We start from the raw sequence: 139762 nt of genomic DNA, 5'->3' as shown, positions 1-139762 counted from the left end.
GACTTCAGAGGGCAATACGGATCCTTATCAGAACGGCGAGGAGGGCGATACGTGGCTGGCATGACGACCCATTAGCCAATCAGAACGCGTGCGCTGTCACTGCCATAGAATAATTCATCTTTATTCATAAGAAAAATGTAAGCTAGCTGTCTAATCCTGCCAAGAGGAAACGCAGGTCGAGGACAGCATCATTAGTGTAATGCTGCTTATGCTTCAACTCTGTCACAAAACATTGTTGTCGATGGGTGGGTGACCTTTTTTTTGGTTTGAGCACCTGCCCCCTAAAATGTCTGCACGTGCCTACGATATAAATGTGGTAATTTATGCTCAATCGTCATATTTATTTTGGCGGAATGAGCTAATGAAATTACAGAAAGGCTGAAAAAAGCAAAACGTGTTATGGGATGAAGAAAGTTTGGAAGGGATGGTGTTCAGGTTATGTTTTAGCGAATGGTCGTATTTGAAATGTTGTTAGATAAATAGGGAAACGCGACTGAGATAAGAAACAAAATCTCTGAATATATTCTACATCTTATCCCAAATAATACATTGTTTGATGGCCAAGCCACTGGTGTGCCTCACCCTCTGCCTTTAAGTTGTATACTGATACAGTATGACCTGGTCGGGTAATAACTGTCTATCTTTGTGTGTGTGTGTGTGTGTGTGTGTGTGTGACCTGGTGACCTTGTGATTATGCCCCGGTGTGATGCTTTGGCCTGGCTGATTACCTGTCAGCAGGTTTTGTGCATCTGACACAACCACACACATACACACACAAATCACCACCTAGCAACAGACAATACCCACTGGGCAGGTCACCACACTGTTACGGGAAGCATATTGCTGTTTTAAAAAGAGCAGACGCGCGCACACACACCCACAGACACACCCACACACACACACACACACACAGACATAAATGGGCCCATGCAGGGTCTGGAACATAGATTGTCTATTAGGGAGTGTATTAGGAGAACCCAGGGGTCTGGCATTGAGACCGCTTGTGTGCCATTAGAGCTGGGTTTTATGTTGTCGTCTGTGTGCGATTGCATTTATGTGTGTCCGCTCACTCGGTATCACTGGACACCAAACATTCATCATTCAATGAACTCCCCAACATGGGAGAATTATGCCAGCAGGAGGCATACTTGGAGAAATGACTGATTCTGTCATTTTCCTGCTCCACACCTAACTGAAAGTAATGTTGGTTTCTTTTCAGAGGAGCAGTGATCAGACCGATCCAGGGATTTGTCTCGTTGCACTGCATCTTTCTGGGACTGAAAACCGGTTCAAAAGAGCTCTCTGACCCTCACGAATACTCGCCTCTCGTGATTGATTTCTATTTCGGTCCTCTTCATTTGCAACTTTACATCTCAGCGTGGGTGACTTGCTTGTCAGTGCTGGAATTGTGATTTGATGAGCTCTGTAAATGATGTGGGGTTTTTTTTTCCCTTGGAAATTAAAAGCAAGATTTTGATTGTGTTGAGCGCGTATGAATTCACAGTCGACCACAAATGTTGGCGGTTTGTGGTCCGCATAGCAACGGCACGCGCTTTGATGGGAGTCGCAGCAAGGTGGCATAATAGTCAGCAGACTGTCATTAACCTTTACAGGACCTGGATGAGGCGTCCTCTATCTCACAACCTCTTAGCAACCTGTGAGACTTCACTACATTCTCATCTGTATTTTACAAACCAGGACACTTTTTTATTTATTTTTTATATTTGCAACTAAAATAAGATAATTCCTTAGTAGTCTCGCAGTGTGGACATTCACAGGATTACAGCAGAAAAGTGCACACAAGACATAGGAAGATCAAATGTAACAAGAGGCAGTAAACCATCTACGGTAACTCAATAATATATACAGTACTATATACACACAGATAGAATAAATATGTCTATTTCCACAGTGTATTGATATAAATAGTGCACAGGTTGGAGTGAATGAAGTGTTTTATGTGTTCTGAGCTCAGCTGGTTGTGCAGCCTGACCGCAGCAGGAAGGAAGGACTCGCGGTACCTCTCCTTCACACACCGCGGGTCAAGGAGCTGTACATCAGTGGCCAATCAAATCCCTGGTGGGTCACCCAGGGGAAACCAGTCAATAAACAGCCTTTCCTGAAGTGTACATTATTTTAGAAAGTCCACTCGCCTCCAACTCCGCACAGTGTGCTGGTCAGTCTGCAGTCCACCCGGGATCTCCCCCCGACTCACTGCTTGTTCTTTTCACTCCATCTAAAGTGTGGCCGTGTTTCGGCAGTACGTGAGACGATTGGCTTTCTTGCCGGGTTTGCAGCTTCAAAGACAGACGCTTTGGTTTTGACTTTTGACCCTTGACCCTTACGTTGAGGGTTTCACACAATAAACATTTTGAAAAGCTACATTTTCATCTCCAACATCCACCCGAAAGTAAAATGTCACGTGATGAATTCACAGGATCTAAATAATAGCTCAATTGTGCTCTGAAGAAACCAGGCTTTATTTTCTCTCATGTAATCTTTAATAGTTGTTGTTTACGGGGTTAACTCGGAGCTCTTGTCATGAGGCGAAACCGATCACTGAGGCGACAGCAGGAGGTCCTGCCCAACTTGGTGCCCCTGGATGTGCCCCGAGGACCTTTTAGAAGTCGGGGCCCTCCTTCTTCAGTTTCTTGTGGTCTGTGTTGACGGCCACAAACTGTGTAAGGCAGGAGGAATACATTTAAATCTGTTTTGCTTAAATTAAATCCATCAGTCCTGTCTTTAGGAGAATATATGGGGGGAGCGGAGAGAAGAGTCAGGGGTGAACATTGTTTCCCCTCAAGTACAGATGCACACTCACCCAAACACACTTTCTTTTCTAGCTCCTTTATTTATCATATTTAGTCTTGCTGAGTGTTTCAGGACAACAGTTTGCATGTGTAATGGATAATATCAATATTCTGTGACAACATGCATGTGTTCTGCATACATCACATCCCTCCGACCATGGAAAACACACAATTGTGCATCTGGCAGTGATTTTTTTCTCCCTGTCTATCTGTTTCTTGATTGGTCTGCCATTAAAACCCACAGCTCCCCTCTCCCACTTCCCCCTCCTCATTACGATCATTGTTTGGACTTCTGTGGAATTCTGATGCGAGACCTTTGCCTTGCGATGGAGAATTAAACATGCAGCATCCTGACCTTTTGTCTGCAGCGACTTTCATTCGACTGTCAAGCAGAACGGCCTCGCAGCGCTCAGGAAACGCTCTTTTCTTTGAGAAGCTCACCAGTTAGATCTTCTCTTCTGGGTCTTGCGAGTTGCTTGTTTTTCTGCTCTATTTTGGGTCAGCGTTGATAATATTGTCATTAGCTTGTCTGAGGCTCTGGCCTTGTTTAAAAGGTAAGGCAAATTATTACCGACCACTCAAAGCTTCCGGTTCCATCTGCCTTCATTTGTTGTTGAAAGACACTTTGTTTTCTTTTTGTTGGAACAAGAAGAAAGACAGACGCAGCCATGTTGATCTGACATTATTTTGCCAACATCGGTTGGTCCAGATCTATTTTGGTCGGTTGTTAGTCTGTTGATGATGAATGTGAGATTTGAGTTGACTCGAGGAAACAATGGCGTTCTCGTCTCCATCATCTCTCTGGCAGACATGATGGTGTGAGCAAGGCGTGCGTGAGAGGACCAGTTACCTTGTACTGGGAGGTTGAGCAAGGCAAACGGTGACATGCAGATCGGATGCAGAGTGACGGAAGACAAACGGGGAGACGGACAAGACGGAGGAACAGAAGGACGAAGACAAGAGGAGAGAAATGCTCGCTGTTGGATGGAGACACGAGTTGGATAAAGAGAGAGGTGATTATGAGATGAGGTGAACTCAGCCCAGTGACTTGGCAGTGCTTCTCTCTTCATGAAGCAAAGTCTGGATTTCACAGAGCTCCACTGAACTATCCATCCCTCCTTCTCCTCCTCCCCCTCTTTCTGCCCCCTCCGCCCCTCTGGCAGCATGTCACGCCACCAAAGAGAGCGAGAGGCTGATGGTAGAGCGAGCATGTCTCTCCCCTCCTCTCTCCCCATTACCACAAACACTAGACAGTCTCTGGGAGAGAGGCAGCCACAGACCACAGCACTCATCATCAGCCGGTGATGAGGTCAGGCTTCATGGCTGACCCTCACAACAAGTGGTTGTAAATGTGTGTGTGTGTGTGTGTGTGTGTGTGTGTGTGTGTGTGTGTGTGTGTGTGTGTGTGTGTGTGTGTGTGTGTGTGTGTGTGTGTGTGTGTGTGTGTGTGTGTGTGTGTGTGTGTGTGTGTGTGGGGCCCGGAATAGGACGCCAACGCTGCACATTTTGACAGTAGAACACTGCCAGCGTTTTGTTTTTTACATTTTAATTCGATGTATTTAGTTTCCTGTTCAGTGGACTTTCATTTCATCAAATCTGAATCAAGTGCCGGCTTATTGAATCCAAATATTTTTCAAATATCCTAATCATCATCTCAGTTTCACTTTCCACATCTGTAATAAAGCCCAACCTTATATGAGCCAATCAGAAAGAAAAGAACGCAGCACAAAAAGACGATTTAATTGTTAAATTTCCGCTAAATATAATGTTTTCGAAACCAGATTTGGGTAATGCTAATCCAAATTATTTACGTAGGATGTTCAAATTGAACAGACATTGTTCTGCTCTAATTCATCTTAAAGATTCAATTGAAATTGAAGCATAGAAAATTATATTAGCAGCATAACATGTGAAATTAGGATTATTTAGGATATATATAAAATATAGAATGCACTGAATTTAAAGTGCTTTTATTTTGCACCCCTTCTCCTACACTTGTCCCAATTCCCGGAGGTCAAGCATCAGAACTATTAAGCCGTTGTATGGTTTTATTTTATAAAAATAACAGGTAACCGTAGCTTTGCTTCCTGAAACTGACTTCCTAAAGATGAGTCACATGTCTGTATGACTTTGTCGTTCAATAAGAACAACTTTCCACCATTGGTATAAGAGAAAGAAGCTTTTCTTTTTTTCCCAAGTAGGCACACAGTTTAACAGAATTTAGGTGATAGAAAATATTTATTTTGTTGGGGCCTTTTGGACTTTCAAAATATACGTGAGCAAAGTACAACTGATTATCTTCTGTCTGTGACACTCGGTGTTATTTCTTCCAGCAAATAGAATTGCTCTTTGCTAATAAGAACAAGTGAGATTTATTTGCCTAAGGCTGAGCGATCTGGGCTCATTTCAAGGCTGCACACGGATCCAAAAGAAGACTTTATTCTATTGGCAGGATCAAACATTCTCAGCCCCAGCTTAATGTAACCAAGGTTTGAGCTCATGATAGCCATGTTTCCCTTCAATTGTCAAGCAAATTTAAGCAAACTTTGAAGAAGATTTTGTCTTTGGAGCGAATAAAGTCAATACAGTGTCGTGCAGGCAGAAGTTGGCACTAGGACTATAGGACATATAGTATTTTGTTTCCCGAGCGCAAGTATCTTTTTTTAGATTATTCCCTGGGAGGAAAGAGTGGATGCTGCCCCGTGCGTCCGCCTGGCTAGAATTGCACCCAACATCCTTTCCCCTCAGCTATGAAGAGCAGCACCGGGTTGCTCGGACATATAATGCTGAATGTTTGTCGTGAAGACGATCCATGACGCATGTTCGGTTCGGTAAAATTTGAAGGTTTGAGACTAAATACAACTGTGAAATGTTACATAATGTTGGTACCGGCCCAATGCAGATAGTCAGATAATCAGATAATAATGTGAAACATATGTAGATCACAGTATCCAAAGCAAAGTGGAGGATTACCACAATGTTTAGGCAGACAACCATCTTACGTGACACAGGGTCCTCTTGCCAGGCGGATCAGAGAGAGGGTGGCACCTGTAACGCCCAGAGCCAGGAAGACAAATTGAGGGATTAACTGAGGAGAGGAGAGGAGGAATGTATTAGTCCTGGATCACGGAGACATATGAGGCTAAATAAACAGATTATTTCAAGTGGTTGGCTGTGATATGTACCATGAACACCTGTGTGAAACACACACACACACACACACACACACACACACACACGTACGCGGGTAGTTGTTATTCCTGTTTTTCCTCTCCTTGCCCTCCTCCATATGCATGAGGCCCGGGCCGTGTGTGAGGAAGCTCACTGTCAGCTGGGGCTGAGCGGGCAAGGACGCGCTGGAAGAGAGAGAGAGAGCTGCTGCCTCTCTGTGTGCCAGCTTCTGCTCCTCAACACTATACCTGTCAGACTGATCGACGGCGCCACACACGCACACGCTCACACACATTCAGCCAGAGGGATATGCACACACACATCCACGTAAATGAGCGAACACACGCGGGCTCAAGTGTGCGCACAGCCACGCGTACGCTCGCATTTGATGTGCCGAGCTGCGAAGATGATGGGAATTAAAATATAAAAGCACATAAGGGGGACAGAGGGATAATGTGGCGTGTCATCTTAAACACCTCAAGCTTAGCTGTGTCAATCCTCTCGCCGAGCAGCATCTATTCATCAACGCTGCGCTGCCATACATTTCCTGTCTACTTTGCGACATGGTTCTCTGTGTGCGGTATAAGACCCAAAGAGAAGGGGGGGGGGGCAGAGTCACACCACATCCGAACAGCTGTTCTCAGCCTGCACAGATCTAGTCAAGCTGCAGAGAGATGACAGTTTGATCAGGTCGAACTGAAGGATGTCTCTTCTCAGCTGCATCTAGACATCTGTTTTCTGTCTCATTGCAATGCCACTTGCCTTGTTATTGATTAGGAGAATGTTGAAAAGATGACATTTACTCCCTTAAATCCGCAGTTGTGGGATGAGGAACATATCTCTCCATCCGGTACACACTCGAACCGCTCGGCACGCGAGTGTTTCGCAAACTCTGACTTACGACATGGACCTCTTGCTTCAGAAATGCACTCAAGGCATCAGATGCTCAAGTGTTAAGATTATGAATAGGGCTGCAATTTGCTTGCATTTTGTCATTGCTGCCTAATCCTAATTCATTTATCAAATCAATTGTGTATATTAAAAGTGATAAAACAGTAAAATATCACTATATCTCCATGTCAATCCACATGAAACGTGCGTGTGCACGCAAACAGACTGAACCACACAGCACACGGCGCTCCCTCCGCGTGGGTTTGATGTTTGCTGAGTTCCTCTGCAAGTTGGTTCATTGTGAGCTTCTCAACTTCCCCGAGTTAACCCCAGAAAAAATACTTCTTGTGTACAACTAGTTGTCACTGCAAACAAGCTCACACACAACCATTCAAACATGCACGCACAACCCTGACTGCAGACGCTTGGCTTCCATCATTGGAGGAAACACAAACAGCCACCCGAACACGGAAACACCAAAGCAGGTCAGCTTTGATCAGTCACACACACACACACACACACACACACACACACACACACACACACACACACACACACACACACACACAGGAAATAATCAAGACAAGCCTGTGTGTTGGGAGCTGTCCACTCCCAAGTGCTGATATATTTCGATCATGCCACACAAGTGAGTGTTTCCCATCTTCCCATTCAGTCTGACCGATATAGGACGTGTTTTATACTCGCTGGGGTTCGATACTGTCGCTGGCCTTATTACTTTTCTGGTGCACTGCCAAGCTAACCCTGTCAATCCCTGAATGTGGGTCACCCTCAGCACAGCTCCGAGGCAACAGAAAAGAAAACAAGCCCAGGCAGCTTCTGTGACTTTTATTTCTCCTTCTTTCTTCACGTTATTATTATAGCAATGAAGCAAATGAACAATGCCGATGATGCTCAGTAACCACGTGCAGTCACAGTGCTTGTTTTTAATTTGGATGATCAAATCATCATGACAATTGTTTTAATGTTAGGTAACAAAGGAATCTAAGCTCAAAGGTCCACTTACTAGCTTGTAGAGCTTTTAGCTCCGTCTCACAGACTTCATTCTATCTATAATAGAGCTGGCTATGGTGTTCATGTTATTTGAATTTCAATATCGACACCGTACACTCATATTCCGCTATTACATCGAATATGACAAACTTGATATGGGTCATGTAGTAGATGGTGCTTCTATTGCGAATTGGGCCTCAATCCAAATGTTTGGTTTGCTGATTTAAAACATGTGGGTATGCCGATATTATACATGTTCGAGGAGCATTGTTTGGTCATGTACAGCCCATTCTGAATAAGGGTACCAACAAACAAGCAGTTTGCAAGGCTGGTGTAGATATGCAAAACCCACACTTCTGGTCAGAAGGAGAAACACCTACTTCTAAAAATTATGAAAAACGTTGGTATCAGCTGGAATTTGGCTGCGCGCAAAGATCGTACAGTCAAACGAGTCCGCCACTGCCTGCATGTAAACAGGTATATCGGTTGAATATTATATTGTATAATAATATATTATATAATAATATATTATATTATTATACTGTAAACTGCTAAGTAGGAATGTGGTCTTTTTCAGGTATATTTCCACTAGTCATTGTGGCAGATATTTTACTGTAACATGTATTGTTACACTTGATTAGCCCTGCAACTAATTCTTATTCTCATTAACAATCAATCTGCCAATATTCTTGTTAAATAAATGATTTGTCCATAAAATGTTGGAAAATTGTGAGAGTCCAAGGAGACGTTTCATAATTGCTTTTTTCATACAAGCAACAGCACAAAGTGCTCAACAAATTATCTAGAGAACAAGAAAAAGCAAATGTCTCCTATTTTGCTTTAGGTTGGTAAATTAGTAAAAATGGTACTTTTAGGTATTTTAATTACAAACTGCAAATCAGTGGAAATGTGCTTTGTGTGTCCATTTAAACGCTGTCCATAGACTGCACATGTGAACTTTCGAAACATACATAAATATCCAATATGTTTATATTCAAAGAAAGATAAGTGGGTCTTGCCTATCATTCAGTGAATTCAAAACAGATCACTAAATGTCTAAAATGGTTAAACCATTACCACACATTTCTGAAAAGCTATACTTCAAAACTAAACACGTAACTTTAATTTGCAAATATCCGATGTTTAGGCCTGATGAATATGTGACAAAAAGAGCTTGATATTAATCACAGATATAACCACGTAGCTCCATCGAGGCATGGATATGATCCTCCCGACACCACGATGTGTCTGACATGTCCAAGCATGGTCTTAATCATTATTATTATTATTATACAAATAAGCAAATATATACTACAAATAAAAACAAAACTACATAAAAGGTAAAGCTGACAGCTAATGTTAAACGAATGTATCCATGTGAATTAAAGTATTTTTTGCAGATTTATAAAAAGAGCTGTTTGTTAGCTGCAGTATGAAGAACGTTGGCCAGCGCATTGAAACCTTTAGCCAATCCCCTCAGCTCTGTGCCTCTCTCCCTTTTCTTCCCTCCCTCTCCACCCCCCCCCCTCCCATTGGATGAATGAGAGGGTCAGAGGGCGAGAGAGACGGTCCTAATCCTCATAATGATACCCGTTGAGGACACTGTATGATTCCACTGAGGCTCATATACTTCTCTGTGTCCTAAAGTGTGTTCTCCAACAACAAAACAGCAGGTACTTAAAATCAGACGTGTCCTGACGCAACGGATACAGGCTGACATTTTGCAAACATTTTCTCCCGGAGATGCCGCAGCGGTGCAGCCTGCTCCTGTAATGGCTTCATTTTTAGACCTCACACCCAGAGCCGCCATTGCGTTGGTTAATTCCATGTTCTTTTGTCATCACTCTCGAGCTTTAAAGTCGTCCCACAGCGGCCGTTAAACGATGCTCCTTTTTGCAGAGAGTCGTGTTCAGTGTAAAGAGGAAATAGCGGCGTCCGACACATCCCTCGGGTCGAGACCTTTGTCCCTGGCATGATGATAGCGATTGATTAGTCGGCGAAGCAGCAACTGCTGACCTTTCAGGTTCCTTAACAGCACTGTGGAACCTAATGTATTAAACAGCAGAACGCACAGGTCGTTACTATTCCTGCGTTAAGGTACCTGTTGTGATCTCACCATGGATCAAGTGGCTGAAGGGAGGTGGTTGCATGTTTAGCTCGCTGTCGTGGCTCTAGACTGACAAACGTCACATTGCCATTGAATGGATTGTCGTGCAATTTTGTACTTTGCCATTTAATGTCCCCAGAGGATGAATCCCACTGACTCGTGGGATCACTTGAAATGTCCTCAAGATTGAGCAAATGTTATCAACTTATACCCGGGGGCTGAGTTTACCGTGAGGGAGGGGAGGGAACTGCCTGGGGCCACCACTAGGACCCCAAATAGATATAGATTTATTATGTTAGGATATGAACATATTATTATATTCTATTATAACTCATTATACCCCGTTATAACATACAAAAAGGCCCCCAAAGCAGGTAGAACAACTCAACTGTATCTACTTACTGTGCATATATTACAGATTCAGATTTGACTCACAAAAACAAAAATTATAATATAATGCATTATTATTTATAAAACCCTCCAGCATCATATTCAAATTGAAAGCTCCACCTTGAACAGACATGAAGCCAATGCTATGCTGGTGAAGCCTTTCTGTCACTCTTCATTGAAGTAAAACTATTTGAATGCAGGACTTTTACTGTGCATTATTATTGGTTTTGCAATTAGTGGATTACATTTTAAAGATACATTGCCAATATATATATATATAAATATATATATATATATATTTATATAGCCTTCTCTTCCACCACTGCCAATACCAACATTTCCAGTTGGAGAACGGGTGAAATATAATTCAACACAATGTTTGCCTGTTGCCCCAAAATCAATAAATATGCTCCGAAAAATACACCAAGTTGAGGTAGACAGAAACATTGGTGAAATATACTCGGGGGAAGCATTTTCCAAATGTAGAGCATGGATTTAATGAGCGGAGCTATCGAGTTTTACACCGTGGAAATAAAAAAAGAATAGTCTGATTGTGAAATGAACTGCAATCAATCATGTCACAATGTCATCAAATCACACCACAGTTGGACAGACAGAGATTCTTTGCTTTATAGTTAGTTTTCTGGGCCTATAAGTTCAGTCTCACAGCGTAAACCACTATTGTAATTTTAAAAGTCATCATTAAGTAATCTTAAAACGTCCTTGAAAGATTTTCTACAGAATCAAAGAAAAGTTTCATAAAAATAAAACTGTACACTGTATTAACTTTAGTCTAAATTAATTTAAATGACTCCAGTAGCGAATCCTTCAACGATGAGTCGAGGCTTGGTTGGTCCAGGCTGCTTCACCCAGGTGGTGCACCCATCCCCCCACTTCTAACTTCTGTTTACTGTCTAAAAGTTGTCCAATATTTGGAGTTGATTTATGCTGCGGGGTCTCTGTCCCGCGGCCTCGTAAGTTGTTTTACCCGACGTTTGTCGGTGGAAAGAATGCTATTTCTGTATGCCACATGACAAAGGTAATAGGTGCCATTTTTCACCCTGCTAGGATAGAGAGATTGATGAAGGCTGATGAGGAAGGAAGGGTGTTCAACAAAAGAGGATGGGGGGAAATGAGATGCATTAAGATGAAAGAGGAGGGAGAAAAAAAGTCAATACATGCTCCCCCTCCCTCATCAGTCTCCTCCATTGTTCCCCCTAACAGATTCCAGGGCGAGTGTTTAAAACGAAGAGGCGGAGGGCGATATCCAAATCCGTTCCCCGCCGGCATCACAGTTGAGGTGAAGGGTGGCGTCTTTCTTAGTTGAATACTTAACCCTTGTGTTGCCTTCGGGTCAATTTGACCCGATTCAATGTTTAACCCTCCTGTTACCTTTATATTTACTAACATATTTTACCCTTGAGGTCAATATGACCCCAGCTATTAAAATCTCCAGAAAATTATTAGAATTAATATTGTTTTCCAAGTTTAAGTGTGAGGTACTTTATGTTTGTTTGTTGACTCCCGAAAGAACACCGACATTAAACATTGAATCGGGTCAAATTGACCCGAAGGCGACAGGAGGGTTAAATATTGAATCGGGTCAAAATGACCCGAAGGCAACACAAGGGTTAAAGCAGCTGCAATCAATATTTCTGTGTATATATATATATATATATATATATATATAATATATATATGCTTTAATTTTTTTGATGATTTACTTTTATTTCAAACTGCTTTCACAATCAATTCTTTGTAGCTTGGTGGATTTATTTAAAGCTGCACTAATCAATATGTTCATATTTGGTTTAAATGATGTTGTGAAAGGGGTAGTAGCCCGTAGTGATAAATGGACCCAGACACCGTTCCGCTCAGGTTTATGACGCATTTTAGTGCCTTCCAGCTCAATGTGTTGTCTTGTAATGCGTGTGTTCCTCTTAATTATGTTCTCATACGCTCACCTCTATGCTAAAAAGCTCTAAAACCACCGTGCCCTGCCTTTTCAGCAGAAGGAACATATCAAATAATTTCTGCGGCATATACCTTCTTTTAAGGAGACCAATATTTTTCTCAAAAACTGAGAAAAAGGGAGTGAATATTGGCCTTTAATACATCAGGTGGTCAGAATAACCAACTGTTTGCTCACTAATGTCAATGTTGTGTTCACATGTGACCAACAAGACAGTTATTACAGGTGTATAACATGTATGAAAATGAGTAATTGCCCACTTAACAAGTATGAAAATAAATGATTGCGGGTTAAACACATATGGATATGTATCAGTTATGTGTAACTCTTTTCTTTCACTCTGTCTTGCTCACACAGACAAATACAAACCTCACTACAGCAAAATCCACCGCGGACACACACACACACTCGCTCTGAACAGCTATACATTTCAAACAAGTTTGTCTTTCCCTCCTTGGAGAGCGCTGAGCCGTCGGGAGTCGTCTCCGGGGAATACAGCAGCGTTATCCAAACTCTCTTTGCCAACAGGTGGCGGCGGCCCCAACATGTGATCCCACCAGCCGCGTTACTGACATCTTTTCTTGTGATTGTGTCATGATCTCACAGAGCTTTACTGTGACTGTGTTTATTTAGAGTTGTGACCTCTATTGTCCACCTCAGATATTGGACACAGAACCAGGATGCCACTTTTAAATTATAGGCCCAATAACACCTCTGATCCATGTCATTTACTCTGAATAAACATAATACTCTGGGTAGCTTCCTAATCTTTTTTTCTTCATCAATGCTTTATTTAAAACGTCTATGTTTTTTGTATGTTTATTGTTTACTGTAAGTAAAAGTAAACAAAAAATCTTGAAATCATGAAAAAGTTCCTAATAGATTCAGTTAATCCGGTGTAGTTCCGTGTCATCTTCTTGGAGGCCAGAGGAGTATATCTGCCCTTGTCCTGTCACTTCAGGAACATGGTCTGTCTGTAACAATGGAGCACTGTAAAGCCTTCTTCATTCACTTGTAATATAATAGCTGCAATTAATTTTTAGCGGAGACGAACAAAGAACAATTGCACTTGCACAAAGCCGAATATTTATAAAAACACGATAAAAGATGTTTGTGCGCTTCAGATTGGAGCGGATACATTGTTCGGTTCTTAAAGGAAAACCTTCTGTCTGCATAATCTGGAGTGGATACGACTCAACACACTTTACACTTTGAGTATGTCGTAAAAAAAAATTGCAACTGAACATATTTCCCAAATGCAAAACATGTTCTTTGGAATGAACATAGTTTAATCTTGCTGTTCATGTTTTATTCAGGTTCAGTCTGAAGTCAATAACCTTCCACGGAGCGTGAGAGCTATACGTACCAATTTCTATTCCAACGTTTTTTTCATCTGTGGCCACGGACTGCATTGGATTCAGAATACTTGGAATTACCGTATAGAACAACAATATGATAAATAACATGTAGAGAGGAACACGTTCCTCGGAAATAAAGACTGCGTAACCTTGTGGCTCTGTCTCAAGGTGCAGTGTAACGGGGGAGGGGCTAAGGTACACATCACAAGAAATGTGTAGAGCAGCTTGACATGGAATACATTATAAATTAATATTATTCACTGATGTTAGCAGCTGTTGGCTTAAAATTAACAAAAAGCATACACTGCAGACATCCTATGCATAAATATACATTTTAAGTCGTAATGAAGTAACAATATCACTATGTCGTTTATTTTGTTATTTATTTTGTAAAACTTATTATATATTATTGTCCTTATTAGTACCTCCTGTTCACAGTTTATTGTTCACACATCTGTTGTAAATAAAACAGTTTGTCTATGCTGTGTGTTTATGTTAAAATGTATTAATATGAGACGTGTAATGATTAGTTAATTCATCAATCCAAATAAAATGTATCAGCAACTATTTTGGTGATTGATTAGTTGTTTCAATCCATTTTCAGGAAATCAGATACTTCTTGGAGCCTAATGAATGTGTGGATGTGTTACTTTTTAAAATCATTAAGTCAAATGTACTGTATATGAATGAGTTTTGGATGAAACACGCTATTTGCATTCTTGGGTCATTTTATTTTTACAATTTCACAAATAGAGAAACATTTTCAGGCTTATTATAATATTAGTAAATAGATCAAATATCAATATTGGTTCCTACCCTCAAAATCCAGTATCAGTCAGGCTTTTTATGAGCTATGAAATAATATAATCACCTTAACATGATGACAGAAAACTTCATATGTGTAAGCCTATTTACTACTGGTAAATAGGCTTACACATATGAGGTTTTCTGTCATCATATATGTAGTAATAACAGCGTTATTATATGTGTAGGCCTATTTACCAGTATATTTTTATATTTAATTTAATTTGTCATTAGTACTGTGTATTGTGTATGCATATATGTTATACATATACATACATATTTTATTTTATATTTTACTTTGTATACTCCTATATCTTTCATCCCTGTTTTTTATATATTATTTTTTATTCTTGTGTGTTTAGTTTATTGGTGCTGCTACTGTGACGACAAATTTCCCCTTGGGGATTAATAAAGTATATATCTATCTATCTATCTATCTAATAATATCTGTACTAATAACAGCGTTATTATACGTGTAGGCCTATTTAACAGTAATAATATCTGTACTAATAACAGCGTTATTATACGTGTAGGCCTATTTAACAGTAATAATATCTGTAGTAATAACAGCGTTATTATGCGTGTAGGCATATTTACCAGTAATAATATATGTAGTAATAACAGCGTTATTATATGTGTAGGCCTATTTACCAGTAATAATATATGTAGTAATAACAGCATTATTATATGTGTAGGCCTATTTACCAGTAATAATATCTGTAGTAATAACAGCGTTATTATATGTGTAGGCCTATTTAGCAGTAATAATATATGTAGTAATAACAGCATTATTATACGTGTATTCTATGTTTGCCAATACACAGCCAGAGTCACACATGATGAACCTCTTTTTAACTTTTTAGAGAAGCCTTGGCTAAGAACCACAAAGCGGAAGATGAGTTGAGGGTAGCACCTCTGCAGGGAATCGTCCATCTGCGAGTGATCTCATTTCAATTCCTAACCATCAGAGCACATGTAAGAAAGTCACTGTTAGACTGTGGCCATCGTTATTTGTGATTTTGTGTTTCTTTCTTTGGTAGCAGAAGGTAGAAGAGAGAGCTGTTCGTAAAGCAGAAGGCATTCCAGCTAATAGCCATGTGTGAATGTAAGCATGAAAAACAACACAATCTGTTCCCAAGTTTTTCCAAGAGGCATGGAAAATACCAGTTAGTGCAACTGACAAATTGTTTCTCTACACACACACACACACACACACACACACACACCTATACACACATTCTCCATCTAAACAGGCACATCCACAGAAATTACAGGAATATGTGTTAGCGCGGTCTGGCAGGCCACTAGTTTTCATTATTAAGTGGCACAGTAGTGCATTTCAAACCCTCCACTAGAAGCAGCAGCTCCCTTCCCTCCTCGCCACTGATGTTTGGATGATGGTCACGACTTTGTGTGCCCAAAACCCAGTCCCACGGGTTCTGCAATTGCTTTGATGCATTTTTCAATAGGGCTGTGACATGAATACCAAAAACACATAGCTTCCAATGCCTCCAGACAGCACACACTAGCCTCACCATTCCTTCGGTGTCACATGTTCTTTGACGTATACCAGAATCTTTGTAACAATAATATAAGTTCTGTAGTGAGCCCCGTACCGTCGCTCCACACCGCCGGCTGACAGAATTGTGGCAATTGCCGGAGTTCTGTTTTTGGTTCCCTTTTTTAATGAAACTCTCTTTCTCCCCCTCTCCTCTTTCTCTCTCATGTGTTGTAGGTTAGACCTGCTTTTCTGTAGGTGTGTGTTTATCCCGACCTAAGCAAAAATACAACTGGATTACCTGGAGATCGTGTCCTCACAGTATCCAACTTTTATTCCCATTTGTGTGCTTTTATTTTTTTTATTTTAGAGATGTACATGTAAGGTTAAGAGTGGGAAGAATACAGTAGGTAGTTTATTTTAATATCATTTATTTACGGCAAGTGCATTTCAGTTCAGTGTATTCGCTGCTATGTGCAACACAAATACTTTTGGAAGAATGCAACCAATATGTGTATTAGACCATCCAGGTGGTCGACATCAACTTTTATTATCAGTTCTATTTTTACATTTTAATTTAAAAAAACAATCGAGTGTTGCAATATATATGTTACCGTATCGTGACACGTGCATAGCGATGCGTATTATATTGTGATGTGTTTGCCAATACAAAGTCACACGGATACTGGTATTGAATAGATGCAGCATTTTTTTATGAAATGCATAAGGAGTTCATATTTATCTGACTGCTTGATGAAAAACTAGCCATGTGGCGTAGTATGGAGAAAAAAAATTGCAATCCATTGAGATGCATCAAGAATCATTATGGATTTAAATTGTTGACTGATCCTTTTCAATGAATTGTAAGGATAAACACTTCTATGGTATGTATTGTCATTTTACATTCATCATCTCCCACCTTTGCTTTGTGGCTGGTTGGATTTATTTTTTTAAGTACAAATGTATCATATGTGTTGTGTGAGAGGAGTCACTTGTAGTGACACACACTCATTGAGAACTATTGCCCGAGTAGAGAGCTTTTCTATTTTTCTATTTCTTTTTAGGATTTTTCAGCTAATTATTCTGTTTTTCTGGCCCACAAACTCTGCTCTCACAGCAACTTTCAACAACAGAACATGAATTAACTCACTGTCTGCTACCTGCACAAAATTGGCCTGCTTCCAGACTAGTGAATTAATTTCTGCCGACATATCACATTTTTTATTTTAAGTCTGGTCGGGGCTCAGTGACAGCTGTTTCCAAAAATGACTAATTTCTTACTTGGAGAATGCACACACAGGCAGTTGCAGACTAATGTGCGCTTCAGTGCCAGTCCGTTGAAATGAACTCTTCCCCAGCATCCCCAACACTCTGTGTCTATTCTGCCTTCTGTCAGGTCAGAGGTCAGAGGTCAGAGGTTCAGCTGGCCCCAGGTCTTAATGGCAGGTCAGCCTAAACCTTCTGGAGAGAAAAACAACCATGCCAATCATAGCGTTGTGGGCGTCAGTAGAAATGGTCCCAAGCCAGGAAATTGCAACACGGGCGGATGAGATTGATGCAGATGTAAAAGTTGTTGTCAGTCGACTCGCAGAAATAACTCAACATGAAAAATGTTCGACGAGCACCAAACAGACTGGAAGAGTCGGCGACTAGCAGGCGAACATGAAGCCAGGTGGTGGACTCAAACTAAAACAGAGCTACATATTGGAAATATGATTTCAAAATCAATACTAATGTTGCTCTGTGACTTCTGCTGGTGTAAAGCATCTGTTTGAATAACAACTGTTCCATGAAAACTTTGAACACACGACATGGTCATATTATCCCTTTGCAGCTTCTTCCATAGTGTATACATAATATAATACTTAACTTGCAGTAAATTACGAACAGGTTGAAAGCAAGGTGAGTTCACACTTTATAAGCGAAGACATTCTCACCTTTTAGTTTGCTTGCTTTCAGCAGCGGCGTGTGTTTAACGCCTGCTTCAGGCACAAACATGTGTAAAAGTGGAGAAGATTGTTTTCCTTTTCTCCCGACACAGCATTCTCATTTCAAAATATGAACTTACTTGATCAGTATGATATGAGGTTTCAACAAATAACGCAGTTTCTTTTTTTATTGTGCACCACGTATTATTATTATCCCTCCACGGTTGAAACACGAAGCATGCAAAAAATGTCTGGTATTATCGGCGGTGGCAACTCTCCTCGAGCATCGTGGATTGACGCGAATGTCATACATTCTGCCAAATAGCCTAATATCATAATATTAGAGGCCACGTCATTTCTGAATATGAGAGGAATAATAGGTTTTGCTCCTTCTGTCTGCAGGTCTTGATGAAAACCTCATTTTATTGCCACAATCATAATGGGATTATCTCCAGGTGTGATGAGGGCATTTAATGAAATCATTACAAAGGATGACTTGCTCTTCTTCACGGGCTTATTAAAAGGGCCTTTGTGATGTAAAGGCTAAGTAAAGGACGCTGTGTTTTTCTTTTTCCCTTTCTCCTTCTCCCCGTCTCCACTCTGAGTGATTGCGTGTTTGTCAGACAGGCAGTCGCACCATTTGTGGCCGGCGTAAAAGTCTGCAGGGAGCCACCGGATCTGATTGGGAATCTTAGGGAAAAGAAGAGGAAGAAAAAGAAGAAACCCATTGGCTGCCGCAGCGCTGTATTGATGTGTTTGAACACAGGGCTCTCGTCTTCATGCCCTCGAAGCACACATAAAATTATTTTTTCAATAAACGCTACACTTTGATGCATAGTTTATCTGTAGAGGCTACAATAATGGAGTTTCTCTTTATTTATTTCTCTCTCCCTTTCTCCTCCTCCCTCTGTCTGTCCCCCTTCCTCCTCCTCTCCATTTCTCTAATCCCCCTCTTCTTTTCCTACGCTGCGTTGGATCTGACGACCTCTTCCAGCCACCTTTTATTCACCGTTATGTGACATCACCTCTCTCAAGTATTGAACTGTATTTAACCTGTGAATAGATTCCTATATAGCCGGGGGGGGACATACACTGTAGAGATGTTAAACTTAATGAGCAACACAGGCAAATCACAGTAGTATTGCCATCCATAATTCTCTTTGATTGAGTCTTGAATTGTAAAATCAATGTGTCCTTGGCCCCTGTTCACTTGTAGTTCATATTTCTCTTTATGACAAAGCAACTTTGTTTCTCATCAACCAGCGGTGGCCTGAGGAGCTCCCATACATCAATGTTAGACGGAAAAAATATACTCAATCGATTCTTCGTCTTTATTGTTGTTATTGGCGTTACTGTGATGTCCTTTTTTCCCAGAGAGGAAAAGTAGCATACACCATTATTATTTTTAATGGTTATCTCATCTCACTTTAATAATTTATATCCAGTGGTGGAAATGAAGCAACTACGTCTCCAAAACTCGAGGTATACCTGTACTTGTACTGCACTTGGTAAATGCTACTTTTATTTCATTACATTTCAAAGGTAAATATTGTTCTTTATACTCCTTAACAATTATTTTATCGTGTTAGATACTTGCCAGTATTTCACATTCCACAAGCAATTGCCTATTATGTAGTTATACACTTCATAATCCAGAATATTATGTGGTTAAAAACTACATAATAGACGCTGAAAGTAGCCCCTACTACAACTGTTAAATTCTATTTACACATGAAATATCAGTAAATCAAGAAAATTGCGTAATGCAACACTTTATTTTCACCCCCTTCATTAGCATTTTTTAAAAGTGTAAACATGTAATGACTTGTTTAGAATGCACCATAATGTATTTGTCAGCAGACATAAGTGTTTATTAATGTGAGTGTCATCTACTCCTGTGGCTATAAGTGGCAGCTCAGATAAAAGATGAGGATATAGTAAACTAATCATAATAATATTAGATATTTCTTCACAGAAGTTATATTGCTCACAAATACTGTACATGAATAAACAACGAGTACAATTATACTATAGTTTTATTTATATAAAAGTTTAATATTTGTCTTTTAGTTTTAAATGTTTTTTTCTATATATATTTCTACAAATACAAATATTGCAGATGTGTACTTGCCGTATTCTTATCTCTATAATATATAAGAAAAATACCTGAATTCTTATGTTACCACTAGCACACAGTCCCAACAACAACAACACACAACAACACAGTTTTAATTATTGCTCACATCCTGTGTAAAAAGTAAAAACATGACGTAATCCAGGAGGCGGCCGAGTGGAAGAGCCGCACTCACTTGGGCTGACGCGGTGGTGACCGATGGTTACCTTCACAGCTGTTGTCAAGCTGTGATGAATAGCTCCGCCTAACTACTCAGGAATAATGCTTAAAACAGAAAATTAATCTAAGCCGTGAATAAATGTTTTAAAAATGTGTGTTGTGCCTGGTCAGCACTGATTCCAGTTAACTCGAGGAAGGAGGGAAAGGCGAGGAGAACAACAACAAAAAAGAATAGGAGAGCGGGGCGAGGGCGACAGAGGCACAAAATCAAGCACTCAGCAGCTCCACAACACCCCATTAGTCTTCATTCTCTGCAGGACATGCAACAGGGCCCTTACGTCTTGAGGAACAAACTCAAATGTATTGGGCTGGCCAGGTTGGGCTAATTGAAAGAAATTGTCTGTCTGTTTGCTTTCCATTAGGTTTGAGGCCGGTGGGTCGGGGCGGGGTGATGATCTGGGGCCTGAGCTTGTGGCCCCTTTGCTCAACAACACGGCCTGGCTTCCTGTTAATGGTTTGATCCATGAGCGCCCTCCACTGAGCAGACAGTCTGGGCTGTGAGAATCATTTACGGGGGGAATCATTTAAGGAGGATTTATGAGACGCATTCATTATGAAGTGAGTACAGACAAACAGTCTTCAGTCGATAGCGGCAGCTCATTGGTGGTTTACGGCGCCGCGTGTTGCACTCGGCTTTGGTTCACTCCTCTCCCAGAGTGCAGACGTACTGATTGTGACTGATCATCTCAGCCCTGTGTTTTTGAAATGTTTTTTTAGATGCCAAACGAGAAACTCTTATACTTAATAGCTGGTTTTAAGTCATTAGGTCATCGGTATACTGCCTCTAGTTGTTTTAGTGTCCAATCAATTAGTTGGAGGCAATTGACCCTTCGCTAAGTCACGTCCTCGAATGCAGACCTGCCAATCATCATGGCGTAGTTTCTGCGAGCTCTAATCAGGGTCCATAAACTCTCATGCAATCTTTACAGATTTTTTTTGCCTTCAATTGATAATTTCCTCGTCTTCTGTCTCGATCTCCAGCCGACGTGGTGGTTCACTTGTGTAGGCTTCAGCTCCTGACCTTATCTCCGCTGCTGAATCCGTCCGACATCCTGGACGTTTCCTTCAGAAGCGTATTGTCGACCCTTTCTGTCGCTTTTCTGTTTCTGAGTGCAGTTAGTGACATTGAGGGCTCCATAGTAGCTCTGACAGTTTGATGGAGTAGCAGCAGGGGGCGGGGCCTAGTAAAAGGTCAATGTGGACTTTTTGTGTGTGTTGAAATCTGAACGTCTCACATTTAGTTGTTATCTTTGTCAAAGAGTCATCATCAACTGACCTGATGCAGCAGACCGTTAACATGACCTTTGCCCTAATTTACATTACACTGTTACACTTTTATCCAAAGTCACCTCCAATCATGTTACAATTCATACACCAGACACAGCTACAGGGAGCAATTCAGGGTTAAGAGTCTTGCTCAAGGGCACATTAACGAGGGCGGGGATTGAACTGCCAACCCTCTGATTGAAAGACAGACCTGCTAACCACTGACCCACAGTCCCCCTCATCTCTATGAGCAGATCTCTATTGTTCCAAAAGGGAAAGATGGTGTGATAATATTATAGTGAAAGAAGTTGAGAAGAAGATAATCAATACTTTCCATGATTGGGTATTCAAATATAATTACTTTTGGCATTATTTCTCTTTTATGAGAACATTTTGTTCACCTACTTCAGTGCTGAGTATTGCATTCTATTCGATCTCAGAAAACCTTGTTGTTACTCTAACGTACTTTCTGTAGATTTATATCACAACACACACACGAATGAAAGAAAAATGGACACCCTTGTTTTGTCATCCAGAATAAGTGGATAAGATAATTATCTTTAAAACCGGTCTCATGTGATCTGTCCTTTTTTAAACTGTAAAGAAGTATTGGGTTGAAAAAATAAATTTGTAATATGGCAACTCTGCACCAACACTGAGAAGTAATCGCATTATTGACGAGGAAACACAGTGTTAGTGTTTATGTTCTCATTTCTACGATGTGGTTTAGGAGGACACGGGGAGGGAGGTAAAGCTTAACACCAGCAATACAACGTGTGAGTGTTATGCACAGAAGCCCAGATAATAACATTAACCAGAATGCAACACTGCAGAACATCTATTAAAGCTCTACCTGCATGGAAATAACGTAAAGCTAAACAAATCAAATATACAATAACTATGTGATGCGAGGACATCATAATTGCACTTTTACCCTTTTATCATAAACACGAGAACACCAAATAAGAGCTAGTAGTATTTACGTTTGTCTTCAGTGTGGCATCTAACGCTAAATATAAGTTGTGTTCATTAATCACTCGGAAATCTTTTGAGGCAACAATTTCCTTCAGCCCTTCAGCCAAATCAATATATTTTGTTATGCCCGGTACGTCATTGTGAATCCACTGAAAACAAAATGGAGGCCCCGGTTTGACCGAAAAGGGGAGCATTAATTTGACTGAGAAAAGACGGATGTCTCTGCATCTCGTGTTCTGAAGTGTTTCATTAACAACGTGCAAACTGCGTGTTAGACATGCGGCAGGCGTTCAGCCAAGTTAATGCATCAGACAGTCAAAAACATAATCCACATCTGCCAAAAAAACATCTTTGACAGTTTCTGCCTCCTGCTTCCTCTCCCACCTCTCCTCTCGTCACCGGATAAACTCTCTGCCTCTCCGTCTCCCACCTCGCCTCACTCTTTCGCTACTTTATAATTGCTCACATTTAACAGCTGATCTTCTGAATCCAGAGGAGCAATGAGACTGAGGAGGAGGAACAAATAAATGCACGCATCTCTGGTAGAAATGGACTAGCACCAGTGTTTAAATTAAAAAGATGCAGCTGATGATCGTAGCGACAGTCTCCTGGTTTACTTCCCCGTGGCCCCCGTGGCAGCGGAGGAGCCGTGACGAAGGCAGACAGCTGACAGGTGCTCCAGGATGATGCTGCCATCAGGTGCATCTGCTAAACTTAACTCGAAGACGGCAGAGAGGAGGGAGGAAAAGAGAGCGAGAACGAGAAAGATGCTGGAGCGAGAGACGGTGAGTGGTGGTAAAAGGTATCGAGGGTCGGCCCCAAAAAGAAATAGGAGGGTTAAAGCAGAAGAATTAAGAGGTAGACGGAGGGTGGAGAGCGTTGCGTGTGATTGCGTGCGACTTCATGCCAGACCTTTTCTGCAAAGGAATTCACAGGATGCCTTTGAACCTGCAATGTTGACGAAATAGGTGCCTCTGTATCTCGACTGCGGAGGGCGAACAAGTTTACTGAGCGGGTCAGGAGACGGGGAGAGGAGGTAATGAGAGGAGATAATGAGCAGGTGAAGAAAATGATGGAGAGAGGAAATGGTAAGAAATGCTCAATATGAAGAAGAAGAAATAATGTTGAGGTGGGAGGGAGGGGGGTGGGGGAGGCTGTCAGAGAGGGAGTGTGTGGGTATATCATCTGTGTGTGTGTGTGTGAGAAAACGGGTATGTGTTGTTGCCACGTGTTCATATCTCACTGCATGCATCAGCACTTTGCAACTGCGACATTCACACACGCCTCTCCAACCCGCGTGTCAGAAATGCAGCCCGGGTCCGAATGCACAGCCGTGATGGATTCACTCCTTCCGACTTCAATAAAAAGGAGTCGCGGGGGGTCAAATAAAGAGCCGATGCTTGGATTTGAACCCCCTTGAACCCTCCTCGTGCTGAGGGAGGGGCCCTTCATAAAACTCAAGGCCGAACCAGATGAAGTGTTCATTTGTATCACGACTCGGTTCTGTGCCCGAGCAAAAGGTGACGGGGAGTGTATCCAAGGAGCTGATCTCGCCTCGCTTCCTTTTCTCGCGAGTCAAGCTTTCTCTCCTTCTACACACACACTTTAATACGCAAATGCACAGCGGTGTGGAAGGAGAGCCGCCTGACGGAGCCCAGTGCATCGCAGGTAGCCCGACAGAGTGGCTGGGAGCGCTGTCACCAATTTGTTCCTAGCCATGGGGGACATGCAGGGGATGGAGAGGCGATGGCAGCTCCCTGTCCTCATCATGGCTAATGAGGCCCAGGCTTCTCCTTCTACCTCTGTGTGGATATATGTGTGCTTGTGTTCGTGTGTGTGTGTGTGTGTGTGTAAGATTGGTTTGTATCACTTTGTGTCACAGTGCTGCCAAAAAAAGTATTTCTGAAAAAGCCGGGTTGAGACCACCATGCACTCTCTTAGTTCTGCTTATACAAGTCTCATTGCTGAATTATTTACCGGCCCAAGAAACACACACACACACACACCACGAGGAGATCAGGTCTTGTTCATAGCAGCTACCGTTCAATACACATCTTCAGGGACACCACACCGGCGGAAGTGTGCCGGCTGACCCTCCAAAGTCCAAATCATCGTGGAAAGAGAGAGAGAGGAAATGCATCTCGCCTGCTGTGATGAAATACAGCCACAAATAATGAATTCTTATGAGGACTAAAACTGGTGAGTGTATAGGACATAACCCCTCAGGAAACATATGGTCCACCATCACCGCAGTGCTATATTTAAACCTTTTTAATAGTCTAGTTTTTCCAGACTAGTTTTTCAAGTTGAATTATCATCCGGTTGCCCGTGACAAGAAATTCTGTAAATTGTTTTATGTTTTGAGTAATATCCCAACATTTGTACACCGACTTCGTCGTCGCTCTGCAGACGACGATCTGTCACACGGTACGACGCCGCAGAAGTTTGGGAAGCGTTTAGCATCGTGTTGGTAGGACGCGCGAGGAGTGATGCTCCTTCTGGGGACGCAACGCTGATATCCATCTTGGAGACATTAGGAGGACAAAGACGTTCCATCTTATGAGAGATGAGAGCGGTGCGTTGCAGTCGGATTAATGGAGGAAGAGTGGCTCTGCATTTGTAGTTCAGGAGCTCCCCAGTGTGGTAGGAAAGGAGAAAGGCAACCAAAAGGTGGCGCCTTGGTGTCAGATGACTCGTGTGGTGGTGTTAATTCATAAGAAAAACACGAGATATGAAAGAGGGCTTCTGTTTTTAATTGTTAAATACAATCCATTCAATCAAAATCCCTCACAAACCAACATCCTTCATCCAAAGCTTGCCATGAACCAGCAGCTTCACTCAGATGAACGTACCCGACATTACTGCTTAGGCAGTGGCTTTTGCTAAATTAAAAACGCAACAGGAAGAGAAGAAAGAGGCACAATAAAGAGGCAGAAGAAGAAAATAGATGCTAGGAGAGGTGTTAGGAGGAGAAATGTCAGGGAAGCAAAAAAAAAAAGGCAGGAAATGAAAAAAAAAAAAAGGGCTCAGGCGAGTCGGAGCCCGGTAAGGACAGAAGGAGGAGCGAGGTAAGGACAGAAGGAGGAGCGAGGTAGGAGACAGAGAGAACCTGAATTATTCTGCTGATCCACGTAACACCAGAACATGGAACACGGCCTTGTCAGCGAACCGGCAGCGGTGGAGGAGAGATCAGCGTTTCCCACGTTACAGCATTACGGGACGAACCCGCCCACTGAGAGAGCGTAAAGTCCCTGATCATACCTCGGATTGTAAATAAACATTTGAGCTTTCTCAGCTCGTTTCTGCTTTTTGGACACGACTCCAAACACACGCGTCACACAAAGAGCCGCGATGCTTTAACCTCCGTGTCCTTCAGGAACGCAGTTGAACACGTTGATTCTGCTGGAACTAAATGAAGACAACGTTGCACCTGACTTCACGATGACTGATGAAGAGGCGAGTCATTTCTAGATGAAGGCAAGCGAGTGAGGATATGTACAGGCGTCCTAATCACGGCTATTAACAGTCAGGATAGAGGACGGTCATCAGGGGGCAGGTGTGGGTGGTTTGAAGTGACCAGTCTTTCTGAAGTGGCGCACGATGAGCGGCACGGACACCAGAGTGGCGCTGATGCGAACCGGAGCGAAGAGCTTGTGGACGGCGTAGGCCAAGACGAACGTGCTGGTTCCCGCCGCCATTTTGGACCGAACGACCGCCTCGCTGAAGCCCACTTTGCACAGGACGGCCGCCATGTCGACGCCACTGGGGAGAGACGACGGGGACAGGAGGTGAGAAGCACATAGAATACCCATGTCAGACAATCACAACTCTAAATGATCACACGTGTGTGTGTGTGTGTGTGTGTATACACGTTATGTTGACCTCAGCCCATTCCCTTAAAGTCATTTAAAATAATCATGACTTTCAACCTGAGGCAGGATGGGAAAACAAACTATTTAAAAATAATAATAGGAAATTAAGACTAAATTAAGTTAAGAAACAAAACCAACATTAAATGACAATTAATAAGCCAATAGAAAACTAAAACAAATACAACCTTGACTATAAACAACGATAATAAAACTACATTTTGACTTTCAGCAACATTAGCCATACACTCATGAAACTCAACAATAAAAAAAAGGTACAGGATCCTTTTCTGGACTACTAGTCCATAAACCCAAAACAAACAAATAAACATTTACATTTAGGGATGCTGCAGAGCCCCATATCGAGGCATCAAAGCCTCACGCTGGAGTAACACCTTCTCTTCTTTATCTCTAAGCGTTTGCTCCGGTCTGTTTTCACCCGACAGCATTTCAGAAGTCCTCGAGTCCCATCCTCGCTCTGGTTCTGCCGAGGGAGTTAGGAGTGCGCGTCACCTTTATCCCCACCAGAGGGAGCTGTGCTCACAAAAGAGTGTGTCACAATGTATTGTGTGGCCTTTTGAAACATTTAAACTGATTACATTAGCATAAGAAAAAACACACACAGTCAACGAGGGTTTAACAAGCTCCACGTATCACCGGCTGTGTGAGGCCGTTCTGTGGAGTCGGGGCGTTTTCATCAGAGCCATTTGGGGAAATAAACACGCAAATAGTGTCAACACAAGGCGTAGAGCCGCTTCGATACACACACACACACACACCTCAATGGCGGTCACAGTCAGTCTAGTTCAAAGGTCATCATCAGCTTGTGTGTGGAAGGAATGTCTGAGCTGAGATGATCTCTGCCGGCATGCGGCCACACAGACGGCCAGAGACTCAAACCCGTCTTGCTCTGGCCTTCCACTGTCGGCCACCGTCTACCGAATATTACAAAGAGCACAAGATGGTGGAAAGAGGTGTCAAAGATTTTACAATTCTGCACGTGGCGAGACAAGACGATGAACTCATGTTTTATTCAGCGGGATTTGAGTGTCCGTGTCCGACTTGGCCAGCAGTCGTACGTTAGCAGCAGCAGGGCCGGCAGAATGTGGCGGACTGAGTGGACCTCCTCAAGAGCACTTTGCTCGCTCTCCTGTATCAGGTCTCATTATTTGCACCAGACATTTTGCATTCCTCGATATAAAAGCAGCTCATGGGCCGGTCTCTTCCTGTTAAACATCTTTTGCAGGAAATGTTGCACTTTGATCCTCTCACACTGCCAGATATAATATTATTACATTACATGTCCTTTGTGTTGGAAGAGTTTGATGCATTGAGGACTTATTTCTAGTTTCCTTTCCCTTCAGTCTGCTTTCAACATTTCCCAAAATACTTTGAATTTCTAAATATGTTACATTCAGCTGGAGGATGTATTAAAAAGGATAATTATAGTTAGTCAGCAATAAATGTATCTAACTTTCTCCTCCTGCTGAGCATCAGTATATCTAGAAATATGCTCCTACTCTTTGATTCTTAGAGGAATAATCCAAAACTTCCAGTAAAATAGTATAATATGTTTAGTTAAAATAAGAAAATAGTACCAGATAAGGTCATGGTACATGCAACACATGTTCTTGTAACAGCCTTTTAGGATGGAGTTGATTGACTTTGTACTTCATTTTGATCAATCCCTCACCTTTATTTTGAGGAAAGGGGAATAAAGGAAGTCGTCAATCCAGCTGCTAACAGTACGAACTATATTTGGCCACTGGCCTCCCACATGTACTAGAACGGGCACTCGGTAGAGCGCATACCTTCGCATATCACAAGATTGGGCATTGAATTATGAACATTTTGGCATTAGTTGCATGCCAATTGGATAGAAATTGACCGCGCTATGGTAAAAAGAAGATTTTGACCTTTTCATGACCTTGACCTTTGACCCGATCGATCCCAACATGTAATCAAATGGTCCCCGGATAATAACCAAACATCCCACCAAATGTCATGCGATTCGGTTTAATACTTTTTTAGTTATGCGATAAATAAATAAATAAATACACGGCGATCAAAACATAACCTTCCGCATTTTCAATGCGAAGGTAACAAGCTACAATCGGATGTTTGGTCACCTGGATATGAGGAGGTAGAACATTCCCAGCGACATAAGGGAGATCCCGATGTGGAAGGAAACTCCCACTGCTCCATATTCCTTGAAGACTTTCTTTAACTGCTGGGTCTTGTTTGGTTTTCCTCCCTCTGCCTCCAGCTCCCCTGGGGCCGTCGCTGTAGATGAGGAAGTAGAAGAGGCCTCCTTTAAATTCTGCTCGGCCTGGACAAAAGACAAGAGCGCAGAATTGCAGGGAGTGAACAGGACAAAATGAAAATGGGAGGAGCAGAACACGTCGTAAAGAAGACGGATTGCGGGTCTTCACAGAAACGGAGGGGGAGATACAAATGACGGCGGGTATTTGAATTGTGGGCAGAGTTTCCACGCGGGATACAACATCGAGACAGATTTTCCTTTTAGTGTGCCAAGAACTCGCGCGAGCAAAACTGAGGAGCTTCAAGAGGGAGGCTTTACTTCTGGTTCAACTAAAAAGTCACAGTTTCGGAACATTCAAAAAAAAAAAGTGTAAATGCAGAACAGCTTAAAGAACCAACCAGTCATCCTTCAGTATCCCATGTTTGTGAGTTGTTTGTACGAGTGGGGACACAGAAACCTGACAATCTATTACTCTGGGTTCAACAGAAGACGACATTGTAGTTTTAGTTCAAATACAGAAATGCATGCATGCTCAAAATATAGAAGAAAAACATTGTGCTCCATCTGGCTCAAAGTCAAGGTCAAATTGTGTAAGTAGGTCAAACAAAGCCTGGACTTTTCTTCGGGTCTAGTCAGCTGATGAAACATGGACTGCTGCTGAGTGGTTTAGGTAATTCACATGATGACTTACCCTTTCACACACTCACGCGAACAAAGTCTGTCACTCTCTTTCCAACACACGCACAAAGAGCCTCTCAAACACACACACACACACACAAAGTACTCTATGTTTGTGACCTCCAGACAACGGCACTCTCCAAGATGAACAAGTCTGAGACACAATCCAGCCGTCTGACATGTAGCGGGGAGCAGGCGGGTCACGCCAGTGTGTGCTGGCTGTAAAACAGATAAGTGAACTAACACACACACACACACACACACACAGCAAGACAACAGACTGCAACAGAGCACTCGTGGCTAGACGTGAGGAGGAGATGTGACTCACGGAGCAGCTCGGCATGCAGGAAATGAAAAAGAGAGATAAAGCCACCAGTGTGTTGGCACGGTAACCTTGTTGACTGCAGCCGAAGCTGTGGAGGAGGTCTACGCTATGCGGCGCTTTACAAAGGGAACATATCCAAAAGGGGAAATGTAATTCGAGTACTTATCTTTCTCAGTACTGAATTGACTAAACAACATTATAATTGCCATCATATGTGAAAACATGTCATCATCATATCCATCAGAACCTAATTAGCATTTTGATACGATACTGATTTCTCAGGAAGTCATTTTAGTCAGTGGCTCTTCCCGTTTTGGCAGTTGAAAAAAGGGTTTAATAAAAGGGTGTGACTTGAATGTTTCAGGAATTTTTTGATTTAAATGATTTTGCTTGGGGACGCATCTCAACTATGGGAGTGTTATAATTAAGACTTAAGAGAATTATGGATCACGAAAGAAACGAATAATGCTGAATCACAGAGAGATGGAGCAGTCGTGAACATTTGAGCTCAGAGAGCCCCGGGTGAACATAAATGTGACTTCTATCAGGACATGTTTGACCAAAGTATAAGTAAACGAGTGCAAGAATCTACAAACAAGAGACAAAATGATGTACCGAACCGTTTGCACCCCGTGCGAGGGACACATCTGCTGGTGCTCAAGGTCACACATGGGCCCGATCGTGCTGCGGTGGAAATGAAATTACTACTAAATAACTTTTATGGGGCCCTTTCAGATTAATTAGAGGTTTTGATTATGATTAAGCATACTGGGGAAAAAATATTTCAGCTTGCTGAATTGAAACCGTCTGGCAGTTGCCAGGAGGGCTTTGTGCCCATTGGCTCCATCTGATGCCAAGTTATTATAATATCTTTTCTGTCGAGAGGAAACACAATCCTTCCCCCCCGAGGACACAGGAAGTAGCTCGGGCCTGTATGGAGTAAATCTTACAAAATATTGACACTATGCCTATTAAAGCTTAGACGCCTTAGTATAGTACAACAACAAGTGCAGTGACCTCTTTAACAAGCGATAAAATATTAAAGTAGACGACATGACGTCAAGGTTAACTTGAACAGTGACAACATGTAGACTGATGGAACGTGTGTATGAACACACACACATACAGAGATGATAATTAGGGTGAAACTATTCCTCAATAGTAACTTTATAAGCATGAAACTCAAATATAAAACCAATAGGAGCATTGTCCATGTAATTCTCTGAAGGGACTCAAAGGTGATTGACTGGACTGAAATGTGCAAATTCAGAAACAGCATTTTTATTGAACAAACTTCCATTGAGTTGAAGTTTGGCAACTTCTCCAGAGAGTGCTGTGTACAGTGGCTGCCGTGTGCGAACATACAATGTTCATTCATGTCCTTTCACCACGCTCTGGTTTTTTTGCTGCTCTGACATTCTGCTGGCTTCAAACCGTCTTCCTTTGAAGGCCTCATTCAGATAATGAATCATTAGGACAGAGACAATGAAGACAAAAGAAGGGAACAGGGGAAGAACAAGCTGATCTTTTCTCTTTGCGGCAATCTGTCTTGCTACATTTTTCCCCCTCCAAGCAGCCTGGATGGAGGCACAGTCTTGGTGAGGTATTCACTGGTCTGCCATCAATGGACAATGGAAAGAACAGAGAGGGCGAGGGAGCGGGCCTTTGCCTTTCAGAGGCCAGTCAGGCCGAGCTAAAAGTACGGCAGGCAGCAGTATGGGAGGGTCATGTGAGCGAGCGGCCGAAGGGAGTTGTGCCAGGGAGGGCGTATGGGAGGGGAACAGTGGCACTGCTGTGTCTGATAACAGCTTTTCAGAGGCAGGAAAACACATGCCAAGTCACAGAGGCACGCAAACAGACCCAGACTGAGTGGGACAGACATTGTAAAAGTGAATCCCTCAGGGTAGAAAGCGACTGCTAAGAGTTTGGTCTTGTTAAGATGAGAAAGTCAAACTGAATAAAACCTTCAACAGAACAGTCTCATTTATTGTCTCATTAAACTTTAGACGATTTTACGCAAAGTCTGTTTACAGGCCCTTAACCCTTGTGTTGCCTTCGGGTCATTTTGACCCGAATCAATATTACACCCTCCCTCCGCTTTAGGATTAATTTGACCCCATTCAATGTTTAATGTCGGTGTTCTTTCGGTAGTCAACAAACAAACATAAAGTGCCTCACACTTAAACTTGGAAAACAATATTAATTCTAATAATTTTCTGGAGGTTTTAATTGCTGGCGTCAAATTGAACCCAAAGGGTAAAATATGTTAGTAAATATAAAGGTAACAGGAGGGTGAAACATTGAATCGGGTCAAAATGACCCAAAGGCGGGGGGAGGGTGTAATATTGATTCGGGTCAAAATGACCCGAAGGCAACACAAGGGTTACAAAAAAAAGAGGAATGAAGCCTTCTGAGGCTTGCGGGAGCTGTGCAAAGAACACTAAATTGCCTCAATTGATGTCACTCGAGCCACTGGAGGTTGCGTCTTAAGAATAGAAGTTTGAAAATAGAAGGAAAAAAACGTTGGCTACACTAGCAGCTACATTTATGACACCTAAATATCCAACCAAACTGTAATTGTTGTACCTCTACAACTTTTTTGCTTCTGTGAAATTGTATACAGATATATTTTGATGCACAGATGATGAATCCAAATAAATCCGTACGTGTCCTCCACCATCAGGTTAAAATGGTACGTTTTTAACCAACACTCTGCTTTGTGATTGCATCTCTTTTAAGCTAATTGCCTCCAGCCTCAACTGTGCGCTCCCCATTGAGCAGATGTTGGCTTACCAAAGGGGATGGAAACATCAGCATGTTAGCATGCTGGAGTTAAGGCATCTTAGTCCTTTGTAATTATCTAGCATCATTATATGTTTCAGAGAAAGCCTCAACGCTCACTGCCTGCATGATACCACGTAAGAGAAAACAGTGTCTTAGTGTCTGTTGTGGCCCCTGAGAACGGCTCATTGCAGGTCGAGATCACCCACATGTGTATCCACTGATCTTCACTCCCCACTAAAACAGCAAGCGCCAAAGTGCTCACTCGCTTTACATGTTACTCATATGAAATGAGTTTGAACATGGTGACTCATTCCTACGATGACCTTTGACCGACTATGAAAAGAAGCCAGAGCAGTTCCCTGTCCAGTGTGATGAGTCAGGTGTCAGCGAGCACGTGCTCTCTGTTAAATTAATCACCACCTCTGCTGCTTCACATTGAAGTTGTGGAAGTCAGATAAATTATGCATGGAATCCTGCGAGGCCCCTGCTCATGTCGACGGCCCATGCAGCTATGCGTGGCATGCGGTGTTTAACAAGCCAGCATGATTATAAGGTGGTATTCACCGGGGAGGCCCGGGCGGGCGGCGTTTTGCATATTTTATGTGTTTTTGTTTCATCCGGGCCCCACTGGGGACGTGTGGTTGGTTGCCCTCACCGGGGGAACGGTGTTGACACAGACGCTCGTATTAACTCGCCTCTGGGGGTTAGACAAACACTTGAGTCGGACCGTTTAATTTACCCCTTTGTTGTTCGCCGTCTGCTCCTCGGCGGCGTCGCTCTTCTTCTTCGTGGACGCGGCTCTGGTCTGCATTGTCCCGGCGAAGCGGAGCCGACCGAAACCCCGCCGGTCACCTGTAAACAAAACGTGTGCCACCGACTCTCGTCTCGCGCTGTGGTTTGCACGCGCAAGCGGCTGCGCGACATTGTCTATGACACCGCCTCCACTCTGCACGCGCTCCGAGTGACTCGCAGGTTCAGTCGGCAACCGGTGCAAGTGTCGCCGGTCCAAAGCACACGACGGGTCCCGGTTCTCGAGAGGTAGCCGGCGGCGGTCCGGTTGCCGTTTCCCCAGTTGCGCAAGAGTTGCCTCGACACCCCCGACGGACGCGCAGAAACACCGGCACCGCGGAGACGTGAAGCCATTGCGTAATGTCAAAGTGACGTCCCCCAGTCTGGTGGCTCGGACCTGCACTAGAAACGAGCCCGTGGACTTGAGAGCCTGATCCAGAGCGGCTCCGGACAGCCGGCCCGTGCGGCACAGAAACATTGTCGACGGCCGCCTCGAACCGAACCGAGCGACGGCAAAATAAAATAAAGCGAACAACTAGTTGTGCCTGTAAGTAGCCGTAAACATGTTTGTCCTGTGCACTCTTGTTGACCGATTATCCGGCAGCCAATGGGAGCTGACGCGCAATCGCAGATCGAAGCTTCCCGCGAAGGGAAGGGAGGGGGGAGGGGGGGGATTTAAAGGTGTAACCGTGTTAACTCCTACATTTGAGTGGAGGCTTTTTAGTATTTAAGTCTGGCAACTATGTTTCAATTACTCTTTTAAAATGTAAAATGATCTGAGGGTTGTTGACATAAAGTTTATGTCAACAACCCTCAGATCATTTTATGACACTTTATGACACTTTATGTCATAAAGTGTCATAAAGTTTAGTCCAGGCTTGATCTTTTGGTTACATGACCACATTCTGTCTGTATACATCATGTCAGGAACTGACTATTACTTTCTTATTAAGTATTTTCTCAGTTAGAGCAGATTAGGAGATGGAGTGATTCAAACCACACAATCAAAGCAATGACCTTTATCCATAAACTTATTCTAACCAGGTGGAGTTTTTTGTACAATAAAGACCAGATGAAGAGAATACAAATATAAGGAAGCAATTACATGGACAGGGCATTCTGAAGGAAAACATAGACATCTATCAAATTAAACGAAACAATTGTACACAATTCTTCTGATGTAGACAATGCAGAATATCCCAATTTCTTTGTTGGCCCTTATCTGTGTTCTTGTGGAAGTGACTGTCTGTTTCGGGGAGATAAAGTTGGTCGACAAACATACCAACGACATTTTAAACTGTCAGCATGATGTTTTATAGCCATGCACATCCCACATGAAAAGTATAATGTGTCACAACTTTGTTTTCCCCTTGTAGTAGTACTACCGCACGATAAATAAACCTAATCTTAAGAATATGTCCCATATTTATAATCTATTTTAAATAGAAGTGCATACAAAAGTGGTGGTTTAATTTATAGAAATACATAATGAATTATGAGATGATTATCTGTTTTGATTGTAAACTCTTAAAATTCAAAGTGACTAGTAACAAGCTGGAAGAAATAAATGTAGTGCACCAGAAAATACAATATTTGGCTCTAAAATGTAGTGGGGAAGAACCAACCTAAACAGGAAGTGGTTAAAAAGGCTGTCATACTTTAAGATTTCAGGTTTTCATGTCTGAGAGCACTGAATCAGTTCTGTGGTCATTCTTTTCTTGAAATATCTTTTTTTCTTAAACAGACGTGACAGTTTAAAACAACAAAGACACGTTCAAAGACACAGGAAGCTGTGAGCGGGAGTAGGAGGTAAGATAAAGAGGGCGGCGTTTGGCAGGAAGCCACGAAAAACAGCCCACAGTCGTTGCAGCAACCTCTGACCTTCAGCAACAAGAGCAACACGTGGGCTGGATGGAAATATATCTTCATTTTAAAGGCCCCTCTTCATATTTAGGTAAAATACGCTGAGAATGAAACATCAATTTGCCAATAGGGGACGTCACTGCGTAAATGTTTAACAAATGACATTAATATATCTTAGAGTACTTTTATTAATTATACATTTTATTTTTGTATTGTGCTTTAATGTGAGCTTCTACTGCCTGAAGAGGAAGAAGTTCACCCAAGTTCCAACAGCTGAAGACGATACTTTCAGAGAGAAAGGATATGAAAAATGTGACTGTAATATTCCCCCAAAAATATTTAATATTTGGATTAGAATTAAATCTTGACACCTTAATGAAGATGATGTTAATGCAGACGAGGCTCACAGAGCGTTAATGACCAATATCTTGTTGGAGTGGCTCTTGAAAGGCTTAAAAAATGAGCTAAATTAGGCTGAAAAATGACATTTTTGTGATGTCAAGTTTATATTAATCATTGTTTCAACAACAATTCAGTCAATAAATATGTTATGTACTCTAGTTGCAAACAAATACATGTAGATTGAAATGCAGTGGGGTTCCCAACCATGAAGCCATCCAAAGTTACTTACTCACCGGCGGTGAGTCACCGCCCTTCCGCGACTTCAAATCATCTTCCAGAGTATTGTTTGTGATTGTGAATATCGGGGACACCCTGACCGAGCATCTCACTAGTACTAGAGAGCTGCACACCCACAGAGGTATTACCTGCAAACGTGTCACCTTTCGGTGAAATTCACCGTTTTGTAATCAAAATAGGTCATCCAAGTGAATCGTGTAGATCCGAAGAGTTTTTGTTTTGGGGTTGGGGGGGGGGGGGGGGCGGCGTTTATGAGATTGCAGTGAGACACGGAGAAAATGCGATGTGGTGCTCTTCGCAATAAAACTTCTTTGATGGGACGTGTCGCGTCTCGGCCAATCAGGGTTCAGATGTCTACAGCATTTAGGGGGTTTAGGTTAGCTTGAATGTTAGCCCGCTACATCTGCTGCTGTCACGCTGCACGGTGTATCGACACTAACAAAGTACCCGTACGTTAAACACGATATGATTTAGCATATTTTTAGTCTCAATACTTCATTAAAAGGATCAGCGCGCATGCGCTGCTCCGTGTCAAGCTGTCTGCACGCAATGCGCAGCGCTCACAGCGAGTGGCGTCAAGTGGCGGAGCTTTTGAGACTCAAAGTCTTCAGCTTTAAAAAAAAAGAAAAAGATGATTCCAGAAGTGAAATGTTTCAGTTCTTTGTCTCCAAGGCAGACGGTCTGTAAAGTTCTGTAACTCTACAGCTGCTCATCCTGATGAACTCTGTATCATCTGGTCAGATACTGACTAAAGGCCTCAAAGTGTATAATCAATGCTATGATGGAACCATGTAGTTTCATTAATATCTGGCTGTATTAATACTAATAATACTGCCATTTGTTAAGTGTTGAAAAAGTTGGTAAAAAGTGAACCATACAGATGTTTTATTTATTACTATTATAGATAAATATACCAGTATCGTATTTATGGTATCATATTGTTTTTATGGTATTGTATCGAATTCTGGTATCATGATATTTATGGCAGGTATCGTAGAGAAGTTATAATGTTAGTGACAGCCAGGTAGAGGCAGAACAGACTCAGGGAACAGAGTCATGGCTCAGCAGAGCTCACGAGTCCTTGTTGTTCCGGCCAAAGAAAGGGAAGTTGGTTTATGAATGACTTTAACCATATAATATAATGGCAACGCATATTTTTTTATTACTATCATTATATCATGAATAATATTTCTACTTGATACATTTTGTTGTAAAACTACCAAAGTTCAGCTAAAATATTATTAGATTAATCAATTAGTTGCTTAAGAGAAGAAAAAAAGAAAAAAATTGTTGATAATAATTTCACTTTAAATAATTAAAAAAACATTTTATGGTTCCAGATTCTTAAATTTGAAGATGTGCTGCTTTTCCATTTTTCCTAATTTGAATGATTTGTAAATGTTATTACCTTCGCATTGAAAATGCCGGAAGGTTATGTTTTGATCGCCGTGTATTTATTTATTTATTTATTTGTATGCGTGTTATTCGCAAAACTCAAAAAGTATTGAACCGAATCACATGAAATTTGGTGGGATGATTGTTTATTATCCGGGGACCAGTTGATTAGATTTTGGGATCGATCGGGTCAAAGGTCAAAGGTCATGAACAGGTCAAAATCTTTCGCAGAACTCAAAAAGTATTGAACCGAATCGCATGAAATTTGGTGGGATGGTTGTTTATTATCCGGGGACCAGTTGACTAGATTTTGGGATCGATCGGGTCAAAGGTCAAGGTCAAAGGTCATGAACAGGTCAAAATGTTCTTGAATCGCATGACATTTGGTGGGATGATTGGTTATTATCCGGGGACCATTTGATTAGATTTTGGGATCAATCGGGTCAAAGGTCAAGGTCATGGAAAGGTCAAACTCTTTTTTTACCATAGCACGATACATTTTTGTCCAATTGGCATGCAACTAATGCCAAAATGTTCATAATTCAATGCCCAATCTTGTGATATGCGAAGGTATGCGCTCTACCGAGTGCCCATTCTAGTTATACTTGTGTTCGCCAGTAGGGGCGGTAGCGGGTTTTGCCATGACTGGTGCCGCAATTCTTGTCTTAAACAAACAAGTTAGACCAGCGTAACACAGACAGTGACGCAGCTGTTGATGCGAGTCTCTTGGTGTTTACTGGTGAGAAACGTACATAAGCACCATATTATATATATTAATGTTATGTTCGCTCGCTTTTATATTTTGACAGTTATTAACTGTGTAGAAGTTAAAGTGAAGAGAGTTAGCGCCGTTTAGCTAGCGGATGCTAATCGCGCGCTAGCGTTTGAGCACCATTGTACAATGGTCTGCTGGCCTGAGAATTACATTGTTCCATGAAAGATTATAAAGTTACATGTTGTGTCCCGTGACAGATATAAACAGTAGTATGCACACACATACGTACATATATACATACACAACATGTACATGCATATAAAGTTTAAACAGGTTTAGTGCCTTCGATCTCCGTGACCTCGTCGTCGCCATGGAAACATTGTCACATGACATTTCCTTTGGTTCTGTGCTGTGACGTCGCTTGTCACTAGTGACGTCACGGAGCAGCGAACCAGAGTCTGTATATAGAGTGATTTCAAGCAGGAATTCAGTCTGTGAATCTCACAGAAACCCCCCCACCCCTTCTCCATTCAGCCACTTCCCGGGGTGGGGGCCTCTGATGAGATATCACAGACAGTGTGGGTGGGAAGGTTTATTATATATTATATATTATTGGTAGGGCTGTGAAACGATTACAATTTTTAATCGGGTTAATCACAGGTTTTTGTGGATTAATCATGATTAATAACATATTACCGATATTCTCGGTATATTTTGTGAGAACATAGAGATTTATGACAAAAGACGGATATATACATTTATACATTCTTCTATACAATGGTGCTGCAACTCAGCAGTTATTTAGCAGTTTTCTTCCATATGGAACATTAATACATCTTCATCCTAAACAGAATGTTTAACCCTCCTGTTACCTTTCGGGTCAATTTGACCCCATTCAATGTTTAATGTCGGTGTTCTTTGCGGTCAATTTGACCCCAGGCTGTTTTTCACTGTGTCAAACATATAAGAAATATCAACTTTTTTATTTATTTAAAGGGCTATTTAGGTAGTCAACAAACAAACATAAAGTACCTCTCACTTAAACTTGGGAAGCAATATTAATTCTAATAATTTTCTGGAGGTTTTAATTGCTGGGGTCAAATTGACCCCGAGGGTAAAATATGTTAGTAAATGTAAAGGTAACAGGAGGGTTAAACAGAACATTTTTCTCTTTGTCAACCATTAACTCCACCATGACACAATCTAAAGGCCTCTAGTCTTCCTCTAGCAGCTGCTGAGGCAAACTGACTGTGTGGGTTTTCTTCATGAACTGGGCCGTGATGAAAGGGACGGCGGGGACACCGCTGCAAAGCTGAAACCTCACCGGCCCGGACACGGGGACAGATTGACAAGTGACTTTTTTGCTCGGTCCCGATGCGCGCGCACGGAGCTCTGTGGCGCGCGAGACGGAGATCGATAAGTGTTAACGCAACGCGAAGAGACAGAGATGACATGCTGCTGTGGAGATACGATCAACAACAGACGTTTAGTTTAATAAAAGAACAAAGACGTGCTCTAGAGAACATGTCAGGGGGCGGGCCAATCTTTTAATGTCATGCGATCTACCAACACTACGCCGCGATCGACTGGCAGGTCGCGATCGACGTGTTGAGACCCTGATCTACAGGAAGTAAAAGTCGTAACAAGGTTTCCGGAGGTGAACCTGCGGAAGGATCATTACCGATGAACAGACCGTCTGCATGAGAGCGGACAGAGTTCAGATTGAAGTGGTGTATTGGAAGCTCATTTTGCAAGTGACTTTTTTTTCGTTCCGACGACCAACAACAGACGGATTGGAAGCTCATTCTGCGCATGCGTTAAATGCGTTAAAAAAAACAACTAGTTAAACCTGTAATTGAATTAACTGAGTTAACGCGTTATTTTTCACAGCACTAATTACTGGTTATTGGATAAAAGAGGAACACAAGGAATTAATTTCTTACATAATTTAGAAATTAAAGAAATAAAAAAAGTGTTCAAGTGCACAACATTCAGAAAGTTACTTGATTTGTAAAATAGTGTAACGTGGGACTTGTTAACCTGTGTGATTGTCGCTCAAGTGGGCCGTAGAGATTTCTCTGAATGGGCCTCACTCCTATTCACACCTGGGCCCATGCAAAAATAAATATTACTGAATATTTCAAGGTGTGGCGGCCATCTCAGCGAGTTCACCATCATCTTTTAAGGTGTTGTAACTATTATACATATATATATATATATTTTTAATTGTAATCAAATTAATCACAGGTTTCTGTGGCTTAATCATGATTAATCACATATTACCAATATTCTCGCTATATTTTTGTGAGAACATAAAGATTTATGACAAATGACGGATATACATTTATACACAGGGGTGCAGATAACTTTTTCAGTGAGTTACTCAGGTGAGTACCGGGAGATGGTGTTTGGTACTCACCAGTGGCGTCCCTAGGCTAAAAAACATCCGGGGCTAAAGCCCTATTCACACCTGGGCCCATGCAAAAATAAATATTACTGACTTTACATGGCACATTATATTATGCAATTATTTATGACAGACTATACTATAACGTTTTTATTGATTTGATATGACATTATTTTTTGTAACGTACTATACGTTTTGACATGTTCTATAACTTCTGTGTGTCATTTATCATGATATAGCATAGTAGGCCCAAAAAATGTCAAAAGAAATATGACATTTTTAGAAATTCTACATCATGACCTTATGTGGCATACTATTATACTATTTTTACATTTTCTATGTTCTAGTATACTTTGATGTTTTGTGACATTGTTCATGACAAGCTATATCATTAAATTAATCACGACATACTATGATATGACTTTTTATGATATAATATGACACATGCAACATCTACTATTACATGCTAAATTTGTGATTTTTTACAGCATTCCCTGCTGTGATCTTTTTATAACCTATTATATGAGGACATTGTATGATATTTATAGAGAATATTATGACTTTTCTTTAGTCTGCTACTCTTTTTTAAATAAAATACTACGTCAGGGGTTAGCAACCTGGGCATGTTGTACCTTCATTAGCATACTTCAGTTTAACCAATGGAACACGAGAGATTAGGTTTTTTGTGGAAATGTTCAAATGCACACTTTCACTGGAGTAGTTAAATCAACTGCTCTTACAGTCGTTCAATTTAGTATTTGTGTTCACCCTTATTCCGCAGAGACCCGCCCTACACTGCCTCTGATTGGTTAATAAACTACTAACTGTATTGCTTATGAACATGATAAGGGTGGGTTGGGATAATTATTTATAAATTTAATAAACTCCGATGTGGATGTTTTCTTAAGGATAGCAGCAAGCACTTTTTTAGAAATGTTATTAAACTAAATACTATACCATGATACGTTTAATGACATACTATACTCTGATTTCTTATGGATGTATTGTTATATTTTCTCTATGCTATGACCTTGTTTGATGGCTTAATGTATAGCTTGCTTGGCATTTGCTCTGATGTACTATAGTGTAACCAGTTTATGGCATATTATACCAATGATCTTTTGACATTTATGACATACATGATGTTTTAAGCAATTTATTGTGACATGCATTTTGCAGAAACATTTTTTATGACATACTATACTACAACCTTTCCATGGCATACTATGTTGTGACTTTTTAAAGTTTTTATGATTTACAATGCTATGACAGATTGTATAATGTATTAGTAAATGTGCCATACCAAATATTCTGGCATGTTGGCATTTTTTTATTGACATTTCTATCGCATACTTTACTAAATACTAAATTATGATATGCAATATATTTAGTATGATTTATATGTATGCCTATTGTTTTTTTAATTTCTTCAACATACTATATCATTCAATTATTTGTGGCATATTACTTAATGACTTAGTATGACACTATCTCATAACATACTGTTCACTATTTGGAACACTTGGCAGGTGCACAAGTGTTGCAGCTCTGTTGACACTCAGACAACCGGTTCCTCTGGTTTCTTGAGTCGAGCCTTCCTGCTTGTGTCTTTTAGTGGAAATTCAAGTTGTTTCGGGGCCATTGGTGTGCTTCATAATTCAAACTGCTGGATCATTTTGGTAGTGGCTTCTCTTATTCCTTTTGTTTACAGTGCCATAATGGGAAATCTATTTCAATAGGTGTTGGAAGCTTTTGCACTGAAACTGCGTCTCATGCCTGAGAGCAATAACTGACTTATTGTGAAGCTCTATTAAATCTGTTCTGTACAGAAAGACCTTGACTCGCTCGATCAGACAGACATAGAAGCCCAGGAGAGTCCAACGCATCCTGCAAACCCGGCAGACGTTCTGACCCACTGAGCCGTCCCTCTGTTCTTCTATCCGTCTTCTAACAGGCTGGCTAATAGTGGTCGGCCTCCTGCCAGCAGTAAGGATGGGTATGTTTTTTTTCTTCTCCCCATACTGGTGCTAAACCGGTACTTTTAAAATGATACTGGTGCCTAAACGGTGCCTGAACTGATACTTAACCCTTGTGTTGCCTTCGGGTCAATTTGACCCGATTCAATGTTTCACCCTCCTGTCGCCTTCGGGTCAATATGACCCGATTCAATGTTTAACCCTCCTGTTACCTTTATATTTACTAACATATTTTACCCTTGAGGTCAATATGACCCCAGCTATTAAAATCTCCAGAAAATTATTAGAATTAATATTGTTTTCCAAGTTTAAGTGTGAGGTACTTTATGTTTGTTTGTTGACTCCCGAAAGAACACCGACATTAAACATTGAATCGGGTCAAATTGACCCGAAGGCGACAGGAGGGTTAAAACAAAACAAAAAAGAAGCACAAAACGACGACTGACAATGATGACATTAAAAACCTCTTCCCTGTAAACGGCGTTCTCATGGCCGCACTGACCACAAACGGATATCAGACTGTCGCGCTCGTAGCTCGTGCGAGCTCGAGCTCGCTTCAACATGGTTATAATGGCTCATTTCGGTACCCAACTCTCCCCAGCAGAGGCCCACTTTCAGGCCTGCCATCCACCCTTCATTTGCATGCGCTCTGTATTCCACCAGTGAAAGCATCCCTTCGCTCCACCCATCTCTCCATCACGGTGGTCAGCGTCCTCGCAGCTCCTGGCATCGGCTCATCGTCCTATACTTCATCCTTTCACATCCTGGCTGCTCCTCCGTGGAGCCCATCACCACCCCTCCATCACCACCCCTCCATCACCACCCCTCCATTTCTGCGAGGCGCCGAGTGGTCGGTCTGCGTCTGTGTCTTCTTCTGGCAGCGCTCCACGTCACCCTTCAGTGAAGAGGGCTGGAGGACTGGGACCTGAGCCAGCTGGCCTGGACTCGGCTCAGGCATAAGAGCAGAGGCCCGGCCATGCAGATGAGGGTAACGCAGCCGGGATCAGGGTTTCGGCACCATTGTCCTCCCCGCTCTCTATTGGCCTGAGACAAACTGAAGCGGCTTCAGGTTCAGGGCGGATTCCTCCTAACATTTGCTCAAGAAACATAGAGGACCGCGACTTAACGTGGATGTTTGACAAACTAGTTAATGGTGTTGGGGCCGTTTTAGCCAGTAGGTGCTGTGTTATGACAGCCTCATGTGTTGTGTACCGATGAGCTTCTCCATAAAAAGCAGACTGCTATATCAGTGGCAAAAGGTCACTCACTAAAATCAACTGCAGGGAACGGGACAAATAAGCACCCGTTGGTCGCCAGCGGCTTCGGGTTTCCTCGACTGAAACAGTGGAGACATTTTAAAAAATCATAAAATGTGTCTCCTTAAACTGTCTCCTTTACTTCCTTCAGCTCTGACCAAACTGTTATTAGTCTGCAGGGTGCAGCCTGTAGAAATAGTGACCCCTGTGACCCCACAGCCAGTGCATGAGAGGAAGTTCAGAAAGAGGGAGGGGGGGGAGGAGGGGAGAAGAGGGGGGGACGACACACAGAGCATCATTGAAGAGGGCCGTTGAAGCCGGGCCAAGACCCTGACAGCTGCGAGCTGAAGGACGGTCCAGCCTCTGCCTGTTCCAGGACAAAGAGGCAGCACGGGCAGCACGGTGGCTCAGTGGTTAGCACTGTCGCCTCACAGCAAGAAGGCCCTGGGTTCGAATCCCGGTCGTCCCGGTCATTCCAGGTCCTTTCTGTGTGGAGTTTGCATGTTCTCCTCGTGTCTGCGTGGGTTTCCTCCGGGTACTCCGGTTTCCCCCACCATCATAAAGACATGCACCGCAGCCTCACCCCGGTTCGTATGGATGTGAATGAATGTTGGTGGTGGTCGGAGGGGCCGTAGGCGCTGATTGGCAGCCACGCTTCCGTCAGTCTGCCCCAGGGCAGCTGTGGCTACTGATGTAGCTTACCACCACCGGTATGACTGTGTGTGTATGACTACTGGACTCTGAACTGTAAAGCGACTTCGAGTGTCTAGAGAAGCGCTATATAAAATAAATGATTATTATTATTATTATTAAAGAAGAGCTCGAAGGAGGGCAGAGGAAGCGTCCGCGTCGGGGTGAGATCTACGGTCAGCAACCTTCAAACGGCGCGCACACGTGACCTGCACACCGAATATCGACTAAACTTCAGCAATTAATGGTCTGAATATAGTTTTCAGGAAAATACTGGTGCTTTCAAAAGATGAGCAAGAGACAGAGACTTGTTTTCTCAACAAGCAAGTGATGCCCCCCCCCCCCCACACACACACACCTTTTAAGACAGTCTTTGAAATGCTATCTTATGAATATAGTAGAACATCCATTGTACCTGTCAGCAAAAAAAGAGCTTTACTAATTCAGAAGAGACCAAATAAAATTCTCAAAATATACAATTTATTCAAAATATGTTAATGCAACCATCCACATATTCCAGTAATTATAAAATCAGTAGTTTTTCGTCTTTATAATCTAATTGTTATAGAGGCTTGCAGACAAACACAAGCTTTGATCTATACCATGAGAACACGGGGTACTTGTTTTAACAGGTTTATGTCCCTTTCCGGCTGATACTGAGTCACTGACCAGGTCGCAGTTAAAAAATACAATTTAATGGGATTTAGATTTCTTTAGCAAGAAAGCAGATCGGACATTTAAATTGAATTGATTGCAGCAGCCAGGATAAAAGCGACCTGGAGTTTCCAGGTCACTTTAGCCGAATCATAACAAGATGACGCTTTAAAAGAAGAAATAGAGAAGCAACCACACATCGTGGAGATAGCAATCTCTTTGACTTCTATTGTACTTCCTCAAATTGAGTTAAAAAAACAAACTGCTTTCAATGACACCGTTGCAAAAGTCACAAGTATGATGATGACACTTGACGTTCCCGATAGATCTTTAAACATTGGGCTACTGAAGGGAAATAGAGAGACTCAGTTCCTCCCTCTACAACCAAATATCTGCTATCAATGTTCCTCAATGTGGGTAATTGTATCTACATACATGTTCCTCAACGGTAACAACACATACATGTAAATGCAGTTCATGGGAACACAGAGGATACAATTCAGACATATTTACAAATGCACCTGTATAAATATGCCACTGTACAGTTGATGTTATGGGAATTAGGTGCCCGTGGCATTGTGGGTCGTCACGTCGGGGAATCACACACATTTTTGTCAAGACAAAATCTGACCCCAAAGTTTGACATGTCCCCCATGACTTGTTTTTTAAATCATGGACGACTCTTTGGCACTCACAAGGAGATCAGAGGAGCTGCTTTTAGAATCAAAGGAGCAGTTCAATGTTTGGGGAAATATGATTATTCACTTCCTTGCTGAGAGTTGGGTGAGAAGATTGATATCACTCTCATATCTGAGATTTAAATATGAAGCTTCCAATCTTCTCATCTCAACCTTCGGCAAGAAAGCACATTTCCCAAAATGTCAAATTGTGTCTTTAATTAAGCGGTGAAATGAAGCTGCTTCTTAGTACTTGATTTCAAATTTCATGTTTGAAACCATGATGCATTCAAGGACACCGGACATCGTGGTGTGGGCTCGCTCCATACCAAATCCATGTGGAGATGACTGTTTAAAGATTAACTCACTGAGGCAAGCAAATAATTCCATACTTACAGAAATTCATGACATAACACTTACAATTTCTGTAATAAAACAAATACAGTGGGAGAAGATAAAGCCACACAATGGCCACCAGAAGAAAATACCAACAAATAAAAAACAACACTGTTATTTGTAATGACACAAATATGAACTCCGTCCCAATAGGACAGCTTGTTTTGTGTGATTTTAATAACACAGCAGACAATAACCCTCCTCACACTTCATCTGGTGAACGTTTGGTTTTCCCACGTCGGGAAGTTCATTCGCATATTTCATTCAAGCTCCCCACACAACATCCAAGAAAATAAATACACTCAACTTTAGGAACCGTCATTTTTTCTTTACACATTACATTAATTTAATAAATAAATAAATGTACAGTAACGTTTAACTGCGTTTGCTTAAATTATTCAAACAAGAGAGCGCAAATTGAGTAATGCATAAAACAAGAGCATGACCTGTCAGTTCAGGTGTGATGTGAGAGGACGGTGAGGTGAAGTATCCTTGACAATATATATATATATATATATAAATATTATATATATATTATAAATATATATAATATATATATATAATATTATATATTTTCTAATATATATATATATATATTATAAATATATAATATATATATATTAATATATAATATTATATATATATATAACATATATTATATATATATCTATATATATTATATATATAGATATATATAGCGACAATTTCAAACACTAGTGCAGGACTCTTTCCTGTTTTCCGGGTACACTTCCTGAATATGTTACCGCCCTCTTATGGCATTCCTTCCCTTTAATTATGCAGGCAGCGTTCTAACATGACAGACACTTCAGAGGAGACGTCACAGATCTCTGTTTGCTACGTTTCTGATATGTTGGAGTACGACGTGACGTCATCGGACACATTGAGCTGATTCTGTGGCGGCTTTCTCGCCTATTGGACCAAGAGATATGACATAAAGTAAATGTTGTTCAACCGCACGATAACCATGTTGTTCTAAATATAGTTTTTTGTCTTTACCTCTGAGGACGAACATGCACCTTGTACCTTGAGATCGTCTCTAACTTGTGTCCACTCTTTGATTCTTATTGGTTCCCGGGGGACAGAGTCGCAGCTTCTGACTCCCTCTCCATCCATTTGTCACGTGGAGACTTTTAATCCAAGTGCCACCTAGAGGATGGAAGTGGCACTGCTCGGTTTATTTTCCTCCTCTCTGCGCCGCTTGACACACGCCTGAGTTTGTGGACAAGGAGTCACATGGCAGTGAGGTACAAGGGGGGGGGGGGGGGGGGTGCTATGACACGCAGCAGCAGGTTGGCACCTTGGGCTGCTCTTCCTCTATTGGCTGTTTCAGTTTGAGGAGGGGCGGGTCGCCGCTGGCCGGGGTGTAGTAAACCGCGTTGCCATTGGAGGAGACCAGCGGCATGCGGGGGTCCTCGGAGTTGTTTTTGGCATCAGTGAAGGAGTCTGTGGAGCCGTTACCTAGGTGACCATTGAACAAGGGCTGATTCAACAATTTGGCGGCAGCCCTCTGTTTCTTGAGCTCGGACAGCGTCTGAGCGCGCTCTTTCGGCCAGGCCTCCTCCTGACTGGGCGGGCTGGGGATGGCCCCGCCCCTATCAGACGACTGCGTGCTGCCGTTGGGGGGCGGTGGCTGCGGCATGGACGTCGTCGTGGAGATGAGGCCGTTCGGTCTGCTGCTGCCATCTTTGAGGATGGTGGGAAACTTGGGCTTGTTTGGCAGCTCCACAGCCACGACCGGCTCGACCTGCAGAACAACAAAGAATCCTTCACCCTCGCTATAAGGCTTCTCTTTCACATCATCAGATGCATGCGGGCCGAACGCTACCCGGGGAGATCACATATATTTGATCCGTGGCAAAGATATCAAGCTCATTCATTTGCTCCTATCAAGAGTCTCCCGTCAGAAATTGTTCCTCGATGTATGCCAGGGGTTCTTCTCTGACTTGGAATGTACTTTTCCCTCTCGGTATGCTACCATTTCAGATTATTATTATTCTATTAATGTACAATTCACCATGGAATTAGAAAAAAAGAATGGTCTGGAAACAAATAGTTTTCCATCCTCTCTTCATTTAAAAAAAAAAAAAAGACATATCCAGACATAGAAATTATTAAAATCCAATTCCATCATTGCATAGAATCCTTGTTTTTATGACTTTAATTGCAGGACTTGCTCTGAAATCATGAACACACGGTCAACGATATCGAGGCGGCCTCAGTTTTTAGAACTCGGCTCCACAGTTGCTCTCCACCGACTGCATGATGACAAACGCCTGGTTGTCACCAGATCACAGAGACGAGTGGCTCTTATATTTGACCACACACACCCTGTTTTGTAGAAAGTCCTATTTTTCCGTGTTACCGTAATACTAACATGCCAGATTGTTGGCTATTAGTCTCATTTTGTGTAATGGCGGTTTAATCTAAAAACATTTTGTGTGGTTGATAGTAATAACGTTCATTCATACAACACATATCAAAGACACTGTTATTATACACGGTCATTGTACCTTTTTTTTTATACGCATACCCCGTGAATTTTTTTTCTTCTGCCTGCTCAAAACGTTATGAAAAACACTAAATTTACTTTTAGAAATTTCTAATAAAAAAATGGAAGTAAAGAGAATATGATCAACAGTCTGAAGAAACAAAGAAACAAAAATACTTTTCAACACTGTTTTTTCCCCATACTTATTCAGACCTGGATAAATAACCTGAAGACTCACATTGACCACCTGGTTATTCTCCTGATCTGACTCTTTCTCCTTTTCATCCGCCTCCTCTCTCCCTCCCCGCCACACGATGGCCTCGGTCTCGTATTCTTTACGGCACAGGTTGTGTCGGTCCGACAGACTCGCTCGCCGAACTACTTTTCTGAGGACAGACGGGTTTCCAATGCGTTGGTCAGATAGGAAAGAAACGTGCCACCAAATATGAGCACAGCCGTTAGTAAATACAATGCATGCCAAACTCATATGTAGATTTTACTGGAATGGCTCATAGTTAATCTACTTACATTCAATACGTGATGATTTAAATATGCTTATGTGCTCAACAACACAGTCATAACAACTTTTACTAAACTGGACAGAAGCCAGAAGGACCAAAACAAATCTGCACTGTACCAACGGCTCCCTTCATTTCTGAGACAATTAAACAGTTTTTTAAAATGAAAATGAAATTTTATGAAAGCCATCGGTACAGTGCACAGATTTAGTTGAGTATAACTTTTCTTTCACTTTGGGAAGAAAAGTGCAGTGGGTACGGAAAGTATTCAAAACCCATAAAATTGTTCACTCTTTGTTTCATTCCAGCCATTTGCTAAAATCAAAAAAGTTCATTTTATTTCTCATTAATGTACACTCAGCGCCCCATCTTGACAGAAAAAAACTAAAATTTAGAAATTGTTGCAAATGTATTAAAAAGAAAAACTGAAATATCACATGGTCATAAGTATTCAGACCCTTTGCTCAGTATTGGGTAGAAGCCTGTTGAGCGAGTACAGCCATGAGTCTACTTGGGAAATGGCTGCAATGAAACAAAGAGTCAACATTTTAAAGGGGTCTGAATATTTTCCGTACCCACTGTCGATAAACGTTGGTAAATAAATCCTCGTTGTAGTAGCTGAGTCCCACCAGCAGGTGGCAGCACTTACCCTCGGCTGCCTGCGCTGGATGTCCGCCTGCACAGGGAGGTCTTGTGTTTGAGCTGTGATTTCATAATAATGTCATGTTTGTGTTTCAGGTCCAGCAGGATGGCTCTGAACTCCTCATCCTCACACAGATCTTATAATGAGAGGGATGAAGGACAGGAAACGTCAGCTCCTTTCAAAATAAACTTGCATGTTATAATCTGATACTCTGAAAAATCAAAACAAAACTGAGATTATAAAATTAATTTGTTTCGACTATTATAATCCTTAGTAATGCTACTAGTTTCTAACATTGATTGTTAACATATATTTAAGTTCATATCCTTGAAGTTGTAAAACTGAAATGTGATGAAAAATAAGGTTTAGATTGACCCTAAAACGGTATAAATTGGCATTTAATGAGAACAAAGTCACGGTGTACATCTTGCATTGACTGAACAATCAGTAAATGAGACCATGCTGAGATGAGACACTTGTTTTCTTAACCCCCCACCAGGTGTATTGATAAGAGTGCTGAGGTGCAAATATACCGATGGGGGTCTCGTCCAGGAAGGTCTTGGCATTAAGGCTGGCTCCGTGAGACACCAGCAGCTCGGCCACGTGCATCTGAAACAACAGCAGTAGCAGCAAATGATGTGAATGGTTTCCGTAACCTTTATATGGACCAGCTTATCTGCTTCCTGTTATGTCGACCTCACCTGACCCCAGCATGCTGCGGCGTGTAGAGGCTGCCATCCGTCGGAGTCTCTCAGGTCCATGCGAGCTGCCCCCTCCAGCAGCAGCTCTGCCGCCTGCACGTAGCCGCTTGCTGCTGCGATGTGGAGCTACGGGGCCGACGACAAAACAACCAGTGCACATCAGTGGTTCTATAGATATGCTTTGTGCATAGAATCCAGCGTGGAAACAAACTGCAGTAGATCGCTGGAGATCCTGGCAAACTCGGCACTTTACTTCATTTTCCCCCTGTATATTTAGTATTTAGTATTTAGCTTTTAGTATTTAGTTTTGTGTTTTATGTTTATTTTCATTGATGCTCTGATGTGCACTGCTGCTGTGATTTTTGAAATTTCCCCACTGTGGGACGAATAAAGGAAGATCATCATTTCACAATAAAGCCACAATTTAGATGGTAAGAATCGACATTAAACTATAACCTTGTTCAAACACTCAGTTATTTACTTTCAATTCCAAACATACCGGATATGTCAGTGACATGTTATTATATGATGTGACATCTTGACTAAAAGTCCGAAACCCAAAGAATTTTCGATCAGAGCATTAAATATTCATATTTGAGGAGCAGGAATCAGGAACTAAGTGATCAAAACTGCCGCCGAGTCCAAAATGATAAACAAAGTCATTGTTTGAGCTCTACATCGTGTATTTGACGAGGAGCTGCAGAAGCTGGTATCAAATCTGGACCCATGTGATCTTGTCGAAATGATTGACGATGACTTTAAAATTCCTTTAAGGGGAAACGAAAGGAGAACGCCACACAAGCTCAACATGTAGTGTTTCTTAAATGCGATGAATCTTATGCTTGAATGCTATTCAAACCGTTTTAGGTCCGTTCTTTTTAGGGGTTAAGCAGAAGACGAACATTTTGTGTTTTTATTGGGGTTTTCATGTACATTTTTCTTTTTTCTAGCTGGTGAATCAGTCTGAGAAACATACACAGACGTATAAAATGAAGCCATCGCCAGCCTTCACCTCATTGGTATCAGATTATTTCTAATGCATTGTGATTTGGTTGCTATGGAGCAAATAACCTAGAAAATAAAGAGAGAGAGATATGCACACATCATACGGTTGTTTCTGTGCTCTAGAAAGCAGGAAAGCGAGCATATATGAATCCATACAGGCGGCTCCAGCTGCAGCTTTGATGAAACTATGTATTGTTTTTAAAGACCAACGGCAGTGTTAAATACACATAATACTATCTTCCATCATATTAACTGTGTTTATATTCATGCGTGTCAGCACTATCTTTTCCCCTGTCTTTTGCAAAAAACATTGTACTGTTAATATTTTGACTGTTTTTATTTGTTATTTTCTTTGTTCCCTGGTCCTAAGAGAGGACACATTTTTGATTCAGCAATATATTCTTATATAAAAATGATGATGAACTTGAACTTTAAACAAAAAAAGAATATAAAACATTTAGTCAGCTTGTTTTGAATTGAGATTGGCGACTAAAGGTCCAAGCGGAGTCCAAAGTCTTACCAGCGTGGCTCCCTGAGAGTCCTGCTGGTTCACCTCCTCTCCCTGTCGCAGCAGCTCCTGGACGTCTGCCATCATCCTCATCTCGGTCGATGCTCGTGTCTCGTTGATCATCTCCTGGGTGATGCCTGTCGATCAAACGCACGAGCGGAACCGCGGCGTTAATCACAAGGCTCCCTGACGGCCTTGATATATGTGCCGGGGCACGGACACATCGGGATGCTGGTAATGAAACAAACTTCAAAAAGTAAACGTTATGAGGACAAAATGATATTCAGGTTTAATAGCAACATCATTCATTTTTGAAATAACACCGGGGGTTTTCAACAAGCTACGGTTCATAGCGTTCACAGTAATAAAAATATAAAAATGTAAACTATGTTTGTTTCTTTGACTTGTCGCAGTCACTAAAACCAATGAGCCAAACTAAGAAATTAGTAATTTCTAACATTATGAATGAAATAAAAATACAAAATAATGTTGTAAATAAATCTCTCTTTTTAAAAATATATTGTCTGTCACTGTTTTATGTTGTATTGTCTGAAACTTTGTGTAATGTGCTGCTGCTGCTGTCTTGGCCAGGACACTCTTGTAAAGGAGATTTTTAATCTCAATGAGGCATTTCCTGGTTAAATAAATTTAAAATAAATAAATAAGTTTTAAAAAATTCACGGTTACCGTAAATACATTTTCAGATAATTATTTGAATGTACTTTGTAAGATCAATACAGAACTGCCTTGAGTACAGTCTTTATATCTGACTGTTTTGCCCTTCCCACCACCTTCTTAAAAGAGTTTGACGTGTTTGGCCGAGTTTAAGCTCAGGTGACTCCGTCTGTCACAGCCACTAAAGAAAACAGCCTGTCGCTCACAACTGTGACTCTGATATTATCACAGTGTGACTTTAAATGTGAATTACTAAAACTACAATAAATCAAAGTGCTGTGAATGTAAATAAGAGACACTTGAACTCGTCAGGGACAGCAGCTGGAAAAAAATGCTCAAAGATGTTGGAATATTCGCAGGGATTAGACATTTGAAGATACATCTTTGTTTTTGTGGAGCATGAAGGAGAATCAACAGAAACTGGCAACTTTTGTTTGGAATAATAAGAAGTCGACAGGCGTCCCCTGACTGTGTATACGTCATTCTCAGCATTTCAACCCTACGACCTTTCAAGAGTTATAAATTGAACCTGGGCGAGGGGCAACTCTATCCACTCAGCCAGCATCCAGCATCCAGCCCGCCATTCCAGAGTCAACTTCCTCTTTCAGTGTCACACTCGTGTTTTCAGCCAAAGCCAAAATAGACACACTGGAAAAATGGTGAGGAGGAAAATTTGTATTTTTTTCTGAATTGATAACCAGAATCACAGCCCGAGGGCGTTTATAGGAGCCGAATCAGCACGGCGGTCCCCTTTGTCGACTGAAATGAAAAGCATCCCTCCAGCGACTGTTTTCTTCCCTGTTTTCTGTCAGCAGGCATCTGTCTCTTTGATTTCAATAATGTTTTGATTTAGCTACAGAGATGCCCTTCAGCTTAACAATGGCCCGAAGGATTTAAAAAGAATGTATAACAAAACAAACTTTCCTCATTGGCACACTATGACAAATGTAGTTAACAGGAAAACTATCAATATATCATCACATCAATAAGAAAACAAGAGTTACTCTTGAAGCTGAAGACAGATTTCACAGCCAAGAGAACATTGGTGTGTGGAACAAACCGGATCTCCTGAGCGAGACTTTAGGGGTAACTGAGTCCTGCATGACAACAACATTAGCAGAGTTGTGGATAAAAACAGAACAAGAGACACTTCAACTCTCCTCTGAATCTACTGACAAGTGGCCGATGCAGGAAGTGTCGTAAAAAGATTGATTACAATCAAAAAGTCAAAATCTATAATGTACATTAACTGCACATTAAGTCTTAAATGAGGTATATTTTGGGAGACACCCACTCAAGCCATATTGGATCATAAGATCATTGGATCATTGTTGCTACACAGAAGCTCAAGATGGCAGAGACGTAAATCCAAATTTAATTAGGACAGCAACTAAAGATTATTTAGATTATTGATTAGTTTGTTGCTCCTTTTATCCACTTTTAAACCTGTGATGTCTGCAAACCAGTCCAAAATATTCAATTAACTATAATATAAAACATAGAAAAGCATCAAACCCTCACATTAAGCCAGTTGGAAGGAATACATGTCGAGTATTTCTGCTTCACAAACTACTCAAACAAGTAATTGAGAACTAAATCATTTGAAAACTAAATCAAACCCTCCCCTGCTCCTCTGATTGAAGGTGGACCTGCTCACCACTGAGCCAGTCGCTCACCTCGATGCTCTGACTGCTCTGCATCCTCACTTCATTTCACGAGGTTCAATTTCTGCGAGACGTTTGCCCGTTATCACTGCGGCTCATCACAGATGAGCTGGGCTCCATGAGGGACGATCAAGAGAGAGTGAGATCAGTCCACGGTGTGTGTGTCTGTGTGTGTCCGTGTGTGTGTGCGTCCGTGTGTGTGTGTGTGTGTCCCATGTCTCTGGAGAGAGAATTCTAATCCAGCAACACAGTGCTGAGAATGCTACGGGAGCAATTAGCAGCGGCGCGCTGCCTTTGATCAGCCTAATAATCATTCTTCTCACCTACTGTACCGCTGTCTGCATTCTGCGGCTCCAGAGATCACATTGTACACTGAGGAGCTCATTTTCGACGGTCTCCGTTTTCCCTCTCCAAGCCCCCAGCGGCTCTCTACTGCCACCAAGGTATAAAAAGACGGTACTTGTGCTGTAACTCCGCCGGGGAAGGTCCGATCGGGCTGAAATTTGGTATGCATGGTCCCGGTGGGCAGCTGCTCGTGACCACGGGGTCACTGATTTTTAAAAAAAGGGGTAAATTCGAAATAAAGGTCCCAGAGATTTGGTCTCTTTTCCGGATGACAGCCCAGGTCGACCCAGTCCCGAATATGTCCTTTTGGTCTCAGTACCCCCCAGGGATCACCCCGAAAAAGGCGTTTGAACGCGGCAGCCTCTGTGTGTTTTGACAGAATTGTCTGTTGTCTATTTGCACCATTACAAAAAACCATTAACCCCAGTCTTGTTTACGACGCGGCACTTATCACAACACGGCTTTTTCAGACCTTTAATCGTCTGAGGAAATATGACTGAGCACCTCTGATGCCCTCGAGCAAACACCCTGCTTCCACAGCGCTGTCTTCTGTTTACCACTCAGCAGCTCCACTGAAGCACTCGGGATTTACCTGAATGCCGAAGGGTAGCTTGACCTACTCCTTGTCTATTATTTACACGCGTCAAATTGACAGAAACCCACAGCCGATTGGACACACGTAAACAAAGAAGAGGAATAAAATGCTAGGTTGGTAATGGTAAGCGCTTCATTGGCTGTCGATTTGTCTGAGAATATGGGGAGTAAACATTATAAAGTCTGATGAAATAAATGCGAAATCAGAGATTGAACTGAATTACAAAGGTGAGTGGAACAGAGACGGTCTTCATCTTTGAATCGAACTCTCCAACAGATAGCTATCGAGCATATTTCCCAAATAACTATTGTGATAAACCAACCACACTTCAGCATTCGCACTACGGCGTCTCTCTCCACCCAACGCCCCATCAGACACAGATTTAGCCTCTTGGTTCTCCAACTGTGCATTCGCACGTCTGCCTGTCGATGTAACTGTGAACCGGGAAACAAAAACAAAACATTGACAAGAGCTGATGTTAAGGAGGGCTGAGTGTGATTTAACTCCAGGGTAAATAAAGATGTCGGTCACACGACTCCCTTTTCTCTCTCTCTCTCTCTCTCTCTCCCTCTCCCATCTCTCTCTCTCTCTCTCCTCACTCAGACAAACCGTGCAGACTGTGTTTGTTGACGGGGATGCAGCATGAAGATACAGTACCCCAATCTGCATCCCATCACCAGTGAGAGAACTGTGAATACATCAGAGCTCCCCGAGGAGTCAATCCTGAATCTCTGTGGGACACTAAGTTCTTTCTGAGGTCACCAACCCGCTGCCATCTTCCTCAACAATCTGTTCCTGTGGCTGACACTGTGAACGCTGCCAGAAGCCGCAGACACTCTTATTCAGGTTAAGGCGGCTTTATACTTTCAGTTACATGTGAGAGAAGAGATCAGGGGTCAAAGACTATCAAATACACAGAATTATGTCATATTGAACGCGATCTAGACTCCTCCCATGAAAAGTTCCCAAAACAGGAAGCACAAAACGAATGTGTTGATCAACTGAGAGCTACAGCTTAAAGATTCTGACCACGGTCCCGATGTCTGCGGTTAGGGTTCTCTAAATATTGATACCTCGATTGGCCATCGCCGTCTCAATGATGTCCAGCGTTGGGTCGTCTTCACACAGGTCGTACGGCATGTTCCCATCAGAGTTGACCGCGAGCAAATCTGCCGCGCTGAGAGAAACGAGAAAGTTGTATAAGTTAAACGGTGTGCATTATCTGTAATCAAAATATAAATAACATTGTACATACAAGATTTGAAATATTGAAAAGCTTTTGTTAAAAATAAAAATAAACATTAAAGCTAAATATAATTCTCCGATAATTGGTTTGTTTACATCAGCAGTGCTTTTGATCATCCTAGTAAAATGCCTGTATTTTATAATGGAAAAAATAAGCTGATCCATAACTAAAAGTATTGGCGAAATAAATCTGTTTGAGCACTAATTGATGATTCTGATTAAATTCTTTCAATTCTGAACAAGTTGGCCTGCCTTATTCAACATTTTTGAATCAGTAATTTCACTGGGGATGATGAGTCCGAGTGATATAATGAGTGGACCGACAAGTCCTGCATGGTAACAGATGGCAGCCGTGTGGCTGAATATGTTGTGTGTGTTTCTAGTTGTTACACGAAGGCAGACACAGTGTGAGTGTTCACATACGGCCACTGTGGAACAATGTGTAAGTATCTCTGTACAGAATGTCTTCCATATGTTCAGATGTGAATGTGTCAGAAGACAGAAACACACGAGGACGTTATTTTACTCCTGAAAAACCTGAATCAGCATTATTGAATTATGCATCACATTTACTGAACAAAGACAGCTAATAACGGATTTGTTAATCATTACTTGCCCTCGAGCTGCGAGACAATTACATATTATTGACTGTGAAGATACTGTATGATGATTTCACATTGTACCAAATTCTGTCTTAATTAAGGTCTCAGAGAAAATTGTAAAACTGTAGCTTATCAGATGTAAAAGTCCAATTAAATGTACTGAATGGCAATTTGAATGCATTATAAGCAATTTTCCATATCACTACATAAACTGATATCAGAAAAGTCTGGTTAACTAATAATGATTTCAACAGTATCTGCCTGCCCCAATAGATCCAAGGTTTGTTTACCACACCTGGTAAATCGTAAAAAAAAAAAATAATGATACTAATTACAACGCAATCATTGTGTTTCTTCTACTGCTATTAGAGTTTGATCGTCTTGCCATTGCTTTGAGTCTCTTGGTGCTTGAACATCAATTTCTGCTCCTCCAAGTTGCAGCTTCTGTTGTTTTAGGAACATAAACACCTAATTTCTCCTGCCCAGAACAGAATTAAAAAAACAAATTCATAGTTTCCTGTAAACTGCCTGAAGTGGCCCACTGGGAAAAGTGGTTGCAATAATTTCAGACTGTGGTGTGTGAGTTTTTCCTCTAGAAAGCACTTAGCGCAGGCAGTTAGTGCTGCCCACCATTAAGTCGGATGAGCAGCCAATAACGATTTGTCCAGCCGGTCAATGCTAACTTTAAACTAACTTCACCTTCAGACTCTTAGGGGTGAAGCGTGCATCAAAGTGTTGAAATCAAACTCATTACCGCCTGGGGAATTTTGTTTTTCTGACGCATCAGCACCTGGTTATCAGCAAAAACTCGGATGTAGTTTTTAGATGATGTTTCAAACCGGAGTTCTCATATAATACTCCCTTCTGACTTGAGCTGAAGTGCTCTTTATTTCACTTCCGCTCTAAAACGCTGGAAAGCGCCGACATCTTACTGTGCAATGAGGACCTTGACCAGTCCTGCGTGGCCACAGGTAGCAGCGGCGTGCAGCGGCGTCCACAGCTCGTTGTCCTGGGCGTTGACGCTGGCTCCTCGGTCCAGAAGGATCTTCACCATCTCCTCATAGTTATCTATACAACACTGGAGTGAAAAAGAAAATTATATTGTCGGTGCTTAAATATTTGCTGATGTAATACCTCAGATTACATTAGATATAGGAAAAAGGTGGGGAAAAGGAGTACAATATTTATAAAGATTGATATTAAGTGAACATGAAAGCAAGACAGAAGATGAAAATTGTGTAACAGATATGAGTTAACCCTTTGCATCACGTGAAATGCATGCGCTCCACATTGTATTATTCTCAGGCTGATGTTGCACGTGATTCTTCCAGTGAGTAAGCCGTGGAGCATCGATGCAGCTGCACCTGAATCATCGCAGGAAATGGATGAAAAGAGACTCGTTGACACAAAGAGCACAAACGAATGAGAAGTCCATTACAAAGTCAAACCCAGTCTCCTCAAAAATTCGTTAGCGCATATTGCAGAGTGCAAAACTGAGAAACCATGAAGCCAATTTGGACACAGTCATAACTCACAGCCATCCACAGTGGCAAAGATTGAGGCAGGAAGTATGTTCCTTGTTAAACTTTGGTGTGATTAAAGGGTGGGGCAGAAGGAGAATGTTTCCATCCTCCCATCTAGCTGCTGTCAGCAACAGCAGTTTTCTCCATCAGAGCTAATGGGTATGAGTGTATGAAGTGAGAAAAGAGAGAGAGAGAGCGAGAGAGAGTGCAAGGAGCAGATGTGGAGTCATAAAATGGGATTATTTTGTCACAGCGGAGGGTTCAGAGCTTGTTTTCAGTCTGAAAGGGGCTGATCAGCAAAAACCAAAGCTATTATATACATACCTGCAAACTCATGAGGGGTGAAAAAGGTGACAACGGTGGGGGTTCTCTGCTCTGACTAAGTCAGTGCCCACAAACCCTTCTAATAAGAATAATATATATATATATATATATTAGGGCTGTGAAACGATTACAATTTTTAATCGGGTTAATCACAGGTTTTTGTGGATTAATCATGATTAATCACATATTACCGATATTCTCGGTATATTTTGTGAGAACATAGAGATTTATGACAAAAGACGGATATATACATTTATACATTCTTCTATACAATGGTGCTGCAACTCAGCAGTTATTTAGCAGTTTTCTTCCATATGGAACATTAATACATCTTCATCCTAAACAGAATGTTTAACCCTCCTGTTACCTTTCGGGTCAATTTGACCCCATTCAATGTTTAATGTCGGTGTTCTTTGGGGTCAATTTGACCCCAGGCTGTTTTTCACTGTGTCAAACATATCAGAAATATCAACTTTTTTATTTATTTAAAGGGCTATTTAGGTAGTCAACAAACAAACATAAAGTACCTCTCACTTAAACTTGGGAAGCAATATTAATTCTAATAATTTTCTGGAGGTTTTAATTGCTGGGGTCAAATTGACCCCGAGGGTAAAATATGTTAGTAAATGTAAAGGTAACAGGAGGGTTAAACAGAACATGTTTCTCTTGTTTTTCAACCATTAACTCCACCATGACACAATCTAAAGGCCTCTAGTCTTCCTCTAGCAGCTGCTGAGGCAAACTGACTGTGTGGGTTTTCTTCATGAACTGGGCCGTGATGAAAGGGACGGCGGGGACACCGCTGCAAAGCTGAAACCTCACCGGCCCGGACAGGTGGACAGATTGACAAGTAACTTTTTTTTTGCTCGGTCCCGATGCGCGCGCCCGGAGCTCTGTGGGGCGCGAGACGGAGATCGATAAGTGTTAACGCAACGCGAAGAGACAGAAATGACATGCTGCTGTGGAGATACGATCAACAACAGACGTTTAGTTTCATAAAAGAACAAAGACGTGCTCTAGAGAACATGTCAGGGGCCGGCCAATCTTTCTAATGTCATGCGATCTACCGACACTACGCCGCGATCGACTGGCAGGTCGCGATCGACGTGTTGAGACCCTGATCTACAGGAAGTAAAAGTCGTAACAAGGTTTCCGTAGGTGAACCTGCGGAAGGATCATTACCGATGAACAGACCGTCTGCATGAGAGCGGACAGAGTTCAGATTGAAGTGGTGTATTGGAAGCTCATTTTGCAAGTGACTTTTTTTTCGTCCCGACGACCAACAACAGACGGATTGGAAGCTCATTCTGCGCATGCGTTAAATGCGTTAAAAAAAAAAAAACTAGTTAAACCTGTAATTGAATTAACTGAGTTAACGCGTTCTTTTTCACAGCACTAATATATATACAGTATATATTAATAGAATAGTTACAACACCTTGAAAGATGATGGTGAACTCGGTAAGATGGCCGCCACACCTTGAAATATTCAGTAATATTTATTTTGCATGGGCCCAGGTGTGAATAGGAGCGAGGCCCATTCAGAGAAATCTCTACGGCCCACTTGAGCGACAATCACACAGGTTAACAAGTCCCACGTTACACTATTTTACAAATCAAGTAACTTCCTGAATGTTGTGCACTTGAACACTTTTTTAATTTCTAAATTATGTAAGAAATTAATTCCTTGTGTTCCTCTTTTATCCAATAATATATAATATATAATAAACCTTCCCACCCACCCTGTCTGTGATATCTCATCAGAGGCCCCCACCCCGGGAAGTGGCTGAATGGAGAAGGGGTGGAGGGGTTTCTGTGAGATTCACAGACTGAATTCCTGCTTGAAATCACTCTATATACAGACTCTGGTTCGCTGCTCCGTGACGTCACTAGTGACGTCACAGCACAGAACCAAAGGAAATGTCATGTGACAATGTTTCCATGGCGACGACTAGGTCACGGAGATCGAAGGCACTAAACCTGTTTAAACTTTAAAACACGGGACACAACATGTAACTATCTAATCTTTCATGGAACAATGTAATTCTCAGGCCAGCAGAACATTGTACAATGGTGCTAAAACGCTAGCGCGCGATTAGCATCCGCTAGCTAAACGGCGCTAACTGTCTTCACTTTAACTTCTACACAGTTAATAACTGTCAAAATATAAAAGCGAGCGAACATAACATTAATATATATAATATGGTGCTTATGTACGTTTCTCACCAGTAAACACCAAGACACTCGCATCAACAGCTGCGTCACTGTCTGTGTTACGCTGGTCTATCTTGTTTGTTTAAGACAAGAATTGCGGCACCAGTCATGGCAAACCCCGCTACCGCCCCTACTGGCGAACACAAGTATAACAACATTTACAAATCATTCAAATTAGGAAAAATGGAAAAGCAGCACATCTTCAAATTTAAGAATCTGGAACCATAAAATGTTTTTTTTAATTATTTAAAGTGAAATTATTATCAACAATTGTTTTCTTTTTTTCCTCTCTTAAGCAACTAATTGATTAATCTAATAATATTTTAGCTGAACTTTGGTAGTTTTACAACAAAATGTATGAAGTAGAAATATTATTAATGATATAATGATAGTAATAAAAAAATATGCGTTGTCATTATATATTATATGGTTAAAGTCATTCATAAACCAACTTCCCTTTCTTTGGCCGGAACAACAAGGACTCGTGAGCTCTGCTGAGCCATGACTCTGTTCCCTGAGTCTGTTCTGCCTCTACCTGGCTGTCACTAACATTATAACTTCTATACGATACCTGCCATAAATATCATGATACCAGAATTCGATACAATACCATAAAACAATATGATACCATAAATACGATACTGGTATATTTATCTATAATTGTAATAAATAAAACATCTGTATGGTTAAATTTTTACCAACTTTTTCAACACTTAACAAATGGCAGTATTATTAGTATTAATACAGCCAGATATTAATGAAACTACATGGTTCCATCATAGCATTGATTATACACTATGAGGCCTTTAGTCAGTATCTGACCAGATGATACAGAGTTCATCAGGATGAGCAGCTGTATAGTTACATAACTTTACAGACCGTCTGCCTTGGAGACAAATAACTGAAACATTTCACTTCTGGAATCATCTTTTTCTTCTTTTTTTTAAAGCTGAAGACTTTGAGTCTCAAAAGCTCCGCCACTTGACGCCACTCGCTGTGCGCGCTGCGCAGCGCATTGCGTGCAGACAGCTTGACACGGAGCAGCGTGTGCGCTCTGATCGCGCGCTCTTTTAATGAAGTATTGACACTAACAATATGCTAAATCACATTGTGTTTAACGTACGGGTACTTTGTTAGTGTCGATACACCGTGCAGCGTGACAGCAGCAGATGTAGCGGGCTAACATTCAAGCTAACCTAAACCCCCTCAACGCTGTGGACATCTGAACGCTGATTGGCCGAGACGCGACACGTCCCATCAAAGAAGTTTTATTGCGAAGAGCACCACATCGCATTTTCTCCGTGTCTCACTGCAATCTCATAAACGCCGCCCCCCCCCCCCCCCCCCCAAAAAACAAAAACTCCTCGGATCTACACGATTCACTTGGATGACCTATTTTGACTTCAAAACGGTGAATTTCACCGAAAGGTGACACGTTTGCAGGTATGTATATAAAGTTGTGGGTTTGAATTTGATGTATCAAACATTATGTCGGGAGCCCCCTTCACTCGATTGTATGTATAGCATATCAAAGAATAAATGGCATACAAATTCTTCTTGGTTTCCAGAAACAGTTCCATGTTTTTTAGTGTTTATTTTACCGCAGAGCATTCACTTTTGTGAAAAGCCACTGGAGTGTTGGCAGCTCTCGACTCTCTCGTGGGCTTTGAAATGAAAATGAGTGATCTGTTCGAATAAATGTTAAATCTGCTGACTGCTGTTAATCCCGTTATGTTTCTGCCCACAAGATTTAAACAAAGTGGGGAAAATGAGGGGAAACTGTTGGCAAAAAAACAGAAAGAAAAGAAACAAATAAGTCTAACCACTTTATGAAGCACTTAAGCCCAAATTATTCCTCTAAAGTTACAAAAGTAGAGCCTCTGAAACGTTTCTGTAATTCTTTGTCTTTTTCACAAGCCCCGAAAAAGCTCTGTGTTCTGATTTAGCGGGTCCTGGTTCAATCAACAGCCAAGGTGGATAACTTCAAGTTTCTGTAGAAAAATAACAACATTTTGGTAGAAATTGGCAGAGTCTACATCTTGTTTTAAACTCCCCATTTTGCGTCTTCAGGTTTGTTACGTACACAGAGAAGAAGATGCAAGTAGAAATATTGTCCTTTAATGTGTGCCAGATGGCCGTAGTGAACATGCAGGCTGGAATTATCTTCAACGGTTTCTACTTCGAACACGTCTACCTGTCTCTTGGACCCCATCCCGACGAGGCTGCTTAAAGACGTTTTGCCTTTAATTGGCGGCTCTCTATTAGATATTATCAATGTGTCTCTGCTAACAGGCCACGTACCACACTCCTTCAAAGTGGCTGTTATTAAACCTCTCCTGAAGAAGCCCACTCTGGATCCAGAGGTGTTGGCTAACTACAGACCGATCTCTAACCTCCCCTTCCTCTCCAAGATCCTTGAGAAAGTGGTCGCAAATCAGTTGTGCGACTTTCTACATCATAATAGTTTATTTGAGAAATTTCAATCAGGATTTAGAAAACACCACAGCACCGAGACGGCACTGGTGAAAATTACAAATGACCTCTTAATGGCAGCAGATAAAGGACTCTCTCTGTCCTGGTCTTGTTAGACCTTAGTGCTGCATTCGACACCATTGACCATGACATCCTGTTACAGAGACTGGAGCAGTCGATTGGCATTTCAGGCACGGCACTAATTTGGTTTAAATCCTATTTATCAGATCGATCTCAGTTTGTATTTGTAAACGATGACGCCTCGATAACCACCAACGTTAATCACGGAGTTCCACAAGGTTCTGTGCTTGGACCAATTTTATTTACTTTATACATGCTTCCTTTGGGCAATATTATCAGGAAACACTCCATAAACTTTCATTGTTATGCAGATGATACTCAACTATATTTATCGATAAAACCAGAGGAGAGCAACCAACTCGGTAAAATTCAAGCATGTCTTAAAGACATAAAAACATGGATGACCTGCAACTTCTTGATGTTAAACTCAGACAAAACCGAAGTAATTTTAATCGGCCCTGAGCACCTCAGAGATCAATTATCTGGTGATGTGGTTTCTGTAGACGGCATTGCCCTAGCATCCAACACCACAGTAAAGAATCTTGGTGTTATCTTTGATCGGGACTTGTCCTTTAACTCCCACGTAAAGCAAATCTCAAGGACTGCATTCTTTCATCTACGTAATATTTCAAAAATCAGGCAAATCTTGTCTCAAAAAGATGCAGAAAAATTGGTTCACGCGTTCGTTACTTCGAGACTGGATTACTGCAACTCCTTATTATCAGGCTGCTCTAATAAATCTCTTAGGTCCCTCCAGTTGATCCAGAATGCTGCAGCTCGTGTTCTCACTAAAACTAAGAAAAGAGATCACATCACTCCTGCACTAGCTGCTCTGCACTGGCTACCCATAAAATCAAGAATCACTTTTAAAATTCTTCTCTTAACCTACAAAGCCTTGATTGGTGATGCTCCATCATATCTTAAGGAGCTTGTAGTACCATATTGCCCCACTAGAGAGCTACGCTCACTAAATGCGGGACTACTTGTAGTTCCTAGAGTCTTAAAAAGTAGAATGGGAGCCAGAGCCTTTAGTTATCAAGCTCCTCTTTTATGGAACCAGCTTCCAATTTCAGTCCGGGAGGCAGACACAGTCACCTCGTTTAAGAGTAGACTTAAGGCCTTCCTCTTTGTCAGAGCTTATAGTTAGGGCTGAATCAGGTTTGCCCTGGTCCAGCCCCTTGATATGCTGCTATAGGCTTATAGCTGCCGGGGGACGTGTAGGATGCACTGAGTACCTATCTCCTCTTTTTCTCTCCTTAAGGATGAATTTTCATCTCTCAATCACACGTTACTAACTCTGCTTTCTCCCGAGTCCTTTTGCCTTCACGTCTCATGGGGTCATCGGACCCTATGAGACGGCATAGATCCTATCTGCCTGATGGATCGTCTGGGTCGTGGAATTCCTGCTCATGACTACGCCACTGTCCTGTTGAGACTCCGCCCACTGTTGAGACTCCGCCTCCTCCCCACCGCCATCTGCCTGATGGATCGTGGAGGTCTCCATCGTGGAATATGCCTACTATGAACTATTCATACACTCTGTCATATTCATTGAATGTATTTTAACTCTAAATCTGTCCTTCTGTCCACATGACATCTATTGCATCTGTCCATCCTGGAGAGGGATCCTCCTCTGTTGCTCTCCTGCAGGTTTCTTCCCTTTTTTTCCCCCTGAAGGGTTATTTGGGAGTTTTTCCTGGTCCGATGTGAGGTTTTGGGGCAGGGATGTCTATGTGTACAGATTGTAAAGCACTCCGAGACAAATTTGTAATTTGTGAAATTGGGCTATACAAATAAACTGAATTGAATTGAATTGAATTGAACACTGGGTGCATCCATAGTCTCTTAATTGCATCCCTGTTTCCTTCACTCGTGTCTCTTCCTTGCATCTTAGTCCCTCCCACAGGGATGCATGGAGAGACACAAGGAAACCATGCGAGGAGAGAGGAAATGAGAAAATATATTTTAAGAGAAAGACGTTGTTTCCTCGGAAGCGTCACGTGAAGCGACATCGGGTTCTTATGACAGCGACGGCTGATTACAGCTGGATCAGCTGATCACAGCTGGATCAGCTGTCAGTCTGTGTTAACAGCTGGAGTGCGTGTGTCTGAACACAGGATCAGTATAAATGAATTGTTTTTACTCCTGACAGTTTTTAGTGAATATTCTAATAAAAATCCACTTTAAAAAAATGTATGAAAGTGATCGTATAATATGTTTCATTTGATTTAATGGTGTTAGACTACTATATATACAAATAATAAGGAGATAGTTATCATCCCTGTCAGAGTGGACCTGTTTTCTCTTTCTACTCTGTTAGTGTTTCCTCTCTCCAGCTCTCTCCGACTTTAATACAAGTTATTGAGGGAAATAACAGATCAATATTTATATAAATGAAAGAAGTTGTGTGTGGTCCTTTTGTTGTTCAGACCTACAATAAATATAAAAATAATAATAATTATAATAATAATATTTTAACCAGATGATAAATCAGAAGACAAGTCAAATACATAACTTCAGTCTAATCTGTGATCCGTCTCCACAGCAAACTCCAGCGATCAGTCCGGTCAGCTGATGAACAATGAGGGGACATTTTCCTCTCTTACACTACGTCTTTAAATACTCCATCACTCTGCAGATGCTCACCATGGAAACCGTGAGAAGCTGAGGTGCGCAGACAGTTTTTTTTAATGGATTTACATGAGGAGGATGAGCTGAAGGGCAATCTCTGGAGGTTTCTAGTATCTGAGCGAGAGAGCGAGTCACAGTGAGACAGCTAGAAAGGTGCAAACATTGATATAAAGAAACAGGGTGGAGATGCCAAGAAAAAGAAGCGGAAGCAGATCAGAAGATATTCTGAATCAGTCAGTTTGGAAAATGCAAACAAAGGCAGACTTTCCCCTTCAGCATCCTCTTGACGTCATTCAGACAGGCTAATGGCTCCAGTAGCCGAAAAAGGATGAGCAGAAAATGAGTCGTGTCATTTTCCACAGAACAGAACATGAAACAGCAGTTAAATGTACCAGCATGTACTAGATGTTACTTTTCTGACAGTAAATGTAATGCGTGTGGAGTGTTTAGTGTAATCCAGAGAGGAAGGACTGAGCACAGAAGAGGCGAGCAGATGTGTCTGTGGGATGATTTAGTGGCTGAGGCCGTCACCTTTGGTACATCCCTGCTGGCTTTGACACAAAACCTTCATCTGTCTTCTCGGTCACCTGTGATCCAACTCTGTCTCTGGCTGCCTACCGTCTGAGAAAGGATGCATCTTAATCGGAGAGCTTGAACCAATACAATTTAAAAAAAGACCACATTGACGTAAGGAGAAAATGAGTTCACTGGAGTTTTGTAGCACCGACTGTCAAAGCTATGCAGATAAGGAGGCTCAGACAGGAGTGTGTGTGTGGGGGGGGGGACATGAATTAATGTACAACACAAGAGAGGAAATGAAATTACTTCACAGATGCAGAGGACAGATAGCAGGAAGACAAATAAGAGGTGAAATGGATGTGTAGAGAACACAAAGGCGGACTGACTGGAACCACTACCGGGTGACAAGCACATCCTGCGGCGGCGTTTAGTCACGGTGAAAAAATGACATTGTATTGATTGCACATTTAATGCGATTTTACACACATTTTCGCAAATGAATTGTTGTGCATTTGTCTTCCCCGAGTCTGTTTTGACATTATTTTTTACTTAACTGACCACGGAACGAGCATCCATATTCAGCCACTATTGTTAACGAAGATGGTGTATCCTAAAGAAAAGAAGTGTGACTTGCGGATCATTTTCGTGGCAACAACTAGAAAACAACAGAAAATTGCATCTGGGCAAAACGTGGCCTGCTTACACACCTCGAAATGCCCATGTCTCACATTTCAAATGAGGTCTGCAGGGCTCAAGAACAGCTTCATGTGTCGGAAAAGCAGCAACCAAATCAGACATTTGCAGGCAGGAATATAATAATTATACATAGATGTGATATTTCTATGCCATAAACAGATCAATTAACTGGTGAAGCGTGGCTGAGATCGAGCTAAAGAGCTCGATCTCAGCCACGCTTCGATAAATACCTCTTTAAATCTGCATATTTCTTTTCGTGATGTGAAAAAACACAATCTTTAAAAGAAGATATAACTGAAAATAGAAGTAAGAAAGCTTTGCTCGACGGTTTTTTTTCTATTGCATTCTGACTGACTTGACCACTTTCTTTTGGAGGCTAACGTTAGCTCACTCTCGATATCTAGAGTCATTCCACCAAATGCATGTGTCTTCTGCTTTTGGGGAACTGCTTCAGACAGCCCATTAAAGATGAACCTGCCCTGACCTTTTTTTAAATGATGGTTTGCTAAAAGATTGTGTTGGAGAAAAAAAATAGCTCCATGATACTAAAAGCCCTCCGTCAGCACGAAAAAAGAAAAGAGAAAGACGAAAAATGTAAAGACTCCAGTGTGATGCTCAAGGATCACAGAAACTTAGGAGGAAGTTCACTTCGAAAGTTTCTCTTTTCTGAGTTTTTTCTAAATTAATCTGCGCCAGCCTTGATATGAAAGTTTTGTGTGCATAAAAATCACAGCTATTAATTCAGTTGGCCGCTACTGCCATTAATGCTCAGCAAAGGAAGGCCAGAGACGGACTGAGAGAGAAACGGTGAGTAAGATCTTCCTCTAAAGATCCCAAAAGCAGAAGTGGTACTGGTGTATTTGTGTCAACTACTTCCGGTGCAATGATGTCAAAAGAGCAGCAGGCACGATGAGTTCAAAGGAAAAGACGGACGAGCATGAATCACAAAATGTTACATTTGACCGTGTGTATCAGTGTGTGTGTATCAGTGTGTGTGTGTGTGTGTATCAGTGTGTGTGTGAAGGCATGACATACTTCTTCTCGATACACCTAAATGGTCATTTAGAGAGCAAGTTATAGATTTCATTTTCTGTCTGGGTCTGGTAATTGGCAAGCTTAGAGATATAATTCAGGGGAAATTAGCATTGCGAGACCTCGTGAAACTCACAAGAACAAGACTCTTAAGCGACATAAAAACATGTCAAAGACATCTTCTACCCTGATGGAGTAGCTGGTGTCTACATCTCCATCCTGCAGCAGATGTCATCAGAGACCGTAACCTACAGACCAGCAGACAACTAAACTCATCCCAACCTCCCTCTGAATAAACCCACGTACTCCAGCCCACCAGCCAGCTGACGAAACTAGTCTCTTAGCTTTTCGCTCTAAAATACCATTCACGCAAACTCACAAGCGAACTAGCACCCAAACTAAATTCTTTGCCTTCCCGTGTCGATCCCACCATCCTCCACCCTTCTTCCTCCTCTTGCCAACAAGACGACGAGGCAAACAAGGAAATAATGAAAAGCCTTCACACAAGGATGGGAGTGTGGCTCTGACAAAGGCTCAGATTATGCTGCTGGAAAACAACAGCAACAGTCTTGCTTGTGATCCGTCAGTGGGCTGAGAGGACCGGCGTCTGGGTTGAGGAGCAAAATGACAAGGAAATAACACGCTGATTGACAATTGTTGCCACGGCTCGTATTATGTGGGCTGTCGGTTCAGAGCTGGCCCTGAAACTGAAATACTGAGAGGTTAAACGGGCACAACCAGGACCAGGTGGCTGAGACTGCAGGAGGTGAAAGGATAAAAGGGTTTTTAAATTGAACATGCATGACAGGACTCATGCATATCATGAGGAGGGAAGAGGATCCACGTGCAGGAGCTCCAAGAGTTGTGAGCAGCAGGTGAGACGTAAAGAGTACGGTGGATGGTTTGTGGGATCAGTTTTAGCTTAAACCACGGTTGCACATCATTCACTGACCTCTTCGGTCAAGCTCCTTTACATATGGTATAATGGGACACTTGATCATGTCTAAGAAATATTTAAAAACATAATAACAACAGTAAAGTCCAGGAAAGACTAAATGAAGGGTTATTATAGAATTTGGTACAAGAACATACCGAAAGGCTGGTAGACTGAGTTTATAGTCCTCAAAGTCTGACTTTGAGGAAGAGATGAATGACTGATGAAAAGTCTGGGTCCACACAGGAATGCAGTCTCAAAAACTTCAGATCTCAACTCCTGCATCATTCGAGCAGTTAAAGGCCCGCTCACCTCTCTCTGCCCATCTCCATCTTGTCTGCATTCATATTTGAGTGGCTGAATCAGTGGAGTAAAATGTTTTTAAATGTGACGGCGTGTTGACGCTCTGGGTCATTGAGCCTGAAGCGAAGCACAAAACCTCAGAGCCAGATAAGAACGGCGACTCAACCAAAGATGGGACAACGGCGCTGGCTTGGGAGTGTTAATGCCGATACAAGTGAGGAACAAAAAGAAAGACGATCAAGGAGGCGGAACCCTCCGACTACATCGTGCTTAAATCTCCCCGTCATGAGTCAGCCCACCGTGGGCCTCCCAGCTGACTCGCTCTGCTGCGGAACAAAAGCCAACACCGGCCGTCATGCGACGATCTCCCTCAAAGCAAAGTCACGTTTCATCGGCTCAACAGATGTTTCTGTGCTGGTTGAAGTTCTGGTTTTAATAGCAGATGTGCTGCAGCACGTAGCTTTACTTTCAGCCAGGAGAAACCAAACATTACCTGCTGCCTCACATTCAAACTGCTACTGTCACTCCATTGTATCCACTGCTGCTATTATTATTATCATTACGCTTTTATTGTACTGCCCGCTACTATATTTTTTATTAGCCCTACTATAGATGTTGTGTTATTATTGTTGTGTCTGTCTCTTCTTCCCCCCCCCACCCCATCCCTCGCTCTAAAACAATCAAGTGGAGGCAGATGGACGCCCACCGAGAGCTTCGTTCTGCCTCAGGTTTCTACCCTTCTTCTTTCTTCTTGCCACTGTCGCCCCAGTTCTTTGCTCCTGAGGGAATGTTGTGTGTCTGTAAATGTTACAGTACAGTCGAGACCTGCTGAATGTAAAAAGCGTCTCAAGATTATTTAACTTAAATGATTTGAATAAATAAATCAAATTGAAAATTAAAGCTGACCACCAGCAAACCAGCGGGGGCTTTTATTGTGGAGCTGCCGAGGCATATGCGATATATTGGTAGTGGCGGTGGTGGAGCTTTTTTTTGGCAGCGCTACTCTTCGCAAAAAAATGAGATTCCATATTGCAGGAGAGATACAGCAGAAGAAAAGACAGCACCGTGTGAGATCAAGAGCAACATCTTTTACCTCGACATGCTGTCTGCTGGAAAACCCATCGCACGACTTGGTTCAAGTATCAAACAATTAAAAACTGTGTTCAGCTCTTACACTCCTTCACATCGTCCCATTGTGATCCTGCCAGCAAGCTGTGGAAAATCAGATGTTCTCTGTCAGAACTCAAGCATATGAGGAATTCAGTTTGTCTCAAGGGCTGACGGGGTAAATATTGAAGTGTGTATACACAAGGCGTGTTAGTATGTGTGTGTGTGTGTGTATGGGGGGGAGGGCAATCTGGCACATACAGTTCCCCCGAAAGCCATCTCTGGATTAATGTCTCCCATCAGTGAGGTGATACCAACCCTAGATCGCTATGACATCTCATTTAGAGAAACATCACCACCACTTCACCATATGACGGATTGAGTGTGTGTGTTTGTGTGTTTGTGTGTTTGTGTGGGAGTGTGTGTCCATCCCTGCAAGAGACACACATGGATGAATTCCCCCATGTGCGGTTCTGTGTGTATTGTGTCTCGCCTTGAATGGCTTCATTTGTCAAAGTGAAGCGGGAGTGCAAAGGTCTCATCTTGAAGACAATGTGCAGGCCGGACCGTCCAAATAGCAGATTATCGGGTAAACACACATTCAAAGCCCAAAAGGTCAATTCAACCTTTTGGCAGCGAACGGCCCACGGCATTTAAAAAAAACCACCATTCCCACCGGTGGTGACTGATGGACTTCAATTTTCTCTTCCCCTTGTTCATTTGGCTGCCTCCCAGCAGGAGCCAGAGTATTCGGCTTTGAGCAGCCGAGAGGGAAAGAGAGGCGGCGGAGCGGAGAAAGAGGAGATAAATTGTCAGCTGTGTACAACTATAGAGGAGAGGAGAGAGAAGAGGGGAGCGGAGGAGCCAGAGGCATCAAATCGATTGTATGAATTCATGCTTTCGGAATTTTCCTTGATAAAACGCAATGATTTTCCCGTTAAACGTGGTTATTACGCTACAGAGCAGCCACTGCTTTACTGACCTCCTGTGGAAGTTCATTGTCAATAAAACAACGCTGGCAAATGAAAAAGCTGGAGCCGAAACAGCCGACTGCTGGCTCCTCTTCAGAGAGTTGTGTTGAAGCGAGAGCGTCGGCATCGCAACCGCCGCTCGAGAGACGACAGGGAGCATGCTAACACATAATCATAGTGCGACCAGAAGAATGTGTTCTTAGCTTCAGCTCAAGGGTCTGATGCTTTCATTGAGATATGTTTAGACTGGTCTGGAGTGTTTAGTCTTCTTTCTTTTGCTCTGAGATTGATTCATAGCAGTACAGACTTATTTTAGGCCTACGAAGTTAGCCACCCTTCCATGATGACGACTCAGAACTAACAACTATGTCTCCATGGTAATAATATGTCTCACCTGCTGACCGGGGCCACCAAATGACAAAAATAGAAAAAGAGTCAAACAGCTCATCATTTGAGGTTTGCTAACATTTTAATGGAACAAGTATTTTTTTTAGAGAGTTACCTGTACCTGTTAACGTGATGAAGATACAGTATCTCAGCTCTGCTGCAGCTCGGCACTGCACTGAGAGTTTGTATTACTGGAACACTCTTTGCTGATTTGCTTTGATTACAACAGTAAAATGATCACGCAAAGTGTTGGAATCATCCAGAAGAAAATCCTGTTCAGCCGAATATTAGTCTGAGCTGAGCCGAAGTCAAAGACTTGATTTGACGGTTGTACTTTCTTGTGTCACCCGATCTGGAGTCTGAACAACTGTTCACCCTGAGAGGCCGTGTGTGCTGTGCTGACAGGAAAAGGCTTAAAGAGGAATGAAGGAAAGTTATTTCAAATAAAACGACTGATTTGTGATAAATGAGACATGTAATGATTCATTACACACGCAGACAACTCACTGATTAGTTTTGAGTGACTGAGCATTGATTTGGAGATGGAAGCTTTGATTTTAATGCCTGTAATACTTCTAATTAGCAACTGAACATGAGCCTGATCTCATATGTCAATTTCCTGCATCAAAATGGAACAGTTTGCCCAATGCTGAACAATTTTCCTCACTAATAAAATCATTTTTTCAGTCTCAAAAAACCTCAACACTATTCTGCACAAGGCACTTTAATTCATATTACCAAGTAATCACTCCAGGAAATGTAGATTTCAACAAGACTGAGCTGGTAATGGTAAAGCTGGAGGTCATTCATACAAGTTTAAAAGGAGCAATGGTGCAAAAACAAGAGATGTGGAGAAGAAACAGAATAAACTCAAGAAAACAACAAACTCTCTGAAAGGCAGGTCAAGTCCTTTTTTAAAATTTTTTTATCAAATGTAATATTGACATTGAGGAGTCATATTAGTTTGGAAGAAGACAAACAGATGAGAAAGAAAAACTGTTATAAAGCAATTTCGTTATTTTGTCTTCTGATAATTAGTGCAAAATGTATTAGACATTTTGTACATAAACATCTAAATTCCATGTTTAGCTGCGTAAGGAGATTAGAATTGAATTTCAATTGGCTTAAAAAATCCCATGTGAAAATGTGTAAATTAATTTTGGAGGATGCATCATGCACAAGGCTTCGCGAAGACACCAGACTGCAGTCCTTACCCACGGGAAGCCGGCATTATGCTCCATTCACTTTATGAATCCTCATAAGTGGCTGTGGTTTATTAATGACTGTATTATAAGTATATGAAGTGCCTGAATCAATAAAGCGCAAGTAAAAGTACCACACTCTTACTTACTGTCAGCTTCACTGAAAAGGGTTTGCTGGAAATTCTGCTATAATATAGACAGTTTCTTTTAAATGCATGTGTGATTCATCATCAGATACTCATTTGGCCATTGTTATGCAGATGATACTCAATTATATCTATCAATCAAACCAGAGGAGACAAAACAGCTCGCTAAAATTCAAGCATGTCTTAAGGATATAAAACATGGATAAGTACCTATCTCCTCTTTTTTCTCTCCTTAAGGATGAATTTTCATCTCTCAATCACACCTTACTAACTCTGCTTTCTCCCCGGAGTCCTTTTGACTTCACGTCTCATGGGGTCATCGGACCTGAGACGGCATAGATCCGATCTGCCTGATGGATCGTCTGGAATTCCTGCTCCTGACTGCGCCACTGTCCTGTTGAGACTCCGCCCACTGTTGAGACTCCGCCCTCCTCCTCCCACCGCCATCTGCCTGATGGATCGTGGAGGTCTCCATCGTGGAATATGCCTACTATGAACTATTCATACACTCTGTCATATTCATTGAATGTATTTAAACTCTAAATCTGTCCTTCTGTACACATTACATCTATTGCATCTGTCCATCCTGGAGAGGGATCCTCCTCTGTTGCTCTCCTGCAGGTTTCTTCCCTTTTTTTCCCCCTGAAGGGTTATTTGGGAGTTTTTCCTGGTCCGATGTGAGGTTTTGGGGCAGGGATGTCTATGTGTACAGATTGTAAAGCACTCCGAGACAAATTTGTAATTTGTGAAATTGGGCTATACAAATAAACTGAATTGAATTGAATAACTGCAACTTCTTGATGTTAAACTCTGACCTAACTGAAGTTATTTTACTCGGCCCTGAGCGCCTCAGAGATCAATTATCTGGTGATGTGGATTCTGTAGACGGCATTGCCCTGGCATCCAACACCACTGTAAAGAATCTCAGCGTTATCTTTGATCGGGACTTGTCCTTTAACTCCCACGTGAAGCAAATCTCAAGGACTGCATTCTTTCATTTACGTAACATTTAAAAAATCTGACACATCTTGTCTCAAAAAGATGCAGAAAACCTGGTACGCACGTTTGTTACTTCTAGACTGGATTACTGCAACTCCTTATTATCAGGCTGCTCTAATAAGTCTCTTAGGTCCCTCCAGTTGATCCAGAATGCTGCAGCTCGTGTCCTCACTACAACTAAGAAAAGAGATCACATCACTCCTGCACTAGCTGCTCTGCACTGGCTACCCGTAAAATCAAGAATCACTTTTAAAATTCTTCTCCTCACCTACAAAGCCTTGATTGGTGATGCTCCATCATATCTTAAGGAGCTTGTAGTACCATATTGCCCCACTAGAGAGCTGCCTCACTAAATGTGGGGCTACTTGTAGTTCCTAGAGTCTTAAAAAGTAGGATGGGATCCAGAGCCTTTAGTTATCAAGCTCCTCTTTTATGGAACCAGCTTCACCTTCAGTCCGGGAGGCAGACACAGTCACCTCATTTAAGAGTAGACTTAAGACTTTCCTCTTTGACAGTCTTATAGTGAGGGCTGGTGTCCCGGAGTCCTTGTGACTTCACGTCTCTAGGGTCCATTGGACCAAGCTGGTTTTCTAATGCCATTTGTCATGGAAAGCAGACTCATTGCAGACACTAATACTAATAAAACTTAGCAATACATATCTGCATTCATTTTGTTTTGTTTTGCACACGTTATTGTTGTTTTGAAACAATATGCAGTGTAAAACTCAGTAAAACTCTTTATTGGCAAATATTTGAATTTGTTTTGTTTAGTTTTTCACAGATTACAGCTTCATTGCAGTCCCAATTAGCTATTTATTTGCCAAATATTAGTTATTTTTTGCACAGATAGAACTTTGTTTGCATTGTTCTAACGAAGTGATTGCACTTTTCTTTTTGTGTCTAATGCAGCAATCTGGTTTCCTTGTGATTGCAATTTTCTTTATTCTATAATTTGAAAGTCACAAAAAGTAATTTTATTAGACAATTTTGTTACAATTTCGTTGGGGCAGTGGGGCAGGAACATTTGTCTTCCACCGGAGTGGGAGGGGCAGAAAAAGTTTGAGAACCAGTGGCGTAAGAACAGAGGAAGTCGAGGATCAAACACAATTTCTCATTTAGTTTACCTGATGCAGAGCGGTGAGGCCGTCTTCATTGCAGAGGTCCGGACTCACATTGTTCTTCAGCAGGTAGCGTACTGGTGGAAAAGACAGAGAGAAACACATAAGTGGAAATGGAAGTATAGAATACTGGAGAAATACTTACATTTCGGAACCAGGATTTCCTTCATTCGGCTTGAATAACTGCATTCATCACCAGTTCAACACTATTTTATAGCTAGAAACTGAAAAATATTCAGTTTGCTTTCACATTTTAAGAGACATCTGTGTTGTGTGGTGATACGACCACAGTCAGTTAAAATGAATATTTTGATTAAGATGTACAGAAAAACAAAACAGGAATCTCGAATTGCCCTCACCCTAACCCCGTGACATCGCGAATCAATCTCGCCGTGTGATCGAGATGCATCCCTGCAGAAATTTCAATCCCTCAAATGATCAGCCCAGCCCAGATGTTACCCAACTGCCCTTGGAAATATGGATGAATGTTGGGTGATGGCGAGGGGAAGAGGATGATGTAATGATGCTTGGGATTACACTGTTTGTCAGCCTCACAATCCTAAAAGATAAACGCTCGGCCCAGACCCTGATTCATAAACACATCAGCTAACACAGCTGCCTCGCTGCCGGGGCCGCTGAACCTGCTGGCCTGAGCAGGAAGTGGCGGTGGCACACGGCGGGGCTCCTCTCCACGCCAATATTATCCCCTGTTTTTGGCAGAGCTGCCATCTGCCTTTGTCTCAAAGAGACAAAAAAGAAGCACACAAAAAACGAGCGAGTGGATCAATCAGGTTGTGACACTGAAAGAGAGATGAGAGAGATTTGGGACGATAATGATCACATCTGTCCCTCAGACATAAACATGAAGTATGCCATATGTACAAAAAGAACAAATTGAAAGAGCTACATACACACACACACACACACACACACACCCACACACACAACCAAAAGCAGTACAGTAAAGACATTAATGTATGATGTCTGTGTGCTAAAAGTATCATCCTACTTTTAACGTACAATACGAACAATATTAATTGAATGAAATGGAAAAACACATGGTTGAATTAACTTGACCGACCTAGGGCTAGGCTGTATAAGGCAACCTAAACATTGTGAGGTTCCTACCTTTGTTCGAAAAAGATTTTATAAACTGGATCTCTTTGAATTTGAATTAAATACCAGTGGATCAGTCTCTCAACAAACAAATTACTATTTTTGTTATCACAGTTCTAGCTTATTATTTGTGCGGAATTTCCTCTTTTCTCTGTTTTATTCAATTAAAAACTAAATATCTTTTTCTTTTGGACTGTTGGCTTAACGAAACCATAAATTCAAGATGTCACTTTGTGTTCCCGGACTATTGTGATAAGCCGTTTTTTCTCTCTTTTCGGATAATATATAAACCAAATGATCCACCAATTAATCAAGAAAATAATCGACAGTTTAACAAGCAATGGAAATAACAGTCAGTCTGTGTAGTGAAGGCAGAACCTGAGCAGAGCGGCAGCTCCAGTCGTCCGCTGCTACACAGGAGATGGTTGGGCGGCACTCAGAGCCGAGCCCACAGAATGGATGTGAGTCACACATGAGAAAAAACTCTTCAGGTTGTGGTTGAGGCCACGAAGCACAAATGAAACAAGAGTCATTACGCAGCCGACTGAATTGATTGATTTCGTGTTCGGGCATGGCTGATTCTGTCAGACGGCAGTGAGACGACGCCTCGTCGAGACTTCAGTGAGTAAATCAGAGTGAAACGGAGCTCCGGTTTTAAATACACACTGTGCTGGTGCATGGACAATTCAAATATAGTATTACACTACACATGGTTAATCCTCCTTACACTGTGTTATCCATTTGAATAGCTATTTGCAGCACACACACACACACACACAGAAAATAATACACCGTTGTCCGAATACAAACACCTTCTGTCGTAAATGGCAGATGAGCTGGTACTTTGGGAGGGACTTTACTTCGCTTCCCATTTTTTTGGAGAAATTATTCTGAAGTTGAAAGCAGAGAGGAGTGGCCTGCATTTGATGTGATGGCTCATAAAAACGAGGCCGCGAGGTGACGACAACAAGATGTAAATGAATACTAGTTGCCCATTTGACAGGTCAGTATTAATGCACGGTGGCTGCGTGTCGCTGGAGTTTCCTCTAAGTGAAATGTTAGTGCTGCTTCTCGATAATGGCAGCCGGTCGTTACGGAAACACATGGTGCGATCCACCAAATGTGGCAGAGGGAGTGCTTTTTTAAGTAGATTGATGGAAACGCAGCCATCGCTCGTCTAACTCCATTATCCCACTTCCTGAATCCTGCAGCTATTAGACCTCAATTATGCTGCTGACAAGCATCACTGTCAACGTCTAACTCGGATGTGCGCGTCTCTGCCAGAACACATTTTGCCTGTTCTCACAACCACGTGCACGGCAGGAGCATCTCAAACATCAGCTGCCTTTTTAAACCGAGGAAACCGGAGGAAACGAGCGTCCGTGCACTCAAAGAAATGACTCATTGGATGAACTCAATTAAATTGTTGGCAGGTTTTCCATCCAATAATTATATGCAACTCCAACTCAAATTTAGCACATCAGTGCAATAAAATGTAATTAAGTTAGTCCAACTCATTTGTATCAAATACATCTAAAATAAAAAAACGATATTCATTAAATTAAATTAATTTGTGTTTGTCCAACTCAAAATATAAACTAACTAACTAACAAAATATGCAAACTCCACACAGAAGGAACGCCCCGACTGGGAATTGAACCCACGGCCCTCTGGTGACAGTGCTAGCCACTACACCACCGTACAGCCGTAAATAACACAGTGAGTGCTCAGAGAATTGGAACCGAGGTTCTGGAGCGCAAACTCCATCTGACTGCAACCAATAAATGTCGCGCACCACCTCTGCTCTGCACCGGGCGTCTGGAGCGCCCCGTTGATTGTGAACGCATCATTTTTATTATTTTTTATTCATGTGTGTTTAGTTTATTGGTGCTGCTACTGCTACGACAAATTTCCCCTTGGGGATTAATAAAGTATATATCTATCTATCTCAGAGGAACCACAGGACCGGCGTCACGCTCACAGCCGACACAAGCCGTCTCATCTGGGATTTTTCTTGTAATTACATAAACAGAGGCGTTGTTGGTGTATTCAAAATCTTGAAGGGACTTTCTAAATGTCATCTTGAGCTGCCCAGGGAGATGTTGTTTGGATTTAAATTGGCTTGACATGTGCATTTTAAGAACACTATTTTGTTGCATCAAGCACAGGGTTTCCTGGGAACAGCTTATTGCAGGACTGTTATTTCCTTATGCCCTGAGGATGCCAAAGCAAAGTCATTTTGTGACCCTCAGTGCTGTGGTTTATGAATTTATTTGTATCAGAAGGATATGAAAAGGCTGAAGTTACTGAACTTTGAGGAACTCCAAGCTCCATTGAAAAGTTGTTGCAACGTTTGCTGTAACATTGGGATTTAAAAAAAAATAAAGTGCACTCAGAAAGTATTGAGACCTTTTCCTTTTTTCACATTATCTTATTTTGCAGAAATAAAAACCTGAACTATCACATCCGTATTCAGACCCGTAGCTTCAGACTTGGTTGGAGCTCCTTTGCAGCAATTACAACCTTGAGTCTTCTTGTATTTTCTGAATGCAATGCACATGTCTGATTGTGACATAATCACTTCTAAAGAAATCCATACACCAAAACATTACTCATAAGCAAATAAATAAATAAACATACTAAACAGATATCTGAGCCAAAGAAAGACTCCAAAACACCACAATATTATCTGAAATAGCTAATGCCAACTGAAGTCTGTAAAAGAGGTGTAGGGGCCAGTTGGGAAGAAAAACCTTTTGAAACAATTTAAATAAATCCAGATGTAAATAAGTTTAATGGAATAGTTGTAAATGAATCCAGGACCTCATCACTTCCTGACAAAACCATTATCATTTGCACTTATTCGCACTATTTTATGGATTCTTAATTCACCGTAGAAAATGTATTTCTACATTAATGAGTCACAGTCCGGGTGCAATAACGCAAATGTTTTAATGACAATTTATTTAGGAGGTTATGAACCATTTGTATAGATTTTTTTTTCAGGACAACATTCACCTTTGTCAGAGTTCAGATAGCGACGATCCAGTGTTTGGTAAAGAGACGTCCATAAGACCGATACTCGCTATAAGAGGAGCTTGAACTAAATCAGCTGGTTGAACACCCAATTCTATAGATACACCAGATATTACACCATATATAACACCATATAACACCTTTTTAGTTTCTAGGGACTAAAGATTTGAAGCCAAGTTTGTTTCATTTTGTTGATGAAAAGAAATAAGGTGATAATAAATAAATGTGGCCAAATGACATGACACAGTGGACATCTACCTTGGATGGTTTATAATTACAGCCATGCATGCATGTGTACATGCTTATGACATCCACATAAATGCGAAATACCACATTTCATACCAAAGTGTGGACACATTGCATCTTTTCTCGGTAGTTATATTGTTCAAGATGTGGTTATTGCCTAAGATTGTACGTCCAATACATCAGTTGATGTCAGTTTTGATTCAAAACCGGTCTCGATAAACCTTTTTAGGTATCGCAGATCTGTCAAAGCGTTGGATTTTTTAACATGATGAAACTGAGTTAATGGTGTTGTAGTGACTAAAAAGAATGAAGAGTTGAAAGATGAAAGCTGAAAGATGAAAGAAGAGTTTGGAGGGTGGTGTTTTTTTTGTGGGCCTCTCTATAGATACAAGAGCAGAAGAGAAAGAACTGAATTAAACAGGGAGGAAACGTCTGATGCAATTGTTCACATGTCAGATAACTAGCTTTCAAGAGATGGTCTCTGATCATTGCCAAGCGAATCCTAGTGCCGTTCGATTGAAGCATCGTCTGACCCTTCTGCAGAAGTCTAAATAAAATCCACAACAATAAAGATGTTTATGAAGTCATTCCAGACAAACTGGAGATGTGATTCGTGCACACGGAACATTTAGAGCCGAGTCAAAGTGAAATAAACGTGATTCTGACCAAAACCGACTTTGCCCAAAGACTAACAAAAGCAGAATTATTGCAGTTATTACTTTGTTGTCTAAAGTATCAGAAAGGTTGTAAGGATCTGGATGAAGTTAAACTTCAAGTCCAAATTATTAGACATCCCATTATTACAAAAACTAATCACCAAATTTACAAATGATCACAAATCCTGGTCTGGAAAACTTTACAATGAAAAAACTAAATTATATTTTCCACAACTCTGATCTAATTACTGTTACATTCAGCTTCAATAAAACTGTAGTGGCCATTTGTCCAAATAAATCAAATAAAACTATGAATCAAACTGCCACTGAAGCTACCCACACCCACATACAACCACAGGTGCCCAGAGTTACCCAATCAGTGAACCAATCCTAAAACTAAATATATTTAAACAACAATCACAATGAATTAAACTAAACTAAAACTATAAGAAAAAACTCTTGTCACATATCCAAATATAACGTAAATAAGCAATGATTAATCAATAATACTTTACAATAAAACTAAACACAAATGTCAAAAATAAATAGCTACAACTAAAACTCTTTCTTTTGGTATGACTGTCACGGCGGGATTTAGGGTGGACCCAAAGGCATGACTCAGGAGACAGATAATGCTCTTTAAAGATCTTTTACTTAAAGACTTTGTCAAGAACGGAACAGACTGAATAAACAAACCAAACAGTGGACTGCTCAAGCGCTTGGTCTGAGAACACAAAACAATCTGGCAGAGGACAAGTGGAAGTGAGGGAGCTAAATAGTGAGGGACTAATGAGGGGATGGGCTGCAGGTGAGAAGGGCGTGAGGACCAGGTGAAGGAAATGAGGGACTAACGAGGTGATCAGAGGCAGGTGAGGGGAGTTGGATTGACGAGATGGGACGCAGGATCTGGAATGACAGGATAGTTAGTGACCGGATGAAAACAACTAAAACAAAAAGGAAGGTGGGGAGCTAAACTGTTACAATGACTCAAGAAGAAAAGAAAATCCAGTTTCATGATAAAAAATGTGGTAGGAAAGTAACACACATCAGGGTGAAGGGCACGGCAGCACAAGATACCCTGTCACTGTTCACTTCCCCCTCAGGGACACACAGCTATTCATCTCCATGAAATACTGACTGGAGCTAGAAACTGTACACAAAGCTATGCGGACGCATGTGTGTGTGTGTGCGTACATTAAGATATGAATGTTTTCATGTCGTTTCTCATTCACACACACGTCTTGTTGTGTTTGTGTGTGTTTAGAAGACGGCTGTGTGTGATGATGTCTGTCGGAGGCAGGAAATCAGGCTGGAAATTATACAATAAAAAAATTATAATAATATGTGCTAGAAACTAGAGAGAGATTACCAGATGGACCTGTTTCATCACCATTAAAACAGCTGGAGATTTATTTTCTTTTTTATACATATTTTATTTAGGTATTTTTACAGAAATACAACCTTCAAAAGTAAGAATGCAGAGTAATAATAAAACATAAAAATAAAGTAAAAATAAAGTAAAAATTAACCATGCATCTGGCCAAGAAGGGCCATAAGGAAACACAAAAATAAAAATGTTAAAGCAGGAAAATAATTCTAAATATAGAAACAAAAAAAATCGAAACAACCATGGAACATGGCAAACATGCACCAAAAGTATATGCATTGGTGCTGAATTGCTGTTTGTTTGACGGGGTGTTGCGCTGATGTATTGCTTGAGATGAAATAGATTTGAGTTGTCATGTATCGGAGGACGAAGGATAGCGGCAGAGAGACGTGTAAACAGCTGGAGGAGAAAGGCAGCGACTTGACTCGTTTAACATTCATGAATGTTTCTGTGGTTTTATTTGCTTTCTTTAATGCATATTTTATAATGTGTTGTTTGGTATGATTTGTTTTTTCACGTCCGGGTGGAATATTTATTTTGTTGTTTTCAATCTTTCGTCTGTTTGAATCCATTTGTGTTCACAATGTTCAATAAAGTGCTCATGAAATTAAAACGCTCTACCTTCATGAAGGTGCTGTGTGAATGTGCCGATAGGTGGAAGACGTGTGTGTGAGCCTGTGCAATGATGATGGCCTCCTTTATCGGTTCACACAGCGAGGCACACAGTGCTGAGGCAAATTCAGGATCAATTTCTCTTTGCTGAAAGACGTCACATATTCTTTACTAATTTTAAATGTAATGAAGAGTAGCCATTATCACAAACGGATGCAAAATGTGTTTTCTTCGTGGACTGGACGGCTGTTTCTGCACACTGAGATGATACAGTATCTGTCAATCCTGTCCGTTGTTGTTCTCGTGTTTCAAAGAGCAGAGTGTTGATCTGAATGTATCTGTGTATGAACGGTGATACTAAAAGTGGAATTCGGTCTCTTTTTGTTTGTATTCATCTATACATTGATGGTGGTGAATATCCTCACTGGAAAAAGCTGTCTCGTACATGTTACGGTAAAGCAGTGAAATAGAGCCTGATTTAAAAATACAGGAAATATCATGTAAGAAAGACACAATGTTGCATTTTTTTTAATGCATTTACTCATCCTGTAGATGAGATTCCTGGTTACCTATTTCTTGTCAGTTCAAAGGATGTTCACGAAAACAAGATGTATCCTTTTCTCTAGATAATATAGTGTATCGTAATTATATTTTACCATTATAATTGTGGCATGACATTTCCAAAGATCACAAAAGTCATTCAGATTAATTCTCAATTACCGTACGTGTCCTATAGGTGTCATATCAATAAGATGCACAACATGTCATCCACTAGTTGTTGAGATATTTAAAATCATTTTTTGGGGGGGTTGATAAATGGATGCATTTTTATTGGCGATGTTATTTAAAGGTGAAAAATGAAAATGGTATGCATAGATTCTGTTATTTTTCCATCCTGCTTGTCTCATTAGCAGCAACAACTCTGACTGAATGACCAACGGCACTTGAAAATGTGCCACTTCTTTACTTTCATCTCACCCGTGGCATATGAGTTTTATGATAAAAGGAAAAAGGGATCTTAGAGACTAAATCATGCAAACCCTGAAAAGGGAAGTGCCAGGGAGAACATGTTGTCATACATCACACAGGCAGATACACTGGCACAAAAAGAGGCAGAGAACAAGAGAGGAGGACGTGAAATGGAGTCGGAGCTGGCGACAGAACCCATGTAGCACCACCGAGCAGACGCCTGCAAACACAACACATCTTTAAAAAAGAAATCCATTCAATCGAAGGGGTCACCACGGTGATTATCTACCGCCACCAAAAAAAGCCAGTACCAAAACGCTGCAGAAATGTCAAGCACATCTTCCTGGGCAGGTCCCACACATTCCCGTCGAGGGAGGAGATGGATCTGCACGAGATGCTTCCCAAAAGATAAAAGATACAACAACAAACAACAGCGCATGAAAAGAGACCTACCCTTCCTTCCTGTTATCTCACTGTGCCTCGACAATACTGCTTGTGTGTGTGTGTGTGTGTGTGTGCGTGTGTGTGTGTATGTGTGTGTGTGTTCAAATCTCAAGTGAATTAACTTTGACTACACAGGAGTTATTTAGGTCAACCGTTTCCTGAACTCTGATTATTGGTAAGAAGTTATTCACGGACCGTAATGTGTGCTCCTGAAGTGGAGCCAAGTTCATGAATACCATGAATACTAATATGATGTACACTTCTATAGTTTTCCCCGTCTGTGCTGATTAAAAACTGTAAATCTTCTTTACTGCAGTTCACACCTCGGAGAAGCTAAAGCAGCTATTTTACAGTTTGGATGCTGATTTCCAGATGAAACCAGTTTGCCACCAGAAAAGGTTTTGAAGTCTCTGGTCATTACATTTACTCTTTGTTTTAGCCACGCCAGAAAAGTAATCCAGGATGAATATTATTGTCTTGACGTCCTTTAACGCATCTGTAAATAATACAGTTGTGTAGGAGACAAGTCAGGTGTGATCTGCGTCTGCGCTCCGATTAGCAAAAGATTCAAAAAGTGATCCTGAGGTTGAGGTTTTTCAGGAGGCTTTGTTTGGTGCAAACGATGTCATGGTTTCCATTACGTCATGTTTTCAGTGATAACTTCAATGTTTCTGATCGTAGAAACAGGGCTTATGTTATGGCCACCAGTTTTAATTATTTCATATTCTGATAAATTGTGTTTTTTCACTTTCAGTTTGAGTAAATTACATTACATGTCATTTAGCTGATGCTTTTATCCAAAGAGACACAATCAGTGCATTCAGCCATGAGTACAAACTCAGAACAACAAGAAAGTCACATTTTCTCAAGAAAGGAAAGTACAAAGTGCTCAAAGTAAGTGCCAATTAAGTGCTACTAAAGTGTTAAATTTTTTTTAGATTTATTTATTCAAAGTATAGGTTTATACAATGCCATGAGCTAGAGAAGAGACAAGCCAGAAGCTCAGAACAAAGCTGCTGCAAATTCAAAACAAAGTGCTTTGTCATTGCAATTATAAGATGCAGATAGTGTTATGATTTACCTTATGAATGTTATTTTCCTCCGCCACCTGCAAATAGCAGCAATTTAGGCTCCTTGATTGGGTTTTTCTTAACAAAAAAGACCATTTAATTGGAGTTAACCTCTCCCTTGACTCAACACTTATTAAACATTCATTGCAAAAGGGGTGTGCCACAATAATACATTTTTAAAAAGATTTTTCTTCCAATCAACATTCTGATATTACACAATCATTGTGATGAGGGTCCCGCTGTCCCAATTGGACACAAAGTTTCGATAAAGGTTCTGACAAATAACCCCCACTGCAAATAATGTCGATCTGATGGATATGAACATCATCTGTGGCCATGGATCCATATCAAACAATGTTATTTGTTATTCAATATTTGTTCATCCGTCTGTAATGCTGTATTTATGTTTATTCAAGATTCAAGATTCAAGATTCAAGATGTTTTATTTGTCACATACACACAAGTGGCAATGCTCAGGAATGTGCAACAAGTACAAAAAAAAACAACACAATATTTACAGTAAGTGTGTGTGTGTGTGTGTGTGTGTGTGTTTCACAATCCTGATGGCCTGAGGCAACTCCGTCTCTCTCTCTGTTCTTGCAGCGTGACTGGAGGCGCCTGCCTGACCGCAGCAGCTGAAACAGTCTGTTGTTGGGGTGGTGAGGATCCTTCATGATCCCCTCCTGGTGTACAAGTCCTGCAGGGTGGCGCACCACTCTCTGACACTTGACAATGAAGGGTCATATTATTCAGATTATCTCAACTGTGTTTACATTTCCACGGGAAGTCGAGCTTGAACCGTAAAACCAAAGGAATCGAACAACAATTGAACTTCAGAGATTGAATCCTAAATAATTGTTCTTTTAAAAGCCCGGTTTGCGTCGTCCTCCATCAAAGCGCTTAAAAACAGTTCTCATGAATCATATCAGCTCACCATGTGGAATGGCTTAGACACGTACTATAACCTTCCGTCTGCAGCTACACAGATGAGGATCTTTCAGAGTTCATTTCAGGATTAATTGTATGAGCCTCCTTATTAGTCTTCAGGAAATCCCGGTCAGATAATTGATGTGGGCGCCTCACATCAATATATGCAGCATATTGAGACATTTATATCGATACATAACATCTGCATGCGTCTCGTCTTTAAAAGAGACCCTTTTGCCAGATACTGTACAGTAGAGCTAATACAGAGACGGGGATGTTCTTATTGTCAGGGTTTAGCTCAGGATGCTGACTCATACCCCGTGGACGCATATCTCACTGCCAGTGACCTCTGACAAGGGGAAAAGCCGGTGAAGTGAAGATCAAGTAAAGATTGTAATATGAGAGGGGCTGCGTGAGATCAGATGCAGAAGAGAAGAATTTATGTTATTTCCAGAGAATCTCTCTTCATTGAAGAGACAGCGGTTTGTTGCGCAGCGGTAAGAGCTGCCACCGAAGCCCTTGACTCTCACAGGTTCGCTGAAAACCATGAGAGAATGGTTTATGTAATAGAACTAAAATGTCCCTGTGGTTTATAATCCCTTTAGAACAGTGAACTGAAATTTGAATTTGCCTCACTTTCATGAATATTTGTTCCATTTTTTCGAAAGAGGCTGAAGCTATTTTCGGACTGACAAAACAACGTTACAAAGGAAAGAAACGTCAACAATTGGGGTGAGACACTGTCCAGCTTTATGGATCAACCTTTAGCAATTTAAGATTTACTGGAGGATCTAAAAGTAATGACAAGAAATTGTAAGTACTGTCGTAGCACATTAAACATTTAACTTTGATGATTTACAGCGTTACATTTGGCTTTTTTTCAGCATTTAAATACATGAGCGACCTAAAGGCCACACTGCTTTTCACCAAGCCTCGCAATAATTAGACAATTGTTTGAAAAATTGCTCGTATTAATGAGGTTCATCGTGCCAAAACCCTGTTTCATTAGTTTTTCACTAATTGGCTACAAATGAGAAACAGCTGATGACGCACACATATTCATCAGCGGGCACCAGTTCCCACAAATTAGACCTTTTAATCCTAGAACAATCAAATGGCCGAAAACATATCAAACAGCGCAGCGGTTCGCAGAAAATAACACAATTGCGTTCCAACCGCTAACCAGGCGAGGTAGCCGTGTTCGCTTTCCTGTCAGCTGAGCAGAAAGTAGGCCACAAATAGCAGCTAAATGACATTGGTTTTAGGAGGACGCGAGGAGAGGAGATCATCGATATAATTAGCATTCCACTGTGTGTTATAATTATCCTCCACATGATGAGCTATTAAGGGACTTTATATGTATGATGCACTGCTTTCACAGATGTAGTTGGATGGCACTGGGCGGAAAGCAATTGGAAGACACGACACACTGTGTATTGGGATGCAGCAGGTTTCCTCGGGGTCAACGTGGGCAAATTAACGCTGGAGTAGAATAAACAAAACACGCTCCAATAAACTCAGCGCTCCGTTTGGAAAGATGATGACAAATCCTTCAGGTTGTAACACCCTGTTCTGTTTCTCCTGTGTTCCGTGTCTCCTATGTCTCCTCTGTGTCTTCTCTGTCTTAATTGTTTAATTCCCTGCACCTGCCCTCAGCCACTCTTGTCTCGTTACTGTCTGATGTCGTACACCTGTTTCCCCCCCTATATATTGTGTCAGTCTTTCCCTTGTCTGTGTCGGATTGTCGTCTCTAGTTCCGTGTCCATTTCCCGTCGTCCTGTCTGTGTTCCTGGTTCTGCCTGTTGACCCTGCCTGCCCCGTTTGGACCTTGTTTTTTTTGTAAACTGTTTTGCCTCAAAGAGTGTTTATTTATTTATTTATATTGCGTCCAGCCTGTCACTCTGCGCCTGAGCTTCACCCCGTCACAAGAACCTGACACAGGTGACATTGTGGACATCTCTGATGTGGCCTTGTGGTTCACAAACATCAGCTGCCACTATGAATATGAAAGAACAAGGTCCCCATCATGATATTAACTCCAGGGTCATAAATCAATATAATAATGGAGATTGATATGAGTATATTTTCATATCACAGGGTTCCTTTTAAGCTTTGAGGCAGAGTTGTTAATGTATATTCAAACTAATTAAGCCAAAGTTCACACTGAAAGCATTCACAAACAGCCTTTGTAATAAACGTTACAACATAAGCTCATTCAACATCTTCTTGATATTAATAAACCATGGATAGTGGGCCTCTGCAAGACATTTTTTGTATTCTTATCTTGACTTTCTTACCTAATTAGTCCAGTGTGTGCCACGTCAGATTCAGCAAACACTCCTAACTTCAGATAACTGTGTACACGACCAGCTTAATGAAAGTCATCAGTGCTTAAATTAGTGTGTGTTCCTGAGAATTAGCATAATCAACATCCCAATAATACCGTATAAGGCTACCCATCCTGCCCCTTGTGTCTTGAACAAGACAAGGGAGATCTTTACATGTTCGGTGACTTTAGTCCTGCTCTCGGAGATCGATAAAGGGAAATCTATACTTTTTAACCACATCAGCAGAACTAAGGGCCCAGTTTAAGCCACGGATTTGGAGAAAATAACTAGTGCTGTTAACGCCATGTCATCTGAGGGTCATACTGTCATTAGAATAAAGAGATCGATATGAAAATGGCTTTAAAAAAGCACATCCCGCCACAGCGAGGAGACTGAACGGAGGGGGTCAAGAAGAAGAAGAAGAAGTCTCCATCAGATGGTGAAGGAGAGAAGAAAACGAGCCACAATAGGTGATGCTGCACATTGCTAGTCAGGGATAACAATGGAGGATGTTCCCCTGGACAGCATTTTTTATAAACCTGAATGTAAAGATGCAAGTGAAAAGCCTTTCGTCTGTCTCTGCCAGATGTTAATATTGCTTTTTTAGTGTCATAAAATAGCATCAATACGCAACTGTGTTGTTTGTACCTAAGAGAACATTCTAAATCTATAATGTAATCAGAATGCAGCAACTTCTTCTAAAGCTTTGATTATCGTGTGTCACCGCAGATGACGCACACGCTGCAAGCACGCACAAAAGCCTTTATGCTCAACGCACTGTTGCATTGTGGTCCAAGAGGAGGGTGTACAAACGAAATGTACTGTGAAGAATCAAAAAAGACAACGAGTGTATCGAGCCATAAGGCCATCAACCGACCTCCACGAATACAGAGGACGGACGCCAACTCATATCTCATGTCTAAGGTTATGTGGATGCCTTTGTACAAGCCCTGTGTAAAGAAAATATTTGTGTATTAAAAGCATTTCAGAGAAAGTAAGGTTGAACATCAAGAATACTATTTGGTTTAACTGGAATATACAGGACTGTCTCAGAAAATTAGAATATTGTGATAAAGTTCTTTATTTTCTGTAATGCAATTAAAAAAACAAAAATGTCATGCATTCTGGATTCATTACAAATCAACTGAAATATTGCAAGCCTTTTATTCTTTTAATATTGCTGATTATGGCTTACAGCTTAAGAAAACTCTAAAATCCTATCTCATAAAATTTTAATATTTCCTCAGACCAAGTAAAAAAAAAGATTTATAACAGCTGAGTGTTTGTCAAGGCTCAGGAAACCCTTGCAGGTGTTTCGAGTTAATTAGACAATTCAAGTGATTTGTTTAATACCCTACTAGTATACTTTTTCATGATATTCTAATATTTAGAGATAGGATATTTGAGTTTTCTTAAGCTGTAAGCCATAATCAGCAATAAATCAGAATAAAAGGCTTGCAATATTTCAGTTGATTTGTAATGAATCCAGAATGCATGACATTTTTGTTTTTTTAATTGCATTACAGAAAATAAAGAACTTCATCACAATATTCTAATTTTCTGAGACAGTCCTGTATGTACTCAAATCAGAGTGTACACATTATAACTAGTATAACTATTTGTGGCAGTCAAAAGTATAAAGCTACATGAGGTTGTGCTTTGGTTCAGCTATGAGCTAAATGCTAACGTCCAACATTGGTCCAACATTGTCATCCATAAACATGTGCCGTTGTGATGTTTTTAAATACAGAGGATCAACGTTTACTGTTTTTTGTAGCAGTCCCAATATGAGGCGCTGGGACGAGGAACCAATACAGGCTTTATAATGATTCATATCAGTCACATCAGGTAGAGAATCAGATGGAGAGGCAAAACACATTTCAAAAACACCCATTTTACCAAACATTTAAATTAATACGCTTTCCCATTCTTCCAAACCTCGAGCCAAGCTGCCCTGAAATACCACATTAGCTCTTAAAATTGCGTTTAAACTGCGTGTGGCAGGTTTTATATGACAAACAGGATTTTGGAAATAATCAATAAACATATTGATTATTCTATCCATCAATCCAATTTATTAACCAAATACTTTTCAAAAGTAATGTTGAAGTCTGTCCATGTTTATGATCTACAGGAGTCAGTATTGTTTGTCTCAGTAATATTCTGGATTAAGCATCAGTGCTCCATCCAATTAGTTCCAGTATGCGTACAGAAAGGCATTAAGATAGCAGGCTTACCGACTGCAGTGAAAGAGAGGGCAAATAAAAAGTAAGCAGCTGAGACAAAGGGAGGAGGATTTTAATGACAAATAAAACAGAGAGCTCAAACCCAACACGTTGTTACTGCGAAATATTCATAAAAAGGAGTTAAAAAGTGTTTTGTGGAGGCAGAGGGAGTCATAAGAAATCTGATTAAATGACTCATAAGTCACTTGAGGCAGCGCCTCTCGAGGCTGAAGACGACAAGTCGGGGAATGAAATAAAAAAACTGTGTGGAGATAAAAGGAGACCTCTGTAGCCAGCTGCTCTTTTCTGATTGAGGTTATCTCCTTGAGGCTACATTAGCCGCCGCTAGCATAACACACCCACATCTTCACAGGAACAGTCTGCGGTCAAATTGCATTGTGGGTATTGGCTGACAATGTTGACAAGGAAGAAGAAAGCATGGAATAAACATTATAAAAAAGATAATTCTGATCTTGTCTTTTAATGGCGAGTCTTACCGTGTTCTAAGAGTACAGTGCTACATGAATCCTCTTTTCAAGCCATCTTCAGATGCAGTTCCTTTCCTGGCCACTACATGTTGGTTACGAAACATCCTGAATGTACTGAAGCAAATTCAGAAACCTTTCTCTCAAGAAAAACAGAACCAATCAATTTGCAAGAGCAAGCTGTACTTATTCAATTTTAAAATGATTCCATTAAGGGTATCTGAGGCTTATAAAAAGGTACTTATTTGTTTTTGGCCTTGACTGACAACCCCTCAGGCAGCTGCGGCAGTTGCCATTTGTTCATCCCAGCTCAGCTGCGCTCCACTGCCCCCATTTGGATTTCAGAGCTCCAGTATTATCTGACAGCGATGGCAGACAGTTGGGTCGAGGTTATTATCGGTATTTTATCAAATCTGAGTCTAGCATTTAATCTGCTTGCTGACCCTGCATTTAAATCCTTTATTACATCGATCTATGTTTAGTTTTCAAGGTGTTTTGAAGTTAAACAACAAAAGCAATACATGTGTTCACTTCCTCCAATGTCTCACTCAAGAAATGTACATGTTCATTTAATACCATCATTGTCAAATCACTTTTAGCTCCAGGGCAGTTTTTTTCACCTTAGTCAAATCATTGTCGAATATTCTCTCCATCTTTATTAAATGAACCCTCTCAGTCTACAGGTGTTTCTGGAGTTTCATCACATACTGTTAAAAAGGTCACTCACCGCAGCTCGGAGGTTTAACGTGATCAATCTTATTGTTGATAATGAAACACGCTGCCCTGGTTTGGTGAGGTCTAATCCTCGTTGGATAATCCATAATCCTATTCTGGGATTTAGTCTCTGGGCCGGGGGGGGGGGGGCTATTTATTCACATAGAGTTGGGGAGGTAGGTGGGCAGGTGGAGAGGCACTGGAGGCTGTGAGGAGGTTGAGAAACAGTGGGGGAGCAGCGAGGTGCTGAACAGGCAACCAGGGGATTTGCAGCAGTGGCACTTCAACAACTTCGGCAGGCGGGGCTTCAAAGACATAAAAGGTTTCCTTGTCTGCATAATTTAGTGAGACTATTCATTTCAGTTACATTCAATTCATTCTAACCTTTTCCCCCCCATTTAGTGACAAAAAGAAAAGATATCTGCTGCTCAGGTCCATTGTCGACATTTTATCTCTCATATAATGTCGATATAATGTATCTCAAGACTCCCCAAATAAGCATTTCATGATGTGACACCTTCTTTAACGGGACGATATCATTTGTCTGTGCCTCCCAAAACAGAAAGATATATCCGTGTAACATTGTAGTTTCATCGCTTGCTGCTGTTGGTCTTGAGAGGATCGGCCTTTTTATTACTAGATAAAGTCTTAATACCATTATTAATTTAACCCATAGGCACCTTACAGCCTATTTATTTTTGCACTATTTTCCAAAATGCAGTCATTTCCAAAAAAATTATTCACACTGTATCCAACAAATCTGACATATGTTAATTAATTTGGCCGAAATAAAGAAACCTCTGCTGGTAATTGGTCAACGTGTAGTAAATCTACCACGTTTTGTCAATCATCTGAAATCATAACATAACACTCTTTTTCCCCCATTTTTCTGAGACACTTAAGTACATACGATGTTCCTTATATCCGCCCGTGACCAATTTACTTGAGGGCGAGTTAGCCCAGCAGCCATGTCCACTCTCTCCCACATACTATCCCGTGCAGCAGCAGCAGTTGCTGATGATGCGCAATTTATGTCTTTGCAGCTGAGTAGCTCCGGGCCACGGCTGCCTGGACCGCTCTGTCAGCCTCAGTTACCATGGAAATAGGAGTTAACTTGAGAGTCGGGGCTCTCCTAGGATATTTAACTGATGGGGAGGAGGTCTCAGAAAGCTCGTTGCAGACTACGCTTAGTGCAGAACAGTTTACTCAGGATGACAGAAAATGATCAAAAATAACAGTTTGGTGAGCAATTTGAGGAAAAAAAGACCCAAAATATATGTACATGAAGAGAAGAAAATGAGGGCTGTGCTGAGACTAGAAAACACAATGAGGCAGAGATAGTCAGTGAAGTGGCGACGTTCAATAAATGACCCTTTGTCGTTGTGTGACAGTTACACGGCAAGAAACCTGTTCAATTATGAAGCAAAATAAGACAAAACCCCTAATAACTTTACGGCCCAATGCATTCTGGTCTGTCAACTAACTACAGCAACCCTAAACACAATATCACAAACATTCACACTCCCCACAGTGTTCATTCTTAGTTCCCCAATCACATGCTTGTATTTTGTTTTTTTTTCCCCACGATTTTTTAATCCCAAATGATGTTCCATGACCGGGATGAGTCGGTGCCGTCTGAACCCGCATGGTAGTGGGTAGCAGACAGCGGGGCCAGTGTGTGCCAGGCAGGGCGGCAACACACACAGGCCGACAGCAGAGAAAAGGAGTTGTGTTGACGGGTGCCTGAAAACTGCCCGAACCACAAAGACAGGAATGAGAAGGCACAAGAACATCAATACTAATGGGAGCGGTGGCGAGGACGGCCGCCTGTTCGAGAAGCAGTTTCTCCCGTCTATTGATGTCAGGAGAGTAGGACTAGTCCTCCTAATCACAGAAGCATTCAATACACAATGCCCACATGCTCTAGGACACATTTTATCTGGAGCTCTAAACCCCGTCATTGAGGCGGTCCTGCTCCGAACCTCAAGTGCCAAATCCCACTTATGTAATTAAATGCTGGGAAATGTCAAATCAATGGTGATCACACGAGAGGAAAAAGCAAAGATGTGAGGAGCCGGTGGAGAAGGAACCCTGATTTAGACGCAAGTGAAGCAGCTTCAATTTGTGACCAGGAAAGAAATGGAAATGGTTGCAATCATCTTCAGTCTTCTGACTGAATGAATAAATCATCCAGAAAGAGCCATGTGGTATTATACAAGGTCTGCAGAGTAATCGAGTAAATGGAAAATATTTGCTTGATAGATCTAATTGAGTTTTGAGTCTCAGCTCTCGGTGCCCATCTGAGCTCAAAGCACAGCAAACTGTTTGAAAGCCACTGCGTCATAATATCAAACGTTATGACTGAAGTCCTGCAGTCAGTGATCACATACATGTATCCACTGGGAGGTATAATTTAGAGCTGCAACCAAATATTATTTCCATTATGGATTAATCAGCATTGTATATTTGAAATTAAATTAAGTATTTATTCAATTTATAATATATCAGAAAACAAGGCAAATGCTAGCTTTGTTCAACCAACAGTCTAAATAAAACACAAAGTTTATATTAAAATGTGAAAAAAATGTTTACTTTTTTTTAAAATGCGAAGACATTCATTCAGGAAGCTGTAACCAATAAATCTCTTGCATTTTTGCTCAAGGAATTAGTTAAAAGATTGTTGGTAATAATGCCATCGACTAACTGAACAATTAACTAATTGTTTCCGCTCCAGTTAAATCTTATAAAAACTGCAATAAGTTTCAAGGTTGGATTGTAAATATTTACAATTTAATCCAATTTATTCTCTACAGCCCAAAATCACAACTCACAAATGATCCTCAGAGGGCTTTTCAGTCCGTGCACACATGACCTCCTCTGTCCCGGGACCTCTCATCAGAATGTGTCCCCGGGAAATGATCTTGTTTTGCAACTCCGATCGACCTGCAGTGCGTCTGTGCTCGGTTGTGCTGTCTGTGCATTTCTGCGTTAGTGTTTTCTCACCTTGCAGCATTGTCTTCTTGATGCTGCGCATGAGTCGCCTCGAGCTGCAGTGCATTTGGCCCCCAGAGACCCTTTAATTAACAGTCCCTTCGTTTTTAGAGCTCTATGCACACAACCTCGGGGTCCAAACGCACTGATCCCCCTCGTTGTGATTTGAGTCAGGACACATGACGCAAGAGAGACAGGACAGCTTACACTCCATTTGTTAAAGGTCAGAGGTCACATCAGCTTAGCTCAGCATGCGAGTAAACAGCTTCCTGTTACCGTTGGCGAGTTATTGCTGAGCAAAAACAGCTCTTGCTTAAAATCCGTCATAAATCAGTGGCTTTTAAAAGACCTCGGGCATCACAGAGGTTGATCACATCTCTGTGTGTCTACAGCTTATAAATAGGTCAAGTATCGGTCACAAAACATATTAAACAACTATAATAAGGTATTTAAGGCCTCGTTATCAATAGTCACAACACACTCAGGACTTGGCACACTCAGCACTTTATTTTCCTGGACACTTTAACCTGCTGGAAATTCACTTTGGTCACTGCATTGTGTATATATTTTGTTCCCTCTGTATATTTAGTATTTTAGTATTATTATTACCTTCGCATTGAAAATGCGGAAGGTTATGTTTTGATCGCCGTGTATTTATTTATTTATTTGTATGCGTGTTACTCGCATAACTAAAAAAGTATTGAACCGAATCGCATGAAATTTGGTGGGATGATTGGTTATTATCCGGGGACCATTTGATTAGATTTTGGGATGGATCGGGTTAAAGGTCAAGGTCATGAAAAGGTCAAAATCTTCTTTTTACCATAACGCGGTCAATTTCTATCCAATTGGCATGCAACTAATGCCAAAATGTCCATAATTCAATGCCCAATCTTGTGATATGCGAAGGTATGCGCTCTACCGAGTGCCCATTCTAGTTTAGTATTTGTTATTGTGTTTTGTTTGTATCTTTCATTAATGCTCTAATGTGCACCCGCTGTTGTGATCCTGAAATGTCCCCACTGTTGGACTAATAAAAGAATATCTAATATAATATTATATAATATAATATAATAGAGAAGAAGGAAAAGAAGAAGAAGAGGACATGGAGACATAGTTCCCATTAGGTTCTGCATGCAATGAGCCCCTGAATCACTTGTCACTCTATTTGATATTGGATCAGATTTCCAGAGTCTGAAGGCATTTGAAAGAAGCGGCTCATAACAAGCTTCAGTTGGCTTTTATAGGCGGATTAATCTGGTGGAAAAGTCCATCCTTTTGCGTCTGCAAGTGAGAACTGTTTGAAGTTCACTAGTTCTCTTTGGAGTTGCTCTGACATTATCGTTGCAATCGAACGCGGAGAGCAATAACACTGATATTGATGCTGAGCAACCGACACTATTGATGAACTGCACTGTTTGATTTTAATATTGTGACCTTTGCTCGGCTCCTCTCTCTCGTCAATCAGCAGACGCTCGTGAGTTTAAGGTGCTGATCTTTGAAAGGGGGTATTTTCTTGTTACATTATATTACATTCCTTTGTTCCTTCCCTCCTCTTTGTCCAAAGGGACTTTTATTGAGTGCTTTCAACCAAAAGTTGTAAATGCATCCCTCCCAATCAAACAGGAGAATCTCCTTGTAAAGAAATGAGACATTATGGGGTGTCTATATGTGGAGTGGAGCCAGAACAGACAAGAGCCGAGACATTTAATTGACTACAATATATATTTCTTTGTTACCTTCGCATTGAAAATGCGGAAGGTTATGTTTTGATCGCCGTGTATTTATTTATTTATTTGTATGAGTGTTACTCGCATAACTCAAAAAGTATTAAACCGAATCACATGAAATTTGGTGGGATGATTGGTTATTATCCGGGGACCATTTGATTAGATTTTGGGATCAATCGGGTCAAAGGTCAAGGTCATGAAAAGGTCAACATCTTCTTTTTACCATGGCGCGGTCAATTTTGATCCAATTGGCATGCAACTAATGCCAAAATGTTCATAATTCAATTCCCAATCTTGTGATATACGACATGTCATAATGACCACAATATCCGGTATCAAATTACATCAATTTACAGTTCCCCACACTCTCATACCAAGTACCAAAAAAGTGGCTGCGGCGAAGGTATGCGCTCTACCGAGTGCCCGTTCTAGTTTATTAAATGTTTCCACACCGAGCCTGACTGCTGCTCTGTGAGGCTGTGTTACATAAGCATGCTAACATACGCACAATGGCAACATCAACATGTTGATGTACACTCACACAACTGTAGGTGCAATGTTAGCCACGCTTAACCTCTTATTTTGACGTGTTAACATGCTAACATTTGCAATTCAAGATTGATGGGGATGTCAGTTCATTTGTTTTAAGTACTTTTATTGAACTTTTTACTCCTCGGTACTTTTTGTATCACTTCAGCTACTTTGCCGAATCAGATGAATGTAACAAAATGTAATTAGCACAGAGATTATGATGCAATTTTATAGATTTAGATATAACTTTATTGATGCTTGGAGGAATTCACAAAGTACAGTAACAACAATAAAAAGTTCCACCATTTCTTGTTTCAACTTGCACACATTACTGCAATAATAATTAGAATCCAATAACGAAATTTACATTATTCTGAAATCTGAAACCCATCCTGGATGATGAGTACTTCAGCATATTGATGTTGATAATGATGCTAATACTTTTACCTACCTAAGGAAATGAATGCCTAAGTTGCACTTGTTAAATACTATTTCTACACTGGTTTTGCTACGACAAGATTAAGTATTTGCATTATAGACTGTACAGTAGGTGTGAGAGTCTTTTTCTGAAGTCCAACCACCTTCAATCATTGAGAAAAGAGGTCAGAGGTCACTGACACAAAGGTCCTTTGGACTATGTGAATTTCAATATCTCATCATTTATTATCAACCTCCATGAGAAGAGCTGGTTCAATCTGGCATGCAGCATTTTAAATCATAAGCAAAGGTTGACCAACAAACATTATTGTCATGGATAATACGCTGAGTGAGAGAGAGAGAGAGAGTGAGAGAGAGAGTCAATCATCCCAAAGGTCAGTGTGTTATTTTGACAACCAGTTTCATCCGATGTGATGTATTGTTGTTACCTTTTCTCTCTGCTCTTGTGTGTCTTTTTAATGCCACTCTGTTGCTGCCATATGCCCGGGAGCAGCTAAGCCTATCCACGGAAGGCCTCCCAGGAGAAGGCCTAACCGCTCTAATATGACAGCAGAAGAACACAAAAGCTCCAAGACCTCATTTGCACACAAATAACTCGAAAGAGGGGATAAAACAAGTTGCAAGTTCTCTTACCGAGATGCGATACTCGCTGCTGGAGATATTTTTGCATTCTAAAGTCTAGAGTTATTCCTCCTCTGCATTTATATGGTGATGACATGGAAGAAAAAAAGCTGGTGAACCAACAGTAAACCACAAGGCTAAAAATAGAACATTTGAAGTGTGGCTTCTCAAACATCAAGTTAGAAGTCATGACTTTAAGTGTGGACTAACTGGTAATTAGCGAGCTGGGTGTTGGTTGGTGAATGCATCGAGTCCAGGGGTGGAAAACACACAGAGCTCTAAAACACAGACCAAGTTCAGGGAGGGCTGAGATACATTATCACATGTTCACACCAGACGTCTCGTTAAAACAATCTCAACCATAAAGGAGTTAAGTGAAGACTAAAGTCACAGTTATGTGGATCAGTCACTGTTTCAGGGGACTTGAAGTAATTTTAAAAAAACCGATATAATAGAAACAAAGAGTATGCTTAAAAGAGTACGCTAAGATCTGCAGCAAAACAAAGTTAAATCAAGTAAAGTAAAACAAGATGTGTACAAACACAAAGGTATGAGTCAGCCCCTCTGGAGGTGTCTGTGTATTATCTTCTTTCTGTGGATACTTGATCTGCTTCATATCTTGGATTGGTTGCGAATGTTTCATGTTTATTATAAAATGTTCCTGCCAAATCAAATGCTTGATGTCGGGCGTTGCACCAAAACATCAAATACCAAATTGACGTGGACAGTGTGCTGCAGTTTTGCTTTTTTTTTTAAAAGAGGAAGTTTCTACAAGAAATACAAGAATACTAAATAATTAAGATTTAAAAAATGTAATAACTACATAAACTCGAGATGAAAAGAGAAGCACACAGGTGTGCTAATGGATCGCCTTAAAAGGGGGATATTAAACAACCAGCAGTGTGAAGCTGTGCCAGTGAACCCAATAAGAACTCAGGTGATCGATCCGGAGCAGCTGAGGGTTCAGTGCCTGGCTCAAGGACACCTTCAAAAGCAGGAAGGATTTCTGAGCCATGTATGTTTTCATCCATGTTACTTTCACCCACTTACCATCTGTCAGATTAGGGTCACCAAATGTTTACATTAACCTCCTAATGAGCAGCTTTGCAATTGCAAGTCAATCTGGATATAAATGAATATGCTTATCAATTCATGCCAATTGCCATAACTATGAATTTGAAATAGTTATTTCATGTGTTGTGCATGCAACATTGGTAAACTTTAACCTTTTACCTTGACTCCTTCAGTGACATTGGAGTTGTTTGACAAATTCATCGCATAGCACAGCCGTGGTAAGAGGAAGTGTGTGTGTGTGTGTGTGTGTGCGTGTGTGTGTGTGTGTAATGACTGTCCTTTCTGACTCTCATGGCTGCTTCTCTGCAGGATAGCTACTCTCTGGAGAGAGAAGAACATCCATCAGTCTAAATGGTCAGAGAGCTGCACAGAAAGACACGGAGGTGCTCCACAATAATTCACAGCCATCAACCCTCATCCCGGTGAGGGGGCAGAGGGTTCAGAAAGATGGCAGCCGGAGGGCAGAGATAAGGATACAGAATCAGGATGCATCTTCATTCCATCCAATCCACTCCTACCTACCGTTTCCTCCTGACTCCTTTTTCTCGGGTCAAAAGCCTCTTCAGTGAGTCTCTCGCTAGCGGCAGACAAAGACACTGAAAAGTTCATGGAATATTCACACACACACACGCGTTTTCTTTCTCCCTCTCGACTCCAACACATCTCCAGCCCGAGTGCACACGTAGTGACCTGTGCTCCTCTGCTATATCTGCATCTCCTCACAGCCCGCCGAGTCTGACGCCACAGCTTCCAGTGGAGAAGTTGTAAGCCAGAAAGGAAACACAACACACAAACAAATAGACACACTTAAAAACAAGCATATCATTGTACACATTCACATTGTACTCTGGTCAAAGTCAATCTCAGTCTCTCTGTGTTGTTGTTGTTGTTTTTACTTCTCCCCCATCTTTCTTTCTCTTTCATGAAAAAGAGGTGAGAGTCGACTCCTTTTATCTGTGACCTTCCACCGCTCATGTTGGCTTCGCTCGCCGCCGTTCTTAAACATCAGGGCTCTAAATAACACGTGTGATTCATGGAAATCAACATGAATGTGAATGTCAGTGCTGATGTCCTGTATTTCTACGATGCTAGAACTCGTTTCCATCACGATCCACGTTTATTTCCCGCGCCTGCTTTGACGTAACCCTCTTGGAAGCGACTGCAGGAGAGCGCCAATGACACGGCCACCCGCTCTGTGAATCGGAGGAAGCCCAGACAGCGGCTGTGAGCCGTGTGCACGGAGCAGCATGCGGGCGCGATGCTCGATGGAGCATTCGGGGACCAGAGGGAATGCGAGCGGAGATTATCAGGGCTCCAGCTGCTGCCACTGGAGCTGTGTGGGCAACACGACAACCTGCCCCTTGCTTCTTATCTCTGTGCCTCTTTCATGGCCACCCTCATGAAGCAGCACTGCCTGCAAATACGTCTCTGCCCAGGCGCTGTCAGCGGCACAGAGAACTGACGAGGCTCCTGCAAGCCAGTTCTCATAGATGCTCAAACTGAAGCGAAGAAACCTGCTCGCCGCGTGTCCGATGCTGCTCACCGACTGGTATGTCGAAGAAAATCACATCAAATGTGAACACAGTCGTGCTGAAAGATAAGTTTATTTATTTTTACGTCGCTGTCTGCACGGATATGGGTCCGATAACTGAGGGCATCTTTAAGGTTGTGCGAGTGATAACGGACTGAAATTATGTTGCGTACATATTGAAATATAATGTGTGACATCGTCTAAAATACAGCTACTAAAAACGAGACAGAGTCTGAAGTCATGCTAATGATAATGCTAGCATAGAGCCGGTTTAATGTTCAGCATGTTAATCATCTTCAATGAGCATGTTCGCATACTAAGATTCTAGACATCGTGAGTTTGAGGTAAAAAAAAATGTAAGTTCCGGACAAATTGAAATAATAGTGCAAGAAGAAAACTCTAGTCTTGACAAAATCCCTACAAGTGTTCCGCTTGCGTGGCTTAAAAAACAATGTCTACAACTATAACTACAAAGCAAGTTCACTGCACAATGTATGATTAATGCACATCCACAGCAACAGTCTAGTCCATCTATTCATTGTGTATTCAGCCGACTGGCTCAGTATGCAAAACCCTGCCCTGGCATTCAAATGTAATCTCTAATATCATTTGGTCGGACAAACACCAGTCGAGGTACTCGCTTAAATCATGATCATTATTTTCATTTCAGAAGTCGGAAAAAATATGGACACCAAAAAGCAGAATGGCCTTCTTATTGGAGCGGGCAGCCGATTGCTTCCTGTGTTTTGACTGACAGGAAAGATATCACACAAAAGCTTTAATTGGCACAATTCCTAAATAATCGTAATGCCTCGACCACATAGAAATCTGACCTTGAATACATAATATATATTTCAGATAATTCTTGGAAGTATTGCTATACATATTTCCTTAAACTCACAGTAAATGAGTAGATGATGCACGTTCCCAGCCACCTATCGTGACTTCTCACAGAATCACATGATCACCAACATCCACCACATCCTGCTTCAAGTCTGATTGGCTCAGCAGACTTTCTGGGAACGTATCTCAGCACAGCAGCATTTGAAGACAAAAATCCCTTTTAATGCTCATCACGTCGTTACCAACATTTCTCAAAGAAAAGCAAAACTGTTTCCAACATCTCTCACACAACACCGCGTCTCTCTGTGTCTAATGAGGCAGCAGCAGCACAAATAGCAAAATAGCAACATGGAAAGAGGTTCTCCTGTTTGAACCATCTGTTGGTTTTATCAGATCTTTATTTAGGTTACACATGATAAAACTCCAGCCGAAGCCTCTGCGTGTTCACAGTCCATGTGCATATGCGCGCACGTGTATGTATATGCGTGTACACGCAGCGCAGGGCTGCTCTGCTCCCTGAGAATTATTGTACATTAGTCTTGTGGCTTTTCCCATATCTTGCACAAGCAAATAATGTACAGTAGTAAAGCCATGGGCTGTATTGGTTATGATTTTTTAAAAATGAGCTCAATCTAATTTAAAGCTAAAGCAAAGTAAACTAGAACGGGCACTCGGTAGAGCGCATACCTTCGCATATCACAAGATTGGGCATTGAATTATGAACATGTTGGCATGAGTTGCATGCCAATTGGATAAAAATTGACCGTGCTATGGTAAAAAGAAGATTTTGACCTTTCCATGACCTTGACCTTTGACCCGATTGATCCCAAAATCTAATCAAATGGTCCCCGGATAATAACCAAACATCCCACCAAATTTCATGCGATTCGGTTTAAAACTTTTTTTGTTGTGCGAGGAACACGCATACAAATAAATAAATAAATACACGGCGATCAAAACATAACCTTCCGCATTTTCAATGCGACGGTAATTAGATGTAGTATCGGAATGATAATGAGCCTGTTATCATTCCTGGATCACTGGCTCGCTGTCAGCACTGCCACAGTATCACAGGACTGTTTCTCCTGGAGGAAAACAATGTGCATCTCCAAATAGGGGGACACCAACCGTATACATTTTAATTAAAGAGACTGGCGGAGTTTCCTCAGTGTGACAACTACATTATTTCACAAGGAGAAAGCGGTCTCCTAGCAGAACTAATTCAGCTCCGACGGAGTGGCTTCCACTGGCAGTTTAAGGAGGCGAGCCCATCGAATCGTTTTCCTGACCTTGGCATTCTGATATCCAGCTGAAGTAGTGAGGCTGAAATTAGAGTAATTATTCAAATGTGGCGTCACTGAGCTTTGTGTTGGGGTCGACTCCGAGCCAATGAACAAAACCCTGGCACATACTTTTAGTGTGTTGCCCTGTTACAATGAGAATAAATCTACAGCGGTTAAGATCTTGCGTGTCCATCGATGACATGTTAAGAGCATCTGTGTGATTTATCATTTTCACTCCACCGAGTACATGTCCCCATGAATCTACACTTCTATTTTCTCATTTGTACGCATCGTCAATCGTCTTCGCTGTCCCCTACCTTCATCTGGATCGTTCCTGGCCGACGCCTCCAGGAGAGCCACGCTGGCGGCAAACGACACGTGCCTCTTGGACTCGGCCTGATGGAGGTTGTTGGCATTGCGTCCCTTCTTGTCAGCCTTTCGCTTCCTGTTTTCCATCTCCTTCTCGTAAACGGCCCATCTCTTCAGCTGCTGGGTACGCCGCTTCTGGGCCGCCCGCAGCCTCTCCAGACTGGGCACTTTGTCCAGCTGCTGCAGCTCCTGGATCAGCTCCAGATGGTTGGCCATGGCGCCGGGGCAGAGGGACGGCCGTAGACGATGTTCGGGTGGAGGGGTGAAGTCGGGACGGAAAGTAGGATTCTAGCGAGGGCTGCACCTACGGCCGTGGCCTCCTCCCATCACCATCATTATTATCATCATTATTATCATCATCATCATTATCCTGCAGCAGCAATAAACGTCCTGAGTGGAGAGACACAGGGAGAGAGAGAAGAGAGAGAGGCCACAAACTTTAACGACCTGGTTACAGTGCAATAAATACATAAGCAAATAAAATGTGGAAGTAGTTTGATGCAGCGTTACACTTGTCGTAAATCCTTTGATAGATACACTGACATTCAGAAGTGAGTGTTGGTCTGATGCGCCACAGCAAAGTGCACGGAGATGCATTTTAGTGTCCTCGTTAAAGAGAGGTAAGCACCATGCAACCGAGCGCTGAAAAACGGTTTACTTGTGTCACAGGTTTCCATTCTCTGTCAAGTGTAAATAAAATCAGATGCATGTTCGACCGAACGCTCCCTGGTTCACAACCTCAACTAAAACCATGGACGTAATCAACTGGTCCACCATCTTGGGAACCTGCCTGTCCTGCTGCACCACTCTCCGTGGAGGAACTTTGATTACAGGATTTCGTTAAAGCTGGATCGATTTGAAATCGAAAACTGAATTGCAGCTACTGGAAGACCAAATTCCCTATCCACAGACACCTGTGGTTGTCTTACTGAGAACTTTGTCTGTTGTGGCCTGGGGAGGACGACATACCAGAACACGCGAACTTTCAATAATACTGATTGCATTTTTACCCCCAGTGTTGTCGGTGCTGGTTACCTTCTGCCCCAATGGATGGGCTTAGATCACCCATTTGTTGGATTACCTCCGTTATGTCTAAATGTATGTGCTGCTAAGGTGTTTTCACTGTACCTCTCGGGCATAGTCGGGGTTGGTGTTTCTTCTTCTTCCCTCATGTTATGCTGTAATCTTTCATCCACCCTTGTAATTTCCAAATAAATATATCAATCAATCAATCAATCAAAATCAAGGTGAAACAGGAATGAGAGCGATGTCATTCTCATAATCGCTCGTATTCCTTCCGATCATTTGCATGACACACACTCCATCCAGATGATGCCTTTTGGGGTTCGGGAAAGGGGAGAAATGTCGCTTTATGAGAAAGGAGGACAATTTCTCCGTTGGTATCTAAATGGCTGATATGAAATACGGCTGAAATGACAAGCATGGGTTGTAGTCTCAATTTCCCATTAACTTTGTGAGCCGTCGTGGACCTCTTTACCATCCTCCATCGAGCTTAACCGCTTCCTGAAAGCTACAAGTAGACGCCAGTAAGATGAGAAACAAAATATGAAAGAAAATAAAAACCACGAGGGCAGTGAGCTGAAGTGGGGATTAACCCTGATGTCGCCTTGCAAAAAACGACAAAAAACAGCTTTAGATTTGTGTTGTTTACATTTAGATACCGAGAAAGCAGCTCACTGTATGGATATCTTTACAAATGATCGTCTGGATTGGAAAAGAAATAACCTTTAACAACATAACGGGTAACAGAAACATACACATTTCAAATAAACCTTAATATAGGTGAATCTAATAAATACAGATTGAACTCTTAATGTAAGGCGGTTATAAACCCTCTTCTGATGAAAGTCCAGCCAAAACAAAGACACACAGAGCAAAACAAATGACACCTTCTATGATTTACGTAGTTTAAAAACAAGATGAACATGCAATATTTATTAAATGTGTTCCTACTTACTATTTTACCAATGCTGATAAATATTTCCTCATGTCTGACTCGTGAAACCGGCAGCATAAAAAACCCTCCTGCAACTGACTTTACTTTGCCGCTTAACTGCTAAAAACATGGACAGGAAACACACGGTATAATCACTTCCTACAGCAGCATCATTTTCAGTCCTGTGTACACGTGTGGGTGTGTGTGTGTGTGTGTGTGTGTGTTGGCCATTGTGAGACCTTTACTTGCATCTAAACTGCACAAAGTTTCCTGTTAAACATAATTTGACAAATGAAAAATAGAGATCAGACTCAGAGCTTGTGTGAAAAGTTGTAATGTCTTGAACAGAGTAAACTGATTGACAGATAGTTATTCGTTAATTCTGAGTCACGATCACAACGGGGTTAGCGGCAGGTTCTCAAATCATTCTGGAGGAATTTCAAACTAAAATCTGTCACCTCATCGATGGAGGTATTTGGAATCTAGGTATTTGTTCGCAAATCAAATGTATTTAAAAAAACTCATTTAAAAAATGGGTTTATTAGATTATATTAGATTGGATATATACTTCATTCATCCCCAGGGGGGCATTGTTTGTAGCAGCAAGCGTGTTTACAATATATACAATACAATAAAATAAAATAGTAGGGCAGAACATATTAAAAATGTAAGAATTTAAATAATAAAGGAAATGAAAATGAAAATGAAAATAAAAATGAAAAGTGTATACAGTGCATCGAAGTGTATATAAAGTTAAAGCGGTGCAAGGTGTATTGATGTTGTTCAATTTGAGAAGTATCTGGCCAGAGGTGATTCATTATAGAGTCTTATTGCAGTGGAAAGGAATGTTCTCCTGTATCAGGAATGTTCTCCTGGTGTCAGGAATGTTCTCCTGTATCAGGAATGTTCTCCTGGTGTCAGGAATGTTCTCCTGTATCAGGAATGTTCTCCTGTATCAGGAATGTTCTCCTGTATCAGGACTGTTCTCCTGTATCAAGAATGTTCTCCTGTATCAGGAATGTTCTCCTGTGTCAGGAATGTTCTCCTGTATCAAGAATGTTCTCCTGTATCAGGAATGTTCTCCTGTGTCAGGAATGTTCTCCTGTATCAGGAATGTTCTCCTGTATCAAGAATGTTCTCCTGTATCAGGAATGTTCTCCTGTGTCAGGAATGTTCTCCTGTATCAAGAATGTTCTCCTGTATCAGGAATGTTCTCCTGTGTCAGGAATGTTCTCCTGTATCAAGAATGTTCTCCTGTATCAAGAATGTTCTCCTGTTCAGGAATGTTCTCCTGTATCCTGTATCAGGAATGTTCTCCTGTATCAAGAATGTTCTCCCAAGAACGTTCTCCTGTGTCAGGAATGTTCTCCTGTATCAAGAATGTTCTCCTGTGTCAGGAATGTTCTCCTGTATCAGGAATGTTCTCCTGTATAAGGAATGTTCTCCTGTGTCAGGAATGTTCTCCTGTATCAGGAACATTCTCCTGTATCAAGAATGTTCTCCTGTATCAGGAATGTTCTCCTGTATCAGGAACGTTCTCCTGTATCAGGAACGTTCTCCTGTATCAAGAATGTTCTCCTGTATCAGGAATGTTCTCCTGTATCAGGAACGTTCTCCTGTATCAGGAATGTTCTCCTGTATCAGGAACGTTCTCCTGTATCAGGAATGTTCTCCTGTATCAGGAATGTTCTCCTGTATCAAGAATGTTCTCCCAGGACCTCAAGTGGGAGCTGAACATCGGCTCCATCACCAAGAAGGCCCAGCAGAGGATGTTCTTCCTGAGGCAGCTGAGGAAATTCAACCTGCCAGGGAAAATGATGGTACAATTCTACACGGCCATCGTTGAGTCCATCATCTGCTCCTCCATCACCCTGCAGCCACGGCCAAAGACAAGTGTAGGCTGCAGAGCATCATCCGCTCGGCCGAGAGGGTTATTGGCTGCAATCTGCCTTCCCTCCAGGTCCTGTTCACTTCCAGGTCACTGAAGCGGGCCAGAAAGATTGTCGCTGACCCTCCCACCCTGGACACTCCTGTTGGAGCCTCCTCGGGAGGAGGCTGCGGTCCATCAGGACAAAGACCTCCCGCCACACCAAAAGTTTTTACCCGTCGGCAGTCGGGCTCATCAATGGACCCCGGGACTGACTGACTGTCACCCCCAGGACTACCACCTCTTCTTCCACCTTCCTCTCTCCTCCTTCTTCCCGCTCCTTCCTCTTCCTCCTCCTCCCTCTTCCTCCCACTCCTCCTCCTTCTTCTTCCCTCCTTCACACACGTCACTTTAACATGCACTTTAACTTGAGGCCTCCTCCACACACATGCCACTTTATTTGCATGCACTTTAACTTAAACACACGCCACGCGAAACATACACTTTTAACTAAAACACACCACTTGAAGCACACACCCAAACACTTTCACATTATTTGTTGTCTTTCTGTCGTGTTGATTGTTGTTTGTTTGTCATGTCCAAATGTTGCACCTTCCGCCAAAAAAAATTCCTCGTTTGTGTAAACATTCCTGGCAATAAAAATGTTTCTGATTCTGATTCTGATTCTGTATCAGGAACGTTCTCCTGTATCAGGAATGTTCTCCTGTATCAGGAATGTTCTCCTGTATAAGGAATGTTCTCCTGTGCCAGGAATGTTCTCCTGTATCAGGAATGTTCTCCTGTATCAGGAACATTCTCCTGTATCAAGAATGTTCTCCTGTATCAGGAATGTTCTCCTGTATCAGGAATGTTCTCCTGTATCAGGAACGTTCTCCTGTATCAGGAACGTTCTCCTGTATCAAGAATGTTCTCCTGTATCAGGAACGTTCTCCTGTATCAAGAATGTTCTCCTGTATCAGGAATGTTCTCCTGTATCAAGAATGTTCTCCTGTATCAGGAATGTTCTCCTGTGTCAGGAATGTTCTCCTGTATCAAGAATGTTCTCCTGTATCAGGAATGTTCTCCTGTGTCAGGAATGTTCTCCTGTATCAGGAACGTTCTCCTGTATCAAGAATGTTCTCCTGTGTCAGGAATGTTCTCCTGTGTCAGGAATATTCTCCTGTATCAAGAATGTTCTCCTGTATCAAGAATGTTCTCCTGTATCAGGAATGTTCTCCTGTATCAGGAATGTTCTCATAGAACAGGAGACGCTCCATGCTGGGTAAGCGGCAGACTTCCTGGAAGAAGAGGAAATAAAGCCACACACAGCTCATGCCTTTCCTTTTTAATCTTCAGAGTTCTCAACAGACTGCATTCCTAATTGTTTTGCTCACATTATACTTACATTTATAGTTTGAAAAACTTCTATTTTGCTGTAAAGTTTTCACTGCCTTATTTTATTCGTGAAATGAAGGTTTACTGCAGACAAAAAGTCCGCCGGCACTCTCCGGTTTATAGGAGTTCGGTGAAGGAGCCGATGAAATAATAAATACTCCACACAATCAAACACACACACATTCACAGAGCACCGCCAAGTTACAGAATACGAACATAAACATAAACATGGTCTTGGGGGGAAAAAACTAGTTTTTCATCGTTGTGAAAGCCTTAAACAAAGCGCGCTACATCTGTGTGTGTGCCCACGTTGCAACGCTGGACTCTGAGGTGTCTGTGATACACTCGGCCTTATTGTGGCATTAGGATACATCGGAGTGTATTTTCGGCTAAACACAGATAAATGTTGCACAGCAGACTTTGAGGAAAAAGTCAATAAAACCTTTTGACTGCACACTCGGTCTCTCTCGCTCCTCGAGATGGTGATGGTACAGCGTACGGTGAATTCACTTCAGACAGGATGTGTGACAAACAAGGAACATCCAGTGTTTTCTTTGGCCGTCTTTGATGGTCAGTGGCATTAGTGCCTGTAATATGAAACCCAGGAGCCACTGGTGATGCAATCAGGGGAATCAGAGCAGCGGTAATGATAACACACACACACACACACACACACAAAAGTCAGCAAGTGATGAAAACAGACCCAGACAAACTAATAACTTCTGCATTAATTTGCGACGGCAATCATGTGTGGCTGCATGTAAAGCACTTTAAATATCCGAGTTTACAAATCAACCTGTCTTGCCTGCTTACACAAATCTCCCACAGCACTGGAGTCGTGTACAAGGCATCATACAGGACACATAGGACATGAGAAAAAGCATCATTGGGACTTATCAGATGATTTAGAATCCTCCTTAGGTCCCAGACTTACTTAAATATCACTCTAACAGCGTCCTCTGCCTGTCGTCATCCCGATGAAAGAGTCTCTAAATTAATAACGGGGTTGATAAGCTCGTCCGTGTGACCGTTGCACCGTATGTTACTGAGTGTTAACAGTCATAAAATGAACATGCAGCCCAAGTGGACTTTATGGATCTTTGTTGGTCTTGTTTTAGAGGCTGTGCTTGGCTGGGTCATGTTGGAGGATGCTAAATATGTTGTTCATCGGTATGCAAATGCAGCGATTTCATAATTAGTCGTTTAATCCATCATAGATTTAACGTTAATTAATTAATTGGTTCTGTCAAACTAAAATGTTAAAAAAATGGATGGATTGAGGTTCGGAAACTTGAGAATTAACAGCTTTATTTTTGTCTTGCAATATAGCTTTTTTTGGAGTGTGGGTCTGTGAAATCAAGACGTTTGACAAAGTCACCTTGTGCTCTCGGATATTGTGTGTACATTTTCTTTTTTACAGTGTTCTGATGTTTTATTGATAAACTAACTAATATATAATAAAACTAGAATGGGCACTCGGTAGAGCGCATACCTTCGCATAACACAAGATTGGGCATTGAATTATGAACATGTTGGCATTAGTTGCATGCCAATTGGACACAAATGTATCGTGCTATGGTAAAAAAAAAGATGTTGACCTTTCCATGACCTTGACCTTGACCTTTGACCCGATTGATCCCAAAATCTAATCAAATGGTCCCCGCATAATAACCAATCATCCCACCAAATTCCATGTGATTCAAGAAGATTTGACCTGTTCATGACCTTTGACCTTGACCTTTGACCCGATCGATCCCAAAATCTAATCAACTGGTCCCCGGATAATAAACAATCATCCCACCAAATTTCATGCGATTCGGTTCAATACTTTTTGAGTTTTGCGAATAACACGCATACAAATAAATAAATAAATAAATACACGGCGATCAAAACATAACCTTCCGGCATTTTCAATGCGAAGGTAATTATAGTTATTTGCAGCTAAAGATGTCAGTGGGTCTTTAGTAATGATTTCAATGAACTACACTAGATTTCAATCATGCACATTTTTTTAATTATATATATATTTATTTATTTTTCTTCGTGGAATTAACATGATTTCGGTCAAAGCAACATCGACTTCATCGCGTTTCCCGACTTCATAAACTGAACCCCTGCCCTCGATAGCGATGATGTTGTCGCGTCTGCAGCAGCACGAGTCCATTCTATAAAGTCCTTCTTATTTCAACACTGACCAACTAAGTGGTGTTTACCTCCTCATATACAACACCAGTCGCTGGGAGGAGAAAATGATGCCAAACAAAAATGAATCTTTCCACGAATACCACAGATTTTTCCGACCTGCTCTCAAGCCCCCGAATGCCCCAAAACCACACGAGTGAAAGCGCCGATGAAGTGCCTGAACGAGCGCGCAGCGGTTTCCCTGCTCCACCTTTTCTCATGCATTATTCTGTGGGGCACATTTACAGAGAAGTTTCCATTTGACATCCCGACTGACGGCTCTCTCACGGATCATGGCGCTGAAGAGCCCCTCATGCAGACTCGTTTCTACAGCATTAACAGCAGGGGAATGAGAAAATGAAGACAGCAAAAGCCTTTTGGGCTTTTTCTAAACAGCAGAGGATAGACGAGAACAAATCGTTTGTGGCCCCGACGGGAGATCGACTCGCACGTTAAGAACTTCAGCGAAGAACCGACAATGCGAACACGAGCAGGAGGAGGAGACAAACTGTTTGAAGATATGTCAGACTCGCCGAGCAGTGGGCAAATATTCAGCAGAAAATGCAAACGGTACCACTCACAGGGGCGGCTTTAGCTCAGTGGGGTAAGAGGGCCGTCCTTCAACCGCACTGAACCCCATTAATAAAAGTGTATATTAATTATTAAAATACTTTCAGATTCAAACTATAATTTACTTTCTTGTAAAAACGGTATCTGCAGCTGATCTGTCCGAGCAGAACACCGATACAAAAAGAGTATGCTATGAAAGCAATAAAAAGACATTACTTGGAGGAAAAACATAGGACACCATTTGCTATAAAACAGCCCCCATTGTAACGTCTTAACAGAAAATGATCACAAGCGAGGATCTTTGCGTCCTGCGTCTCACCGCCTGCGAGACACGCTGGAGAAATGGAAGTCGTCTGAACATTTGTCCCGTCATGGCCGCCTGACGGTTCAGTCCAAAGCCTCCGTCACCGAGCATCCAGGTCCATTATCTCCTCTTCATCGCTGACAACGAGACCGCAGCTGTGTGCGTGTTCATGAGTTTCCACACTTATGAGAGCCAAATTTCCTCGAAATTATGGACGTTTTAAGAGGCCTCACTTGATTAAAGAAGCTGTCTTTAAAAAAAATTAGGAGGGGCATTTAAGTTAAAAGGAAAAAAATGAAATGAATCAGCAAATGAAGGCACAAAAAGAACAGCATCGCAAAAGTGTGTGTGTGTGTGCGTGTGCGTGTGTGTGTGTGCGTGTGCGTGTGCAGTGCTGACATCAGCTTTAATTCACTAATATCTTTACAAACCAGCTGGATTGAGGTCATCCTGGCCTCTCCATCATCATTATGAAGGTGCTTTGGGAATAGACGTACAGTAGAGCTAATGGCAGCGCGGTGCAGCAGCTCATAAAACCACGGACAGGATTTCATCTCAACTTGTGCCGCGAGAATATTTTATGTTTAGGATACTTTCACTTCCACTCTGCCAGCCTCCTCATGCTGGACATGCTTTTTAAACGACATCACACAGTCTTTATGAGCGAATACAGCTCAGATGTAGAAGCAGTAACATGTCAACTAACAAGCTGGCAGATGTATCTCTATAGTTGTGCTTCAGACATGAAATATATTACTATTGCATATTTATGTCGTTTTCATGTTCGTGTTATTTGAGTCTTCATTCATGTCATCGACTCCCTGCTGTGGAAAACTAATCTGAAGCAGGGAATCGGATCACAGTTTAATTATTTGACCGACTTCTTTACGAAAACAACTCGGTTTGCACTCTTCCGTATTTCTGACAAAGCAGCTGCTCAAGGTCAACGAACGTGTTGTTATCACCAGGAACCACAAGCGTTGCCAAATCTAACCAGGATTGAACTCTGCGAGGCGAATGACTCAGCAGCCCAGTCCAAAGCATCAGACGTAAACGTCAGAATGGTGTGGAAAATGCCAACTCGACCGACAAGCCGTTAACTGTATTTACGAGGCTGCACATCCTCCAGGAGGGAGAAGAGCCCTCAAAATGCACCGTCAGCGAGTTTGGTCCCTGAAGAGTTTTACCAGTCGACAGAAAGGGAATTCCCCACGCATGACGGCGTTTAAGGTAAGCAGTCGAAACTTTGCATTTCTTCAAATCTGCATTTGAATCCATTTGAATTTTTAAGCCAAAGCCGGTCACTTGTTTTTAATGGTTTGGTCGCAGTGCCAAGATCATTCCTGTGTGGAAGCAGACTCTTTGAGAGAGAATACATTCAAACTGATTGACTCGAAATGAGGCCCGCTGGACCAACACAAAAAGGCTCTGAAACCTCCCCCCGTGTCACCTCGACCTCTTCTCGTCACCTTCTTCTCGACAATTTAAAGAAGACGGGTTTAACATGAGTCTTTTTGTAAGAAAGTAGGATATGAAAGGAAGAATTTAAATTTGAATCCTGCCTAAATTGAACAACAACCGAATGGAAGTCAAAAGAACTTCAAGTGAAACGTTTTGTTCCAACACTGGCAGCTCTCGATTCAGTCGCTGGCAGGATTTTAATAATACTACAAATAAAAAGCAATTTTTTTTAAAAAGACGTTCTATTCCCTCACTTTCACTCCATTGTGAATGTCGAAAGTCTTTAAAAACGTCCCGAGAGCTCATTACGGATATACGTGTCATAAAGACAACGGTATTCTTCTTCATGCGAGATCCGACAACCAATTACTTCCCCTGTTTTACTTCCCACTGTAACCGACGAGGACAAAGAGGTGCAACGTTTCACAGCTGCCCTCTCAGCTGTAACGGACAATTATAGGATCAAGTTGCAAAAATGAGAGGACTCCACCCACTGAGGCTGACCCCATCAATCAGCAAGAAGAGGAAGAAGAAGAGGGAGAAGGAGAACGGCTGAGCACTGGAACACAAAATGGTGAATGTGTTTGTGAAAATACCGGCAGCACAAGGACACAGACTCCTCCTCCCAGTTCATCTTCTGCCGTTACGGGGATACGAGCAGCGGCTCTTATCAGGCGGTGCCTGGCGCAAAGACAAAGACGCCCAATCAGGCCGCGGGAGGAAAACACATCTGGGACTGGAGGACGTCTGCAGTGGAACTGAAGAGTCATTATTCAAACAAAAGGGCCCCCGAAATAACCTCGATGTGTTTCTAACTTTTCTTTTGTTTTATACGTTAATGTTTTGGGCTTAATGGTCGGATAAAAGAACCAATTTGGAGACGTCACCTTGGGCTCCGTGATGGGATTCATCATCGATCATGACAATATCCTCAAAATGAGTTCAAAACGGATCAGGGTCCCTCACAACTAATCACGTTTCATCAATCAATTCACCAATTATTCGGGACGATAAACTCAAATGTCTTGCTTTGTCGTACCAACGAAAAACTCCAAAGAAATTCAGTTCGCAACTGACTAAAAAGAGAAAGGCTGAAAATATCGTCTGGTGTTTTTGACCACCAAGGTGACGAACGCTTGATCAAATTACTTGCCAAATTGATGCATTTTCTATGGCTTGACTAAGTGATTTATTACCTAATGGTCTCGGTTGACACACACACAAACACACACACACGTTGCACTTTGTTTCACCGATAATGTCAGAAACAGTGCGTGACATTTAGCAGTGAGGAGGCGAGTGCTGTGTCGGGACGCTCGGTGCGGAGACACACTGGCGGCAGTGTCACACACAATGGGCCAGTGTGTGTGTTTGTGTGTGAGTATCTGCATTTTATCTGCATGTGTGTGTATTCATGCAAGCTGTACAAACCCCTCTATGTCATGAGAAAGTGTGTGTGTGCACGGTGTTCGCATGCCTGCCTGCTTGTGAAACTGTGTCCTCACGAAGGACGTAAAGCTGCCTCCGTCACCCTCTGCTCCGTCTCGTCACCATGCCGACGCCCAGAGTCCCAAACGACTCACTATTAATTTGAGTTATTTTTTTTTCTTCCTTAATGGGAAATTCATTATAGGCCCCAGAGTGAAATACAAGATTGAGTGTTGTGAGGCTGTGCAAAGCTTCTCTACGATGACTTCTGGAAGAGTACAGCGGGATTATTTTTGTTAAGACGTTTGCGTTGAAAGCGCTCGCTCCAATTTCATGTTTTAAATTAGCAATGACATCTTTTCATTCATGAATTAGCTGAATCGTGAAAGGCGTTTGCAGGGACAGCCTGTTCAGAGTTCAGAAGTGAGCCTTACCAAAGTGTGCAGGTCATCAGAGACTGAAACCAATCCATAACATCAGGCTGTGCAGTAATTTTCAGCATACCGTTTCTGTCATTGGTGACAATGACCGCCTCGGCTGACATATTAGACTCCAAGATAAATCAATGCATAGCTCCACCAGAAAAGGCTCGACAGTGTGGAGCGTTCATTCACATGCACTTGGCTCTTAAAGCAAGGAGCACACATACGGTACCTTATCTCAATGTGCCGATCAGGGCCCAGTCGTTTTCCAAGCCAGGGACATTTTACATGCCAATCATATGATTGTTTATTGGGTTGATTTATCTATAAGGACAAACACTGCCTTTTGTTTAAACAATAATTCTGGTTTATCCCATTATTTCATCAATTATTAAGATCTAGAAACACCCTGACGGGGTGAGAAACATGTTCAGATGATTAGACAGTTTGTAAACAATACAGCAGTTTAGTCAGATTATCTAAAACTACATTTGGATAAACCCAAATATGATGGGCTGCAATTGAGAATTCATTCAAATCTGATTGCGTTCGAGCCCAGTAGTTGGAATAATTAGCAATATATAATTCAGATTCTCCCATTCCAGTGAACTTGAACCTACATAAAAAAGGTTGTCTAGAGGCTCAACAAATTCAAGAACCACTTATTGTATCAAACAATATTGTAACTAGAATGGGCACTCGGTAGAGCGCATACCTTCGCATATCACAAGATTGGGCATTGAATTATGAACATTTTGGCATTAGTTGCATGCCAATTGGACAAAAATGTATCGTGCTATGGTAAAAAAAAGATGTTGACCTTTCCATGACCTTGACCTTGACCTTTGATCCCAAAATCTAATCAAATGGTCCCCGGATAATAACCAATCATCCCACCAAATTTCATGCGATTCAAGAAGATTTTGACCTGTTCGTGACCTTTGACCTTGAACTTTGACCCGATCGATCCCAAAATCTAATCAACTGGTCCCCGGATAATAAACAATCATCCCACCAAATTGCATGCGATTCGGTTCAATACTTTTTGAGTTTTGTGAATAACACGCATACAAAGAAAGAAATAAATACACGGCGATCAAAACATAACCTTCCGCATTTTCAATGCGAAGGTAACAATATGTACATTATGTGAGATATTATACATCACCTGATTGTATTCATCAGCGACAGACGCAGCAGCTCTTAGACGTATTTCACTGCGGACCCAAAACTTCTGAAGATTTACCCGAATGTCCTCGTTATTGGGCAATTAATTTGGGCTCTGAGTCAGTGTTGAGGAAACACTTCACAAAAGGCTAATGCCACAGCACATGGCCATTAAAACAGGAAGCAGTTGGTTTTGACTGGCGCACTGAGATGTGACATCTGACCTCTCTGACAACCGCAGCCATTAGCCGAAACACGACCCCTGGCCGTGTCAGCCCAAAGTCGCTGAAGTCAAACTGACAAAACCCAGGTCTGTGTTTGGAGAGCCAGACACACACACACACACACACACGTACACAAATACACACACCGTAAACGACTCACTGTACACCTAGCTCACGTAGAGCTTGAATTAGCTCTGCAGTTCCCCTCAGTCAGTTAAACCGTGATATGTCTTTTCAATGCTGTATATCATTTGTTTCACCTGTAGTTTGAATTATAGTGCTTCAATTCTTTTCCTCTATTACATAATGTATTGAGGCTACAATGATGTATTATATATGTTAATCTTTTAATCAAGCTTTGTGTTGCTTTACTTTAACTAATCATTGACTTGATATAACAACTCCATTATTCTCCATCCCACTCAATTGGCACTTAGTTTCACTTAGTGCAACTAGATGTGTAAGTAATATTTAAAAGGAGCTGTATTCAACAATCTGTCAATGTCTACCTAAGCATGGAATGCAGAAACTCTTCCTCTGTGTGGTTATCAGAGCTTCTCATTGCTTTGTTGACATTCTCTGGCTCGCTCACGGCCACCGCTCGGCGCTGCGCTCATACGGCGGCGGGTACAGCTGATGAAGCCGTCGATGCAGAAGCTTAGCACCCACCCTCAGGTTCCCCCCTCAGGTAAACACTGGGTCAGACACTTTCGCCGTTGTTTACACTGTAAGCGATGTTAGCGCCGTGAGTTGTGAGCCGCCGGCTCGCCGTCGCCATGTTGAAAGCTGTGAAGAGGCATTCAAGGTGCTCCCAATCACGTATATTACACCTTTGAATGCCCTCTCCCATGACATTGAGTGATGTTATGAACGTGTGTCTCGGCTCCCTCAGCAGCAGCAGGAGGAGCAGCAGCAGCTTCCTTTCAAACCAAAAAAAGAGAATAAAGGAAACCATCTTATTCAGAGGCTGAGGATAGCAGAGGAGTGTAAAGAAAGGGAAGAGGAGCAGCTGCTGCTGTATGTAAACAGATAAACAGAAAACAAGGCAGGCTTCAATGAGCCATGGAACTCAAACACACACACACACACACACACACTAAACTAACTCAGTGTCTAAAACCGTGGCTAAAATAACCGGTTTGAGTCAGGAACCATGTGATCAAGGAAAAAGCAGACAGAAGTTCAATGCCACCTTTGGTAGTTCTTATAGTTTTAGATACCTGGATAATGTAACGGTGTGTTACCCAGCCCTAAATGGTAGGATCATTCCAGTTGACTGGTAGGCAAACAAATATAATACTAGAACGGGCACTCGGTAGAGCGCATACCTTCGCATATCACAAGATTGGGCATTGAATTATGAACATTTTGGCATTAGTTGCATGCCAATTGGATAACAATTGACCGTGCTATGGTAAAAATAAGATTTTGAGCTTTTCATGACCTTGACCTTTGACCCGATTGATCCCAAAATCTAATCAAATGGTCCCCGGATAATAACCAAACATCCCACCAAATTTCATGCGATTCGGTTTAATACTTTTTGAGTTAGGCGAATAACACGCATACAAATAAATACGCGGCGATCAAAACATAACCTTCCGCATTTTCAATGCGAAGGTAACTAGAACGGGCACTCGGTAGAGCGCATACCTTCGCATATCACAAGATTGGGCATTGAATTATGAACATGTTGGCATTAGTTGCATGCCAATTGGACAAAAATTTATCGTGCTATGGTAAAAAAAAGATTTTGACCTTTCCATGACCTTGACCTTGACCTTTGACCCGATTGATCCCAAAATCTAATCAAATGGTCCGCGGATAATAACCAATCATCCCACCAAATTCCATGTGATTCAAGAAGATTTGACCTGTTCATGACCTTTGACCCGATCGATCCCAAAATCTAATCAACTAGTCCCCGGATAATAAACAATCATCCCACCAAATTTCATGCGATTCGGTTCAATACTTTTTGAGTTCTGCGAAAGATTTTGACCTGTTCATGACCTTTGACCTTGACCTTTGACCCGATCGATCCCAAAATCTAATCAACTGGTCCCCGGATAATAAACAATCATCCCACCAAATTGCATGCGATTCGGTTCAATACTTTTTGAGTTTTGCGAATAACACGCATACAAATAAATAAATAAATAAATACACGGCGATCAAAACATAACCTTCCGGCATTTTCAATGCAAAGGTAATAATGTAGAAGAGTGGATGCAATGGATTCGACCAACTGCTTTGATCCGTGTCCCGTGAGATGACTTGTCTCGTGTCAAAAGGGGTGTTGGTGTTGCAGCAGTGCACCACTTTTCCATCTATCCAGTCAATATTCTCTCTTTCTCTCTTTCTCTTTCCATACAATACTATCTCTCTCTCTCTCTGAGTCTTTCGGGTCTTCCATCCCTTTCTCCCTCTGCGTCGTCTAAGAGGACGTTTTTTATTCTGTCTGGATTACTTGTCCTAGTTGGCGTTGGGCGTGCTGGTATAGGGAGCGAATGTATTTCCTCTGGTGGAGCCTTGATTTAAAGCACTCAGGTCAACTCGATTCTGGGTCATTGTCTCCCCTGTCGTAATGAACCAGGGCAGAGGGAGGCAGCAGCCTGCATGTCGACTAAAGAAAGATGTTGGGGTGCTACAGGATGCCATAACTGCCCATCTGCATTCAGAACTAAGCCAAGAAGCACAAACACTGTTTAGATGGCTTTAGTTTTTGTGCACAAAAGTAATTCTATATTTCACGGTGATACACATGAATAAGCTCAACTCAGCTGATAAGTACTAAAACTACATCTGCTTATATCCACATAAGCTGTTTACTGGAAGCTCGTGAATACTAAGACCGCAATCTTGCAGTAAATCTAAATGTATCTTCCGGGACTGATCCTGCAGGGCCTACTGACCGACATGTGAGTGACCAACATATTAACCACTGCTACACAACCCGGCTGGCCATACAGCCATTCAATGTCCAGATTATAATTCCTGTTAACCTAATTTGTGGTTGTACTTCGCCCTGCCTGACACGGCCAGGTCAGCGCCGACCAGGGCTATTAGTCCTGCCATTGTACCGCCGTTAATCCAGCATTAAGCCAAGCTGGACAAAGGACCTCAGAACTCCCATGAATGGAAAGGTGTGAGACATGGGGGTCAATAAAGTCCACAGAAAAAAGAAAAAATCCTGCCTCCAGAAACAAAGTCCTGTTCTCACATTTTAGAGGCAGTAAACTAACCTAAACCCTCCAATTAGAGGCAGTTAATCTTTAACTGTGTTCTTACATTCCCCTTATATGGCCAATAACAATACTACTTAATTATTTTAAGAATCTGCTATGACACAACAAACACGATCTGCTTCTTGGTTGACGTCACGAGATTCTTTGCTTGTGTCAGTATATTTCTATATGGGAAAAAAAAGTATATCTTCTCAAGATTCTCTCTTTTGTTTTGGTTGTTTTAAGATAGCGGAGGAAACATGCAGGTGTCCCTAATCATCAATTAAGGCTGACATCCGAGACAGCACCTAAAGAACACCTTCACTTAAAGGCACGGAACTATGAGCAGAAATGAAATATAATTTTCATAACTATGTTTTAATTAGTGTATTAACACCAGAAACTTAGAATATGTGTGTTTTGCTTTGCTTGGACTGAACTCATTATCTTTATTAGGAGTGGGTCATCTTTGTGGATTTGCCATGTGACGTTTTTCTACTAGCCGAAGGCCAACGTAGTTCTCTGGCACGCTTGAGAAACTACGGTAACGTGAAGCGCAGTACGCAAAAAACGCCTTGTGTTGCTCCTGGAGTAGTGTTAGAAAAAATAGAAAAAATGTATGCAAAAGTATGAATTGTAAAAAAATAATAAACATCTCTACATGGAGAAACAATCTTAAACGGAAAACCTCTCCGTCTCAAAATGTTGAGACGTGCTGAGAAGCACTACCAATCTGCTACAATGTTGTTCTGTGAAGTGTGAATAAAAATGAAATTGTACAATGAGGAAGAATAAAATTCACAACAACGGTTATTGTGCTTTCATATTGGATTCAGAAGATGCATTTTTCTCTTCCAATCCTCACTCATGATTCATATTCGACCCACAAGTGTCCAACTGTCTAAGATGGAAACTATGAGAAGGGCTAATGTAGATAACAAACACACATATTGTACTAAAAAGCACAGGAACAGGCTATTTGTTTGACAACCGGTGACCAAAGCTGCAACAGTCAAGGCCTAATGTGGCACGTTTTCTTTCTTTTTTCAAAGCCACCATTTTGCATGTGGGAAGACAAATTACTATTTTGTTTGTACATTGTCAAATAAAGTTTCTGACAGCCTCAAATGTTTACAAAAGGGGTTAATATATATTTTTCTTTGTTTAGTATACAGTATATATAAGTAATCATTACGCAACTGAATAGTCATTTTACCACGAGATCATTTATCGGAAGATCTTCAGAGCAGAGACACAAAACTATGTCAACTGACAGACAGAAACATGTGTCATCGCTACACAAGCCCACAGCGTCAGCAGCAGGTCAGCGGGATGAACGTTGTTTAAACACAGGAAAACACACCGAAAACAGGTGTTGGACTCCTTTCTCCTTGCTTGGAGACCATGCCGTTGCACTGTTTTTTTCCTTGTGTTTCACGTTAAACGTCACAGACAGGTTTTAGTAAACAGCAAAAATGTTACAGTGGTTAATTCGTTTTTAATTTCCGTTACTTATCCAACCTCTCTGTCAAAGGATCCCACCAGAGTTGGTGATTGTGAGAACAGTGGGAAGACGAACAAAGACCGTTATCTGATCACCGTCAAGATAAAAATCTCTGTTGTCTTATTGTATGTTTTATATGTTAATGAATCATAATAGTCAAAATACCTGATAATTAAACATTTTAGACATTGACTACAATGCACTTTGCACTGGAAAAAGGGACCGTTTGAGTGTTTCCACTCCAGAGGTTGGTGGAGTTTTTTGTCCAGTGATAAAGAGGTTTTACCGGGCACCTGGTTAGATTCTTGATTATCTTTGCAAGTGAAGACTGAGGTTTCTGGGAGAAGCCTTTAAAAACAATGCAACGTTTTTTAAAGCAGTGTATTAGCAGCTTGTAATTTATCATGCAATGTGCCCAAAGTTGATTTACCGAAAATAGACAAGAGGTCAGTATCAGTTCTATAACTCAAAGCATTAAACCTCATCACAAACAGAAAGGAAGGATGACCAAATGCATAATAACCATTTCTATTACCATTTCTAGAGGCAATGATGTCAAGTGTTGTGACGTGGTTGGTCAATCGTTGCCTCCTTCACCTTCACCTGTAAGTGTTTTACTGCCATTGTTGCTTCGTGAAGAGGAGACGGGAATTTTTTTATGCAAGGCGCTGCAGCAAGACCTCGTGAGATTACCAGCAATCTCCCTCCACGGCATCGATGAGAGCAAAAGCAGCGACATTCCCAGGCAAAGCACGGACGACGTTTCCAGAGCAAGCGAGCCAATGAGAGAGATTAAAGGATTCCCTGAAGATTTTGTTTCTCAATTGTCTATTATCGATATCATACAAGACTATATAAAACAGAAAATACACAACTGGAAACTGGCATCAGAGATCGGTTGGTGGTCTCAACAATAAATCCAATATCAAAGTAGTTTCAGATTTCTGCCGAGCCACTCGATTTCCTTAAGCTCGAGCTCACTTGACTACTCATTACAGCTCTTGCGTGAATATTTTTCCATCTTAAATCGGTTACATCCATGTATGCCAGCTTGTAGTCTTCCTCATAATTACCTTCGCATTGAAAATGCGGAAGGTTATGTTTTGATCGCCGTGTATTTATTTATTTGTATGCGTGTTACTCGCATAACTCAAAAAGTATTAAACCGAATCGCGTGAAATTTGGTGGGATGATTGGTTATTATCTAGGGACCATTTGATTAGATGTTGGGATCGATCGGGTCAAAGGTCAAGGTCATGAAAAGGTCAAAATCTTCTTGAATCGCATGAAATTTGGTGGGATGATTGGTTATTATCCGGGGACCATTTGATTAGATTTTGGGATCGATCAGGTCAAAGGTCAAGGTCATGAAAAGGTCAACATCTTCTATTTACCATAGCGCGGTCAATTTCTATCCAATTGCCATGCAACTAATGCCAACATGTTCATAATTCAATGCCCAATCTTGTGATATGCGACGGTATGCGCTCTACCGAGTGCCCGTTCTAATTGCCTTTGCAGGTGCATTACTACACTTCTTCAACCACTGCAATAGCATCGAAGCTGCATCATGTCACCCATGTGCAGACGGGTGTTCATGCTACAAACAGAACGAGGAGCCATAAAACACATTGCTCAACCATCGCTGGTCGAAAAACTTCACAACATCTTTCAACATCATGCATTACCTCGTCTGACTAACCGCATACCACCGCACACGTTATTGCATAATCTTTACAACAAGACGGAGAGTTTTTCCATGTACAGTATAGCAGAGCTATGTGTGAACTCTTGAACGTTGGGGGAACTCTTTCACAGATAATTTACCAAAAATGTTGCCGTTTTCCTGTGTGTAAGTAGTGTACATCTTCTCATCTAGACTCAGTGATCTGCAGGCCTGTCTTAAAGTCCATTCGGCTAACTTTGAAGGATTATAATTCTCCTCCTTTCACCAGCACTTTGCAGAAAGGATTCATGCCCTGCCATGTCCAACAAATTGAATATTTAGTGTAGTCTGCTTTGTTGTTGTGCAAGTCTGAAGTCTCCATGTTCCCGTTGTCTCAGTGATCACTCTTTTTATTCACCTCCCTCACAGTTCTGTGAGGGAGGTGACAGATCCCCCGGTCAGGGTTCCCAACGTTTCCTGACAAGACACAACACTGCTAACACACTTTGGTTGGACGAAGGTCTGAACTGTTTTTGTTTTTTTGCCTCGATGGTTTAACAAAAAACCTCAAATTCAATGCATAAATAACCTGGTCACAGATTCTCGGCCCAACAGCAGCAGTCCATGTTCAGGGCCTGCTGTCCTGTCCCGGTCCTGGGTGGGGTTAATCGTCCATCTGCTCCACACTGACATGAGCCACTCGTGTTTATTTTAGACAAATCTGTCTGTTTATTTCTAAAAGGGCTTGACCAATACACACCCTGTTCCCCCCCCCTCCCCCCTGCTAAAGTCATCCGGTTCACTCTATCTGATGCGAATTCAGGAAAATCCTCTGTTTCATTTCTAAATTGTTCCGCCTATACCCTTTTTCCCCTGTGTATTCTTTTCTCTGGCTCTCCCCGTCTGGAGCTCCATCACACTGTTGAGTCATTTTGCTGCCTAATGATGGTTTGAGTCCCTGGCTAAGACCGAGCCAGAGTAAACAAGGCTTAGACTCTGGCAGCCTGCAGTCAGTGTCACTTCTAATCCACGACTAAACCAAGATGGGTGCGCAGTGAGCCGGCACCGGCCCAGTATCTGCATGCCTGGCCAGAGCAAGAGGGATACAGACTGATTTCTCATTTTACGACACTGCAGAACAAAGATCCGTCTGAATAGTTTCAGATGAGCCACGGCAGACAAAATGAGTGAGGTTAGAGTCGACCCCTCGATACTTTGATCTCTGATGTTGGATGAAAAACTATTTCTACAGGTTTGTGAACGTCTGATTTAATGCAGTTATAACTCTAACACTGCCCGGTTTGAATCTGGGACAGTTCAACTTAATATATAGACTTGTTTCCACTCATGCAGGGAATAATAATCATGCAGAGACTATAATTGTCTGTTATGTCAACGTGGTCCAGTTCAATTGCGGTATGGTTAATGTGCAAGCAGAATACAATCCGTAATACCTGTGGAAAAGATCATTTGGTTCAGCGGAAGTGCAGAGTCAGAAGATCGGTGGTTTGATACCCGGCTCGGCTAGTCCATGTGTCCTCGGGCAAGGCACTTAACACTAATTAGTTATGAATGGTTAGTTAGAGTCCTGATGGGCAGGTAGCCCCTGTCATGTGTGAACGATGACAAGTAGTGTTAGAGTGCTTTGATTGGTTCGGAAGACTAGAGAAGCCCTATACAAGGACAAGTCTATTTATTATATATGATGAAGACATTATTACTTATAGCTCTGCACAGTTTGCAAGAAAACGTTTGACTGAGCATAAAATAACATGCAGACCCAGCTTAATCTTCCAAGTAGGGCAGTGGAAATAATCTCTTTTATTTTCCTTTCCTGCGCTCCCTTCAGTGACGCTCACATCGCGCCACTAAACCGTACACAATTTTCCAAGAATAATTCAAACGTTGCACAGATTGAAACCAAAGTAAATAAGAGTGAAGTCAGATTGAGAGGATTAGAGGGAGACAGTCGCAACTCAAGTTTAGATTAAAACAAAACCAGTGTGAAGACAGATTCCTTTTGATATGACACTTCCAAATGATATCCATTGTTCGGTGTCTAGTTATGTGCGTATTTGAAGTCAACTAGGGCGAGGTGATTGTCTCTCATGATTAGGGTATTTCATTTTCAGAGCATACTTTTTGATAATTTCACAAATAAAAAGTATATTTGAAAAAACACAAGAGTATACATATAAATATGTACTCTTGTGTGAACTAAATACTTTGCAAATGAAAAGGTGTGTTTTAATTCAATCAATTTTACTTAGTATCATCAATTTAAAACTACTTAATTAATGACTTCTTCACAATATGATTCCATTGAAGAACAATATGATGGATTATCATATTTAATTGTGTTCTAGCCCTAACAACAACATAAAGTTACAAATGAATCATGTTTATTCTCAGTCGTTATTAGGATTCAGTTTGTTGTTGATTTTTTATTCTACCAGACCAGGTGTTGATTTTAATGTTTTTTCATCCAAATTTGGTTTTGCATCAATACGGTGTCACTTATAACCATGAGTTAAACATGTTAGAAATGTAGTAATTCATAATAAAATAGCTCAAATAATCCACAAACCCTAATTTCACAACATTAACAAAAGATCATACGATTTCAAATGTAGAGCCACATTAAAAAAAAGCATGTTCCTTCATACTTCATTTCTTTGAAAGCTCTCAACATGACAAGACGTCTTGCCGACAAGACAGAAACGCATAACTTCCTCAGTGGAGGTAATTCGATCGCTGGACTGAAACCCAGCAGAGACGCTGACCCACAGCTCTCAAAAACACACCACGTCATTGTTTTAGGAGGCGGAACAAGGCACCAGAGTCAGATCGGAGCTTCCGGCTCCTTCTTTAAATGAATGTTGCAACAGGTGCTGATCGGTTTAGACACCAGCGTCATGTCTAGACTATAATACTCTTGAAACGAATAAGTTTCTTTGGAGGATTCCTAAAAGTAAGCTTTCAGACAAACTTGTGCTTACACATCACTATTTAAACAGATCCAGCTGTTCACCCTTCAAAGGGAATCCTGCGCTCCAGAAATCAGAGCTGAGGGAGCATCGGTCCTCGCTAGTTTCGAAAACCTTAATGGGGAAAACATTATCGGTTAACCGAGTGTGTGTGTGTGTGTGTGTGTGTGTGTGTGTGTGTGTGTGTGTGTGTGTGTCGAGGGTTTTCAAGCACGACCCTCAGCTGCCGGCACAACCAAGCAGCAGAGTGGCCAGTGAATTCTGGACCAGCAGAGATGGAAGACAGGGCAGACCAGACATTAAAGGCACCATCTCAAACAGCAGAGGGATAATTCATGAAAACAGCCTTCAAAAAGCACACAAACACACACACACACACACACACACACACACACACAAAGGGCCCATTTCAACACCACTTTCAGTGTTCGCTGAATTTTGCCTTTGAAGTTCAACAGCTGTGCTCCTCTTTTCTTAGAGGCATTTTGCTCATCTGGACAGCAGGAATCTTTATGAATAGCGACTATTTTTCCCGGCTATCGACTGGTATGAAACACTCAGAAAGCACTGCTCTTCCCAAGAAGAGAGACCACTTCATGCTTTCTATATAAGATAGCTTTGATAAGACACTGGAACATCCCAGATTGTACAGTACACATGAGTAACCATGCGCAACTTTTAAACTAGACCAGAGAGGCTTGCTGCTTGTGTGCGATCCACAACAACGTGAGGAAAAAACCTTCACAATGCCCCCCCCCCCCCCCCCCCACCCTCAGTCAAACGCCTTCCTGAACACAGAGCGCAGGCCACGAACTCTATGAGCTCACTTCCTGTTCACAACACTTCACTGACTCTGATTGGTCGGTGTGCTTCTAAAGACACAATCTGCATGAGATGTTTTGGCTTTGACACAGAAACATGCAATGAGCTACAGATACCACTGGATGTAAAAACACTGAATCAAAAAATACATTTAATATGCATGAAAGCCGACAAAGACATGTGCTTCCCGAGTGAACCTGTTGGCTTCGGAAAGAAAAATTGAAATAATTTAAGAAAAACAGCCTTGTTTTAGGCTTGTTGACATTGTATTTTTTAAATAATATAAAAGGTTTGTTCTTTCCTGTGGATGTAAGAGCAAAATTCATTCATTCAGCCTGATTGGAGGAACTGGAGTGAGTTATGTTGTGAAGGTTCATGTGTAATGAGGGTTGCTTTACTGCTGAGTTAAGAGATTTGATTGGGGCAAATAACACTTATTTTTATTATTGATTAATCATTTGGTATATAGAATGACGGAAAATTGTGAAAAATACATATTAACAATACCCCAAGAACCCCACATCTGTAAATGTCGTTTTGCCCGACAAACATCCTATACCCAAGGATATTCAAAAGATTTAAAAAACTGGAGTGAAGTAAAATTTGCCATTTTTGCATGAACCATAACTCAGAGGATTAATCGATCATGAAAATAGTTGCAGCATATTTTTCTGATGATGGGATCTGTCAATAATCAACATTTTGTTGCAGCTCTAGATTTGACAATGGGGACTGGGTGATGTCTTGATTTGGTTTCATGTTGTTGAGGGTTTGCTTTTGAAATCTTTAGGCCAATACAAATTTACAAAAATGCACTATTATGCAGATTTAGATTATTTGTAATCATTAAAAGGGACAGTGAGCGTCTGAAAACGAAGAGCCACAATAACAAATGGTCACACAAACACTTGATGGGGAGGACAGAGCTCTGGTGTTATCCTCTCAGTGAGTGGTCACACAGGGGGGGTTCAGACACATCCCAGCATGCATCAGCAGGGGATCCACCATCATGGCCCCTGATCACTTCCCAGCCAAGCAACACAATCTGAAGAATACTAGTGTATGCATATATCACAGGCTTCCACTGATTTCAGTCAGGAATCCTTTTGTTTTTCTCGATGAAAGCGATTAAGAGGACCGTAGTATAACACTGCTGCACAGTTTATAACTCACAACCCTGTCAGTACAAACAAGCCAATCCTGCACATCCAAATCAACATCCAGGGACAAATTCAAAGCTTGATTACAAAGTGGACAAGAGACGAAGCGGTAGACCTCGAAGGCCTCTAAGTAGCCTCGATGGCTGCCGCGAGATTTGCCTGTGTGAGTATTAAGACCACGGATTAGCAGACAGCGCCGGCTTGGTAGCTGTAATCAGAACGCTAATCTGGTTTGATCGCTTTTCGATGGTAATGAAGCACACTGGTTCCAGGCATGGCTCAAAGACAATTTAGGCAGCTGGAAGTAGAGGAACAGAATTCCAATTCAAACAAGAACATTCCAGTGAGGACTGAAACAAATAGGGAATTGTATCTTCTTTTTAGCAAAAATGTCATTTAACAACGGTGGTTGTGTCTGTGTTGACTTGCTTTGATGTCAGTCACAGACGGCGCCCGGCTCCTTCCCCAGTGAAGCCGGTGTCTTTCAGTGCAGGGCTCCAGACTGCGACCAAATGGTCGCATTTTGCGCCTAAAATTAGACACAGTGCGAGTAAATTTTTCATCAACAGATTTCTTTTTTTTATGAAATATTTTTGTTGCTGACAAACTTGTTCTACACTTCAGCCCACTATAGTTAGCGGTAATGCCTGAATGACTGGTTTGCTAACCGACATTAACTCCAGAAGAAGAAGAAAAGAGACGAAAACCGAAGCAGAAGGCTGGCCTGTGTGTGGAGGCGCACCGCAACGGAGACGCAACGAGGGCGAGGGCCGCAGAGTGAGAGGTCCACGAGGATCCTCACCACCGAGCGGCGTCCCGTCCCCGAGTTGAATCTCTGCACTGTCGCTCACGGTAAACGCATTCGATCGGGAGCGCGCGAGGATTTTGATAAGAAGGATCTAAGTGACAACATCCGGTTTTGCAAAGTTAGCGGAAAGAACCACGTGAAACAACATCCGTTTATCAAAATAAGATGTCGACAAATCATACACGAACATATAAAAGTAAACAATGAACTGATATATCTTTATAGATCATTTCTGAGATTAAATTATGCTAACATTAAAACATTTTTACTGGACCAAGGAAGAGTTTATAAAAATTAGTCAGACTTTTGTATGTTAAGAAAAGTCCTGTATATAGATTTCCGCAAGAGTTCCAGGAAATGAATAATGCAGATGTGTTCCATACATATCTGAAATCGCAATCAAACAATTTGAATGTATCAATTAGGACATTTTCAAAGTAAAGTCCTAAATGTTTAAAGAAATCTGTAATTTCTTTAATGTTTGAGTTGCTTTATATATGTATTTCCTCATAGTCTATTATCGGTGATCGGCAGATACTGATTTCAGTGATCACCAAAACCTGATCGGTGCATCTCTAATCATAACATCATCAAACCCTAGATGGTATTGAAAGAAAACATGCTGCATAGTAATATTTATTTTTGATTCCGTTTCCTAAAAGAAACTGCTTTCTATGAATGCATTCAATCAATGGGTGGGGCGCATCACGGCAGAACTTCGATGTCGGTGCGCGCATCGCTCTGTCATACAGGGTGGCGGGTGGAGATTTCACCCTGTTATAATGGTAGGGAAACACTGGAGTTGATAAGCGTGTCTTCTTGTCTGATCAATACACAACTGTGAGGTGCGTGAATGGACCGAGCTCGACCTGCACGAATAGGACCCATTTTGACCCAGGAAATAGTAAAAAAAGTTAGTCTGGAGCCCTGCAGTGCGCCTCCTGGTCCGCTGTTCTCTTTCAATATTTTATGAGCAACAGCAAAATCACCGTGTCGGAATAATTAAACATCAGTTAGGGTACAAAACTATAGAGAATATATGACGGAGGCAGCTCATCAGTGGAGAGGAAGAACTGAAGGAGAGCAGTGGGGCTCCTCGGAGATCAGAGACGCTCGCTCAGACACGCAGAATCTCATTTTGCCGTTTCACTATCCAGACCAATGATTTATTGTCTGAAACACCAGAGGACTGTTGGCTGTGGAGGAGGACATTGCTAATGTGGCAATGTGCGAGTGTGCATTAGCTCCAAATAATAATGGTATAATGGCACTGCAATACGTGTTGCTTTTTCTCCGTTTATTTCTCAGTTTTTTCCTTTTTTTTCCCTTACATAAAAAGGACCTTTCTCATTTCTTGATTTTGTACCTCCTCGTCTCCTCCATCCTCAGGATTGCAACGCAGATCAATCACAGTGCTTTACGTCCCGATTCCAAAAATGCATCTCGAGGAGCGAGGAGGTTTGCCCGAGGAGCTATTGAGCGAAGAAAGACCAATTAATCTTTTGCCCGTGACTAATAAAAGGGCCGTGACGGTGACACACAGCTGGAATGATCTCAAACCATTTCAGGACTCTACAAATATAACTGGTCCTGTTGTATTCATATACTCTAGCTATTTAAAAAGATCAAACTATCTGCCCTTTAGTAATTTCACGTTGATATTTCTTATGTTTTAAATGTAGGTTACAACTCAATTCAACTGCTATAATCATGACATGAAATCTCTGAAATCAAATTATTATAACAATAAGAACATTCTCTCGCATGTAGCACTAATTTGTATTTCTTGCTGTCATCTAGATAGACATGACTCCGTTTGTGTATTCATCACTTAATCATGTCCCTCTTTATTCGTATAGCACTCTTCATCATATCATTTGTTTCACACAATAAAATACATAAAAGCTCAATAATATGTGTGTTAATTAAAAATGCATAACATCTGTACATTCTTGTCATATTATGCCATGTTGTGAAGTGAATTAAAAGTGAATAAGTTGTCATGAATGGGTTACGCTCATCTCAAAGGTCATAGAGCACACACACAGCACAGTATAATAAAACAACGGACATCTGATGGCACACGTCACATTTTGATCGATGTGCCTTTAAAACGACGCAGCCGAGGTGAGGAAATCTAATTTGTTAAATGCTTCCGTTCCTTAAATGGAGGAAAGGAATCACGGATGCACAACCTGAGAAATGAGAAGGGCCTATTGTGACGTGAACCTACACTCTGCCTCTGTGCCCCGCAGCTCCGACTCTTCCTGCTGACGATCATGTGGAGAGAACACAAGGTTTATATCATCAAACGTGACGGTCCAGATGCGTGTTTGTGATGCACACCTGCACTCGCTCATTCTTCGGCATTGAGACACGTGAAGGAAACGTGCCAAACATGAGCTGACAGCCGGTGCAGATGTTGAGAGGAACAGCAGGAGAAAGTGCTCAGGATGTCTCTCCACACATCAACCATTTAAAAAGGCCAACGCAGCCGGGCAGGAACACGGACCATCCTTCACAAAGTGCACATCTGGCACAAAGTGGTAATGTTTCCAGTCTATTGTGTGAACATAAGGCAGTGACAGCCAGAGACAGCGCTTGTAAATGGCACAGTGCTGGTGTCATCGTGGTACTAAAGGATCTCGTAGATTCTTATCGTGGACTAGTCTTTAATATAAAGCTGGTTTGATTGGTTGTCAGAAAATAAAACAACCAACATATCGATAGTTCATTATCTTCATCCTTTACTCTGCGTGTTCCTGCGCATCTCTCTTTTAAACAAGCATAACCTGAAGCTTGATGGTTCGGACAAAACATTTAAGACAACTTGGACTGGAAAATGTGATCAGTTTTGAGAGTTTTCTATCATTTTATAGACCAAACCTCCCAGCATCTCAAACGTGAGGATTTTGTTTTGATATCATCATCATACATGTAAATGTAAGTCTTTTGTCAATAAAGGAAAGTCAAGGCTTCTAGCCTCGTGTGTGTGTGTGTGTGTGTGTGTGTGTGTGTGTGTGTGTGTGTGTGTGTGTGTGTGTGTGTGTGTGTGTGTGTGTGTGTGTGTGTGTGTGTACGTGTGTGTGTGTTTTCTTCATTTCTCGGTTCATATCACTGTAATTTAAATAGGTGAGAGTTGTTTGGAAAAACTAAGCAAATAGTCACTATTTTCTTATGTTTTGGATACAATAATCCATCAGAAAATGAATTGAGAATGAAAATAAAAGATATTTTTCTGCTTCTGAACTTGCACATATTTTCAATTCAAAAGTTGAAGCAGCGCTCGAGCCCCGAGCAGCCGCGGTATGAATCCCTCCGGCGGGTTCAAACTGCGTCCGAGGGGCCAACAAGTCTGCTGCAGAAACGCAGTCGCGCTTGTTACAGCCATGTGGAACATTGAAGCGGTGAGAAGGAGCCGAGGAGGATGTTCCGCAAACCTCACAACCGTGGAGCCGAATTCACAAGCAGCGGAAACGACGGTTGTCGCCGGTTTAACGGCACGTTGTTGGGACGGTTAGTAACCCTCGAAAGGCGGTAAAGTGAGCTAGTTAGCTAAAACTGCTCCAAGAAGAGATTCCTCCTCTTGCCTGCCGCTTCCTCCTCCGCGGAGGGGAAATAAAGCCCTTCTTCTTCTCCTTCTTCTTCTTCTTCTTTCCCCCTCGTTTAGTTTCAACCAGAACAGCTCACCCCCCAAAAACACACTGACAAGTACATTAGTGCACTCACCTCACTCCGGGTGGTTCACATGGAGGCGAGAGGAAACCGGAGGAGATATCCTGAAGGTTTAAACTTGTCCCGTTAGTGGAGACAGAGCGGGGCTGAGGAGAGAAGCTCAGCGTGTGTGTGTGTGTGTGTGTGTGTGCGCGCGTGTGTGTGCGCGTGCGCGTGTGTGTGTGCGTCCCTCTCCTCTCGCCGCTACACACAAGTCACTCCTGGAGGGCGGGGCCGAGAGGGAGGAGGAGACTGAGGAGCACCGTGGACCTCAGGGGTGCACATCGTGGGGGCCCGAGACCACCGAGGGGCCCCCACCCCCTTAGTTGTGTTGTTATTGGGAGGAATTCAAGGATTCAAAGGAAAGGTTCAATATCAAGTGAATCATGGCTGAATGTAAGAAATATGCAGTGGCCCGAAGAGATCAACACACTGCGACTTTTTATTAAAAATTTAAAATGTAAAAAAAAATATATATATATATATATATGCAAATAGTTGTTGCAAATAGTATGAGGTGTGTAACTCATAAAGTTCTTGACATCTGCTATACAAAAGTGTTGTTGGAAAATGAGCTAAGTTACACTTTTTTTTTATTTCTTCTTCTGTCATCTTGGCTGTTTGCAGCCCCATTTAGATGTTTCCTGTAATTGAAGCATGTTTCTTTATTTAGTTGTGTTTTTTGTATTTGCCGCCAGATTTGAATAATTTTGCTAATTTTTCTCTTGACACTTCGTTCCATATCTCACTAATACATTTTCTTTTTACTTTTATTACATACTGCAGCCGAGTATGTTCTGCTGCATGCAGTATGCATTGAGTTGGGATGTAATGCTTCCACCAAACTCTGAACCTTAAACTTTGACCCTCCAGGCCATATATACGACAGGCAAAGGATTGTGGGTCAGAATAGCCAGCAAAGCATGCTGGTATTTTTGGCATACTGCATTTGACATACATGTAATGGGACATACACAATCTTTTTCTGGCATAAGGGAGTTTGACTTCCATTTAAGTTGCTCTCATAATTCCAAGAAAATGTGCAGAAATATAGGAATAGACATAAACCTAATAACTAGAGATATTAAACATCATGGCCAAAAACATAGGCTGTATAAATACATGTAATGTGTTTCTGATTATTTACTTTCATCAAAAGTTTAAGACACCAAGATAATTATCTTTATTCGCAGCATTGTTGGTAAATAATAGTTTGTCATGAGCCATCCAGATAAACACATACAAATCGTTTTATTTGACCAACTTTATAACTAATGTATTATTTAGCAGTATTTCTGACTTGTATTACTGCTCATTGGGGTTTAGAAATACACTGAAGCTGATAATAAGATAGTGCCTTGTCTGCGCAGCCTCTCTGGAGAGACAGTAGACGATGGAAGAGACTGTCTCTCAGTTTTCTCTCCCACTCTTTTGGATTTCCTCTTTTTCCTTTTTGTTTCTCTGCCTCCTTGCATCTCCTTCTCTTTCTTGGTTTCTCTGCTTCTTGTCTGAACTCCCATGTCTCCTGTTTTTCTGTGGTACACCTCAAGCAATCAACCACCCACCACATGAAGTGTCATTATCATAATTGTTCAGAGATCTGCCTCTTGGCACAAGAGAGGGCTGCTCTTTTACAGAACGCTCCTGAAATGCACAGACAACAATTCACATGTTTGCATGTGCATTTTCAATTTTTTTTATATAATAAGAAGAAATACAGAATAACATTGTTATTTCACAAACACAGCTCTCTATCGTTTCTATTAGCTTTAACTTTTTCCCTTTATAATGCATTTTTTTTAAAGCAATCGTTTTACAGTTACAATAAAACTGAGAAAAACTACATCTAAAACGTTATATGTAATACATTTATGAGGCAAATTGAACATTTGAGACAAAATGACTGACATTTTACATTTTCGTCTCGGGAACACTATTGACAATTCCGATTTAAATGTTTAATCTGTATGATGATCATGCAATATGAAAAGTGAATTCCAAGATGGCATACTTTTCAGGCTGTGCTAAAAAGACTAGCGTGCAACGAAGAACAATACATACAATCCAAATTATTTATAGGACACAGATGGGTCACAGATGTAAGACAAAGTATGCAATACAATTTGGTACAAGCTGCAAGTGTAAATGATTCAAAGGACAGAGGCCGACGCAGTTTTGAAACGAGCAAACCCCCGACCAGCTCGAGATGCCCCCCATAGGATGCTCACCAGGGGAAGGTCTTCAGGAGCCCCAGAGAGACAATGAATAACATAAACTGTCAGAAGTGGTAAAGGTGTGGCCTCACTATTAATCATTCAATGATGCAATTGATATTATTGACAAGTAATGAAAAAAGTTCAGTCTGCCCTGTAGAGTCCTGAGAGTATCACGGGAGTATTAGGGTGGACCCAATAGCACGACTCAGGAGACAGAACTGCAAATAATGATCTTTACTCAGAGAATAATCAGGAACAGAATACTCAGAAATATATCAACACAATATGTAACACACGAGGGCTTAGGCTGGAAAACACAAGACAATCTGGCAGAGGACAAGTGCAAGTGAGGAGACCTAAGTAGACAGGGACTAATGAGTGGATGGGCAACAGGTGAGACGGACATGAGGACCAGGTGAAGGGAACGAGGGACTGACTAGGTGAGAGTGATCAGAGGCAGGTGAGAGAACAGGTGAAGGGAGTTGGACTGACGAGATAGGAAGCAGGATCTGGAATGACATGATAGTTAGTGAAGCAGGCAGACAGGATGAAAACAACTAATACAAAGGAAAGTGTGGAGCTAAACTGTTACAGAGAGATGGAAGACATTTTATTTCCAGCTATGTTGATCATCAAATACTTCGCTTCTAGATGCTTAAGTTTCACTTTCAATACGACAGGAAAGGAAGTCAATCTATAATAAGCATGGCAAATATAATGATCATAGAATTGTATTACTGCATCTGTGCCTCAATATTTACAGTTTTTACTGAAGCATATTCATATCTAAACCTGGCAAACAAGCACGTATGCACCTATTGACAAAGCCACCCTGTCTCCTATAAAATGACCTTCCCGTACATTGTAACTTCTTCCTCAATCACGCTTCACGGGGAACATCTTTTTCCTCCATGTTATGGTTTGTGATGGTAAAATATAGCATTGCTTATGTTACAAAGGTAACGCGTAGAGAATTGTCTGATGTCTAAATGCTCATGTAAGCTGAAGTGACTGGGAGGGTCACAGGGCCGGAGAAGACAATGGGCCTCTGTCTTCAGACGGCCTGCGTAGCTTACATAGATTAGAACAAATCCCAATGTGCTTGAGAGAGCTGTTTTCTACGATTCTGAAACACTAACTTTTTATTAGAATTGATACATTATGTTTGTGAGAAATATGCTTACTTTGCAGAAACAGAAACTGGTTTAGATACTGTCTAGCCCTATAGATTGTCCTCTCATTTCTTCTTCTTCTTGTGTTTCTTTCAAAAAGGGGTGTAACTTTCAGGTGTGTATATGAGGCCTTTTCAAATGTTGAAGCTTAAGCCACAGACTGCCCTGAGCAGCTGTCTCATACTTTCCCCTTGCAAGCAATAAACCGACAAAGATAACTTTGATTTCAGAGAATTTATTTCTCGTTTCAAATCTTCCATCACAGGTACAGTAACTAACAGCTTGAAACACTTGGTTAACGCTAATGAAACTACTTGGTTATTAATTAGTAATAATAATAAATACAGGTCTTTGCAGTGTCCCTCAAGATGGCACTCAAATGTATTCTTGAGCTGTTCAAAATTCCAATGGGAAATTTTTGCAAAAGAATGAGATGAGAAGACTGATAGCAGCCTCTTGTTTGCATGGAGATGAAGCTACAGCCTGCCAGTTAGCTTAGCTCAGCATTGTGATGAGAAACAGGGAGAAACAGCGATAGCTTGGATTCCCATGAAGTCACGGCCAGGAAGTAGTCAACCCCATAACCCCATGTATAGATGTAGCATGTTCATTAGTGAGCTTTAAAGGTGCTGGGTTTGGTTGCCTCTGGAAAGAACCAGTCGTTTGTTTCTGTGTTTATGCTGAGCTAAGCGACTTCTTTCTCTAGCGATGTATTAAATGAATCAAACTTCTTGTGTCAATCTTCTCAATCCCATTCTTGACATAAAATCAATTATTCCTTTAACTTGGCCTGACAATGCTGACTGTGGGATGATTAATATGATCATTAAACGATAAATTTGATTGTGAGTTTTTTCCGAGTCTGAAACTTTCCCTCATCTGTCTCAATGGTTTGCGGTCCGACAATGAGACACAGTGTTGATGACTAATGAGAAGAGAACACATAGATAAAATATATAATGCTGCTGCATCGTTCCATTGCAGGAACGATATCTTTCTTTGTGCCATGCTAAAAGCGGTATTATGAATGTGCTCTAACAATAAACAGCATGTCTCTGTGCCCTGCATTGATCCAACCTCTCCTTTCTCTTGACCTTCTCTCTGTGGACTGGATCGGTGCCGTGTCGCTAGCTGTGAGCAACGGGTCCAAGTTTTCAAGTCCCCTCATTAAGATATCAGCAAATCTAAGCAGATCGAGTATGCTTTTATGGTCAACTACTTTCTACTTCTTCTTCTTTTTTGCAATAAAGTGCATATCCATCATATTGTTTTGCATCACAATGCAAATTAAGTATTAATGCAGTGCCCTTTTTAAAAAGTGCGCAGCAGCTTTTTATTATTACCGTCGTCATGTGGTTAACTGCACATCGCTGTCAAGGCCTTAATGCGCTTTACTCTGAGGGTACTCAGAGTGGATTAGAGTGGATGTTATGTTTCACCAGTTTCTAGCTTTTTTCTGAGTTGAAGTGGATACAACCTCAAGAAATACGCGTATTAATAGATGCAATCTACTCCACAATATTTCAGAGGAAACATTTGACTTTTTACTACATTCATTTGATAGTAGTTACTTTGTAAATTCTGGTTTTACAAGGAAAACATGAGCAATTTACACAATATGATTCATTGTTATAGATTAAACTACCGAATAGAATATGAAGTAATTCAGTTTCACGTCTACCAGCTACACCATGACAATCCTGCTTACACAGTATTCCATTCATAGCAGTGGCGGGCCATGCATTTTCTACCTAGGCCTTCAATGCCGTCTTTATGAATATATATATATATATATTCATAAAGACGGCATATATATATATATATACTTATACTTATATATACTTATATGTCAGTGTATCGGGCATGTAATTCAGAGAATCTATATCTATTTTAAATATCGGATTTAACTTCACATACAATTATTGGAAATACGCCCAATATACTGACATCATAAAAAACTTGGTGATGTGACTTACGTAGATGTAATACACACAGATACAGCGATATAAATATACACATACATGTATAGACATGTATGTGGATATTTATATCAATGTATGTGTGTATTTATGTATGTACATGTGCATATATCAGATAATTGGCTGCTGCTGCTCTCGTGGCACTTGATGCGGAAGTCATTCACGTCGTCGGAGTGACATTCACGGAGCTGTGTGCGCCTACGGGTGATGTTATGAACCCAGACACCAGGGCGCTAGATGTTACGACGTGTGGCATTTCCACAAGAAGTATAACGTGGGAAAAGTGGTTAATTATTCCGTGGCGGATGGCGGAAAATATTTTTCCACGGAGCAAAGTAGCTGCGATAAGCCACGCCCCCTCAACGACGCGTATGACGGGGTTAAACCACAAACAGTCGGGCTAGTAAACTCACGTGAGTCAGCGCTGTCAGTTCTGTTTGTGACGGGTTCACACACATGCTGACCAATGGATCTCCAGGACCTTTCCAGGACTTTAAACCAAATGTTCATGATTAAACATTTTGTGAAAACTCTGTGTATACATGATAAAGTGAGAAGATGTAGTATTTAAACTAACAATGAGAATTCCAAAGCATACCGTATTGAGAATTACAGTTATTTCTTTTTTTATTAAATTAATTGATGAATCGAAAAAATTGTCAACAGATTAATCGATTATCAAAATAATCGTTAGTTGCAGCCCGAGTGTATACAGGACTGTCTCAGAAAATTAGAATATTGTGATGAAGTTCTTTATTTTCTGTAATGCAATAAATAAATAAAAATGTCATGCATTCTGGATTCATTACAAATCAACTGAAATATTGCAAGCCTTTTATTCTGATTTATTGCTGATTATGGTTTACAGCTTAAGAAAACTCAAATATCCTATCTCTAAATATCAGAATATCATGAAAAAGTATACTAGTAGGGTATTAAACAAATCACTTGAATTGTCTAATTAACTCGAAACACCTGCAAGGGTTTCCTGAGCCTTGACAAACACTCAGCTGTTATAAATCTTTTTTTTTACTTGGTCTGAGGAAATATTAAAATTTTATGAGATAGGATTTTAGAGTTTTCTTAAGCTGTAAGCCATAATCAGCAATATTAAAAGAATAAAAGGCTTGCAATATTTCAGTTGATTTGTAATGAATCCAGAATGCATGACATTTTTGTTTTTTTAATTGCATTACAGAAAATAAAGAACTTTATCACAATATTCTAATTTTCTGAGACAGTCCTGTATATTCATAGCAATACTCTAATAGTATAATACATAATGATATAGCAACATTTTGCTGCATAATAATGAGTACATTTATTTTTGATACTTTCAGTACATTTTGCTGTTGATACTTTTCTTTTCTTTTTCTTAGGTAAGATTTGAAATGGTTTAATTTTGTTAAACCATAGCAATAATACGAGAGTAATTCAACATTTTAGTATTGCTGCTTAAAGCTAGAGTGGGTTATATTTGTTGCAATTCTGTTTACATGTTAGTTCATTCAACTTTCAAATAAGAACAATTGGCAGGAATGGAAAGTTAAAATAGTGTCGGCTGCTGAATCGTCTGTCAGGGCTCCGGAGGGAGGCGTATCTCCTGGGTACGACGTCATTTATCAAAGGCAGAGGGACTCGAATGAACTGTGAACAGGTTGTAAGGAATAGAATGAAAGAAGGAATAATTGTTTGCAACTGATCTCTGGTTTATGATCACTCTCACAGACTATCTGCAATGCTCGGTGATATAAAATATGTTTTTATGACTATTCAAATGGGTCCAAATGGCTTCGCAGAATGCTCGTATATGAAATGTTTGAAATGTAATCCTCATATTCACTTCATCCAGGCTGCTCTAACCCTGCATGGCTTTAAAGTGGAAATACATTTCACTTCATGCATTCATCTACTAAAGAACAATTTCATCAGCCTTTGACCAACCCTTTAATTTTTTCAGTCTCAAAAACACAAATGGGGTTTATTTCCTTTTTGTTCTTTTGCTGTGCAAGCGATTCTTTTGAGAACAAAAAGGATGGTCTCATCCTTATGAATATAATAAGATAGTCTGTTATATCTGATCGTAGGTCACTGATTATGATATTATTAGATTGTATACATTAAATATACAATTATATTATGCATATATTATATTTACATGTCTATTGTATAATCAAATAGCATTTTACTGTAGGAAGTTGAGTTGGAGCTGGTTTTAACTATACTGTATATTCAGCACTTACACAAGAATCGTAAATTGTTGACTGAGGTACAAAAAAAGACAAAACAAAGTTCTGCTATCCACGCGTTTCACTTATGGATCTAATC

General features: G+C 41.4%; 2 protein-coding genes across 5 annotated transcripts; both read right to left on the bottom strand.

Moving 5' to 3' along the window:
• Positions 1-25264: 25264 nt before the first annotated feature.
• On the bottom strand, positions 25265-33867 carry fam210b (family with sequence similarity 210 member B). Of its 4 annotated transcripts, none has more exons than XR_008834336.1 (4): positions 33193-33866; positions 28533-28732; positions 26740-27338; positions 26205-26296 (listed from the first exon to the last, which is right to left on the bottom strand). XR_008834336.1 is itself a non-coding variant. In XM_056436469.1 (4 exons), the coding sequence occupies exons 1-3, from the start codon at positions 33718-33720 to the stop codon at positions 27200-27202; spliced, it is 867 nt and encodes a 288-aa protein (XP_056292444.1). In that variant the 5' UTR covers positions 33721-33867; the 3' UTR covers positions 26206-26937; positions 27183-27199. The 4 variants fall into 4 exon arrangements, 3 of the variants coding, with proteins under 3 accessions (XP_056292442.1, XP_056292444.1, XP_056292443.1); XM_056436469.1 differs by having other exon boundaries at positions 26206-26937; positions 27183-27338; positions 33193-33867; XM_056436467.1 differs by lacking the exon at positions 26740-27338 and having other exon boundaries at positions 25265-26296; positions 33193-33856.
• Positions 33868-46600: 12733 nt separating this feature from the next.
• ppp1r16b (protein phosphatase 1, regulatory subunit 16B) lies at positions 46601-132132 on the bottom strand. The gene is made up of 11 exons (XM_056436458.1): positions 132083-132132; positions 103152-103593; positions 75585-75655; positions 57853-57998; positions 56147-56250; positions 51807-51931; positions 50282-50407; positions 50114-50189; positions 49587-49716; positions 48658-48805; positions 46601-47675 (listed from the first exon to the last, which is right to left on the bottom strand). The coding sequence occupies exons 2-11, from the start codon at positions 103417-103419 to the stop codon at positions 47202-47204; spliced, it is 1668 nt and encodes a 555-aa protein (XP_056292433.1). The 5' UTR covers positions 103420-103593; positions 132083-132132; the 3' UTR covers positions 46601-47201.
• Positions 132133-139762: the final 7630 nt, after the last annotated feature.

This window comes from Pseudoliparis swirei, chromosome 18 (assembly GCF_029220125.1).
Source record: "Pseudoliparis swirei isolate HS2019 ecotype Mariana Trench chromosome 18, NWPU_hadal_v1, whole genome shotgun sequence".
NCBI lineage: Eukaryota > Metazoa > Chordata > Actinopteri > Perciformes > Liparidae > Pseudoliparis > Pseudoliparis swirei.
Note: the sequence above shows the minus strand (reverse complement) of the source record. Positions and strands in the feature narration are given on the sequence as shown.

What these genes read in the sequence shown, in the direction of transcription:
- ppp1r16b (XM_056436458.1), bottom strand. Translation starts at nt 103,419, where the DNA reads ATGGCCAACCATCTGGAGCTGATCCAGGAGCTGCAGCAGCTGGACAAA. An exon ending in CAGGAACGATCCAGATGAAG is followed by an intron (nt 75,656 to 103,151) that starts GTAGGGGACAGC and finishes CTTTTCCACCAG; the next exon opens with TACGCTACCTGCTGAAGAAC. An exon ending in CCGCAGCATGCTGGGGTCAG is followed by an intron (nt 50,190 to 50,281) that starts GTGAGGTCGACA and finishes CTGTTGTTTCAG; the next exon opens with ATGCACGTGGCCGAGCTGCT.
- fam210b (XM_056436467.1), bottom strand. Translation starts at nt 33,720, where the DNA reads ATGTTTCTGTGCCGCACGGGCCGGCTGTCCGGAGCCGCTCTGGATCAG. An exon ending in AGACGGCGAACAACAAAGGG is followed by an intron (nt 28,733 to 33,192) that starts GTAAATTAAACG and finishes TCTTTTGTCCAG; the next exon opens with GCCGAGCAGAATTTAAAGGA. An exon ending in TTCTACCTCCTCATATCCAG is followed by an intron (nt 26,297 to 28,532) that starts GTGACCAAACAT and finishes GTCTCTCCCCAG; the next exon opens with TGGCGTCGACATGGCGGCCG.